Source organism: Somniosus microcephalus, chromosome 7 (assembly GCF_052327205.1).
Source record: "Somniosus microcephalus isolate GS21.2 chromosome 7, FLI_Smic_1.0, whole genome shotgun sequence".
Taxonomy (NCBI): domain Eukaryota; kingdom Metazoa; phylum Chordata; class Chondrichthyes; order Squaliformes; family Somniosidae; genus Somniosus; species Somniosus microcephalus.
Genome location: NC_140993.1, coordinates 119,884,216 through 120,028,394, shown reverse-complemented (window position 1 = coordinate 120,028,394; position 144,179 = coordinate 119,884,216).

Genomic DNA, 144,179 nt, shown 5'->3' with positions numbered 1-144,179 from the left:
GAAGATCAAAGATCACAGGGCACAGAGCAGGCATTTTTCATTGGTGAGCACATATTTTTTCTGGCCCATTACAAGGCAATTTAGGATAGGTATAGGGGTGGGAATTAAGGGGGAATTTCGTTAGAACTGTAATTTTAGTCGATTTTCCCTCGTTGTGTCCATTCTCTCCCATATTTAAGTAACAGTGTTGCACGAGCAGAGAAGTGCTGTAGTGAACACTAAGTAGCTGTATTTAAAGGTGCTGTATTTGAGTAACAGTGTTGCGCTAAGCAGAAAGGTGCTTCAGTGGACACTAAGTAGCTGTATTTAAAAGTGCTGTATTGAAATAAAGGAGTGTTGCACTGAGCAAAGAGCGCTCTAGTGGACACAAAATGTACTGCGTTAAGCAAAAGTGCTGTACCAGGCACAGGTGTGCTGTATTGATTATTTTAAGTTGTTTCTTTCTTTTTGTTTCAATAAATACTGGTATGTTTTGCACCCAAACCACGAGTCAAGTTTTTCTGCCGACATCGCTACCGAATAAGTCCGGTGGTCAGAACCAGGAATAGGGGAGCACTTTGAAACCGTGCGGGGGTCCCTGGAGCAGCTCAGAGGCTTCTGACTGGCCAGAGACAATAACCCCAACCCTGTTGTATTAATTCCTACAAAATGACAACCACGGCAGGACCGTCGGCAACGGTGTGCGATGTGGCAGACAGTGGTTTGAGTCTGGAGCGAGCAGCAGTTATTGGGTTTCTTTTTATCCCACTGGTTTGTTTGTGGTTAGATCCCCGCAGGCTTGGGGAAGTCACCCGCAGGCTTAGGGAAGCCAGGGCAGAGTTGGGATAGGGAAAGGGAGGTTGAGGAACACCAGGCCAAGGTAGAGCGCCTGCTACTTCAGTTTAGTGAGGGCAAAAGCCACACGAGGCACGAGTCAGAGTACCTGAAGTGCCTAGTTGCAGAGGCCAAGAATAATGAGATGAGGGTGCAGGAGAAGAACGCTCGCCTCATCCAAGAAATAAAAGAGCAGGAGGAAAAGGTTAGGGAGGTAAAGGCAGCATATAAGCTGGCCTGCGAGCAAGGGTTTGAGGAAGCAGATCATGGCCCCTGTAGAGCAGAGATAGAAAAACTGAGTATGGCTTTAAAAAGAGCAAAGGGGATGATATGTCTGATCAGCCCGAAGGCAGGTCAGCCAGATTTTACTGGCAACCTAAGTAAAACAGCCCCACAGGCAACACCCAGGGAAAGGTTGGTCAGGGAATCAGAGGTCCCACGATCGCCACCCACGGCTCTGAGCTTTCAGGAGCTCTGGCAGCAAAGGGGGGTGGAGGATGGGAAGGTAGAGGAAGCACAGCAGGCCCCGCTAGATAGGCCAGGACCAGGACCAGTGTACCCCCTCCGACAATGGAGGTATGGTCCGCCCGTTGATGAAGATGACCCAGGGGCTATCCAGAACCAGTTTGTGGTGCCGTATTGCATCCATCAGCTCAGGGACCTGGTTAGCCACATCCCCAAGCTCACTAAAAAGGGAGAACCCTCTCTGCACTTCAGGGAGATAGAGCAGGCAGCTTGTGTAAATGACTGCGATGAGGCAGAGCAAGCAAAAATGCTGCTGTTTTCCCTGGCAGGTGGTCTCTTCCAGTCCCTATCTGGTGAGTGCAAAAGAGGGCAGAGGGATTATAAGGGTCTCAAGAATGAGGTACTGGAGGCCATGGGACTCAATGATGGTAGCCCGTTCACTCGGGTGGAAAGAACAGTGCAGCTCCCAGGGGAGTCCCCGCAGGCATTTGCAGACAGGCTGTGGCCAGTCTACCGGAGTGCATGCCCGTGAATGCCAGGGCGGGCAGCACTGGACCCAGTCCAATTGACTCACTGGCTCCGGTGTCTCATGACAAACAGCCTACCCCAAATCCAAGCCCAGGTCATGGCTTGGTTTGACCCCCGAAACCCCCAGACCACCGAAGAAGCGGTGATCCGCCAGCTCACAGTAGCCTTCAGGAACATGAGGGGTATCAAGGTTCCCCAACCCAAGGGAAGAGTCCATGAGGTTAAACCTGGGAGCCAGAGTAAGAAAGAGTGGCACCAGGAGGGGAACCGGCCCTCTCAGGCTTGGTTAAATTGCTATGGGTGCGGGAAAGATGGTCACTGGAGAAAAGACTGTAAAAATCCTTGGAAGGACAGTGGAAAGGATCCCACAGTCCCAGCCCAAAAGGCCGGGCCAGACCTCCCTCCCGCAGCAATTGAGTCATTTTTACAGTCCCTACGGTCTCTTCTGACTGGCCAGGGGAGAGTAGCAGCCACCACCGGTGTTTTACCCCCGTCTGCCCCACCTCACTCCCAGCAATGAGTAGAGCCAGCACAGCCTGTTGACCTGTGGCGCTGTGAAAATGCTGTGGGGAGCAGACCCTATGTTGAGATGGGGTGAAGATGGTGCAGGGAAGATATTCAGTGGACACTGGAGCCTCCAGCACGGTGGTCCACTCAGAAGACCTGACCAATTCATCCCAGTCTAACAAGGTCCCATTTGGCTTAATGGGACCCACAGGGAAACAGGCAGCTGGGAGTGAACCTGAGAATAGAAATCCCCAGCCCACAGCAGGTACAAGCTCACAGGCTGCACAGGCAGGCACTGTGGCTTGTGTTAGGGGAAGAGCTATTCATGATTTTGAACAGGATTACTGGCAGGCAGCCAGTTATATCAAACAATGCAGGTTGTTTAAGCAGGGGGCAGGGGAACAGGCAGCTGGGATTGTAGAAGCTCCCCAGTACTTGGCCCGAGCGATTCCCCCTCTCTTGTGGGACTCCAGGGAGGAGCCTGAACCAGGTTTTAGACCTGAAGGGGAAGGCTCTCAGCCACCGGCAGCTGGTGGCAAGGGAGTGCCTGTCCCCAGCGCAGGTTTGGGAAGGGAGGGACCCGAAGGAGGAGGTCCCCAGCCAGCAGGGAGTCTGACCCGAGCTAAGGGTCTGCTTGCCAGGGTAGCCCCACCAGCGACACTCCCTAGGAGATCTCTTCGGGTACCCCAGCCCAAGAAAGTAAGGTCACCCACTTTTCAGTGGAGTAGGGAGGTCCCCCGAGTCAGGGAGAAGCCAAAAGGCAGAGGTCCCCAACCAGCAGCCATAAGCTGTGAGGGACTTGAAGCTGGAATCAGTCCAGCCATGCCACAGGAAGCAGCCTGTGGCAGCCCAGCCAGGGATTAAGCTGGCCGCTCGGAGACGGGCGGCGCTTGTATATAGTTTTGTGCAAGTAATGTGTGTATAAAGGATTAAGGTAGAACGTGTTAATTTTAATTTTTATATTGCAATTAATATTAGTGTATAAGTTTTAAGTGTGGTACCGTCCCAGAATTGTATTGTGGATCGAGGTCGCGGGACCTGATTACACTCCCCTCCCCGAGCCAGGGGACATGGCGAGATGTTTTTTTTGTTTTTTCAGCATTCCAGAAGGCACAGAGGACCAGCGTGTTGAGGAGTGCTCCAGGAAGGAGCACTCCCAGCCGACGAAGGAAGGATTCTGCAGGAGGCAGATGCCCACAACATTTAAACTGTTACTGAAAATTCAATTTAAGATTAAGAAATTACAAAACCTTGTTCAGATATGTCGGCTGGGTGACAATCCCATTAAAGATGTTGTATCATGTTAAAATTATGTTACAAGCGGTGCAGGGGTGTCAGACCGACTCCATGCTTGAGTTACTGTGAATATAAGCGATGCAGGGGCATTGGCCCCCTCCGTGTATTGATTATTTAATTAATTTTGGTTTTCTGTCGATAGATGCCTACCGTACTGCTATTCTCTCTGGGCAGGGGAGCTGGAGGTGTTGGGGGATCAAAGATAGACTTAGATAAGTATAAGGGAAGGTTGTTTGTGGGGGTCAGAAATTATTGCTCACTTTTGGACAGGATACCACAAGCAAGTTTTAGTATCCGATGGGGGACTGTAGGGATTTTGCAATAATTTCAAGATTTCCTACAGTTCCGAAGATTGAATTTTGATTAAAGAATACCTGGGTAATAAAACTTTAAAAATTCAGGGATCAAAATGTCTGCCAGACCGCGTGGCAGAAGACAAAAAGGACTTGAAATGGCAGCCTGCTGTGCCTGTGAATAAGGTTCAATGGAGCAGTCAAACTGCCAATCAATGCCAATCCAAAGCTGTTTACTCAAGCAATCAAGGAAAGAGACAGGCTGTTTTTTCAAACCACGGCAGCTTTATTCAAAGCCCATCACAGACAATGAGGACACATTTAAACTGCAGCTTTATTCAAAGCCCATCACTGACAATGAGGACACATTTAAACTGAAAAAAAAAAACATTTTAAACGAATGGGTAATTCATCCAAATCCATTACAGACAATGGGAACAGTTTGGATCCCTTTTGTTTAGCCCAGTTACATCCGGATTTGGGCGGGAAGGTTTCGGCCCCAAATGGGGTATAAAGGATAGCTTCTCAGAAGCCATCTCTCTCTCTGTGGCCTCGCCTCTGTGCCCTCTACAACGTGGGAGCCTGCCTAAAGGAGTGGAACACCAGCAGTTTACTTTTAAAATACTGGGGTGTTTTTATTTTGGGGCAGCGAAGATCAAAGATTGCAGGGCACGGAGCAGGCATTTTTCATTGGTGAGTACATATTTTTTCTGGCCTATTACAAGGCAATTTAGGATAGGTATAGGGGTGGGAATTAAAGGGGAATTTTGTTAGAACTCTAATTTTAGTCGATTTTCCCTCGTTGTGTCCGTTCTCTCCTCCCATATTTAAGTAATAGTGTTGCACTAGCAGAGAAGTGCTGTAGTGAACACTGAGTTCTGTATTGAAAGTGCGATTATAAGGGTGTTGCACTGAGCAGAGAAGTGCTGTAGTGAACACTAAGTAGCTGTATTTAAAGGTGCTGTATTTGAGTAACAGTGTTGCGCTAAGCAGAAAGGTGCTTCAGTGGACACTAAATAGCTGTATTTAAAAGTACTGTATTGAAATAAAGGAGTGTTGCACTGAGCAAAGAGCGCTCTAGTGGACACAAAATGTACTGCGTTAAGCAAAAGTGCTGTACCAGGCACAGGTGTGCTGTATCAATTATTTTAAGTTGTTTCTTTCTTTTTGTTTCAATAAATACTGGTCTGTTTTGAACCCAAACCACAAGTCACGTTTTTCTGTCGACATCGCTACCGAATAAGTCCGGCAGTCAGAACCAGGAACAGGGGAGTGCTTTGAAACTGCACGGGGGTCCCTGGAGCAGCTCAGAGGCTTCTGACTGGCCAGAGACAATAACCCCAACCCCGTTGTATTAATTCCTACAAGAGAAATTAAACAAATACTTTGGGCTCGATTTTAACAGCCCTGAGGAGGTGGGTTTGGAGGCATGTCAGCTGGTAAAATCAGAAAAAATGGCTTCAGACTCCCAACCCACCTCCGTCCCACCCCCATGCGATTTTCCTGAGTGTCTGTTCAGCTGCTCCCAAACTGACCTGACTCCAACCGGTGGGACAGGTAGTTAAGAGCCTGTTAACTGCCTTGATAATCATGCTTTGATAGAGGTTTCCCATTTTCGTGCCTCTGGCTCCTGTTTCCCGTCTTGTCAGAAACAGTCCTGCTGCAAGGAGACGAGTTGATGGAGGACATGATCTGTAGGCATTATTGGTGCAGAATGTTAAAAGCACTCCTGTAACATGGCTGGCATTCAAATTAATCAACTTTGTTGTTGGAGGTTAGGGATAAGATTTTGCAAATCTACTGACCTTGAGACTGGTCAAGCTGACACACATCTGCTTTTTGAACTGATTGGAATAATTTCAGGCTACTTTGAGTGTGTACTTGCAAGCTTCTTGCCTCAACTGAAATCTATAACAATGGGATGAGAACCATTTACATCCTCTCATCCTGGTCTTCAGATTCAGAGGAAGAGCAGCACGGCTTAGTGCTGCCGGATGAACAAGCAGCTCAACACACAGCCTCCTTGGAGGAAGGTGAAGAGGAAGATGAAGAGGATGATGAAGAGGATAATGAACAGGATGAGGAGGAGGACGGGGAGTGACGCCTTGCAGGGCCGGATGTGGCTAATCCAGCAGCAGGCGACCACATTGCTGGCCGTCAGGCAAAGGATGCACTTATCCATGCCAGATTCACATAAGCTTACACTTCAACCACAGGTGGTTGGCACATGGAGATGAATATAAGTCCGACATTCTCAAAACCCCAGGCATCATCTGTCCAATAAACAGGGGGTTTGCACTCAGTGTCACCACCAACATTCTACATGGAAATCACCCGGAGCCCTCACTCTTGAACTTCCATTTCCCAGAACACAGAGGCAGATCATTAAACCTTTTTTCACACTGAACCCATGTGCGTCTGCGCACAGACCTCAAGCTTACCTCCTCAGCAATTTGCAGCCAAGCTGCCTTTGTTTGGTGAGGAGGCCACCTCCTTCCGTTTCCAGGGAAGAGGAGCTCCTGACGTCCTCTAACTCCCTTCTCAAGAGCATGGAGAGAGACCTCATTGAACCTGGGTGCATCCTTAGTTATTGGGGCTGCCGTTCCTGCAGCAGCCAGCACCTTCAAGGGAAAAAAGCATTAATATTACTAAACCAATGATTGGAATAAATCTGGCATCTTTTTCATTTCATAGTAAGATAATAAATTGATATATAAAAAATCATAAATATCTTTCTGGAATAATATGACCAGCAATTTCATTCATTAAATTTTGTTCAGAACAGACGCTGTCAGCTCTCCTTTCTATACCAATCCATCCCATTGACATTTTTCCCAAAGGGAACGTGGCCCCTTTAAATTTTCATTCAAACAACGCGTCATCAGATGCAAGAAACTGACAGCCTCCAAGCCATTGCCTGGAGGGACCCGCACTTGGCCTTAACGAGGCCAATCAAGGTAAAATCATAAGTTCTGGGATGCGGCTGCCAGGAGCAGGTCGGAAAGCCTCCGAGCAGCGGAGCCGCACTCAACCCGCCTCCACTAGTAAAATTGCAGCCTTTGGGCTTGATTTTCCAAGCCCCGAGGAGGCGGGTTTGGAGGCAGGAGTGGTGAGAAAATTGCAGAATCGGGGGGGCAGGAACCCATCCCGCCCCCAACCCGACTCTGTGCCAATGTCCCAGGAGGCGGGTACCCGACCTGTGCTGGGAGCCGCCTCCTCGAGGTGGGAAGGGGATTAGTGCCAACTTACTGCCTGTGTTAACAGGTAGTAAACAGGCAGTTTTTTGCCTAATCCCTATATTTAGCCCTGAAGTGTGGGCTGTCCGACGCCTCCGAACCTCGCCAAGTTAGCGAGGTGGACCGTCGGTCTGCACAGGTTGGAGGGGTCGAGATTTCCATTGGACAGGTGAGTGATGGGTGCATGTGTGCAGTGGTAAGTGTGTGAGGTAAGTGTAAAGTGTTTTAATAAGTTTTACATACCTTTACTTTCTCCTGCAGGCTTCCTTCCTTCAGTTCTCGGGAGTCCCTCAGCTCACCGGCACAGAAAGCAGAATGGCCGCTGAACTGTCAAAAGCTGCAGCCTCTGCTTTCTGGTCTGGAGAGCTCTCTAACTGAGTCTGAGTAGAAGGACTCAAGTTAGAAGACAGATTGTCAGTGTTTGACAGCTTCACAGAGCTGTCAAACGCTGATTTTTCATCTGTCAAAAGCTCTTGACAGATGAAATGTCAATCGCTGACATCACCAGTAACCAGGTGTCCCTTAATTGGCCTGCTGAGCCCGCTGGTCAATCAAGGGAAAATAGCGTGGGTTGGTCACAAGTCAATGGAGGCGGGGCTACAACCCAAAAAGTGGGAGTCCCGCCTCCAAAAGCTCCCAATTGACAAAATCGAGCCCTTTGTGTCTGTCTTCACAGAAGAAGGCACAAAAAACCTCCCAGAAATAGTGAAGAATCAAGGGTCTAGCGAGAATGAGGAACTGAAAGAAATTAGTATTAGAAAAAATAAGTACTGGAGAAATTAATGGGACTGAAAGCCAATAAATCCCCTGGACCCAATGGCCTACAACCTAGGGTTTTGAAAGAGGTGGCTACAGAGATAGTGGATGCATTGGTTGTCATCTTCCAAAATTCCATTGATTCTGGAGCGGTTCTCGCGGATGGAAGGTAGCAAATGTAACCCCACTATTTAAGAAAGGAGGGAGAGAGAAAACAGGGAACTACAGACCAGTTAGCCTCACATCAGTAGTAGGGAAAATGCTAGAATCTATTATTAAGGATGTGATAACAGGGCACTTAGAAAATAATAATATGATTGGGCAGAGTCAACACAGATTTATGAAAGGGAAATCATGTTTGACGAAACTGTAGAGATTTTTGAGGTTGTAACTAGTAGAATAGATAAGGGGGAACCAGTGGATGTGGTGTATTTGGATTTTCAGAAGGCATTCGATAAGGTGCCACACAAGAGGTTATTAAACAAAATTAGGGCTCATGGGATTGGGGGTAATAAACTAGCATGGATTGAGGATTGGTTAATGGACAGAAAACAGAGAGTAGGAATAAACAGGTCATTTTCGGGTTGGCAGGCTGTAATTAGTGGGGTACCGCAAGGATCAGTGCTTGGGCCTCAGCTATTCACAATCTATATTAATGATTTGGATGAGGGGACCAAATGTAATATATTCAAGTTTGCTGATGATACAAAGCTGGGTGGGAATGTAAGTTGTGAGGAGTTTGCAAAGAGGCTTTAAGGGGATATAGGCAGCCTACCTGAATGGGCAAGAACATGACAAATGGAATATACAGGAAACTTTTGTTTAACCGGAGGTTAAAAGTCCGGACAGCTCTATCTACCGGCAAAATTCAGGAGCCATTTTCTATAAGTTTTTTTATTTCTCATTGCTTTTTTTTTCCCAGTCAGGCTCTGCAAGGTCTGTAGCTAAGCAACAGCTTCAGCTAGAGACGCTTGTAGCTGCAGCCGACTGTTTTGAAGCTGTTGCTAAGCAACAGCATTTGTTGATTCACACGGAGCTGAAAAGCTCTGTATGTTTTAACATTGCCGCTGGTTTATACGGCAGTTTTGATCTAACGGCACCAGCTCGGTCCCGTCAGTGCCGGATACCAGAAAGTTTCCTGTAATGTGGAGAAATGTGAAGTTATCCACTTTGGTAGGAAAAATAGAAAAGCAGAGTATTTTTTAAATGGTGAGAGATTGGGAAATGTTGGCGTGTAAAGGGACCTGGGTGTCCCTGTACACGAATAACTGAAAGTTATCATGCAGGTACAGCAAACAAATAGTAAAGCAAATGGTATGTTAGCCTTTATTATAAGAGGATTTGATTATAAGAGTAAAGATGTCTTACTGCAATTATATAAGGCACTGGTGAGACCACACCTGGAGTATAGTGCATGGTTTTGGTCTCCTTACCTAAGGAAGGATATACTTGCCATAGAGGGAGTGCAACGACTGATTCCTGGGATGGGGTGATTGTCCTATGAGGAGAGATTGAACATAAGAACATAAGAACATAAGAACATAAGAAATAGGAGCAGGAGTAGGCCAATCGGCCCCTCGAGCCTGCTCCGCCATTCAATAAGATCATGGCTGATCTGATCCTAACCGCCAATCTACTATCACAGAACCATGTCCTGAATCTAACAGAATTAGACACACGAAATAGGAGCAGGATCAGGCAACATGGCCCCTGGGCCCACTCCACTACCCACAGGGCCATGTCCGATCCGAACCTAGACTCATGTCCAAATTCCTGCCCGCTCCCCGTAACCCTTAATTCCCTTTACTTCTAGGAAACTGTCTATTTCTGTTTTAAATTTATGTAATGATGTAGCTTCTACAGCTTTTTGGGGCAGCATATTCCATGGACTTACCACCCTCTGAGTGAAGTAGTTCCTCCTCATCTCAGTTTTGAAAGAGCAGCCCCTTATTCTAAGACTATGCCCCCTAGTTCTAGTTTCACCCATCATCGGGAACATCCTCCCCGCATCCACCCGATCCAACCCCTTCACAATCTTATATGTTTCAATAAGATCGCCTCTCATTCTTCTGAACTCCAATGAGTAGAGTCCCAATCTACTCAACCTCTCCTCATATGTCCATCCCCTCATCCCCGGGATTAACCGAGTGAACCTTCTTTGTACTGACTCGAGGGCAAGTATGTCTTTTCTTAAGTATGGACACCAAAACTGTATGCAGTATTCCAGGTGCGGTCTCACCAATACCTTCTACAACTGAAGCAATACCTCCATATTTTTATATTCTATCCCCCTAGCAATGAAAGCCAACATTCCATTGGCCTTCTTAATCACTTGCTGCACCTGCATACTAACCTTTTGAGTTTCGTGCACCAGAACCCCCAGATCCCTTTGTACTTCAGTACTTTCCAGTTTCTTGCCATTAAGATAATAACTTGCTCTACGATTTTTCCTGCCAAAGTGCATAACCTCACACTTTCCAGTATTGTATTCCATCTGCCAAATCTCTGCCCACTTACTTAGCCTGTCTATGTCCCCTTGCAGGTTTTTTATGCCCTCCTCACTCACTACTTTCCCTCCCATCTTAGTATCATCTGCAAACTTTGATATGTTACACTCGGTCCCCTCCTCCAAATCGTTAATATAGATTATAAAGAGTTGGGGACCCAGCACTGACCCCTGTGGAACACCATTAGTTACTGATTGCCAGTCTGAGAATGAACCATTTATCCCAACTCTCTGCCTTCTGTTAGATAGCCAATCCTCTATCCATGCCAGAATATTACCCCCAATCCTGTGATTTTTTATCTTAAGCAATAATCTTTTGTGTGGCACCTTGTCAAATGCCTTTTGGAAGTCTAAATACACTACGTCCACTGGTTCCCCTTTATCCACCATATATGTTACTTCCTCAAAGAACTCCAGCAAATTTGTCAAACATGACTTCCCCTTCATAAAACCATGCTGACTTTGTCCTATTAAATTATGATTATCCAAATGTCCTGTTACTGTCTCCTTAATAATGGACTCCAAAATTTTACCTACCACAGATGTTAGGCTAACCGGTCTATAGTTTCCAGCCTTCTGTCTACTGCCCTTTTTAAATAAGGGTGTTATATTAGCAGTTTTCCAGTCTGCCGGGACCTTTGCTGAGTCCAGGGAGCTTTGGAAAATTATTACTAATGCATCCACAATCCCTACCGCCACTTCCCTCAAGACCCTAGGATGTAAGCCATCAGGCCCAGGTGATTTATCCGCCTTGAGTCCCATTATTTTACCAAGTACCACTTCCTTAGTGATTTTGATCATGTTTAGCTCCTCCCCCACTATAGCCCCCTGTTTGTTCAGTGTTGGGATATTCTTAGTGTCCTCTACTGTAAAGACTGATACAAAATATTCATTCAGTGTTTTTGCCATCTCCATATTTCCCACCATTAATTTCCCGGTCTCATCCTCTAAGGGACCAACATTTACTTTAGCCACCCGTTTTCTTTTTATATAACTATAAAAACTCTTACAATCTATTTTTATATTTTTTGCTAATTTAATTTCATAATCTATCTTCCCTTTCTTAATCAATCTTTTTGTTATTTTTTGCTGTCTTTTAAAGTTTTCCCAATCCTCTATCCTCCCACTAGATTTGGCTACCTTATATGCCCTTGTTTTTAGTCGAATACTATCCTTAATTTCTTTACTTAGCCACGGATGGCTGTCTTTTCTTTTACACCCTTTTCTTCTCAGTGGAATATATATTTTTTGGAAGTTGTAAAATAACTCCTGAAATGTACACCACTGATCATGTATCGTCTTACCCTTTAATCTATTTTCCCAATCCACCCTGCTCAATTCTGCTCTCATACCTTCATAGTCTCCTTTATTCAAGCTTAGCACGCTTGTTTGAGATCCAACCTTCTCACCCTCTAATTGAATATGGAATTCAACCATGTTATGGTCACTCATTCCAAGGGGATCCTTTACTAGGACATTTTTAATTAATTAAGTAGACTAGGCCAATATTCTCTAGAGTTTAGAAGAATGAGAGGTGATCTCATTGAAACATACACAATTCTTACAGGGCTTGACAGGGTAGATGAAGGGAGGATGTTTCCCCTAGCTGAGAGAGTCTAGAACCAGGGGTCACAGTCTCAGAATAAGGGGTCAAACATTTAGGACTGAGATGAGGAGAAATTTCTTCACTCAGAGGGTGGTGAATCTTTGGAATTCTCTATCCCAGAGGGCTGTGGGGGTTCAGTCGTTGAGTATATTCAAGACAGAAATTGATAGATTTTTGGATATTAGGTAATCAAAGGATATGGGGATAGTGCAGGAAAGTGGAGATGAGAAACATAGACAAATAGGAGCAAGAGTAGGCCATTCGGCCCTTCGAGCCTGCTCCGCCATTCAATATGATCATGGCTGATCCTCCATCTCAATACCATATTCCCGCTCTTTCCCCATACCCCTTGATGAGGTTGACGATCAGCCATGATCTTATTGAATGGCAAAGCAGGCTCGAGGGGCCAAATGGCCTACTCCTGCTCCTATTTCTTATGTTCTTATTTGACCTTATAGAGCTTTAAAATAGTTACTGTTAATCTGGAATGTTACTTTAAATTAAAACTAGTAAAGGCAAATCTAAACTTTTTAGCAGAAGGTTCTTCTTCACACATAGTGGGGCCGATTTTCCCGCAGGTGCGGGGAATTGTCGGGTTCCCCGAATGTTGGGTTCCGACACGAATCTAAATGGGTCTGCCAGCTGGATGCAATTTTCGCACAATTGGCCAATTAATTTCCAGCGTGTGGGCACCTTTGCTAATTGACTATTTCCAGTCAGAAAGCCCCACAGTATGATGTCATCATTGGTGGTGTTTTTAAAGTCTACAGCAAGCTGCTCAACCTCTGCAGGCTTCCCAACAAGCCGTCCAGTATGGCAGAGGAGCCTGCAGCAGCTGTTGCCAGTGGCAGAACTTGAGCTGCTGCCAAATTTGACGAAACGTCACTGCAGACATTTGTGGATGGGGTTAGGGCCCACAGGGAGGTCCTCTTCCCTAGCTCAGGGAGGAAGAGGCCTCCCAGTGAGACCAGGGCTGCTTGGATGGAGGTGGCAGCAGAGGTGAACTCTCAGGGAGTCACCAGAAGAGCATGGATGCAGTGCAGGAAGCGATTCCATGACCTTCACCGTACAGGAAAAGTATGAAGTTTCCATCACCCTCAACCTGATCCCCATATGCCTTTCCCCACCAGCACTCAGCTTCAGCACTCTCTTCCTCCACATCCCACTTCACACTCACATCCATGCACCCTTACCCATTCCCTCTCTCTCTATGCTCACATTCACATAACTATTCCACCATGCAGCCCTCACACTGCCTCTCACTTTGATGCCTGGAACACAACTGACAACACACAAGGAGGGCCCTTGGTCTTGCAGCCTCACACCATCTTTGTCTCCTTCTAAGTATCTATGCTATGCAATCTCTACACTCACACCTGCACTCTCACTCAAACTCCACTTGTTTCCCTCATTGCAGGAAAAGAGAGCTCACAACAGGAGAGAGCGAGCCAGGACTGGAAGAGGCCCACCCTCACTAGCCCACCTGACACCCTGGGAGGAAGGAGTGCTGGAGATTGTCGGGGCTGACGTGGCTGCGGAAGCTGGAGAAGGAGAGACAGGAGCAAGCCCGCAAGCTGGTGATGGAATAGTTTTCCATCTCTCTCATTGACATAGCATGAGTCGCTGTTATGATTCTGAAGCTACATCATTTGGAGTTATGAGCATCTGCAAAATCCAATGTGCATGTAGCCTTGGCATCACATCTCTAACTCTTTCCTTTACTCCCCCACAGGACCATCCAGAGCCCCCGTCCCCACTGTCGAGGAGGAAGAGGCTGTGCAGCCAGACTCCTCAGAGGAAGCTCCAACCACTGAGGGCGCAGTGTCAGCAGAAGTAAGCTCACCCAGCACCAGTGCAGACACTCACACCTCGGGGGAACCTTCAGGACATAAAGTAGTGTTGTCACCTGGTGTTTCACAGCTCACAAGTGAGCATCAGCAGATTGTGGAGACAGGGACAGCAGTGGAGAGTCCTCGTCGGAGGGCGCAGGCCTCTGCCAGCTCAGCTCAGCTGCATGTCGACCCTATGCCTCTGGGTCCATCCGCAAGAGAAGCGGCGATGGATATCCATGCACAGATGCAGGAGTATCTGGCAGGTTTTGTCTCCAGGGTCACTGTGAGTGTGGAGCAAATGGAGGAGTCCATAGCGAACATGAGCAGAGCCTTAGTGGAGTCATGGGCGCATGAACGCATCACCACGGAAAGGATGGCTACCTCCGTGGTAAGGCTGGGTACCGCCGAGGAGAGGAGGGCTGCGGCCAAGCAGAGGAGGGCTGCGGCCGAGGAGAGGAGGGCTACGGCTGAGGAGAGGAGGGCGACGGCCGAGGAGGAGCTTAGTCGCCAGGGTATGGAAAACATGGTGAGTGCTCAGAATAGAATGGCATCTCTTGAGAAGCGATGGACATCTATTGAGCACCGAAACCAGACCTTCATTGGGGTTGACTTATGAGGAAAGATTGAGTAGGTTGGGCATCTACTCATTGGAATTCAGAAGAATGAGAGGCGATCTTATCAAAACATATAAGATTGTGAGGGGGCTTGATCGGGTGAATGCGGTGAGGATGTTTCCACTGATGGGTGAGACTAGAACTAGGGGGCATAATCTTAGAATAAGGGGCTGCCCTTTCAAAACTGAGATGAGGAGAAACTTCTTCACTCAGAGGGTAGTAAATCTATGGAATTTGCTACCTCAGAGAGCTGTGGAAGCTGCGACATTAAATAAATTTAAAACAGAGATAGACAGTTTCCTAGCTGACAAGGGAATTAGGGGTTATGGGGAGTGGGCAAAGGAAGTGGACGTGAGTCTAGGTTCGGATCAGCCATGATCCTATTGAATGGCGGAGCAGGCCCGAGGGGCCGTATGGCCTACTCCTGCTCCTATTTCTTATGTTCTTATGTTCATGGAAGTCCTTCTGAGCAGGACTTCCAGTGCAGAAACGGGTCCCCATGGCCCCCCTAATGTGCAGCAAGGTGCTCTCCAGCCACTTGCAGGTGCTGAGGGGGAGCTGGCCCATGAGAGGGAGGTTGTTGGCACACCTCAAGGAAGTGGGGGCTCCTCTCCACGCGCTCACACTTCCATGACACTTCAGAGCCCTCGGTCAGAGTCCCGCCGGAGTCCACTCCCAAGTGAAATAGGCGTCTCAACCCCTGCACAGCCGCAGGAGCAGCAGACTGCTGGCGAGCCCTCACAGGCTTGCCACCCCAGAGGACGCCCGCCAAAGGTGTCGAGACAGGAGCAGCAGGAAAGTGGGCAAGGGGCCTCCACATCTGCTGAAGCCACAGGGGTATCACTACCTCGGAGCACGCGTAAGAGAAAAATAAAGCACCACTAATCACAAGGGTAGACACTTGGGTGAAAAGTTTTGTATATAGTTTTAATGCCATCAGTTTCTTGTACATAAAGAATCTGATGGCAACTGCTGCAGTTGTGGCGTCTGTCATTTGGCGAATGGAGATTTCACATTGAGGCCTTAGGATTACTTGCAGATGTCAGCAAGCTGGTCAAATAGGTAGAAATGCGCAGGGATGGGCCACTGTCCATGGTCAGGTAAGAAGCAGCGAGGCTACAGTGTTTGATGTACCAGGCTTACCAAATCTGGCCAGGATGAGTGCGTTCCTTGCATTCCGGCCAGCAATGTTCTCGCGTAATGGTGCCGCTGGTTGATGGGCCTCTGCAGGATGCTCGTTTTCGGCCTCCTCCTCCTCCTCCTCCTCAGCATCATCCTCATCTGAGGCGGCTCTGTGAGGAGCCTCTTGGTCCTGCGGAATCTGCAAGCCACGACGCTGTGCCATGTTGTGAAGCACACAGCAAACCACGACGATTTTGAAGACCCTGGCTGCTGAGTACTGTAGGGCTCCACCTGATCTATCGAGGCATCTGAAGCGCATCTTCAGCAATCCGATGGTTTGCTCAATAATGCATCTGGTCGAAATGTGGCTGGAGTTGTAGCAATCCTCAGCTTCGTTGGCTGGTCGCCTCAACGGCGTCATTAGCCAAGTCCGCAGCGGATATCCCTTGTCTCCAAGTAGCCATCCCTGAAGTTCGTCTGGTGGACTGAATAGCGGAGGCACAGTAGACTGGCACAGTACGAGGGAGTCATGGCAGTTGCCAGGGCACTTGGCACAAACATGCAAAATTTCCTTCTTGTGGTCACACACCAGCTGAATGTTAAGGGAGTGGAAGCCCTTACGGTTGACAAAAACTCCTGGATTGCGATGGGGTGCCCTAAAGGCCACATGTGTGCAGTCAATGACGCCCTGCACCCTTGGAAAGTCTGCCAGCTGAGCTAATCCATGCGCTCGCGCCCTCACACTTGCGCGATCCCGGGTGAAATGGATGTGATTGTGCGCGAGGGCAAAGAGGGCATCGGTTACCTGCTTGATGCAAGTGTGTGCGGCCGCCTGGGAGATGCCGCTGATGTCTGCTGCTGATCCCTGGAATGAGCCTGAGGCAAAAAAGTTGAGTGCGGTGGTGACTTTGATGGCCACTGGTAAGGAGTGTCAACCTGGTGATCTGGGCTCCAGGTCTTGCTGCAGCATTGCGCAGATGTCAGTCAATACCTCTCGCGAAAGTCGGAGCCGCCTTTGGCACTGCTGCTCAGTCATGTTGAGGTAGCTCACCCTGTGTCTGTAGACCCTGTTTGGGGGGTATCTCCTGAGCCGACGGCCTTCCATGCGCTGGCCCCTTCTGGCCTGTGCTGCCTCAGGTGGATGAGCCGCAGCCTGTCGCTCCTGCTGCTGCTGTTGTTGTTGGTGCTGCTGTTGTTGCTGGATCTGCTGCAGCCTCCTCTGCTGCTGGAGACCCTCTAATGCCAAGAAGGGCAGGAAAAAAAGGCCTCCCTTGCTTCTGGCAGATGCCTCCGTTGAGGAAGCGCTGAGTGAGGGTGGTGAGAGGGGCTTCCCAGGAGCTCACACTGGAGAAGTGTGTGAGGCTCCAACCTTCCACAGCTGTGCCTAAGTCTTGAACAAGTTGCCCCAAGCCTGAAACAACAAGGTCCTGCAACCTACAAATGCTGTCTGATTAAATCTCTTCTTTCCTGATTGACCTGCAGCAAGCCGACATTGTTCACGGCAGCTTTCATCAGCGGTGTTCCCACCAGGCGTGGTTTACGTGGGGAAAGGCTGAAAATTGCAAGGGCCCCTTAAAATGGCATTATAGATGCCAATTATTGCTGATTAGGCTCCCGACGACCAGTCCCGCCTACTGCAGGCGGGAATGATTCGGGTCGCATTGAAACGCTGGGGCGAAAGTCGGATGGGGCGGGGAATCAGGCGGGGGGTGTTGTGATTTCCCTCCCCCCCCCACATGCCTGAAACCCCGCCTGATGGCTCCAGGAAAATCGAGGCCAGTGTGTTCAACATTTGGAATGGACTTCCAGTTTGTAGAAGGTGAAAGTCCTGGCATCATTTAAGCAACAATTAGATACAGTAATGGGGACTGTAGAGTCCTTTTGGATGGTTTGGAGAATCAAGAGTGGGTGGAAGGCCAGACGAAACATTCTGGTATACTGGGAAGCCTGAAGATGGGAGAAAGGGTCAGATGTGTGGGGAGAAGCCTCTTAGCCAAAAGACTAGGCCTAGAGGTGAAGCAGTGGAAGAAGAGCCCAACATTATGTTGAGCTGAGAGTTCACTGAGGTGGGGGAATGAAGCTGAAATGGCTCTGAAATAAAGTGAGTTGATGCTGCTGAAAAGGAAGGTTGAGAGCATGCAAGGGAGGGCATATGTGGAGGGGCTGAATCTCATTCAGTGGTGACAGCAGTGGTTCGAAGAAGATTGAATATTACAGAGATGTGGTAAACCACTGTTTGTATTCCACTGTGTACATGTCTGTACATGCCTCGGCTGACTCCTCCCACGAGTCCAGGTATAAAGGTGACTGCTCCACAGTCCCTCTGTATTCTGGACTGGTCGACCACTCGAGGCACACCTTCATTCTCTTGTTAATAAAAGCCTGTTAGTTACTCGCTTAACCTCAGTCTTTTGAGTGATTGATAGCGCATCAAGAGATATTGGTGATCGTGGGTCGATCTGAAACAGGAAGGGTGAAAAAATTTGAAATGGAATCCTTGTGGAATGAGCTGGAAACAATTGCTGAGAAAAGAGAAATGGCTGTGATTAAAGCTAATATTGGAGTCAGGTTTTTAAAAATAGAGAGAGCTGCAAAAACTAGGGTAGCCATATAACAGAAGGCTGCAAGAAGGATAGGATAGATAGATGGATGATAAAATTAGTTTTGTCAAGTGAGATAGCCTATTGAAATGGGATAGTGCAACTTTTTCATTTGTTTTATTGTTATGCGAAGACAAGTAGTATTGATGGAATTAAATTAATTTAAATCATAACTGTTGTTCTATACGTTTACCTGATGGGAAATATTCATACCAAGTTTCATTTTACCAATTGTTTACTCCCTCTGCCTTTGGAGAAATTGAAAAAAAATAACATGCAAAAGATACTAATACCCAGTCCAGATCACACAGGAATTTTATTGTTACTTCCTTGGATTATGTTATCGCACAAATAGATATAGATCAGTGTGAATCAACTCCCAATAAAAGTAAGACACTCAGCCTGCTTAAGGGACCAATTGACACCACAATTGAAGCCAAAAAGGTATCCACAACAGACAAGATTTCATTTCAGTGAACAGATAACAGAAACCAATAGGACAGAGTTTATAAGTTAAATTTAACATCTGGAAAATCTTACGGGATCTGCTAACTTCCCTGTCCAAATTCCTGATATCCATTTCCCATGCGCAAAGCTCTCCACTGGGATTACAAATTTGTAGAATCTACCATGATACCTTTCTTCATCTGCAGCAGCCAAGCAGGACCCATGGGCTATGTTCCAAAATTTGCTCGGCCTTCTATCAGAGCACGATCAACTTGATGAGAGGGTGGGAATGGCTCATCACAAATCACTTTCACACCAATCTATTTGTTCCTTGTTGTAAGATTTGCAAAATTTCTACATCTCCCCGAAGGTTATTATTAATAAAAAGGGACCCTGCATGGACATTTTAAATTAAAAAGGGTGCCCAAGATGGCGTCCGTGCCTCGTGGCAGAAAGCCTGTGGGATTCCAAAATGGATTCTGCAGCGCAAACAGCTTGGGAGAAATCGAAACTAAGGCTGCAAGTTTTCTGTGAGGAGAAGCATTTGTGTTTTGGACCCAGACAGAACTTTGAATTATGTATCAGACCGAATTGGAGACAGATCTAAATTCAGTGAGGCCTATAGTTAAAGCCATCAAACAGTCTGCATACATAATCGGAAACAGATTAAACACAGCCATCGAGGCTGGACAAGCCCATCAAACAACTTTCAGGACAATACAAGTCAATTATCAGGCCGGTAGATGCAATTACCAGCCATCTAAAAAACAGTTAACATGGATTGCTACCATTATTGAAACTAGCCCGCCAAAATTAAAACAAAGAACTAACCTGATTTGGCGCGAAGATAAGGGTTTTTCGAAAAGGTATAACTGAAGGCCCCAGGTAGCAGTCTGGGTTGTTGGTTGGTTGCGCTTGCTCTCTTGCTCTTGCCTTTGACCCTGCTCTCGTGGTTCCGGCCTCTTGGGCTACCGCTCGTACTCATGCTCTGGCCTCGTGGTGGGTTCTCTCCCCGGAGCAGATTTTCAGCAGTCAGAGACACCATACCAACTGCTGAGAAGGGGAGCGAGGCCCAAGTCCACAGCCATCCAGGACACCCAGGCCGCAGAAAGGGGCAAGATGAAGTTGAGCAGGTAGCCCAGGACTCGTAGAGTAGTCCGACGAGATGAGATGAGACGAGACGAAGAAGACGATAATAACGCGATAAGGGCAGAGCAGGGCAACGAAAAACGTATCGATAATTTAGACCAAGCGCCAAGTTATAAGCTGGCGCTTGGGGGGAAGAAAGTCCTTGAGGACGGTGAAGACAAGCATCTTGTTGAACACTGCAATAAACGCAGGTGTCTACACCTTGATGAATAAATTGGTGTTCGAAGGATGGGTAGTAAAATCTAAGCAGTAAAAACTGCTAATCGTCTCATCGACGTAACGTTATCGCCGACGACTGCCCGAGGGAGAAGAAGAGGAGAACCCATTGGGACGAGACGACGACGATAGTGGAGGAGGAGAAGGTGTGTCACCGCAGCAAGCTCCAGCGCCGCGCTTCTGAAGACCATGTGGCGATGGGGTACCTAAGAGGACAGAGAGCAGAACCTCAAAACCCATTTCCCCTTTCAACAGTTGGCTTTGATTTTGGATTGGTGAGCATGAATTCTGGCCCCTCATAGCTTAATCTAGTTAGGTATAGGGGTGGGATAAGGATAAGGGGATTGTTAAGATATTTGTTTTCCCTCGATGTGCCGTGTGTTCCCCATTCCCTGTGTAAGTGTATTTGCCTGTAATGCTATAGTAGTAACTTCCTTTTAAGACTGTATTAATTTTCCTGTTCAATAAAATCTTGGTTTTGCTTGTATCCAAACCACCTGTCTACTCGAGTTTTCTGTATCGCTGCCTATACCTAAGTCCAGTGTCTAGAACCCAGGGGCGTGGGAGCGATTCGAACTGCTCACAAACAGTCAGGGGCATAACTGACTGGGCGCACGCGCCACACCCGCCACCCCCTACATTGTTGGGAAAGGAGATGACAACATGAAGCCCCCAGTGATTGGTGAGTGGCAAAGCACAGAGCTGTAGCTGCAGAGCCTCATGTAAACTGTTTAGGACCCTGGTTATTTAAATATTTACAGCTGCAGCACCATTTATGGGCATCACAGTTGACCTAAGCTGATTAATTTTGGCTTGCACTGCTCATTCCATATGGGAAGTTTAAAAGTGACCTAGATAACATGATCATTGCAATACCATCAACAGACAAACTGATCACAATGGGAGATTAATGTGTGGATTAATAGGGATATCATTACCTGGGGTGGTTTCATTAGTCTCAGCACTGGTCTCCCTGTATGACAAAAATGCATTCAGCATGAAGGCATGGAGTTTCTGCATGATTTCCACCCAGATAACAGTGGAATCTGGGCAGAATGAAATGAAATAATGCAAAAGTTCGCAGAATTTTAAGCATGAATTTCCGCGATCTTTTATGATGTTTTGAAAGTCCCTTGACCACAAGCAGTCCCCGCTCATGAAAGTGGCCACACCCTCAGGTTAGAATGGCAAATTTCTGAGGATGACGCCCATTCTGGGGTGGTCATCACCTTACGTTCAGATACTCGGGCATGCAGGCACTCGTGGTCACATTAATCCATCATTATTACTTTATATTCAGTTTCAATTAGTTAGTAATTCTGGCCAAATTATCTGGTCAACTGACCTGCCCTTGGCACACAAGATATTTAACCATACCAGATAGTAGTCAATTGAAGCCACACAGGTGTGTTCTGCTCTGCTGCAGTAATTAATTAATTGAAGGTAAGCAGTGACCAGCAGTCAATTGAAACCAATTTAAAAATAAGACCAAGTGCATTCAATCAGTCAGTTAAAGAGTGGCTCATTCCTTGCCAACCCCACCGCTCTTTATGATACCAGAGAATACCCTGTTCCAGTCATTAATCAATTATGCTGCTCGATAGTGTTGATTCATGGGAAATTTTACATTCAGCTAAGTTTGCACGGAAACATCAGCGTAACTTCACCTCAGGAAAACCGGCACAGTGTCCAGTGCATTCTAGGCGCATTTTCCTGATTGCGCCCCGAGTAAAAGCTCCATGCCGTACTGGTTAGTACAACAACAACAACTTGCATTTAGATACTGCCTTTAACGTAGTAAAATCTTCCGAGGTGCTTCACAGGAGCGTTATCAAACAAACTTTGACTAATTTTATTGTGCTAATTTTATTCGTACTAATATGGACCAGGAATTCCCTTGGTGCTGCTCCCGTTCTGCCACTGCAACTTTGCCGGAAGTGCTGCGTAAATCCCGTTTACCCATGTAAGCGAGGATTCCACCGCACTTCCAGTGACGTTCCAGTGAAATTCCTGGCCATAATTTTCTATCAGTTAAACAAACATAAAACATTCTAGGTGCACCCTCAATCCAAACTGCCATCTTATCGATTACTTAGTTATCTCTCAATATGATCTTTGTGATATAAGAATGACCAGAGCTGCATGTTGAGTGAAATGCTGGACTGCCCTTAATGTCACAAGACTGTCGCTTGTGCTTTTACCCCTACAATATAGATATTACTGTTACAGTCACAGAACAAAAAGGAAATTCATGAATGAACAATGGAAAAGTGTGTGTTAACAGAAGACAAATTTTAGATGAATTTATTTTTAAAAGTTGAAATTTGTTCCAGGTCAAGAGACACAAAGCAGTTCAGGAAAATTGAAATGATATCTAAAATTTATCAAGATGTAAAATATGAGAGTTTAAGTGCTTTTATAAAATCAGTGATAAATTGTTGCTTGGACTGCCAATTTCTTTTATTAAAGTAAACGGTCGATAAAGTTAAGATTTTATTCCAATTTATAACTTGCTGCCATTCTCCAGTGAAGCATGAAAATACGTGGCAGTTCAGACCAAAACAGAGCTGTGCCTCATTCGTGGCTCATCAGTTTTCTTAATATCAAACCTAAAGGACATAGCTGCCAGACTGGGTCTGCGACAGGTGGTGAGGGAACCAACAAGAGGGAAAAACCTACTTGATCTCGTCCTCACCAATCTACCTCTTGCAGATGCATCTGTTCATGACAGCATTGGTGGAAGTGACCACCGCACAGTCCTTGTGGAGACTAAGTCCCGTCTTCATGTTGAGGATACCCTCCACCGTGTTGTGTGGCACTACCACCGTGCTAAATGGGACAGATTTCGAACAGATCTGGCAACTCAAAACTGGGCATCCATGAGGCGCTGTGGGCCATCAGCAGCAGCAGAATTGTATTCAACCACAATCTGTAACCTCATGGCCCGGCATATCCCTCACTCTACCATTACCATCAAGCCGGGAGATCAACCCTGGTTTAACGAAGAGTGCAGGAGAGCATGCCGGGAACAGCACCAGGCATACCGAAAAATGAGGTGTCAACCTGGTGAGGCTACAACACAGGACTACTTGCATGCCAAACAACGGAAGCAACATGCGATAGACAGAGCGAAGCGATCTCACAACCATCGGATCAAATCAAAGCTCTGCAGTCCTGCCACACCCAGTCGTGAGTGGTGGTGGACAATTAAACAGTTAACAGGAGGAGGAGGCTCCAAAAATATCCCCATCCTCAATATTGGTGGAGCCCAGCACGTGAGTGCAAAAGACAAGGCTGAAGCATTGGCAACTATCTTCAGCCAGAAGTGCCGAGTGGATGATCCATCTCGGCCTCCTCCTGAGGTCCCCAGCATCACAGATGCCAGTCTTCAGCCCATTCAATTCACTCCACGTGATGTCAAGAAATGGCTGAAGACACTGGATACTGCAAAGGCATTGGGCCCTGACAACATTCCGGCAATAGTACTGAAGACTTGTGCTCCAGAACTAGCTGCGCCCCTAGCCAAGCTGTTCCAGTACAGCTACAACACTGGCATCTACCCGGTAATATGGAAAATTGCCCAAGTATGTCCTGTCTACAAAAAGCAGGACAAATCCGACCCGGCCAATTACCGTCCCATCAGTCTACTCTCAATCATCAGCAAAGTGATGGAAGGTGTCGTCGACAGTGCTATCAAGCAGCACTTACTCAGCAATAACCTGCTAACTGACGCCCAGTTTGGGTTCCGCCAGGGCCACTCAGCTCCTGACCTCATTACAGCCTTGGTCCAAACATGGACAAAAGAGCTGAACTCAAGAGGTGAGGTGAGAGTGACTGCCCTTGACATCAAGGCAGCATTTGATTGAGTGTGGCATCAAGGAGCCCTAGCAAAACTGAACTCAATGGGAATCAAGGGGGAAACTCTCCATTGGTTGGAATCATACCTAGCACAAAGGAAGTTGGCTGTGGTTGTTGGAGGTTGTTCATCTCAATCACATGACATCACTGCAGGAGTTCCTCAGGGCAGTGTCCTAGGCCCAACCATCTTCAGCTGTTTCATCAATGACCTTCCCTCCATCATAGGGTCAGAAGTGGGGATTGCACACTGTTCAGCACCATTCGAGACTCGTCAGATACTGACGCAGTCCGTGTTCATATGCAGCAAGACCTGGACAACATTCAGACTTGGGCTGACAAGTGGCAAGTAACATTCGCACCACACAAGTGCCAGGCAATGACCATCTCCAACAAGCGAGACTCTAACCATCTCCCCTTGATATTCAATGGCATTACCATCGCTGAATCCCCCACTATCAACATCCTGGGAGTTACCATTGATCAGAAACTCAACTGGACCAGCCATATAAATACTGTGGCTACAAGAGCAGGCCAGAGGCTGGGAATTCTGCGGCGAGTGTCTCACCTCCTGACTCCCCAAAGCCTTTCCACCATCTACAAGGCACAAGTCAGGAGTGTGATGGAATACTCTCCACTTGCCTGGATGAGTGCAGCTCCAACAACACTCAAGAAGCTCGACACCATTCAGGATAAAGCAGCCTGCTTGATTGGCACTCCATCCACCACCTTCAACATTCACTCCCTCCACCACCGGCGCACTGTAGCTGCAGTGTGTACCATCTACAAGATGCACTGCAGCAACTCGCCAAAGCTCCTTCAACAGCACCTTCCAAACCCGCGACCTCTACCACTTAGAAGGACAAGGGCAGCAGATGCTTGGGAACATCACCACCTACAAGTTCCCCTCCAAGCCACACACCATCCTGACTTGGACCTGTATCGCTGTTCCTTCACTGTCGCTGGGCCAAAATCCTGGAACTCCCTTCCTAACAGCATTGTGGGTGTACCTACACCATATGGACTGCAGCGGTTCAAGAAGGTGGCTCATCACCATCTTCTCAAGGGCAATTAGGGATGAGCACTAAATGCAGGCCTAGCCAGCGACGCCCACATCCCATCAATGAATAAAAAAAAAGCTAAAGGTTTTTAGGTTGGCGCAGTCTTCTAATGACTGACTCAGATTTAGTATTTAAAATTGATCTGTAACAGGAGCTGTAATTTCCAGGAATAAATCACCTCAGGGGGTTAAACTGACAGTGAGACCTGACATCATTTTTGACTGTGCCTTAAGCCACCTTCCTTCCTGTTCTCCCTACTCCTGCTCCCACTTTGTGAAGCTCTGTGAGACTTTAAACTACATTAAAGGCTGATGTTTAATTCCCAGTTAAACGCTGCTCTCCATTATGTATTAAATAGATGTCTGTTCCTAAAGATTGTAAAGTTTTAGTCACAGAGACCCTCTCTCAACCATCGCCACCACCACAACTGCCAACCTCCACCAATGGCCCCTATTAACCACCCGAGCAAGGAAGACGATCTGCAGCATTGTTTTTGTAACTTAAACTCTTCGGGGGTCCAGGCCACTTCCTAGCCTGGACTCCACCTGTAGACTCCACGAATGCCTCTGTAGAGGCCACTATGCATCCAGTGTCGCAGTGGCGTACTGATCGCCACTGCGACACTGGTTCTCTATCCAGCCCGAGGAGTGGCAAATCCTGGATTAGTGCAATCCCACCCCTGGATCCACTCTGGCCATCAGTTGCTTTGTAAGGAACAGACAGCATTTTTGCCCTTTATGTGGTAAAGTAGGAATGTCAGAGACCAGTGCAACTGGATCTCCGCCATCTTCCTGGGAATTCCACTGGCCTCCCACTAGAGTTATGGTGGGAAACCCCTATGGAATTTCAGCCCAGAATTACTGAGTTTCAGCCTGTATCACAGGGCAAAGTCTGGATTTAGAAACGTTTAAGCTCTGCAGTAACCATGGTTACAGGAGTTAATTAACGTAATCGATAAGATATTAAGAGTTGGCGCTGGGGAAAGGGATTGGGGGTTAATTTTAGTTATAGAAAGAAAGAAATTGCTTTTATATCATGCCCTTCATAACCTCAGAACACCCTCACAGCCAACATAGTGCATTTTGAAGTGTAGTCACTGTTCACGTGAATAAAAATGGGATTTGGCCCCTGTAAGACTGTTGACCACAAATTAGACTTGCTTACCAGTGAGGATATTAGGGATTCTTTACTTGAGATTATTATCTTTAAATATACTTTTTATTCATCCACTTTTTGCTAAAAGTAGTGGAGAAGAATTTCAGCACCTTCATAGCCCAAAAGAACAAGAGAAGACCTACAATAAATATTAGACCTTCTAGATTATGTATACTCAGTTTCTTACTTTGATTACATTAATAATTTGCTGTAAGTTTTATATTTATAATTAATTTATCATCTGACAAATTGCCAAGCAGCAAGTCACAATTTTGAAAATGAGAGGAGTGTGAACATACTCGGCCCTGTCGGGTATTTTTTTTGCACATCTTTCAAGTAAGTACATTCATTAGCAATTACTGTGTATTTATCTTTCAAAAATCATATCTGTTTCCAATTTAGGAAATCGTAGGACCAGAAAGATTCTGTGATTTTCCTGGCCAGTCCCAAACACTGATACCCTTCGATCGCCCACCTCTTCAAGTATCGATCCAATTCTCCCTCAATAATTTATAATATTTTTATCAGTTCACTTGAGTATTTTATTTCCATGAGCACAGCATTTTTATCACCCTCTCAACTATTGCAATGGGATTTCACCTATCTATGAATTCACCTGTACATACAATGACAATTACTGAAACACAAATTACAGCAGCTTCAAGTAGAATTTACTCAGCAACAGTTTCAAACCAGCATTTGGATGACCCCTGTAGCTTTTAGGGGAATTCAACTGCCACAAGATCAAATAAAGTAGCTTCTTTTGGCCCAGTTCTATGGGTGTATGCTCATTTGTACATTTTATCTCAGGTATTTTATCACAACTATCAGGCATATTACATAGAAATTACAGCACAGGAACAGGCCATTCAGCCCAACAGGTCTATGCCGGTGTTTATGCTCCACACGAGCCACCTCCCACTCTATTTCATCTTACCCTATCAGCATATCCTTCTATTCATTTCTCCCTTATGTACTTACCTAGCTTCCCCTTAAATGCATCTATGCTATTCACTTGAACCATTCCATATGGTAGTGTGTTCCACATTCTCACCACTCTGAGTAAAGATCATACGTTTCTATTTAAGGTAGTGCGTGGAATATGTTGGGCTGGATTTTGATACTGGAGGCGTGTAGGAGGCGGGACTACAACTTTTGGGGTTGTATTCCCGCCTCCATCGAGTTGTGGCCATCCCATGCGATTTTCACTTGATTGACCTTGTTGAGCCTGCCCAGCAGACTCGCAGGCCAATTAAGGGCCACCCGGCAACAGGAGACGTCACAGATTGACATTTCATCTGTCAAGAGCTTTTGACAGATGAACTATCAGCGTTTGACAGCTCTTTGAAGCTATCAAACACTGACAATCTGTACACTAAGTTAATTCCTTCCTCTCAGGCTGATTTAAAGATCTCTCCAGAACAGAAAGCTGAATGCTGCAACTTTTGACAGCTCGCGGCCATTCTGCTTTCTGTGTCGGTGAGATGAGGGACTCCCGAGACCTGAAGGAAGGAAGGCTGTAAAGGTAAGTAAAGGTAATTAAACTTCTTTAAGCACTTTACACACACCAAACACACTTACCTTTGCACTCATGCACCCATCACTCACCTGAACACTGACATCTCGAACCCTCCAAGTCCTTCAGCCTGACAGTTCGCTTCGCTAACTTGGCTGTCGGGAATTCCACACTTCTGCAATAAAAATAGTGATTAGGCTAAAAACTGCCTGTTAACAGGCAGTTATTTGGCACTAATCCCCTTCCCACCTCGCGGAGGCGGCTCCCAGCACAGGGCGGGTATCCGCCTCCTTTGAAACTGGCACGGAGGCGGGTTGGGGGCGGGATGGGTTCGTGCCCCCCGATTTCACGATTTTAACCCCCCACATGCCTCCACTCCCGCCTCCACGGCCCAATGAAAATCTTGCCCGTTGTGTCTCTTGTGTATTTTCAGCATGGAAAGGAACATTCCTTCACGATTCCAAGAACTTTTTGCAATGTTATTTCATACGCCATCTTATTCACAATATAAGAAATTAATACAATATTATTTACCATCCATTTCATGAATAATTTTGTGAGAACTATTATCATCGTTCATTTGCTGCAAAGATGGTTTGTGGTGAAATTGTGAGTCTGCAATGGCAGCATCTAAAGAAATAGAGAAGTTATCTCCTTAAAAGTCAAGAAGATCACAGAAAATGATAACATCAAAAGAAAACTTGGGATTGAAATAAAAGAAATACATTAATGTGATTAACAAGTGAGTATGAAAAGAACAATTATAATGTTTAAAATGGTTATTGCAGCAACATTTGTGAAGCAAATGATATAGTACCAGATACAGTATTCTGTACATATAGATGATAACAGTTAAATATTTAGGGAATTTATTAATCCTAACATAAAGTCAACATTAAGTTCACTAATTTGTAAAAGGTTTTATATCCAACCATTAGTTTTTTTAACCATAGAAGATCCAAATATGGAGCATCAGTGAAAATACATAATCAGCATGTAACATTACAAACATATCTTTCAGACGATGATATATTGCATGAAAGCCTATGGCTATATTTTTGGCCAGAATACTGTGATAAGCCTGTAATCCCTAAAACAGCTATTCAGTTCTGCTGCCCAGAGGTCTCATGCAAGACTGTGCAATGTGGTTAACCAAACAATTTTTAGTCAACCTTACAGAAGCCATGGAAGCTCTATCACAATAGGGAATGGTGATCGTTGTCACATATTACTGTGAAATTCAGTGGAACCCATCCAGCAGTCTAATTTGTCAGCTTCAAATAGCACTATGGGAACATAGAAATCCCTGGAGCACAAGAGCATTCACAGCAGCTTACCCGCCTGGAATAATTGGACTTCCCAACAGAATCAATGACCCATCAGTCAAACAAGAGTGCACAAATTTCTCAAAAAGCCAAGCAACTGCATCACAAGAAGTACTTGGGTCTCATTCATGTCTCTTTTTCTCCCTCCAGAAGGTTAAGGGGAGATTTAATAGAGGAGCTCAAAATGATGAGGGGTTTTGATAGGGTAGATAGGGAAAAACTGTATCCAATGGCAGGAGGGTTGATAACCAGAGGAGACAGATTTAAGATAATTGGTAAAAAATGCCAGGGGGAGATAAGGAGAATTGCTTTTACTCAGTGAGTTGTTATGATCTGAAATGCATTGCCTGAAAGGGTAGAGGAAGCAGATTCAAAAGTAACTTTCATAAGGGAATTGGATAGAGACTTGAAAAGGAAAACTTTGCAGGGCTATGGAGAGTGGGACTAACTGGTAACTCTTTCAGAGATCCGACACAGGCACGATGGCCGAATGGCCTCCTTCTGTGCTGTATGATTCTATGATTCTATATTGGCCCAGAAATTCGGGTCTCCATGGGTGAGTACGCACGGGGTACTCACCCGTAGGCCCAATGGAAGTGCCGGTTTCGTGCATGCTCTGCGCATGCATGGGAAACCGGAACTTCCGTTCCCTTAAAGGAAGGGGTTCAGAGATCGAACGCGTGCACCGGAGAGGCAGCGCGTGCGCATGGAACTTACGTTTTTTTTGCAGGTTTCTCTGGGAGGGTAAGTCTCCAGGAGTTACACATATAAAAAGCAGGCACAAGGCCTGCTTTTAACAAGGTAAGTGGTGAATTAATTAAAATTAAAACATTTTTTCCACAGGATTTATTATTTTTAAATACTTTAAAGAAAGGTAAGTTTATTTTTAGCCCTGTTAGAAACTGTGATTAATTTTTTCAAAAATTTAAATTATTGTTTAAAATAGTTATTTTATGTAATTTATAGTTATTTTAAAAATGTGATTTTTCTTTTTAAATTTATTTGAAGTTTTAGTGATGTTTTGGGGCTTATAGTATTTATAGTTTTGACAGCTCTTCCTTTCAATTTTATGAATGGACATTTCCCTGCTACCATTGGCTCTCCATGGCCCACGTGATCCCAGGGGACGCATCGAACTAACTGCGCCCCTGGGACATGCAAGCACTGCGCGCCAGCAGTTGGAAGAGGCCCAGGATCGGAATCCCATGCGGGTCCACAGCTCAACGGCCGGCGCGCTAGGTAAGTGCAGGTCGGAGGCTTGCACCCGCGGGAAGCCCCCAACCCGAATTTCTGGGCCATTGTCTCTATATATTTTATCAATATTACAATGGTCATTATCCCTCTGAACTTTTCCCTCTCATTTCTGGTATACTTCAAATATGCCATCCCACATATTCTTCCTCTTTCCAGTACTCTCAATTCATTGAAATCAAAAATTACAATTGGCCCTTCATCTAGGTGTTTCAATTTATAAATAATTATGTCAACCAATTGGCAAACATTGACAGACCAGCTTTCTAACAGGTTCCAATTCAAATCACAGTAGTTAGCACCGATACCTTTAACAAGATAGCCTCAATTACAATTAAATACAACCATACTAGTTGGTAGCCTGGACCTAAAATAAATATTTATAACAACAGTAAGAAGTATCTCTTTTTGTATTAAATTACATAAAACAGGAGACAACTGCAATACGAGCACATTTAGAATTTCACGATAGATATTGCACTGAAGATGTCGTCCCCTAGATGTTTAACAAAATTGACATAAATGGCTGCTGTGAAGAAAAAAAGGAACTGATGCTGAGATACATGGGGCAAGTAGAGAGCCTTCCGTTAGTCTAGTGTATGCTTTATTAATTGAATTTCAACAACTTCTGGTTAATTGCATTCAAACTTTTGCATATAAAAGACAGACCTCCAAGCAATTACCCATATTTCAGAGAGGGTTTCACAGGCAGAAGAAATGGTAATGTAAATTTTCAGGTTTAGTGGTAAGGCTGTTGAATAAGGATTATGGGAATATTTAAAGGGATGCAACCACTTACAGGTAATATGGAGATAAAATTGTGTTAGCCTTGAAAAAAAGCTATAAATATTTATGATGCATACCTTTCTAAAAGGCTGCTTGGGCAAAAAAAAATTTTGGCAATACAAGTGGCTGGCCCAATAAATGTGGAGGCAGGAAATGGAATCTGTAGGCAAGTGGCAAAGGGCATTTACTGCTGGGCCATGCCAAGCACTTAAAGCTCTTCTAATGCTGTCTATAAATATCCATAAGAACAGGAGTAGGCCATTCAGCCCCCTCGAAGCTATTTAGCCATTTAACTAGATTATGGCTGATCTGTATCGCAACTCCATTTACCTGCCTTGGTTCCGTAACCCTTAATAGCCTGACCTAACAAAAATATATCAATCTCAGGTTTAAAATGTTCAATTGACCTAGCTTCAACAGCTTTTTGAGGGAGAGAGTTCCAGACTTCCACCACCCTGAAAAAGTGCTTTCAGGCATCACCTCTGAACGGCCTAGCTCTAATTTTAAGGTATGCCCCCTTGTTCTGTACTCCGCCACCAGAGGAAATAGTTTCTCTCTATCTAACCTATCAACTCCTTTAATCTTCTTAAACACCTCAATTAGATCACCCCTTAATCTTCTATACTCAAGGGAAAACATCAATTTGATGGACAGGTCATACAAATAGAAACATATGACATTTAACAACTATTTCTAAAGGAGAAAAGTAAAGGCCTACAAACCAATAATAGTTCAGTAAAAATAATTTATTTAATTTTACATACGGAGGAAAATATATTCCAATTTGTTCTATTGGTTAGTAATCCAAAAACACCATCTCACAACCACCTATTCAAAACTGTTGCATTATTTATTTTGTACTATTCAGTCATGGGATGTGGGGGTCACTGGCAAGGCCAGCATTTATTGCCCAGCCCTAGTTGCCATTGAGAAGGTGATGGTGAGCCGCCTTCTTGAACCGCTGCAGTCCGTGTGGTGAAGGTACTCCAATAGTGCTATTAGGGAGGGAGTTCCAGGATTTTGACCCAGCGACAATGAAGGAACAGCGGTATACTTCCAAGTCAGGATGGGGTGTGACTTGGAGGGGAACTTGGAGGTGATGTGTTCCCATGCGTCTGCTGCCCTTGTCCTTCTAGGTGGAAGAGGTTGCAGGTTTTGGAGGTGCTGTTGAAGAAGCTTTGGCGATTTGCTGCAGTGCATCTTGTAGATGGTATACACTGCAGCTACGGTATGCCGGTGGTGGAGGGAGTGAATGTTTAAGGAGGTGAATGGGGTGCCAATCAATCGAGCTGCTTTGTCCTGGATGGTGTCGAGCTTCTTGAGTGTTGTTGGAGCTATATTCATCCAAGCAAGTGGAGAGTATTCCATCACACTCCAGACTTGTGCCTTGTAGATGGTGGAAAGGCTTTGTGGAGTCAGGAGGTGAGACACTTGCCACAGAATTCCTAGCCTCTGACCTGCTCTTGTTGCCACAGTATTTATGTGGCTGATCCAGTTAAGCTTCTGGTCAATGGTAACCCCCAGGATGTTGATGGTGGGAGATTCGAAGAAGGTAATGCCATTGAATGTCAAGGGGCAGTGGTTAGACTCTCGCTTGTTGAAGATAGTCATTGCCTGCAATTTGTGTGGCACAAATGTTTTACTATTACATTTTTAAATCACTGAGGAGGGTGATGAAGCCACAGTAGTAATTTAGAAGGTTCAGCTAAGAGCTTATCATTCATTAGCATGAGTGGCTTCCAACATTACAATCTTAAAAAATAAAATGCAATCTTATCAAGCAATATAAAACTGCACAATTGTTCACCACTTCACACAGTTCATCTGTTTCACTGTAAATGTTGTCTATTATTTATCTGCCAAGATACATGATCATAGTATCACCAATTTAAAATTAACTTGTCAAGTGAAAATGAATATAGCATTGTTGCCGTGTTCACCATGCTAATGACTCCAGTGCACTTAGTCAATGAACTAGTGTCCACAAGTGATCTCATTAAAGATCCCAATGCCAATGCAGCATAATAGCACTGTGCATCAACTTCCTCTTTCATTTATATTCTAATCACTCACTTGTACATAACCCATAAATTTGCATTAAATCCATAGTTCCAATTAACTAATGTAGTACAGCAGGCAGTAAGATTTAGGAAGCTGTATGTTGGTCAAAGTGTACTTAAGATAATCCACATGACCTCGATCTTATAACTTAGGCCAAAGTCTAACACTGGAATTCTACCATTTCCTGATTCTCCATGATATTTCTAATCAACTGAATCCTTAAAAGATAATGGGCCATATTTTGCGACCCCTATGGGTGCATACGAGGTGCGTTCGCACGCATAGGGGCCGCACAAGTGCTGGGTTTAGGCATGCGAGGTGCATGCGCTGAAACCCGGCACTTGCGATCTGTCAAGAATCTACTTGACAGGTCCTCCTCATCCCCAAGAGATGGGCCTCCGCGGGCGGAGTGTTGCGCTATTTGCCCAATTTCCGCCTGCTGAAAGGCCGTGGAATTCATATGCTAGGTCAAAGCAGGTGTAAGGCCTGCTTTTACCAGCATAAGAGTTTTAAAAAAATAGAAAAATAAAATGTTATCACTCACTTGGGCTTGATGGCCGGCGCGGACATGATGGGCCGAAGGGCCTCCATCTGTGCTGTATTACTCCATGACTCTATGACTCTATGACTTATGCATTAAAAACCCTGTCCAATAAGGTAAGTTTAATTTTAGCCCCGTTGAAACATATTAAAACAAAATTCAAAAAATAAAATGTTTGTTTAAAATATTTAATTAAATGCCATTTAAATTAATTTTATATATGTAATTTAAAAAAATTATTTTGTGTATTTTTTAAGTCATCCCCATTCATACTTATGAATGGGAGTGTAAGATTTGCAAAATTTCTACATTTCCCCAAAGGTTATTACCAATAAAAAGGGACCCAGCGTGGACATTTTAAATCAAAAAGGGTACCCAAGATGGCGTCCGTGCCTCGTGGCAGAAAGCCTGTGAGATTTTCAAACTTGGACGGAGGCAGCTTGTGGAGAAATCGAAACCAAAGCTGCAGTTTCTGTGAAGAGAAACTTTGGCCTAGAAATTCGGTGGGCTGAGCCACCAGTTAGCGCCTAAAGAGGGCACTCAGTGGCTTTAGTGCCACTGGCCACGCCTCTCGTGAAATTTAGCGGGGTGCTAATGGCGGCGTTAGCCTGTAGCGCTGCGCCGCCACCGATGACGTCATTGGTGTGCGCAGCGCCCCGCTACTGCCCCAAACACGATATTGGGTCACGCCCCCCCCCCGTAGCACCGGTCGCAATTCGCGACCGGTTCAGGGGGGCCTACCTGTGGCGGTAGTGGCGCAAATTAAAGGGGAGGTGCGGGGCGGCCATTTTTTTCACTGGCCGCCTGCCAGCGCCTCCTCACGCCACCCTCCCCGGCCTCTTGATCCCCCCCCCCCCCGGGCAGTGCCGGCTGTGTCCCAAGAGCCCGGCACTACTCCTCGGTGCCGGGCTCTTTTGCCGGCACACACGATCGGAGGTCGCGCTGGTGCAGGCCCCTCCCCTTTAAGAAGGGGAGGAAAGCCTGCAGTACCGCAGTGCACCGTGCCGCAGCGTGTAGCGCTGCGGCACATTGCGCTGCGATATTCAGTTTCAGGGCCCCAATAGGGACGCAGGGCGCCTCGAGCAGCGCCCCGCTTCCGTTTGGGGCGCTGAAACTGAATATCATGCTGGCGCAAGCAGCTCCGACAGGAGCAGAAATTCCGGCGCCCAGGTGAGCTTGGCGCCCCAAATGGGGCGCCACCAAATTTCTAGGCCTTTGTATTTTGAAAACCAGACAGGACTTTGAATTATGTATTAGATCAAATTGGAGACAAATCTAAACCCAGTTAGGCCTATAGTTAAGGCCATCAACCAGTTCGCATAAATAATCGGCAACAGATTAAGGAAGCCATCGAGGCTGGACAGGCCCATCAAGGTACATTCATAACAAAACAAGTCAATTATTGGGCTGGTAGATGCGATTACCGGCCATCTAAAAATGGTTAGTATAGATCGCTACCATTATTTAAAATAGCCCGCCAAGATTAAGACAAAGAACTAACCTGATTTGGCGCGCAGATAAGGGTTTTCGAAAGGAGTATAATTGAAGGCCCCGGGTAGCAATCGCTCTCTCTCTCTGCTCGCTCTGCTCCTCGCCCTCGTGGCTGTCGCTCTTTCCCCATCCCGCCCTTACCCCCTGGCCTTTGCCCGTGCCTTTCCCCACTCCATCTGGAAATGCCCAGGCACTGCATCGGATGGACACGGACAATTCAGGCCAGGCGAGGCGGGACGCGATGAGGCGAGGAGGCAAGACCAACTGAGGAAGATCAACTGAGGAAGACCAACTGAGGAAGACCAACTGAGGAACACCAACTGAGGAGACGAACTGAGGAGACGAACTGAGGATAGGCTTCGAATCATCGGGCCTTCAGTCTCAGCTGACCTGCAACTATCTTCATGCAAACTCAAACTGTCGGCCGAGGAAGAGGAACCATCATCCCTGCAAGGTAAAGTACCCAAACAGAGACTTTAACTTTGGGGTACTCCAACCTGGACAATGCCCTTGCAGCACCCGGAGACCACGTGACGATGGCAGGCTCCAGAGAGCACCAAGAGCGAACCCCGAACTCCACCGCTGTTTTGAGTCCAGCAGACCCTTTTGATTGGTAAGCATAAATTCTGGCCCCTCATAGCTTAATCTAGTTAGGTATAGGGGGTGGGATAAGGATAAGGGGATTGTTAAGATAGTTGTTTTCCCTCGATGTGCCGTGTGTTGCCCATTCCCTGTATATAAGTATATATAGTTATTTGTATTTGCCTGTAATTTTATAAACTGGTAACTTCTCATAAGACTGTGTTACTTTCTGTTTAATAAAATCTTGAGTTTTGCTTACATCCAAACCACCTGTCTACTCGAGTCTTTTCTGTATCACCGCCTGTACCTAAGTCCGGTGTCTAGAACCCAGGGGTGTGGGAGTGATTCGAACCGCTCATAAACAGCCAGGGGCATAACTGACTGGGCATATGCGCCAAACACCACCACACGCCACCCCCTACAGTGATTCTCTTCTTTCATTGGTTGGGCTGGCCCATGTGATCCCAGGGGTGCTTGCGAACCACATGCGTCCCTGGGGTACGTGGGCATCTACACATTTCTACCAGGAGAGGCCCAGGATCGCAAGCCTCCATATCTCCCGGACCACCAGGTAAATGAATCGAAAATTTGATGATTGGAGGCAGGCCCACTCTGGGTCTTTATCATTGTAGAAGGTAGACTAGTATTGAGGATGTTTTCAAAGAGGTGGCTACAGAGATAATGGATGCATTGGTTTTGATCTTCCAAAATGTCCTAGATTTTAAGGTCCTGCGGATTGGAAGGTAGAAAATGTAACCCCGCTATTCAAGAAAGGAGGGAGAGAGAAAACAGGGAACTATAGGCTAGTTAGCCTGACATCAGTAGTAGGGACAATGCTAGAATCTATTATTAGGGATCTGGTAATAGGGCACTTAGAAAATCATGGGCCTGTAATTTACAGTCAGTGGCGATGCAATGGTGATCACCACTGTCCTTGAGGAAAGCTGCCCACAGATATCTCTGTGGTGAAAAATGTAAGTTTCTTGGCATATAATAGATTGTGGCGCTGTGAATAGGGGATACCGAGTGTAATGCAACAGTGATGTCATCAAATTGTCTGAGCAGCCAATCACATTGAAGATTTCTCACTGACAGCAAACCAGGAAATGAAAAGCTATGATAAACTACACTGTCTCAAAATGTTACAGATAGCGAAATAAAGATTGGGACATACACATGGGGTTAAAGTAGAAGCTGAAATATCATGGACAAACTTTAAAAAATATATATTATATATATGTTTTAAAAATTGTAATTTTTATCATAATGGAGAAATTTGACACTTCACAAATATAAAAATTAGTTTTTCAGGGCCAGAACAGTTGTTAGCAGTCAATGCACGATTAAAACCCTAGTTACACCTATTCCAACAAGCCTTAACTTGTAATGGGGATTTTAACAGTGATATTAGTGTGGAAAAGCTCAAGTTTTCATCAGTTTCACTGATTTCACTGATTGCCGGCTATGGGGGTGAGGGTGGGGGGACACATCCACAGCGCAACCCATGTCGATGCAGTGAATGATTGACCACAACCTTACGATTTCTGTGTTTAGATGCGCATGCGTTACATTCTGAAGTTACTGTTAGGTTCAGAGGGGTAATGACAGCGAACGCTAACAGTTCGCCGTCATTTCCCACTGCAAAATCCAGGCCCATAATATGATCGGGCAGAGTCAACACAGACTTATGAAAGGAAATTCGTGTTTAACAAATCTGTTAGAGTTTTTTGAGGTTGTAACTAGCAGCGTAGGAAATTCTTCATGGGCGGTGGCACTAAACGGGCGGTATTGAATTTGCCACCTGTTATACGCCCTGCTTAATATTCAGTTCTATTGAAGTCAATGGAGCTGAACATCGGCCGTGGAGTTTAACAAGCTTTGACCGTTTCAAGCTACCATTCACAACGAATTTATAACCAGTGTATTTAGATTTTCATATAGCAGTCAATAAGATGCCACACAAGAGGTTATTACACAAAATTAGGACTCATGGGATTGGGAATAATGGGCCAGAAATTGCTGAACGGGGCTTGCAGCCCCGTTTTTGCACTTACCCCGCGCTCCTGCCGATCAGCTCCAGGGACGCCTGCACTTGCTGAAACAGAAAGAAGAATCCCAGGCAGCGTATGACGTCACGCCGCCCAGGAGTGCAGCCAACGCGAAGCCAGGAGCGTGCAGTGCAAGTGAGACATGCCCCTTGAGGTCTCAGTTTAACAGGACATGCCCCCAATGTTTCTGTCAAGCTGCTAAGCATTTTTACATGCAAAACAGCAGTTTAAATAGGTTTTTGGAAGTTTTTTGAAGATTTTGGTAACTTTTATAAACTTTTTTAAATGTTTACATTATTTTGAGTAATCTGAAGTAGTTTTAAAGAGAATTAAAGCAATTTAAAGACTTTTAAAAGCCCTAAAAGAATTTTTTTAATTCCATTTATTTATTTAGCAATGTCGTCGTCATACGTGTCTTCACACTGTTCCCTTTGGGGAACTGTATGAAGTGGTGGAAGGATTTATGGCCATGATTAACGCTCATTCCGTGACCGTAACCATCTTTGAACCAGCCATTAGGGCGGTTAGTCCTATGGCGGGAGGGTTTTACGGGCTCCCACAAGCTATACAAGGAGGGGGGGCCACCCACACCCACGGACGCAAATATCCCACTGGATGTCAACCCAGAATTTAGAGCCGGAGCTCCGACTCCACTTGCCGGGACTGTCTGGAGCGGGGTTCGAAACCCTACCCTGATCTGGCCCAGCGGCGGGGATCCTACCGCTATGACAAAGGCCCAATCCGATTAGCAACGTGAAATGGCAGCATAGGGCTCCAGTCACGGGGAGGGAAAAGGCGCAGGAAATGTATGGGTGTCACCTTTTGTGCGGAGTGGGCCTTTTGCGTAGCAGTAAGCGCAGTATAATTCGCCGCTTTCATTAATGCTTTCAGTGAGGTCAAGTCATTACAACTTACACATGAAAAAAGCATGGGTACAGTTGCTCCAGAGGCTGCAGAGGAAGATATTTATTATCGTGGAGCTTCTGAAAGTATGTATGTCTGTATATATTCCTTTGCGTGTTATGTATATATTCCTTTACTTATGTGTATGAATGTATTATTTAATTATGACTTTCAGAGAAAGTAACTTATTGGAAAATCATAATTAAAAACATACATTCATACACATTAGTAAAGGAATATAAAACATACATACATATACGTAAAGGAATATATGTGGACATACATACATAACTCATTCTCACATTCCATTCACACAGCCACAATTGCTCCTTCTACCTACCGTTCTGAAAACCCTTTTAAAAAAAAAAAAAAAAAAAAAAATTTTAACTTTAAAACTTACTTAAAATTTCTTAAAATAACTTCCCTCCCTTTCCCAAACAAAAGTATTGCATTTCAGAAGCTCCACGATAAAATATATCTTCCTCCGCAGCCAATGAACAACTTTACACTTGCTTTTTTCAAGTGTAACTTCTAAGGACTTACCCTCACTGAATCCATCATTGAAATCCACAAAGTTCACTGCGCAAGCGCTGCCTGTGCAGTCGCACGCGCTGTGAATAGACCTCGGGTCTGGAAATGCCGGCGTTCCCCGCATGCGCTGTTCCTGCTGAACGCTGGCATTTCCAACGGCCAGATGCGTGAGTACCCCGACCGTACTCATGCTTCTGGCCGCGAATTTCTGGCCCAATATATTAGCATGGACTGAGGATTGGTTCACGTACAGAAAACAGAGGCGGGAATTTTCTGTACCTGGGTGAGTCGTTTGAAGGCAGTGTCCGTGGTGGGTCACGATCTCATTCTTCATTCCATCCGACTCCTGAGATCGACTTTCCATTAATGGCAGCCGGGATATTTAAAGGAGCCTTGGCCACATTGCATTTGAAGGTTCATCTAGGATAGTGCAGGCACTGCACTGCACAATTGGAGTGTTGCAAAGAGTGGCAGACATGACTGCACAGAGCCAGAGGGCTGCACCCAGGTTCTCCGATGACTCCCTCCAGATGCTTGTGGAGGGAGTGAGAGCACACAGGGAGGTCCTCTTCCCTTCTGATGGGCGGAAGAGACCTCCGCAACAGACCAAAGGAGCCTGGCTCCAAATAGCAGAGCAGGTAAACAGCAGGGATGTTGTCAGGAGAACCTGGGTGCAGTGCCACAAATGTTTCAATGATCTCATTAGATCAGAAAAGGTGAGTGCAAAGCCACACTCAACTTCATCCTGCTGTGCCTCTCATCACATCCCCATCACTCTGCCTTCCCAAGCCTGCTCCTGCACATCATTACTCACACCAACATACCTTGCATGTCCACCCATCCCTCTCTCTCTATCTACATTATCACATCCCCATCTTATTAGCCACCACTCACACTCACCCTCATCCAAATGCAATCATACCAACTAACAAAATAATAGGAGGCCACCCCACTCCATCATAGTCACCCTCTAAAGATGTAACCCATCCATTCCTTACACTCATTCCATCACTCTCACTCAACCTTCTCTTCTTTCCCTCCTTGCAGGAGAAGAGAGCCCACAATAAGGGGATAAGGAGAGAACCGGAGGTGGGCCTCCATCATTGGCCACCTTAACATCTGCTGAGGAGGTCGCCCTGGAAATGTCAGGAGTCGCAGAGCAGCTGGAGGTGGGAGACAGAGAGAGGGGGACATCTCAGCAACCTGGTGACAGAATTACATCTCATACAGCCACATGGCATACAGCAGTCACTCATATAGGGACTGATGTCAGCAGCCAGTGAATGTTCATCATGTGCATAATGGTATCTGTACCCATCTTGATATGACATATTTAACTCATCTCTTTACTATCCCACAGGTCCATCAAAAGCCCCCCCACCCCCAACTGTCCAGGAGGAAGAGGAAGACAACTCCTCAGAGGAGCTCCCAGCCTCTGAGGGTGCACTGTCACCAGACATAAGTGCACCCAGCACCAGCACAGAGACTTACACCTCGGTGGGTGCCAATCGAGATAGTGTAGTGTTATCACCTGGTGTCTCACAATTCACAAGTGAGCAAGAGCAGATGGTGGAGACAGGGACAGCAGTGGAGACTCCTCGTCTGAGGGCGCAGGGCGTTCCCAGCTCTGCTCAGCTGCATGCAGTTGCTGAACCTCGGGGGCCATCCAGAAAGAGGGCATTACTGGAGGTGCAGCAAGAAGTGCAGGAGGCTTTGACAGGTTTTGTGACTGTAATGTCTGCAAATGTGCAGAGAATGGAGGAGTCCATCTCCAACATGAGCACCACCGTGCTGCAGGTGATGGGGACTGTGTGCTATTCTATGGAAAGGATGGTCACCTGCATGAAACAGCTAATGCGCCACTCACAGGAGCACATGGTCTCTATGCAGAATAGGTGGCAGATGCTCATGGACCCTCTCTAGGTGGGATCTCAATGTAGATGTGAGTCCTCATGGCCCCACTGCTGTGCAGCAGGATGCTCTCCAGCTCCTTGCTAGCAGGGAAGTGTGGGTGGATGTAAGGTTCAAAAATGTCTGCACAACCCCAGAACAGAAGGAAAGCATTATTTTTAAATGATTTTGGAACATTACAGAAGAAATCTGTAAAAAAGAATAAATGTATGGTTGGGCCTAACAGAAGATTTCAAAGAGTTAAATACCAGGTGTAAGGAAGGAAGACACTTTGGACTGTTTTAAGGAATTATTGGGCCAAAGGGATTTAAAATAAAAATCCCAGGAAGAATTGGTTGGTTTAAAAGGATATGTTCAGGCTTGCAAAGGCTGGGACACAGAGGAGGTGGGGTGGGCCCCCTAGTTTGGATATTGGACTGTCTAGGAATGTCCTGGGCCACCCCAGTTTTACATAAGGACAACGAAACCTGTTTCCCGCCAAGAATTTGCAGAGCCAGGTATCTGAATAAACAGGACATGCCCCCAGCAACACAAAGGAAGGAACATTAGCCCTACAGGATACAGCAAACAAACCACAGTCCAAAACCAATTAAAGAGATTGACAAACGTTTTGCATTTTTAAACTGGTTTCAAGGCAATCCCGAAACCAGTTAAAGGCCGATTAAGTTTAGATGGACCATCCCCGAAACTCGTTAAGTTTAGATGGGCCATCCCCGAAGCTCGTTAAAGTTTTAAAACACATTAAAAATAACGAGCCCGCCAAATTTAACAAAGAAACCCGAGATTTCGCGGTCAGATAAGCCAGGCCCCAAATTAGTATAATTGAGGCCTGCCTTTTCAGTTCAACAGTCAGTCAGCTCATCAGAAAGTCAGCTCAGAGGACAGCCAGTTCGAGTCAGTTCAAGTTCAGCCAACCAGCTCAAGAGAGAGATCATCATCGGAGACTTGAAGGAAGAAAGAAGAAACAGAGATCTCGGCAACCAAAGGCCTACAGGAACCAACAACCGCCAATATTACCACCAACCAGGTAATATTGGGCCACCGCGACCAGCAAGTAACCAACCGCTGAAATCTCAGGAACCAAAGACTTGTATCCACTCTACAGGCTAGTCTGACTTACCCCTGGGTAAGATTTGGACACAACAGACCCTAAAACTAGCCTTAACCAAAGAAAATTGGGTATTCACCTGATATATCCAACAGCGCGACTAACCGCATCAGCGGACCAACCCAAACTGAAGACCAAACGCAGGTGCAGTCTTCTACCACGTCCAAGGTACGGCAGGCCCGAACCGCCACAACTAAAGAGAACCCCGAAATCGCAAACCTCTACAACTGTCAAGAAAGTCGTTTTGGTGAGCATTTCCTGGTCCTCTGGATTCCAGCCTAGCTAGTGTAGTGGGGTTGGGAGGGTAAGGGATTTTGTTTATTGTAATACTCCCTCGCTTATTCAGAGTGTTCCCCACCCTTTTAAAGTATAAGTTTTATTGTAGTGTATATTTTCCTGTCTCAAAATAAAGATCTGAATTCTTTTGACTAACCCAGGTGTCTGTTGCAAGTTTATTACAACCCCCAAATAAGTCCAAAGTCTGGAACAAAAGGGAGTGGGAGCGATTCGAACTGCTCAAAGGAGTCAGAGGTGAAGCTGACAAACAACCCACATGACACCCCTTACAGCAATGGCGACTGCGGCAGGACTTTGGCAAAAGGGAAGTAATGCAGTAGACCCTGTGTTCGATGAAAGGACAAAGATGGAAGAGCGGATTTCCTCTTATGTTTCTGAGAAGGTGAATATCACCAAGAAGTGGGTAACCAGTCTGTTGCGTGCTGGGCGTCCCATGGACGCTGCAGCCAAATGGACTGAGAACAAGGATCATAAGAAGTCGGTAGAGAAGGCCATCTGGTTGGTCTGTGCCCTACGACAGATCCAGCTTTCAGATTAGCAGGTAAAAGCTTTGACAGCAGAGCTGCAGGAGGCAGCCAAACTGTCTCAGGCAAGAGCTTTAGCAGGTGAGGAACTATTGCACAGAATCAAGAGAAATTGCAGCTAGTAGAGAAACACAGAAACAGGCATGAGTATTTTCGGTGTCAAGTCACCGAAGCAAAAGGAAATGAGCTGGTACTGAAAGAGTAGAACACTCGCCTAACCAGACAGTTAAGGGAACAGGAGGAGCAGTACAGAAATATAAAGGCAGTTTATCAAGTAGCAAGCACTAGGGATTTTGAAGCGGGAGATCACGGCCCTTGTCAAAAGCAGATAGAGAGTTTAAAACTTGCTCTATCTGGGCAAAAGGCATGGTATGCCTAGTAAGCCCGGGTGCGGCCCGGGTGGACCTGGAAGTAGAAGTTGAAACTGTGCAGACATCACCTGTGGCGCCGGGGAGCAACTCGGTTGGGCAGCAGGAGGGACAAACAATCTGTAGAGAAGACAGGGAGGAGTGCACACCACCACCACCTGTGGCGCCGGGTTTCGACTCGGTTTGGCAGCAGGCAGATGTTGGCAAACAATTGCAGGAAAGGTCGGAAGCGGGGCCGATGTGCCCAGCTCGACAGCAAAAGTTTGGCCCACCTGGGGTAGGTGGGGGCCAGGGGCCCTTTGCAAGCCAGTTTGTGATTCCCCATGGGACCCAACAGCTTAGGGCTATGGTAAGCCACAAGGGAGATCCCTCAGTCCACTTTATGGAAGTGGAACAAGCAGCAGGCATTAATGAGTGCGACGACTCAGAAATGGCCAAGATGCTCCTGTTCACCTTAGATGGCAAGCTGTACCAGTCCCTCTCTGCTGAGTGCAAGAAGGGACAGGGAGGGTACGCTGCCCTCCGGGATCAAGTTCTGGAGGTGATGGGGATGAATGATGATAGTCCGTTCTCCCGGGTAGAGAAGACTACCCAGTTAGCAGGGGAGACCCCACAGGCTTTCGCAGACAGGCTGTGGCCTGTGTACAGGAGCGCCTGTAATGGAGATCTCGACCGGGCTAACTTGAACCAGGATGAGCTGGCTCACTGGCTTCGAAGTCTGGTGGCAAACAGCTTGCCACAGATCAGAGCCAAGGCCGAGCTGTGGTTCGACCCAAAGGGCCCCCAGGTCACCGAGGAGACAGCGGTCAGACAACTGACCCTGGCTTACCGTAACGGTAGGGGGGTAGACGAACCACAGACAAAAGGGAAAGTGCATGAGTTTAAATTCAGCCAGGGTAAGAAGGAATGGCACCAGGAAGGGGGTATCCCTTCCGATGTGAGGCGTAACTGCTTCGGGTGCGGGAAAAGTGGGCATTGGAGAAGGGACTGTAAAAATCCTTGGAAGGATAGTGCAGGAAAGAGTGCCCCAGCTCCCGCCCCAAAGGCAGAAACACCGACCTCTCCCCCCACAGTAGATTCGATAGTAGCTGCACTTCGAGTTTTGTTGGCTGGCCCAGGGCCGGTAGCCACAGCCACGGGTGCTTTAACTCCATCTGCCCCCCAGTTAACACAGACGTATGACTAGAGCCAGCACAGCCTGTCTATCTGTGTCCCCTTGAGTACGATGTATGGAAAAGACTGCTTGTTAGGATGGAGGTGGAAAAGGTAAAAGTGACCTATCTGTTGGACACGGGAGCTTCAAGCACCATAGTCTACTCAGATAACCCCGCTACCTCACCCCTGTCTAACGGGGTCCCATACAGCTTAGTGGGGTTCACAGGTAACGAGCAGGTTGGCTCGTTCTCTATCCCGCTGTCCATTCATTTGGGAGCACTCCACACCAAGTGGACTTGTGTTTTAATGAAGTGGGAGCAGGAAGGGAAAGGGATCCTGGGGGCTGCTTTTATCATAGGCCACCGGATCCTAGTGGATCTTAGGAACCACTGTCTGTGAGGAGCATGCACTGGCAAAGAGAGTGAAGTGGCAGTTATCCCAGGGAAACAGGACAAGGGGACCCTGTGTACCCTAAAACCCAAGGAGGGTTACGACCTTGAGCAAATGGTCAGTAACACTTCAGTGGAGTACCAGGCATTTGTGCGAGCACACCTCGGCACATTTGCCACCCACAAGCATGATTGTGGGAGGGTGAACGGGGTAGAAGTGAGTGTAGATGGGGACCCCATGACCCGACCACAAAAGCAGTATAATTTCCCCAAAGAGGCAGAGAAGGACATGGAAATGGCCATGACCTCTCTGGTCAAACAGGGGTTATTGAGACCAATAGCCACCCATGTAAACTCTCCGTTGTGGCCGGTTAGGAAACCGGACAACTCCTGAAGAGCCACGGTGGACTATCGGGTACTCAATAGGAACATCCCCGCCTGTGCACCCACGGTCGCCACCATCGCCGACCTCATAGGAAGTCTTCCAGCCTCTGCGACCACCTTCACAGTGCTGGATATTTCCAACGGGTTTTGGTCCATCCCTCTGAGGAGAGCGGACCAGTACAAGTTCGCCTTTATGTTCAAGGGCCAACAGTACACCTGGAACTGCCGATCACATGGGTTCCACAACAGCCCCAGCATCTTCCATCAGTGTATGGCAGATTGCTTAAAAGGCTTCAACCGACCCCGACAGTTCGTCCAGTATGTGGATGACCTGCTCCTATTCACTGATGAAGGAGAGGAACACAGTCCACTACTGGCTGAACTGCTGGAGTTGCTCAAGCAGGAAGGTTTTAAGGTAAACCCCAAGAAGGTACAGATCGGCCAAAAGGAATTAAAATTCTTAGGGCTGTCTGTAAGAGCAGAGGAAAGAGCCATCGATAAAGCCAGAAGGGAAGCAGTACAGGAGTTATCAGCCCCCAGTACAGTGACAGGAGTGAGATCCTTTCTGGGGCTAACAGGGTACTGCAGGGATTTTATTGAAGGTTACACCGCCACAGCAGCCCCTCTGCTCCGACTCCTACACAAGGGAGTGGAGTGGGTTTGGGATGAGGGTTACGAGGCAGCATTTCTAGGCCTCAAGAAAAATCTGCAGACCACACCAGCTCTAAGGGTGATAGATGGCGAGAAAGAGTTTTTCTGGGAGGTAGCAGCCAGCGGGGACAGTCTGAGTGCAGTGCTGCTCCAGGAGCAGCACAGTCAGCTGAGACCAGTGGTTTAATCCTCCAGGATACTCACAGAGGTAGAAAAGGGCTATTCTAACTGTGAGAGGCATCTCCTCGCCACTCACTGGGCTGTGAAAAGATCATTGATCTTCACAGGCACCTCGCCCATCACCCTGCTCACCCATCACACACCCACCCAGATGCTCCTAGATGGGAGAATTAAAGATGGGACAGTGAGCAGTGCCCGCATTGCTCGCTGGACCCTGCTTCTCTCCCAGGTGGACCTAAGGGTGAAAGGTCTCTGCGAGCCCAAGCTCGCAGCCAACATGATCTATCCAGGGACGGCGCACAGGTGTTCTATTGAAGGGGTATGGGAAGTCGGCATAGGTTTTCGGGCCGGGATACAACCCACAGGCCGCGAAATCTATGTGGATGTTTCCAGCACGGTATCTGCTGGGAAAAGACTCACAGGGTATGGACTTTATGACCCAGGGGCAGACATTGCCCTTGCAATGAAACTCCCCAGCACCATGAGCGCCCAGCAGGCTGAACTGTCCGCGGTAGTGTATGTGGTTACACACCCAGAGAAATTCCCTACCCCATACACGATTTGCTCAGACAGCACGTTCACGTGCAATTCGTGTACGGAATACCTGGCCATCTGGTCCCGTCGGGGATACATCTCCGCCGACGGGAGTCCTCTGGCCATCAAGCCTCTGCTGGAGAAAATCATGACAGTAGTAGGGAAAGAAGGGAAGGTCTTTATCCACAAGGTTAAGGCCCATTCGAAGACAGAGCCTTTGAGAGAGGGGAATCAAAGGGCAGATGAACTAGCCAAGCAGGGAGCTAGGGAAGGAGAGTTTTGGGACCCCTATCAGACAGGGTCGGTAGCCACAGTCCGGGACAAGGGAGGCACACAAGGGGTAGTTTTGGTCCCGGACCTAAAGCAGGCCCAGGTACGGGATCCCATCATCAGAGCCGTCCTGAACGTGCTCACAAAGGGGAAAAGTTAGAGGGGCCATACGGTACAGCAGCCATCACTGTCAAGGAGGCATTCTGTTCAGGGGGGAGCAATGGGTAGTGCCGCAGCAGCACAGAAGGGAATTCCTCCAACTGGCCCATGAGGGTCCAGGAGCGGGGCATCCCGGGCCTGAGGCCACCTGGCAGAGGGTGGAACAGGTAGGATGGTGGCCAGGACTGAGGGAACATGTCCGCGAGTTCTGTGCCGACTGTCTAGTGTATGCTGCCAATAACCCTGACCCCCAGAAAAGGAAGGTATCTTTGGGATACACCAGGAGGGTAGAGTGACCATGGCAGTCGATCCAGGTCGACTACATCGGGCCCCTACCCACCGCCCAGGGAGGCTACAAGTATTGCCTAGTCCTGGTGGATGTGTTCTCAAAATGGGTAGAAGCTTTTCCCTGCCGTACAGCTACCGCGTTGGGTACAGCCAAGATCCTGGTCAGGGAAGTGTTCTCACGATGGGGACTCCCACAGTATGTGGAGTCTGACCAAGGGAGTCACTTTACCGGACAGGTCATGCAGGAGACCCTCATGGTACTCGGCATTGAAGGGAAATGGCACGTCGCCTACAACCCACAGTCATCGGGTCCTGTAGAGCGTTTAAACTGTACCATAAAGGAAAAGCTGAGAAAGGAAACAGGAGACTCACCCAAGAAATGGGTGGAGGCCTTACCGTTGGTCTTGATGGGGATCTGAGCCAGCCAGTCAAAAAGCACGGGGTATTCCCCACACGAGCTGATGACTGGCAGGGTTATGCGGGCCCCCACCCATGTGCTAGCACTGCTGCTGACAGAAGGTCAGCTCAGAGAGGTGAACCGGGACAGGTTTGCCAGGAACCTGTTTGAACACCTCAAACAGATTCACTGGCAGGCTGCTAGCAACATGGGAAAGCAGCATCGGAGCAACCGATTGCTGCTAGAACCCAACAGGCAGCATGAGTGGGAGATAGGGGATCAGGTCATGGTAAGAAACTTCGCCCGGTTGGGGAGTTTCGAACCATTATATATGGGTCCATACAGCATTGTGGACAAGGCAAGTCCTATGGTGTATGCCATCAAGATGCCCCACTGCACAAAGTGGTTCCACATTAATCAGTGCAAGCTGTTTAAGGTGGAGCGTGGAGAACGGTCAGCAAGGGTTAACCGCACTAAGGCTAGAGAGCAGCCGCCTGCAGCTGTGGTTGATTCACAGACCGCAAAGGTGGGGGCAGTGAATTGTGTGACTGGAGAGGCCCTCCCACCAATTAAGTGGGATTCAGGTACACTCCCAGTAGTCAGAGCCTTAAGGAGGTCTCCTCGCCCACCACAGCCCAGACTACCTTGGTCACCTGAGTGTCATTTTAGAGTATGGTCCAGCCCCAGGGGAACCCTTAACAGAAAGGGAAAACCCAAGGTCAGGGACAAGTCTAGGGATACGGATCCCCAGCCTACAGCCTCCAAAGGTGAGGGACTCACAGGAGAGGTAGCATTGGGAAAAGAGAGAGAGAAGGGTCCCCAGCCTGCGGCATCAGGCTGCGGGGAACCCACAGGACAGGATAGGGACTCGGCAGCCACAAAGAAGGGGGTAGTGTGTTGCAGCACAGGAAGACACACTCCCCTGGTTAACTGGGAGTCAGGGAAACTCCCAGTTGTTTTAAGAAGGACTCTTCGGGTCCGGTGGCACAGGTCACTTTACGCCCAGGCGTACAAGCTGCCCAGATTCCATAAAAGGTAGAGGCCTAACAGGAATTAGACTGGCCGTCCGGAGATGGGCGGCGGATGTATATAGCGTTCTGAAGTATTTTAAGTGTGTTTTTACAGTTTGGAAGTTTGGGATTTTAGTGGTTTAATTTTGGTTTAGTATAAGCGTAAGTTTTGAATTTTGATAACTGTGTCAGGCCAGAGAACCTTCTCGGGACATGGCTATTTTGTTTGTGTGTTTAGAAAGTTTTATGAGTTTGACTTTGCCAATGTGGACAAAGCGAGACTGTACAGTTTCCATCCGGAGCATAATATGGGCACAGGGAGACAAAGAAGGGGGACCTGGAATTATATTTTTACAGCTTATAGTACAGGATCCTCAGTGATAAACAGCCTAGATGACATAGAGCTGCAAACCCAGATAAATGGTTTAAAGACCCAGTTAAGAAAACTCCTAACAGAGGAGAACAGGGTGGTGGGCTCAGAGCTACATGAGGACCAGGCCATGATGGTCCATTTAAAGGAGATATTAGCTGAGCTGGAGAGACACGCCAAAACAGTAAATGCACTTATACGGGAGGACAGGAATGCTTCGGATCAAGCTGCACAGAATGAGGTGTGTGTGCTATACAGGGCATGGTCGCTGGTGAGGGCCGCAGCAACCTGGAGGATTTAAAACAAGGTTTAGTCCCCTCCTGCATTAGCAACAAGCACCTCGCAGCCCTCCACCCATTTAGTAATTTGCTGAGCCCGTGTCAGCTCCGTCTAGCTTCTGAAGCCTACCCTGTCCCAGTGGATTGTGGACATTCCAATCACACTATCATGGGGATAGTAGTGAGGATGCCGGTCATGGGTGGGACAGCCCGACCCGCACCGGTATACAGGGTGGAGAACATTGGGATCATTCAAGGGGATGCACACGTTCGTTTTGCAGAGGCCCCACTGTGATGAAATATGTCATTCATCAGACTCTGTATTTAACTACATATATTGTATTGCCTGCTCCTGTGTTTGTATTGCCTGCTCCTGTGTTTTACCTTGTATTGTAATATAGTGCACCTCCCCCTTTCTCCCCATTGGGTGTGTCGGCTCCGCCCATACCTGGCCCTACTTAAGACAAGCCCAGGCTTGTCTTGCAGCAGAACAGCAGAATGCTAGGTGAAGCCACAGGCATCTTTCTTTGCTAATAAAAGCCTTATTTTATCCAGTTAACTTTGAGCCTTGAAGTTATTGAGGCGCATCAATTTTATTAGCAAACTTTCAATGATGGATCAACTTTTGAAACCGGAACGCTTGGATTTGGACCCGCATGCTTCGGATGCATCGGCACGATTTGGACACTGGTTCCAGTGCTTGGAATTTTTTATGGCCAACTCCGAAGCCGTCACAGTCTCTAAAGCCACCGGAGATGTGAAACTCGGGATCCTGCAGAATCGGGTAAGCCACCGGCTTTTTCCACTCATCCAAGACGCCGCCACCTACCTGGATGCCTGCAACATTCTAAAGGCCCACTATCAGCGGCCTAACAACGAGGTGTACGCCAGGCATCTGGTTGCTACCTGCACACAGCGACCCGGAGAGTCGCTGGAGGACTTTCTAGTCACCCTAAAAGTGCTTGGCAAAGACTGCAAATGCAAAGACGTGAAAGCCACGGTATACACAGACGAGCTTATTCGGGATGCCTTTATCGCAGGCCTTAGCTCTAATTACATCCGGCAGAGACTGCTAGAGAAAACGGGCCTAGATCTGACACAGGCTGTGGACACAGCGCGATCGCTGGATGTGGCTCAGGAGAACTCTGACTCCTACTCTTCAGGCCGCGCGGCCCACGCCGCCTCGTACGTACCAAGGGCGCCGCCATGTTGGAAGACATCTTCCCCGCCCGGTAGCCCAACACCGTCGGGGCCCTGCTCTCCCCCCAGAAGCCCTACGACCGCCGCGACGCATCGGGGCCCCAAATGCTACTTCTGCGGGCAGCCGAAGCACACCAGGAACCTGTGCCCGGCGAAAGGCACCACCTGCTACAAGTGCGGTAAGAAGGGGCACTTTGGGAAGGTGTGCAGAGCGAACCCCGCAGGCAAACCCGCCACCGCCGCGTGCGCGCCGTGGGAGCGGCCATCTGGGACGCCATCTTGTCCGACCTCGTGGGGTCCGCCATCTTGCGAGCAGACATCGTGGACGCCATCTTACCCGGCCTCGTGTGGCCCACCATCTTGTCCCGATCAGTGCCCTACAGTGGCGTCGATCACAGTGGACCAGTCCAGACCGCACCCACTATCCAAATCGATGGTGGACATCGAGGTAAACGGGTGCAAGGTTAAATGTTTAATTGACAGCAGGAGCACGGAGAGCTTCATTCACCCTGGTCTGGCACAACGACTCTCTCTAACTATAGTCCCTACTCAGGGCACGATCTCTATGGCCGACAAAACCCAGATATCGACTATTGCAGGTTACTGCGCGGTACGATTGTCCATTAAAGGCAATGTATATAATAATTTTAAACTGTTAATTATGAAGGATTTATGTGTGAGCGTGATCTTGGGCCTGGATTTTCAGTGCCACCACCAAAGCATCACGCTCAATTTCGGTGGGACCCAGCTGCCCCTCACAGTGTGCGGCCTGGCTACCCTGAAGATAAAGCCGCCTTTGCTATTCGCGAACCTTACCCCTAACTGCCGGCCAGTAGCGACCAAAAGCAGGAGGTACAGCTGGGAGGACAGGCGGTTTATCACGACCGAGGTAGACAGGCTCCTGAGGGAGCGCATTATTGAACGCAGCAACAGCCCGTGGCGCGCCCAAGTGGTGGTGGTGAGGGGTAGCGAGAAGAAGCGGATGGTGATTGACTATAGCCAAACAGTCAACATCTATACCCAACTAGACGCCTACCCGCTACCCCGCATATCCGAGATGGTGAACCAAATCGCCCAATACCGGGTGTTCTCCACTATCGACCTCAAGTCAGCGTACCACCAGCTCCCTATCAGACCAGAGGACCGTTCGTACACCGCTTTCGAGGCAAACGGACGCCTTTACCAGTTCCTCAGAGTCCCCTTTGGGGTGACGAATAGGGTCTCGGTCTTTCAGAGGGAGATGGACCGCATGGTCGATGACCACCACTTGCAGGCAACCTTCCCCTATCTCGACAACGTCACCATCTGCGGCCACAACCAACAGGACCACGACTCAAACCTCGCGAGGTTTCTGAAAACCGCACAAAAACACAACCTCACTTACAACGAGGACAAGTGCGTTTTCAACACCACGCGCCTCTGCATACTAGGCAGCGTGGTGGAGAATGGGGAAATCGGACCAGACCCCGACCGATTGCGCCCCCTACGGGAGCTGCCCCTGCCCAACACTCCCAAAGCCCTGAAAAGGTGCCTGGGGTTATTCTCATATTATGCCCAATGGGTCCCTAACTACTCCGATAAAGCCCGCCCCCTCTTGAAAGCATCCTCTTTCCCGCTCTCTGCTGAGGCCCATGCTGCCTTCAAAAGCATTAAGCAGGATATTGAGTGGGCCACGCTACAGGCAGTGGACGAGAACACTCCCTTTCAAGTGGAAAGTGATGCGTCTGACTTTGCCTTGGCGGCCACCCTCAACCAGGCGGGGCGGCCCGTAGCTTTCTTCTCGAGGACCCTCCAGGGGCCCGAGATCAGACACTCCTCCGTGGAAAAGGAGGCCCAAGCCATCGTGGAGGCAGTGCGCCACTGGCGGTACTACCTAGCCGGCAAACGCTTCACCCTACTTACCGACCAGCGGTCGGTAGCGTTTATGTTCAATAATAAACAGAGGGGGAAGATTAAAAATGATAAAATTCTTAGGTGGTGGATCGAGCTCTCCACCTTCGAGTACGACATCATATACCGGCCGGGGGCCCTTAACGAATCCCCCGACGCCCTCTCACGAGGGATGTGTGCTAACGCCACCGGGGATCGGCTACAGACCCTCCACAATGACCTCTGCCACCCAGGGGTCACACGGCTGTTCCACTTCATAAAGTCCCGCAACTTACCCTACTTGATTGAGGAAGTCTGGTCTCTGACCAGGAACTGCCGCACTTGCGCTGAGTGCAAGCCTCGGTTCTACTGCCCTGATAGAGCCCACCTAATCAAAGCTACACGGCCCTTTGAGCGGCTTAGCTTAGATTTCAAGGGCCCCCTCCCGTCCGTCGACCGCAATGTTTACTTCCTGAACATTGTGGATGAATACTCCCGTTTCCCATTCGCCTTCCCCTGCCCAGACATGACCAGCGCCACGGTCATTAAATGCCTCAACAGCCTGTTCTGCCTGTTTGGTATGCCAAGCTATATCCACACGGATAGGGGGGCATCCTTCATGAGTGAAGAGCTACGCCAGTACATGCTGTCCAAGGGGATTGCCACGAGCCGTACCACCAGCTACAACCCCCGGGGTAACGGTCAGGTGGAGCGAGAGAACGGGACAGTATGGAGGGCAGTCACTCTAACTCTAAGGACCAAGGGCCTCCCTATCTCCCGCTGGCAGGAAGTCCTCCCAGATGTGCTCCACTCAATATGGTCACTATTGTGTACCGCCACTAATGCCACGCCTCATGAGCTAATGTTTGTGTTTCCCCGGAAATCCACCTCAGGCGTATCCATACCGTCATGGCTCTTCACCCCAGGTCCGGTACTTTTGCGGAAGCATGTGAGGGGCCACAAGACGGACCCTCTCGTGGAGCCAGTGCACCTGCTCCATGCCAACCCACAATATGCGTATGTCCGGCACGCCGACGGGCGGGAGGACACTGTGTCCATAAAAGACCTCGCCCCAGCCGGTAGCAACAGCAACAACGACAACGACTACAACAACAACAGCGACAACGACTACAACAACAACAGCAACAACGACAACAACCACAACAACTATTACCCACCCACTCCACCCACTATTCTTTCATCACCCCCGGAAGAACACCAGCCAACGGTACCCCCACCACCTACTCCTTCAACAACCCCGGTGGCGCCCCCGGCAGAGACCCAGGAGGTCACCTGGGACACCCAGCCGGCACCCGCGGCACCGCAACCGTTACGTCGGTCACAGAGGACTATCACACCCCCGGACAGACTAAATCTGTAGAAGGGGTGAATGTGATGAAATATGTCATTCATCAGACTCTGTATTTAACTACATATATTGTATTGCCTGCTCCTGTGTTTGTATTGCCTGCTCCTGTGTTTTACCTTGTATTGTATATAGTGCACCGCCCCCTTTCTCCCCATTGGGTGTGTCGGCTCCGCCCATACCTGGCCCTACTTAAGACAAGCCCAGGCTTGTCTTGCAGCAGAACAGCAGAATGCTAGGTGAAGACACAGGCATCTTTCTTTGCTAATAAAAGCCTTATTTTATCCAGTTAACTTTGAGCCTTGAAGTTATTGAGGCGCATCAATCACATTATGTCATAAAGTGGGAGCACGCTATGACAGGTACAGACCTCTCCGGGTGCCGGAGCTGGGGAGCACACATAATACTGTGTCCCCAGCACTTGAATGCCTATTCGAGACCACAGTATGGGTTTAAAGCTGCTGGTGCACGACCTGTGAACTGTACCATGGAGGTAATGGCACAAGACCATGTTTCCCCTCAGGTAGCATTCATAGGGGGTGGGACATATTGTGTCACCACAAGTGCGCCCCACTACCGGCACGGACAGTACATCTGGTGTCCGGTGAGTGACAGCAGTTTTTGTTTTAAACCCGAGTCAGAAGTTCAAGTGGCCCAGGAACGGATTGTACCCATCCCTGAACCCTCGACTGTTCACCTCACTGTCAGGGAAAACATCACCAACCTGCAAAGTTACGTAACACATTTTGGCTATGAGATTCCCCCTCTACCAGAAGATCTTACCGCCCTATTAAAAGCAGTGGTCTTCTCGCAGAAACATTTCTATACATTAGAGTAGAAGACAGTAGAGATAGGGGCCAAGATATTGGTTATTGTGGTTCCACCTTGGTGGGACATTTTTGAAAATATAGAAGTCCCCTCTTGGATTAGGCTGGCTTTGCACATTTTAATGCTTTGCCAGCTGGGAATAGTTTTCTATCTGTTGTGAGCGAAGTGCAAAGGAAGGGACCAAATGCTCCACTCTCAGCATGAGGGAGCATGGGACAAAACCAAAAATAAAGTCTATGACCAGGTATAAAACCAACCTTGAACGTGATTAAAAATAAAGTTGGACAAGTGTGTGTCAATTTATTTTTCCTGTGTGTGTTTTCCAAGTGGTGTTGGACCCCCTCTGTGCTTGGTTGTGAATGTAATAAAAGTTTTTTGTACCTTGTGTATTTTAATAAACATTACACCTAAAGGGAATGGGAGAGTGTTTTGTTTTGGGTTTTTTAGATTTAGGTAATACAGGGGAAGGTTGGCTCCTGAGGATCAGAAATTTTGCTCACACCTGCATGATACTATAGTGTTATAAAGTATCACCGGGGGGTGTGTAAGGTTCAAAAATTTCTGCACAACCCCAGAACAGAAGGAAAGCATTATTTTTTAATGATTTTGGAACATTACAGAAGAAATCTGTAAAAAAGGATAAATGTATGGTTGGGCCTAACAGAAGATTTCAAAGAGTTAAATTACACATTTTTACAGGTGTAAGGAAGGAAGAAATTTTGGACTGTTTTAAGGAATTATTGGGCCAAAGGGATTTAAAACAAAAATCCCAGGAAGATTTGGCTGGTTTAAAAGGACATGTTCAGGCTTGCAAAGGCTGGGACACAGGGGAGGTGGGGTGGGCCCCCGAGTTTGGATATTGGACTGTCTAGGAATGTCCTGGGCCACCCCAGTTTTACATAAAGACAATGAAACCTGTTTCCCGCCAAGAATTCGCAGAGCCAGGTATCTGAATAAACAGGACATGCCCCCAGCAACACAAAGGAAGGAACATTAGCCCTACAGGATACAGCAAACAAACCACAGTCCAAAACCAATTAAGGAGATTGACAAACATTTTGCATTTTTAAACTGGTTTCAAGGCAATCCCGAAACCAGTTAATGGCCGATTAAGTTTAGATGGACCATCCCCGAAACTCGTTAAGTTTAGATGGGCCATCCCCGAAGCTCGTTAAAGTTTTAAAACACATTAAAATAATGAGCCCGCCAAATTTATCAAAGAAACCCGAGATTTTGAGGTCAGATAAGCCAGGCCCCAAATTAGTATCATTGAGGCCTGCCTTTTCAGTTCAACAGTCAGTCAGCTCGCCAGAAAGTCAGCTCAGAGGACAGCCAGTTCGAGTCAGTTCAAGTTCAGCCAACCAGTTCAAGAGAGCGATCATCATCGGAGAATTGAAGGAAGAAAGAAGAAACAAATATCGCGGCACCAAAGGCCTACAGAAACCAACAACCGCCAATATTACCACCAACCAGGTAATATTAGGCCACCGCGACCAACAAGAAACCAACTGCTGAAAACTCACGAACCAAAGACTTATTTCCAGTCTACAGGCTAGTCTGACTTACCCCTGGGTAAGATTTGGATACAAAAGACCCTAAAACTAGCCCTAACCAAAGAAAATCAGGTGTTCACCTGATATATCCAACAGCACGACTAACCGCATCAGCAGACCAGCCCAAACTGAAGACCCACGCAGGTGCAGTCTTCTACCACGTCTGAGGTACGGCAGGCCCCAACCGCCACAACTAAAGAGAACCCCGAAATCGCGAACCTCTACAACTGTCAAGAAAGTCGTTTTGGTGAGCATTTCCTGGTCCTCTGGATTCCAGCCTAGCTAGTGTAGTGGGGTTGGGAGGGTAAGGGATTTTGTTTATTGTAATACTCTCTCGCTTATTCCAAGTGCTCCCCACCCTTTTAAAGTATAAGTTTCATTGTATTGTATATTTTCCTGTCTCAGAATAAAGATCTGAATTCTTTTGACTAACCCAGGTGTCTGTTGCAAATTTATTACAACTCCCAAATAAGTCCAAAGTCTAGAACAAAAGGGAGTGGGAGCGATTCGAACCGCTCAAAGGAGTCAGAGGTAAAGCTGACAAACAACCCACACGCCACCCCTTACAGTGGCCCATGAGATGGATGATGGTGAAAGGTGACATGAGAGTGAGGGCTCCTCTCAAAGCATTCACACTTCTCCCCCGTTGCCCCAACTCCCTCAGTCAGAGCCTAGATGGCTCCTCGGATCATGATGCCCGAGTCTGCCCCTGCACAATCGCAGGAGGAGCAGACTTTGGCGGGGCCATCACAGGCTCCAAAACCCAGAGGACATCCTCCAAAAGTGTCTAAGCAGTCAGAGCAGGGAAGTGAGTAGCCTGTCTCTACCTCTGCTGAAGCCATAGGTGTAACACCTCGTAGAAGCATGGGTAAGAGAAAGATGAAACACAAGTAGATTCACAAGGGTAGCCACTTGGGTGGTTTAATAAATGTTTGTGTAAAGTTTCGATTACTGTGGTGTCAGAGATAAAAATATTTATTTTGACCACTTTGGACAAACTTGTGTGCAACTTTGGAAGCGCTTAGTGAGTTGGAGTGAATAGTGAGACATAGGGCAGGATTTTCATTGAGCCGTGGAGGCGGGATTGGAGGCATGTGGGGGGTATAAATCACGAAAACTGGCGGGCGGGAAAATCCCCGCCTCCATCCCGCCTCCGAGCAATTTTAATACATTCGTGTCTAATGGTCCCGCCTCCGTCCTGCCTCCAAGAGGTGGGACAGGCCGTTAAGGCCATTAACAAGCACTAAATTGCCTCCATAATGCCATTTTGAAAGGCCTTTGCGATTCTAACCCCTTTCCCATGTGAAACACGCCGGTGAAACCTGGCGGGAGCACAATTGGATTGCTGACTATCAGCTGCAGGCCAACCATTAAAGTGGAGATTTGATCAGCCATCATTTGCAAGTGGCAGGACTTTGTTGTCTCAGGTCTGGGGGAACTTTTAGAAGGCTTAACCACAGCTGTGGAAGTTTGGAGCCTGACACCCATCTCCAGTGTGACCTCCTGGGAAACTCCTCTCGCCACCTTCACTGAGCGCTTCCTCAACTGAGGCATACACCAGAAGCATGGGAGCCATTTATTTCCTTCCCTTCTGGGCATTAGATGAGCTCGAGCATCAGCCGCAGCACCAGCAGAACCAGGGACAACAGCAGCACCAGCAGCAGCAGCAACAGGAGCGTCAGGCTACCACTCACCCACCTGAAGCTGCACGAGGCCAGAAGGGGCCAGCGCAAGGAAGCCCGTCGGCGCAGGAGATACCCCCCGAACAGGGTCTACAGACACAGGGTCAGCTACCTCAACATGTGTGAGTAGCAGTGCCAAAGGCGGCTCCGACTTTCGTGAGAGGTAGTGAGTGACATCTGCGCAATGCTACAGCAAGACCTGCTGCCCAGAGGACCAGGTGGACAAGCCTTACCAGTGGCCATCAAAGTCACCACCACACTCAATATTTTTGCCTCAGACTCATTCCAGGGTTCAGCAGCAGACATCAGCAGCATCTCCCAGGCGGCCACACACACTTGCATCACGCAGGTAACCAATGCCCCCTTTGTCATCGGGCACAATCACATCCATTTCACCAAGGATCAAGCTAGTGTCATGACGCGAGCGGTTGGATTAGCTAATCTGGCAGGCTTTCCAAGGGTGCAGGGCGTCGTTGACTGCACACATGTGGCCCTTAAGGCACCCCATCGCAATCCAGGTATTTTTGTCAACTGCAAGGGCTTCCAGTCCCTTAACGTTCAGCTTGTTTGTGACCACAAGAAGGAAATTTTGCATGTTTGTGCCAAGTAGCCTGGCAGTTGCCAAGACTCCTTCATACTGCGCCAGTCTAGTGTGCCTCCGCTAATCAGTCCACCAGACCAACTTAACGGATGGCTACTTGGAGACAAGAGCTATCCCCTGAGGACGTGGCTAATGACGCCATTGAGGAGACCATCCAATGAAGCAGAGGAGAGCTACAACTCCAGCCATATGTCCACCAGAGCCATAATCGAACAAACCATCGGTTTGCTGAAGATGCGCTTCAGATGCCTGGATAGATCCACTGGAGCCCTGCAGTACTCAGCAGCCAGGGTCTCCAGAATTGTCGTGGTTTGCTGTGCACTTCACAACATGGCACAGTGTCGTGGCTTGCAGATTCCTGAGGACCCAGTGGCTCCTCACAGATCCTCCTCAGATGATGATGATGAGGAGGAGGAGGTGGAGGAGGAGTAGAAGGAAGAGGAGGAGGAGGAGGAGGAGGAGTAGGAAAGCGAAAACGAACATCCTGCAGAGGCCCATCAACCAGCGGCAGCATTACGCGAGAACATTGCTGCCCGGGATGCAAGGAACGCACTCATCCTGGCCAGATTTGCTTTGCATGGAAGTGTGAGCACTTGGAGAGGAGACCCCACTTCCTTGATGTCTGCCACCAACTTCCCTCTCATGGGTCAGGGCTCCCTCAGAGCCTGCAAGTGGCGTGAGAGCACCTTGCTGCACATCAGGGGGGCCATGGGGACTCGTATCTGCACTGGCAGTCCTACTCAGAAGAACTTCCATGAAGGTTTGGTTTCTCTGTTCAATAGATGACCATCGCTCCTCCAGAGATGTCATTCTATTCTGAACACTCACCATGTTTTCTGCACTCTGGCGATTTATCTCCTCCATGGCCGCAACCATCCTTTCGACGGAGGTTGCCATCATTTGCACGGAGGTTGCCATCCTTTCCGTGGTGATGCGTTCATGCGCCAATGACTCCACAAAGGCTCTGCTCATGTTCGCTATGGACTCATCCATTCACCCCACACTCGCAGCGGCCCTGGAGACAAAACCTGCCAGAGACTCCTGCATCTCTTCCTGGAGTTGCAGCACCGCTGATCTTATGGATGGACCCAGAGGCAGAGGGTCGACATGCAGCTGAGCCGAGCTGGCAGAGTCCTGCGCTCTCCAACTAGGACTTTCCACTGCTGTCCCTGTTTCCACAATTTGCTGATGCTCACTTGTGAGCTGTGATACACCAGGTGACAACACTACTCTATGCCCCGAAGGTGTGAGTGTCTGCGCTGGTGCTGGGTGCGCTGAATTCTGCTGACGCTGCGCCCTCAGAGGTTGCAGCTTCCTCTGAGGAGTCTGGCTGCTCAGGCTGTTCCTCCTGGCTAGTGGGGACGGCTGCTTGCGATGGTCCTGTGGGGGACTGAAGGAAATAACCAGAAATGTGATGTCAAGGTTACATGCACATTGCATATTGCAGATGCTCATAAGTCCATCTGTTAGAGCTTCAGAATCATTATCAGCGACTCATGCAATGTCAACGAGAGAGATAGTAAACTATTCTGTCACCAGCTTGCTGTGTTGCACCCGTCTATCCGTCCCCCACTTGCGCATCTTCCTCAACTCCAACGATTTCAATGACCGCCTCCTCCCAGGGGGGGAGGTTGGCTCGTGAGGGTGTCCCTCCTCCTGTCCTCGCTCTTTCTCTTTTATCGTGAGCTCTCTTTTCCTGCAATGAGGGAGACAAGTGGAGGTTGACTGAGAATGAAGGAGTGAGTGTAGAGATTCCATAGCATAGATACTTAGAAAGAGACAAAGATGGAGTGAGGTGGCAAGACCAAGGCCCCTCCCTGTGTGTTGTCAGTTGTCTGCATAGCATCACAGTGATAGGGAGTGTGAAGGCTGCATAGTCGAATAGTTAGGTGAATGTGACCATAGAGAGAAAGGGAATGGGTAAGGGTGCATGGATGTCAGTGTCAAGCGGGATGTGGAGGAAGAGATTGCTAAAGCTGAGTGCTGGTGAGGAAAGGCAATGGGGATCAGATTGAGGGTGATGGGAAAATCAGACTCACTTTTCCAGTGCGCAGAAGGTCATGAAACCTCTTCCTACACTGTATCCAGGTTCTGCAGGTCATTGCTAAGGAGTTGACCTCCTCTGCCACCTGTATCCACACGGCCTTGGTCTGCTGGGGTTGGTTTCTTCCTCCCTGTAGAAGGGAAGAGACCTCCTTATGTGCACTAGCTCCATCAACGAATGCCTGCAGGGCCACATCATCGAATCTGGGAGCAGACTTAGCTCTCCCGCTGCTCATGGTGCCTCCAGGTCCCTCCCACACCAAAGGCCAAAAGGTTGGCAGTCTGCAGAAGAAGCAAGGCTTGCTGTAGACCTTTAATGCAGCAGCAATGATGACGTCATTGGAGGCGACTTTCAGACTGGAAAAACCCATTTGCCAAGTGTTCCCACACGTTGGAACACAATTGGACAATTAAGTTAAATTCGCTTCAATCTCCCACATCGATTTACATTCGGGTGGATAACACCAAATGCGGATTACACGACCCGCACCCGCCCCTGAATTAAGATCCAGCCCATAACGTTACCTCCAGCAATGGTGGTCAGTGTGAAAGGAATGGCTTGGTCATTGTAGGGATCCTTTATGATGTTGCTTTGGGTGGTGCCAACCTGGCACAGCATATGACAGCCATATGGATGCAATGCAGGAAGGTAAGTAAATCTGGCCGTGATGAGGCCATCCCTGGCCTCCCAGGCAGCAATGTGCTCGGGTGCTGGTGGGATGTGGATTTCAGGTTCCTCCTGCTCCCCCTCCTCCTCGTCTTCCAGCTGATGCCCTTCCTGCTCCTCCTCCTCCTCTGAAGTGGCTGTGCGCTCAAAGCCTTGCTCCTCATGCAGCACTAATCCTCGCTGCTGTGCTTTGTTGTGCAGGGCGCAGCAGACCACACTGATTTTGAAGACCCTGGCTGGTGCATACTGAAGGGCTCCTCCAGATCCATAAAGGCATCTGAAATGCATTTTGAGTATACCTATTGTCTGCTCTATGACACATCTGGTGGAAATGTGGCTTTCATTATATCTCTCCTAGGCCTCAGTACTTGGCCTCCTCAAGGGTGTCATGAGCCACGTCTTCAGTGGATAGCCCTTGTCTCCAAGTAGCCAATCGGAAAGTTTGTTTGGAGGAGCAAAGAACTGAGGGAAGGTGGATTCACGAAGGACAAAAGAGTCATGGCAGCTGCCAGGGAATTTTGCATACACATGCATGATGAGCTTCCTATGGTTGCAGATGAGCTGCACATTGAGGGAGTGGAAGCCCTTGTGGTTGACAAAGACTCCTAGGTGATGATGGGGTACCCTGATGGCCACATGTGTGCAGTCGATGATGCCCTGCACCCATGGGAAGCCAGCCAGAGTGGCAAAGCTGAGCACCCGCTCAGTAACACTGGCTTCATCAGTGACAAAGTTGATATAATTGGCTGACTTGTCAAAGAGGGCATCGGTGACCTATGTGATGCATCTGTGCACGGCCGACAGTGAGCTGCCGCAAATGTCTGCTGCAGATCCCCAGATCCCTGTGGCGAAGAAGTTGAGGGCGCTGGTGACCTTGACAGTCACTGGTAAGGTGTGTCCACCCGCTCCTCTGGGCTGCAGGTCTGGTTCCAGTAAGCTACAAATGTCTGTGACAACCTGGTGCTCAGCCATGTTGAGGAAGGTCATCGTCTGCCTCTATACTCTGTGTTGGGGGTATCGTCTTCAGCACGGTGCAGCCTGCGCTGATGCCCTCTGTCCTGTGCAGCATCAGGTGGTTGAGGAGAAGGTTGGTGGTGTTGTTGTTGGTGCTGCTGGTGTTGGGTCTTATTGTAGTCCAATTCTGAGGACCAAGGTCAGTCAGTATGAACAGCACCCATGTTGATGTAATAGATGGCTGATCAAGTAGAGATGACAGAAGCAATCTGTCAATGGTGTGATCGGTGGTACGAATGATGTGACAGTGGATTTCGACTTTGCTAAAAAAACATGCAACCTCTAGAAAGCTAAATCTGTGCTGACAATGCACTCAGCAACAGCATCTGCTTTAGGAAAGTGACCAGCTGTCAGGTGGGGGGTTTTATTCTACTTTTCGTGCTGTGCACTAATGAGCTGGATCAATGGCCACTCAAATTCCAACTCAGGTTCACAGGCGTGGTTCCCGAGCTGCGTGATTCCCGTGCTCATCCAGGGAAATTTGAAAGGTAGGGTTAAAAAGAGATTTAAGGGTCTGACAAGTACCTCATAATGATCTAAATTACCTCGGCCACCTCTGCCATTTGGGTCGATGCCGCGCTGGCAAACATGCCCGAAGGAAAGGAGCGTGAAGGTGGGATGACGGCGGGTTCCCGGCCCGCTCCAAGGTTTATTAAATTTCCCTCCTGACCCGCCTCCAATTGCGCCCGCACTGATGCCAAAAAATTCCGGCGAGAGAGTAGAAATAAACGGCTCATTTTCGGGTTGGCAGGCCATATCTAGTGTGGTACCACAAAGATCAGGGCTTGGGCATCAGCTATTTATCATCTATATCAATGACTTAGATGAGGAGACTGAGTGTAATGTATCCACGTTTGCTGATGATACAAAGCTAGGTGGGAAAATAAGCTGTGAGGAGGAGGCAAAGAGGTTGCAAAAGGATATAGACAGGTTAAGTGGGTTAAGTGAGTGGACAGGAATGTGGCAGGTGGAATATAATGTGGAGAAATGTGAAGTTATCCACTTCGGTAAGAAAAATAGAAAAGCAGAATATGTTTTAAAAGGTGTGAGACTGGGAAATGCTGGTATTCAGAGGGACCAGGGTGTCCTTCTACACGGATCACAGAAAGTTAACATGTAGGTACGGCAAGCAATTAGGAAAGCAAATGGTATGCTAGCCTTTATTACAAAGTGATTGGAGTATAAGAGTAAAGGGCCGAAAAATTCGGTTCCACAGCGTCCGTTGTTTTGATGCTACAGATGCTGAATTGGGACCAAAATGGCTTCCGAGCAGCGCACACACACTTCTGGTGTGGACCGTGCCACAGGTCATCTTGGTGAGGGCGGTACAGAAGCTGTTCGGAGTATGGTCAGTAGGCAGATCATGATGTCAATCAGCGTGCAATGCTGATTTGACGCCAGCACTGCCATTTTCGTCATCATCACTGGAGCTAACGCCCTCTCTTAACCTCGCACAGCTGAACATGTGTTCAGCAGCAGGAAGGTCCCCCCACCAGCGCTATTTAAAGGGATCATCAACAACTTTCAGCTAACTTGCTTTTTGATTTCTATTGGCTCTGTGTAAGTTTGTGGAAGTGTTTGGAGCTTTGAGAGTTATTTAAAGTTGGTGAGATGACAGGGAGTGGTGCTGCAAGTGGAGAAGGCCTTGCTTCTGAATTCAAGGGTTCTGGTCAGACCACTTGGCCTGCAACAGGACAGGGAGATGCAGCAGAGGCAGCGAAGAAGAGGACAAGCTGCTCGCAGAGAGAAGAGGGGGAGAAGGGCTATCAGCAGGAAGCCTTACCCACCTAGGGTCTTCTGAGAGCAATTCTATTACCTCAACCTGAGCCAGGAACAGTGTGTGAGGCATCTGTGCTTTACATAGGATTCCATAGGATGTACAGCACAGAAGCAGGCCATTCGGCCCAACCAGTCCATGCCGGCGTTTATGCTCCACACGAGCCTCCTCCCGTCTTTCCTCATCTAAATTTATCAGCATAACCCTTTATTCCCTTTTCCCTCATATGCTTGTCTAGCCTCCCCTTAAATGCATCTATACTATTCGATTCAACCACTCCCTGTGGTAGTGAATTCCACATTCTCACCACTCTTGATAAAGAAGTTTCTTCTGAATTCCCTATTTGATTTCTTGGTGACTATCTTATATTGATGGCCTCTAGTTATGCTCTTCCCCACAAGTGGAAACATTCTCTCTGTATCAACTCTATCAAAATGTTTCATAATTTTAAAGACCTCTATTAGGTCACCCCTCAGCCTTCTTTTTTCAAGAGAAAAGAGACCCAGCCTGTTCATCCTTTCCTGATATGTATACCCTCACATTTCTGGCGTCATCCTTGTAAATCTTCTCTGCACCCTCTCCAGTGCCTCTATATCCTTTTTATAATATGGTGACCAGAACTGTACGCAGTACTCTAAGTGTGGTCTAACCAAGGTTCGATACAGGTTTAGTATAACTTCCCTACTTTTCAATTCTATCCCTCTAGAAATAAACCCTAGTGCTTGGTTTGCTTTTATATGGCCTTGCTAACCTGTGTCACAACTTTTATTGGTTTGTGTATTTCTACTCCTAGATCCCTTTGTTCCTCTACTCCACCTAAACTCTCACCCTCCAAGTGATAAGTGACCTCCCTATTCTTCCTACCAAAAATGTAATACCTCACACTTATCTGTGTTGAGCTTCATTTGCCAACTATATGCCCATTCTGCAAGTTTATTAATGTCCTCCTGTAATTTGTTGCAGTCCTCCTCAGTATTGACTATACCCCACAATTTGGTGTCATCCGCAAATTTAGAAATTGTGTTTTTGATTCCTAAGTCTAAATCGTTAATGTATTTTGTGAACAGCAGTGGACCCAGCACTGATCCTTGTGGAACATCACTACCCACCTTCTGCCACTGTGAATAGCTACCCTTTACTCCCACTCAATGCTTTCTGTCCTCAAGCCAGCCAGCAATCCATTCAACTACTTGTCCCCTGACTCTGCATTCTCTGACCTTGTTCATCAGTCTATTATGGGGTACCTTATCGAAGGCCTTTTGAAAATCCAGATAAATTACATCTACTGCATTACCATTGTCTACTCTCTCTGTTACCTCTTCAAAAAATTCTGTAAGATTGGTCAAGCAAGACTTTCCCATTTGAAATCCATGTTGAATATTCATTACTATGTTTTTGGTTTCTAGATGTTCTTCTATTTTCTCCTTTAGTAGGGATTCCATTATTTTTCCTACCACCAACGTTAAGCTGACTGGTCTATAATTCCCTGGACATGTTCTATCCCCCTTCTTAAATGTAGGTATTACGTTAGCTATCCGCCAGTCCCCTGGCACTAAACCTTTTTCTAACGAATTATTAAATATGCGTAGTAAAGCCTCTGCTATCTCTTCCCTGGATTTAAAAAAAATGCGTGGATGTAATCCATCCGGACCAGGGGTTTTATCATCTTTGAGTTTGATTAATTTATTTAATATATCCCCTTTTTTTATTTTAAATGCACTTATCTCATTACTAATCTCATCATCCAATGTCATGTACACCTGTTCTATCTCCCTGGTAAATACTGAAGCAAAATAATTATTTAATATTTCTGCCATCTCTCTATCATTACCTGTGGTACTATCCTGACTATCCCTTAATGGCCCTATTCCCATCCAACCTTACTTTTTTTATTGATGTGTCTATAAAATATTTTACTATTTTGTTTTATGTTCCTTGATAATTTAATTTCATAGTTCCTCTTTGCCTCCCTAATTGTTTTTTTGACTTCTCTCCTAATCTTTTCATATTCTCTCTTATCATGCACTCCCCTGCTGTCTGTGTACTTAATATATGCCTCTTTCCTTACCCTTAATTGTTCCCTTATCGCTTTATTCATCCATAGAGTTTCATTGTTTAGTTTGTTCTTTCCTTTTCGTGGAATATATTTTTCCTGCACTCTGTTGAACACCGTAGGAGATGCTCACAGAACTCTGCCACCTCTTGCCAGCAGACCTGCAGCATCACTCCAGGCCAAGGACAACACTGCCAGTGGCTGTGAAGGCAACTGTGGCTCTGAATTTCTTCGCGTTGGGATCCTTCCAGACTGGAGCAGGCAACATATGTAATATCTCACAGTTCGCTGTCCACTGCTGCATAAAAGAGATGAAAGACCCTCTTTATGCCAGGAGATGGGACTTCATTGTCTTCTCTCTGACCAGAAAGAAGCAGACAGAGCGTGCACAAGGTTTTGCTAGGTTAGCGGAATCCCCTATGGTGCAGTACGTAATAGATTGCATGCATGTGGCTTTGCGGGCATCGTATATAAATGCTGAATTGTACCACAACCACAAAGGGTACCACTCGCTGAATGTGCAGTTGGTGTGTGACCACCTTCATCACATGATGGTGAATGCCTGGTACCCTGGCAAAAGTCATTGTGCTTTTATTCTACGCCAGTCCGCTGTTCTCTCAGTCTTTGAACCACCAAGACAAACCATAGGGTGGCTACTGAGCGACAAAGGCTATCCCTTGACCACCTGGCTCATGTCTCCGCTCTGCAGCCCATCCACACTTGGGCAGCATGCTTGCAACGAGAGCCATAGTGCCACACGAAACATCATAGAGCAGACCATTGGCGTCCTTAAATAATGCTTCCACTGCCTGGACTGCTCTGGAGGAGCCCTACCGTAATCACCAGAGCATGTATCCTGATTCATCGTGGTCTGCTGCATCCTACACAACCTGGCCATCATGAGGGCACAGTCCTTACCACCAGGGACACGGCCACCAGCTCGGGAGCAGGAGGAAGAGGAGAAGGCAGAAGAGGCAGAGGCGGAAGGAAGGAGGCAACCAAGACAGCCTCTTTCTGGCCGGGATATCCGGGATCAAATCATCTGGCTGCAGTTTGATTGAACGCAAACCCTTTTCCTCATTCAACATTAATCCCACATCTTGGCCACAATGCTGAAATAAAAGCAACCACAAAGCAAACTTTCCAATAAAACATTATCCATATATCCATCCAATGTTACATCAAAAATTTAACTAATTACCCTTGTGCATTCCCACAGTGATTTTCTTGCGTGTGCCTTTGCCTATCCTAGTGCTCCTACACAGTGCTACCTTCGTGGCTTCAGCATGGCTGACGGAAGGCTACTGACTTTCAGTGGGGGAGACTGCAGATGGCCTTGCAGGGTGACCTCGAGGAGCTCGGCCCTAGTAGGCTCGACTTTTTTTTTATTCGTTCATGGGCTGTGGGCATCGTTGGCAAGGCCAGCATTTATTGCCCATCCCTAATTTCCCTTGAGAAGGTGGTGGTGAGCCGCCTTCTTGAACTGCTAAAGTCCATCTGGTGAAGGTTCTCCCACAGTGCTGTTTGGGAAGGAGTTCCGGGACTTTGACCTAACTACTATTAAGGAATGGCGATATATTTCCAAGTCAGGATGGAGGGGAACTTGGAGGTGGTGGTGTTCCCATGTGCCTGCTGCCCTTGTCCTTCTAGATGGTAGAGGTCGGGGTTTGGGAGCTGCTGTCGAAGAAGCCTTGGCAAGTTGCTGCAGTGCATCTTGTAGATGGTACACACTGCAACCACAATGCACCAGTAGTGGAGGGAATGAATGTTTAAGCTGGTAGATGGGATGCCAATCAAGCGGGCTGCTTTGCCTTGGATGGTTTCAAGCTTATTGAGTGTTGTCAGAGCTGCACTCATCCAGGCAAGGGGAGAGTATTCCATCACACTCCTGACTTGGCCTTGTAGATGGTGGAAAGGCTTTGGGGAGTCAGGAGGTGAGACACTCACCGCAGAATACACAACCTCTGACTTGCTCTTAGAATGGAATCATAGAATCATAGAATGGCTACAGCATGGAAGAAGGCCATTCGGCCCATCGAGCCTGCGCTGACTCTCAGCTAGTCCCACTCCCCTGCCCTTTCCCCATAGCCCTGCAAATTTTTTTCCTTCAGATACTTATCCAACTCCCTTTTGAAAGATAAGATTGAGTCTGCCTCCACCACCCTTTCAGGCAGTGCATTCCAGACCTTAACCACTCGCTGCGTAAAAAAGTTTTTTCTTACATCACTTTTGGTTCTTTATGTCTTTACTCTCCTCCTCACGGTTCACTATACTTCCAAGTTTTGTGTCATCTGCAAATTTTGAAATTGTGCCCTGTACACCCGAGTCTAAGCCATTAATATATATCAAGAAAAGCAGCGGCCCTGGGGAACACCACTGTATATGTTCTTCCAGTCCACCACTACTCTCTGTTTCCTGTCACTTAGACAATTCCATATCCATGCTGCCACTGTCCCTTTTATTCCATGGGCTTCAACTTTACTGGCGAGCCTATTATGTGGCACTTTTTCGAATGCCTTTTGGAAATCCATGTTTAACCCTCTCTGTTACCTCATCAAAAAACTCGATCAAGTTGGTTAAACATGATTTGCCTTTAACAAATCTATGCTGGCTTTCCTTAATTAATCCACACCTCTCCAAGTGACTGTTAATTTTGTCCCTGATTACTGTTTCTGAAAGCTTCCCCACTACCGAGGTTAAACTGACTGGCCTGTAGTTTGCTGGGTTTAGCTTTACACCCTTTTTTGAACAATGGTGTAACATTTACAATTCTCCAGTCCTCTGGCACCACCCCCGTATCTATGGAGGATTGGAATATTATGGCCAGTACCTCCACGATTTCTGCCCTTAATTCCCTCAGCATCCGAGGATGCACCCCATCTGCTCCTGGTGACTTATCTAATTTAAGTACAGCCAGCCTTTCTAATACCTCTTCTTTATCAATTTTTATACTATCAAGTGTCTCCACTACCTCCTCTTTCACTAAGTCTATGGCAGCATCCTCTCCCTGAGTGAAGACAGATGCAAAATACTAGTTTAGTACCTCAGCCATAAGCTCTGCCTCCATGTATAGGTCTCTTTTTTGGTCCCGAGTTGGCCTCCTTTTACTACCCTTTTACTATGTATATGCCTATAGAATGTGAAGGAATATACTATATGGCATTTTGAGAAATACTGGCCTAGAAATTCAGTTGGTAGCGGCAGCCGCTAGCGCCTTAAGAGGGCGATAAGTGGGGCGCGAAGCGGCTAGCACCCGGGTGCGGCGCGATCTGTGCCTCTCGCGAACTTGAGTGAACATTTAGCGGTGGCGCAAAACCGCAATGCCCGCTCAGTTGCGAGCGCAGATCCTGACATCATTTCATGGTGCAACGCCCTTGGTGCGCCCCAAACCGGAACTTCAGTGGCGCCCCCTTCTTTCCGCCTGGCGCTCCAAGCAACTGGTTGAGTGGAATGGTTCCCAGTCGCTGTGGGGCTGGGGGGTGCTATTTAAAGGGGCCTCTTCCTGCATTCATTGTGGTAGCCATTTTGGACCACTCCTTCTGTGTGAGAGAGAGAGAGATTTGCAGAGAGACAAAGGGAGAGAGCTTTCTGCATTGAGTCAGCGCTCGCACAGGAACTTCTGGCTTCAGCCCAGAACTTTGCAGTTGGATTGATTTTTCAGTGCCATAGCCTTGAGTGGCCACATATAATGGGGGCTGCAATGGGTGGAAACGTTGGGTTTCTCCATTGCATTGAGAGGGCTCAGAGATGCCAAGAGAGAGTTCCAATCATGGCCAGATGGAGGAGGGCCAACAGGCATTGGCACAGGAGGCCTTACCCTCCCAGGGTATACCACCAGCACTTCTCCTACCTCAACATGTCTGAGGAGCAGTGCATTCGGAGGTTTTGATTCAGAAGGGAGGTGGTAATGGAGATCTGCCACCTGCTTCAGAGAGATCTGCAGCCTCAGCTGAGGAGCAGGGCATCTCTGTCGGTGGCAGTGAAGGTGACAGTGGCTCTCAACTTCTATGCCACTGGCTCCTTCCAATCCGCTACTGGGGACATTGCCAATGTCTTCCAGTTCGCGGTGCATTGCTGCATCCGCCAGGTCACGAATGCCCTCTTCAAAAGGAGACGTCAGTACATTTCCTACCCCATGACCCTGGACAAGCAGCAGGAGCGCGCAATGGGATTTGCAAGAATAGCAGGCTTCCCCATGGTCCAGGGCGCCATTGACTGCACGCATGTGGCTTTGCGGGCGCCTCTAGCGAATGCCGAGGATTACTGCAACCGGAAGGGGTTCCATTCGTTGAACGTGCAGTTGGTGTGTGACCACAGGCAGCTGATAGTAGCTGTCAATGCCCGCTTTCCAGGCAGCAGCCACGACGCCTTTATCCTGTGCCAGACTTCTGTGGCAGACATTTTTGAAGCCCCGGCTCACCCAGGAGGCTGCCTTCTCAGGGACAAGGGCTATCCTTTGTGCACCTGGCTGATGACCCCACTCCATGCGCCCAGCACCCCTGCTGAAGAGCGATACAATGACAGCCATCAAGCAACCAGGAACATCATTGAGCACACAATCGGCGTGTTAAAGCAATGGTTCCGCTGTCTGGACCATTCCGGGGGAGCCCTTCAGTACTCGCCTGAGTGAGTCTCCCATTTCGTTGTAGTGTGCTGCATGCTGCACAACCTGGCTATCCTCAGGACTCAGCCACTGCCAGCAGACACTGGAGGACCACCAGAGGAGGAGGAGGAGGAGGAGGAGCACCAAGACGGGAGGGAGGCACAAAGTGCAAGGGCCGTCCGTCAGCGGCTTATTGCAAGTCGGTTCTAGGCCCCCTCTCAGGGAATGGCTTGTGCCATTGAAAGAACATGAATGGACCCGCTCCGCAAACCCTGAGCTGGTCAAGGCAACAAATAGTTCAAAGTGCAAACATGCACAATCTGAATAAAGACAATTATTTATTTAACAAACTCTGTGCCCTTCCCGCATGACAAACAAATACAGAGAAACCCCCAAAAAAACAGTCAGACACATAACTGGCTCTCACAACGTGGAGACAATGAACAAAAGAGTTAAACAAAAATGACCATGATCCTCAGCCTTCACAAAAAAAACAACATTTTGCGACACCTCCTACTTTTTGGCCTGCGAGGGTGATCTGCCTCGCTTCCGAGATTGGCCCCTTCCCACCCTGCAGCTCCTCTGCAATGGGACCCCAGTGGCTGCAGCAAGGCTGGGGGAAGGCTGCTGAGGGTCAGATAGTGAGTCGGCAGATGTCCTTGGGGGATGGCCTGGACCAGCACTGGGCCTGGAGGGCCCGGCTGCTGACTGCTCCAACTCTGCTTGGGCGGCAGCAGTCTGTCCTACGGGTGGTGGCAGCTTCAGTGGAGGAGTGACAGTGTTGGCTGCAGGAATGCTGCCAACCTGACAGATCACAGGCACTCCCTGGTCGGACAAGACACTGGCACTCGTATGGGGCAGCACTGAAGCATGCGCAGCAATCTGCAGAAACACAGACTGCTGGCCTGCTGCGGCGAGGCGAGGGCCCTGGTGAATCCTGGCTGATCCAGCAAGGGTGGCAGCAGTTAGTGCTCGTGTTGCCCTGATCTGTGTTTTCATCAGACCAGCCAGTGACTGCATGGCACGACTAAGCACTTGGCTGGAAGCCGCCTGTGCTGCACCGAAGTCCTGCAGACTCCTTGCCTGTGCTGCACCGACGTCCTGCTGACTCCTTGCCTGTGCTGCCCCGAAGTCCTGCAGACTCCTTGCCTGTGCTGCCCTGAATTCCTGTACACTCCTTGCCAGTAACTCTATGGAGTCAGGCATCCTTGCCACTGCAGCCATGAGCTCAGTGTGCCTGCGCTCAGCCTGGGCGCCCATTTCAGCAAGGAGCTACACCTCCTCTGCGCTCACTGTAGCAGGGCTGGAGGCCACACTCTCCCTCCAGGGAGAAGGCCGCCGAGCTTCCCTACCCCTCCTGCATTGCTGCAGCCCACTGGGCCCCGGAGCTTCACCCTCCTCAGACCTTCCCCCCTGCTCCCCTCCAGGGAAGACGTGTCCCCATCATGACCATGGGCTGCCTCGGCTGAGGGTGGCACTGATGTTTCGGCTTCCTCTTCCTCCTCCTCGCCTTCCGATTCACTCACAGTGGCAGCTTGAGGGCCCGCCTCCTCACCTGGTGAATCAGCATCTGACAGCAGGGAGGTACAAGAGTTGCTTTAGCTTGTGGACAGGGCGGCAGTGAGGGAGGCATGAGTGCTGCAATGCACTGCATTGGTTTGATAGTGGCAAAGGATGCTGGTGTGAGGCACAAGTGGAAAGAGAGAGGTCAAAAAGGTGATGACCTTACCATCGCTGTCCAGAAAGGGGTTGGCATCGCCAGTGGCGACGGGGCCAATCAGCCGGCCTGCCATTATCCGTTCCACTCGCTGCTCCAGATCGCTGAGGTCTTTAAGTTCAGGACGGCCTCCCCCGGTCCGTTGCTGCTGCCTCCTGTTATGGGCCAGCTTGCCCTGCAAGAGAAAGGATGGGCTCTGAGTGCAGTGTGAAGCCCTGATCTTGGGTGCACTGCCTCCCATGGTGGAATAGCCCTGACAGTGTGAAGCCCTGATCTTGGCTGCACTGCCTCCCATGGTGGAATAGACCTGACAGTGTCAAGCCCTGATCTTGGCTGCACTGCCTCCCATGGTGGAATAGCCCTGACAGTGTCAAGCCCTGATCTTGGCTGCACTGCCTCCCATGGTGGAATAGCCCTGACAGTGTCAAGCCCTGATCTTGGCTGCACTGCCTCCCATGGTGGAATAGCCCTGACAGTGTCAAGCCCTGATCTTGGCTGCACTGCCTCCCATGGTGGAATAGCCCTGACAGTGTCAAGCCCTGATCTTGGCTGCACTGCCTCCCATGTTGGAATAGCCCTGATAGTTTCAAGCCCTGATCTTGGCTGCACTGCCTCCCATGGTGGAATAGCCTTGACAGTGTGAAGCCCTGATCTTGGCTGCACTGCCTCCCATGGTGGAATAGACCTGACAGTGTCAAGCCCTGATCTCGGCTGCACTGCCTCCCATGGTGGAATAGCCCTGACAGTGTGTAACGTGGTGAATGTGCATGGGAGTTTCATGAGAGGCCCATAGGTGTTGGATGAGGGCTGGGCATTGGGGCTTTCAGGACCATTTGGCCATAAAGTGAGGTGCACATGCAGGGATGAAGAGGATACTGGAAAGGGTACTCACCCTGACAACCCGAGTGAGGTCGTTGAACTTCTTCCTGCATTGCGTTGGGGTCCTAGGTACCATGCTGCTGGAGGTCACTCTGTGTGCCACCTCCCTCCAAGCTTTTCTATATTCGTTGGGCAGCGGCCTCCTGCCACTATCAGGAAAGAGGATAGGTCGCCTGCGCTCCACTGCGCCAACCAGAACCTTCAGGTCCCCCTCACTAAAGCGCTGAGCTCGCTCCCTGACCCTCTCCATGGTCGTAAGCGTAACGATGTCGCAGCAGGTCTGTTCAGGCCTAGAATCAGGGCTCCAATGTGCAGGGCGTGGCTGCAAGCCAAATCGACCCTCCCCCTTTAAGAGGTGACCGACGCCAGCATGTCTGCCTGCAATTGCTAACTGGCCGCCCCTGCGCTGCGCCCGCCCTCGGTGGTAGCGCCTCGGCTCGCCGGCTTAGCGCCTCGGCTCGCCGGCTTAGCGCCTTAGGATAGTCGTGCACCGCCTGCTTTAGTGCAGCAACAACCTCTTGGGGCGATGCAACTCAATTTCGCTGAGGGTGGTGCTAAGTTCCGCCGGGCATTAAATTTAGCGCATGCTCGACTGTAGCGCCCCAAACGTGGCGATACTGAATTTCTAGGCCACACTATCTTATGAAAGAATTCTGGCCTTGTTGAGATAAGACAGTGGTTGACCCTGAAGAGTACCTTGTAAGGAACTCTACCTTATAAATTCTTTAAAACATGACAAACTGGGTTTGGAAATTTAGAAACCTCACTATGAAATAGCTATGAAAAAATTCTGGCTATTGAAACAGGACAAGTTGTTGACCCTGAATAAATAACCTTATTGAAACAGAAGAATGGGATGGCTCCGAGTAGCTGACCTTTTGGGAACAACACAATGGTCAACCCTGAATATGTAATATAAATTAAACTTCGTAAAGATGACACATAAAATAAGGGACACCTGCCTTTCACGCCTTTTATATGGTGAACCCAGAACACCTGGAGATGTGGCAGATTCTGAAATATTACAAGCTGATGTGGCAGTAAAGAATTGCAGAGGTCAGCAGAAAGATGAATAGTAATAATTAACTTGCATCAGCAGAAACCATAAAGGAAATACAACTGAAAAAGTGTATAAATATTGAAGTCTCAAATGAGATAGCAGAGTTGCTTTAATCAGGCAAGGCGATTCTCGACTACAGAGGCGGCTCTGTGGTCTTCCACTCTTTGTACCTCAGGGATCAAAGATATTTTGATATTGATAGGTATCCTGTATAGAAAATTTTAAGAACTGCAGCGAAGTTAAGATTTAAAAGTAAGATTCTCTGTTAAAAATAAGATCATATTTTTTCTCTTTTTAGAACTGTTAACATTACGATTGACTGATTCACCAACTGTAAATTGCATGTTGGTTCTTTTAATAAATCTCTGTACTGTATATTTTTAGAATTGTCTCACATAAGTCTTCTGTATCAATAACTCACAAACTCAATCTCTGTATACTCATTGGTGGAGAGTTACATTTCTGAGGGGAGACCTCCAGACCCTCATAATATCCGTGATGTTACAGTCTGGCTAAACTTATTAAAAGCGCTATCTGAAGGATGGTAACATTCTCGGGTTGTTCCTTTCCTTTAGGGCGAGATAGCCCAGACCTTTAGACCCAGTTAAGCGTCTTTAGGATTTGGCTACCTCAAACTTTAGTTGAAAGTGAACATTTGAGAAATACGTCTGATCCAGAATAGCCCCAAAGGGGCTAGGACTAGTAACTATCCTTTCAAGAAGATCTTTGGGTTACCTTTTATGTTGGCTGCCATTATATTCTCATACCCTCTCTTTATCCCTCTTATTTTCTTTTACACTTCTCCTCTGACCTTTCTGTATATAGCCTGATTCTCAGATATATTTGCAACCTGACATCTGTCATATGCGCTCTTTTTCTGCTTCATCATATTGACTATATGTTTCGTCACCCAAAGAGCTCTGACTTTAGTTGCCCTACCTTTCCCCCTAGTGGGAATGTACCTCGACTGTACCCGAACTATGTCTTCTTTAAAGGCAGCCCGGTTCCACTACAGTTTTGCCTGCTAATCTTTGATTCCAGTTTACCTGGGCCAGGTCCGTTCTCATTCCACTGAAATTGGCCTTCCCCCAGTTAAACATTCTTACTCTAGATTGCTCCCTGTCCTTTTCCATAACTAATCTAAACCTTATAATTCTATGATCACTGTTCCCTAAATGTTCACCAACTGACACTTGCTCCATTTGACCTATCTCATTCCCCAGAACCAAATCCAGCAATGCCCCCTCCCTAGTTGGGCCAGAATCATGCTGATCAAGAAAGTTCTCCTGAACACACTTCAGAAATTCTTCCCCTTCTCTGTCCTTTACACCATTACAATCCCAGTCTATATTAGGATAGTTGAAGTCCCTCATTATTACTACTCTATAGTTCTTGCACCTCTCTGTAATTTGTCTGCAAATTTGCTCCTGCATATCTTTCCCACTATTTGGTGGTCTATAGAATACACCTGTAATGGCACCTCTATTATTTCTTAACTTTAGCCAGATAGATTCTGTCCTTGACTCCTCCAGCTCAGCCATCCTCTCTAGCACTGTAACATTCTCTTGCAACCACAGTATTTATGTGGCTGGCAAAGTTAAGTTTCTAATCAAGGGGTTTGGGGAGAGAGCAAGAATATGGTATTGAGATAAAGGATCAGCCATGATCATATTGAATGGCGGAGCAGGCTCGAAGGGCTGAATGGCCTACTCCTGCTCCTATTTTTCTATGTTTCTATGTTTCTAATGGTTACGCCCAGGGTGTTGATGGTGGGGGATTTGGCAATGGTAATGCTGTTGAATGTCAAGGGGCGGTGGTTAGACTCTCTCTTATTGGAGATAGTCATTGCCTGGCAATTGTGTGGCACGAATGTTATTTACCACTTATCAGACCAAGCTTGAATGTCATCAAGTCTTACTGCATGCAGGCATGGACTGCTTCATTATCTGAGGAGTTGTGAATTAAACTGAACCCTGCAATCATCAGTGAACATCCCCACTTCTGACCTCATGATGGAGGGAAGGTCATTGATGAAGCAGCTGAAGATGGTTGGGCCTAGGACTCTGCCCTGAGGAATTCCTGCAGCAATGTCCTGAGGCAGAGATGATTGGCCTCCAACAACCACAGCCATTTTCCTTTGTTCTAGGTATGACTCAAGCCAGTGGAGAGTTTTCCCCTGATTCCCATTGACTTCAATTTTAGTGGGGCTCCTTGATGCCACACTCAGTCAAATGCTGCCTTGGTGTCAAGGGCAGTCACTCTCACCTCACCTCTGTAATTCAACTATTTTGTCCATGTTTGGACTAAGGCTGTAGTGAGGTCTGGAGCTGAGTGGTCCCGGCGGAATGCAAACTGAGCATCGGTGAGCAGGTTATTGGTGAGTAAGTGCCGCTTGATAGCACTGTCAACGGCATCTTCCAACATTTTGCTGATGATTGAGCATAGACTGATGGGGCGATAATTGGCCGGATTGGATTTGTCCTGCTTTTTGTGGACAGGACATGCCTGTGCAGTTTTCCACATTGTCGGATAGATGCCAGTGTTGTAGCTATACTGGAACATCCTCCCACTCTTTCCACATTGTGAGGATCTCTCAGGAGCAGGTATAGCATTCCTTATGGACAAACCATTGTATACCAATATCATGAAGGAGGAGGGGGAGCAGCGCAGGATGGTGGAAAGGAGAATCAGGCAGCATTTAAGGAGGATGCAACCCACCAGATATTACCCCCCTCTCCACAGAATATGTAGGCAGCACAGGTCATATGAAGTCCTTTCTGAGGAATTGTCTGTAAGAGTAGTGCACTTTACCAAAGAGGCAATAAGGCAGCTCAGCCATCTACTGCAGGAGAACCTATAACCACAATCAGCTGCCCACATGTCAGCAGATGGCTTGTGGGTGACAAAGCATATCCCCTGCTTGGATGGATAAATGAAAGAAAAAATAAATACTTGCATTTGTATAGTGCTTTTCACAACCTCAGTACATCCCAAAGTGATTTACAGCAAATAAGGTACTTTTTGAAGTGTAGTCACTGTTGTAATGTAGGAAATGCAGCAATCAATTTGTGCACAGCAAGCTCCCACAAACAGCAATGACCATATAATCTGTTTTGGTGATGTTGGTTGAGGAATGAATATTGGCCAGGACATTTGGGAGAACCCTGCTGCTCTTCTTCAAAATGGTGCTGTGGGATCATTACATCCACTTGAGGGGGCAGACGGGGCCTTGGTTTAACATTTCATCCAAAAGATGGCACCTCCAATAGTGCAGCACTCCCTCAGTACTACACTGGATTGTCAACCTAGATTTTGTGCTCTAGAGTGGGACTTGAACCCACGACCTTCTGACTCAGAAGCAGCTGACACCCAGTAATTGTGGCCACAACAGCAGCTGGGGAGTGCTATAACAAGGCACCGGCATCTACGAGGTTGTTCATCAAGAGGACCATCAGGGTCTTAAAGGCATGTTTTCACAGCCTGGACAGGGAAAGTGTGGATCTGCAGTATGCTCCAGGTCATGTGTCATAAGTAATTATAAGTTGCTGTGCCCGTCACCATTCAAGACGGGCTGGACTTTGACATTGCTGTCGAGGAGGCCCTGGCTCCTTGGGATCCACAACTACATGGCAGAGAGCATCATAATGACCAATCCTTAGAGGACTCCTCAGTGGCTGCTGCAAGGGGCACTGACTTGTCCCTGGCCACTTCTTAGCTTGGACTCTGCTACAGATTCCAATGAAGCTGCCATTCACTGCATTGGTTCTTGCTATGAAGACAGAACTTTTGCGATGCCACCTCAAATGAGAGCAGTGGACTCAAGAGGCGCATCTGTCAGTTGTCGCACATCCTCAGAGATCAACCTCAGCACCTGCACATAGGTACGATGTTCTTTCTTTTCAAGCGAGTATGCATGAGTTCTAGGTCCCATGGGTCTAAAACCATAATCAACCTTCACCACACCCCCACTGGGAAGGTGGCACATCCTTACCCAATTCCCAATCCTCATTTCAATGAAAATCAGGCAATTTCTATAACACAGCATTGCCAACTTTATGCCCAGGTAGCAAGTTTAAAATTTACTCCACACAGAATTTTTCAGTGCCTCTATACATTTGTAAACCATTCAGTTCATGCGAGACCAGTTAGTTGCAATCATAGTAGAGTGATTCAAAATCACAGATATGTAATTTTTTTTGAGCTGAAGACATGACAAAGAGCAATACTCCTTAGAGTTCCTGTTTAACACTACAGAAAAGTGGCATTAATTTTCTATATAGCATGATACAGTGTTTTGCATGTTTTCAGTAAAATGTAAACCTATTTGTAGGGAGTTCGCAATAATTTCAAAATTTCCTACAGTTCCAAAGATTAATTTTGATTAAAAAAAACCTGGGTGATATAGCTTTAAACATCCAGGGACCAAAATGGCCGTCGGACCGCATGGCAGAAGATAAAGGACTTGAAAAGGCAGCTTGGATGTGCCTGTGAAAAGGTTCAATGGAGCAGTCAATCTGCCAATCAAAGGGGAGTTCCCTCCCTGCAGCAGACAATCGATGTGTTTACAGAAAATGCTACTTTGTGTAAACAAAGGAGTAACCACTTGAGACTGCAGTTTCAGTTGACCACAGGAGACTGGTCAAGAAGGTAAGAGCCCATGGGATCCAGGGTGCCTTGGCGCGTTGGATCCTAAACTGGCTGAGTGGCAGGAGGCAGAGGGTGATGGTCGAAGGTTGCTTTTGTGACTGAAAGCCTGTGTCCAGTGGGGTACCTCAGGGATCGGTGCTGGGTCCCTTGTTGTTTGTGATCTACATAAATGATTTGGATGAGAATGTGAAAGGTATGATCAGTAAGTTCGCAGATGGCACGAAAATTGGTGGGGTGGTAAATTGCAAGGAGGAAAGCCTTAGGCTACAGGACGATATAAACGGGTTGGTCAGATGGGTGGAAAAGTGGCAAATGGAATTTAACCCTGAAAAGTGCGAGGTGATGCATTTTGGACGGACAAATAAGGCAAGGGAATACACAATGAGTGGTAGGACCCTAGGAAGTACAGAGGGTCAGAGGGACCTTGGTGTACATGTACATAGATCCCTGAAGGCAGCGGAACAGGTAGATAAGGTGGTTAAAAAGGCATATGGGATACTTGCCTTCATTAGCCGAGGCATAGAATATAAGAGCAGGGAGGTTATGACGGAGCTGTACAAAACACTGGTGAGGCCACAGCTGGAGTACTGTGTGCAGTTCTGGTCACCTCACTATAGGAAGGATGTGATTGCCTTGGAGAGGGTGCAGAGAAGATTCACCAGGATGTTACCTGGGATGGAGCGCCTCAGCTATGAAGAAAGACTAAACAGGCTGGGGTTGTTTTCCTTGGAGCAAAGAAGGCTGAGGGGGGACCTGATTGAGGTGTACAAAATGATGAGGGGCATAGATAGGGTAGACAAAGAGGAACTTTTCCCCTTAGTAGGGGGGTCAATAACAAGGGGGCATAGATTCAGGGTAAGGGGCGGGAGATTTAGAGGGGATTTGAGGAGGAACTTTTTCACCCAGAGGGTGGTTGGAATGTGGAACTCAATGCCTAAAAGGGTGGTAGAGGCAGGAACCCTCACAACATTCAAGAAGCATTTGGATGAGCACTTGAAATGCCATTGCATACAAGGCTATGGACCAAATGCTGGAAAATGGGATTAGACTGGACAGGGATGGATGGGCGGCGCAGACACGATGGGCCGAAGGGCCTCTTTCTGTGCTGTAAAACTCTATGACTCTATGAGGACAATGACTTTCTGTTTACAATACCTTCAAGGCTATTTACTCAAGCAAACAAGGAAATAACTTTATTCAATAGCTCATCACAGACAATGAGAACACATTTCAAACCACTGCAGCTTTATTCAAAGCCATCACAGACAATGAGGACACATTTAAACTGCAACTTTATTCAAAACCCATTACAGACAATGGGGTATAAAAGATAGCTTCTCAGAAGCCATCTCTCTCTCTCTCTTTCTGTGGCCTCACCTCTGTGCCTCTACAACGTGGGAGCCTGCCTAAAGGAGTGGAACACCAGCAGTTTACTTTTAAAATACTGGGGTGTTTTTACTTCGGGGCAGTCAATATCAAAGATCGCAGGGCACGGAGCAGGCATTTTCATTGGTGAGCATATATTTTTCTGGCCATTTACAAGGCAACTTAGAATAGGTATAGGGGTGGGAATTAAGTGGGAATTTTGTTAGAACTGTGATTTTAGTCGATTTTCCCTCGTTGTATCCGTTTCTCCTCCCCTATTTTAAGTAAGACAGTGTTGCACTAGCAGAGAAGTGCTATAGTGAACACTGAGTTCTGTATTGAAACTGTATTTAAAAAGGGTTTTGCACTAGCAGAGAAGTGCTATAGTGAACACTGAGTTCTATATTGAAACTGTATTTAAAAAGGGGTGTTGCACTAGCAGAGAAGTGCTATAGTGAACATTGAGTTCTACATTGAAACTGTATTAAAAGGGGTGTTGCACCAAGCAGAGAAGTGCTGTGGTGAACACTGTGTAGCTGTTTTTTTAAAGTGTACTCTATGTAAAGGAGTGTTGCACTGAGCAAGGAGCGCTCTAGTGGACACTGAGTGTGCTGTGTTAAGAAAAAGTGCTGTACCAGGCATAAGTGCTGTATCAATTACATTTTAAGTTCTTTTTTCTTTTTGTTTCAATAAATACTGGACTGTTTTGCAACCAAACCATGAGTCTCAGTGTTTTTCTGTCTACACCCCTACCGAATAAGTCCGGCGGTTAGAACCAGGAATATGGGAGCGCTTCGAGACTGCACGGGAGTCCCTGGAGCAGCTCAGAGGCTTCTGACTGGCCAGCGACAATAACCCCAACCCCGCTGTTAATTCCTACAAAATGGCAACCATGGCAGGGACATCGGCAACAGTGTGTGATGTAGCAGACAGTGGTTTGAGTCTGGAGAGAGCAGCATTTATTGGGTTTCTTTTTATCCCACTGGTTTGTTTGTGGTTAGGTTCCCGCAGGCTTGGGGAGGTTACCCGCAGGCTTAGGGAAGCCAGAGCAGAGAGTTGGGACAGGGAAAGGGAGGTTGAAGAATACCAGGCCAAGGTGGAGCACCTGATAGTTCAGTTTAGTGAGGGCAAAAGCCACACGAGGCACGAGTCAGAGTACCTGAAGTGCCTAGTTGCAGAGGCCAAGAATAATGAGATGAGGGTGCGGGAGGAGAATGCTCGCCTTATACAAGAATTAAAAGAGCAGGAGAAAAAGGTTAGGGAGGTAAAGGCAGCACATAAGCTGGCCTGTGAGCAAGGGTTTGAGGAAGCAGATCATGACCCCTGTAAAGCAGAGATAGAAAGCCTGAATATGGCTTTAAAAAGAGCAAAGGGGATGATATGTCTGATCAGCCTGAAGGCAGGTCAGTCGGATTTTACTGGCAACCCAAATAAAACCATCCCACAGGCAACACCCAGGGAAAGGTTGGTCAGGGAATCAGAGGTCCCACAACCGCCACCCACAACTCTGAGCTTTCAGGAGCTCTGGCAGCAAAGGGGGGTGGAGGATGGGAAGGTAGAGGAAGCACAGCAGGCCCCACTAGATAGGCTGGGACCAGGACCAGTGTACCCCCTCCGACAATGGAGGTACGGTCCGCCCGTTGATGAAGATGACCCAGGGGTCATCCAGAATCAGTTTGTGGTGCCGTATTGCATCCATCAGCTCAGGGACCTGGTTAGCCACATCGCCAAGCTCACTAAAAAGGGAGACCCCTCTCTGCACTTCAGGGAGATAGAGCAGGCAGCTTGTGTAAATGACTGCGATGAGGCAAAACAAGCAAAAATGCTGCTGTTTTCCCTGGCAGGCGATCTCCTCCAGTCCCTATCTGGTGAGTGCAAAAGGGGGCAGAGGGATTATAAGTTCGCCCGAGAACTCCTCGAGCACCTAAAACAAATTTATGGGGAAGCAGCATCAGAATAACTGGTTGCTGCTCGAGCCCAACAGGAGCCATCAGTGGGAGATAGGGGACCAGGTCATGGTTAGAAACTACGCCCGGGTGGGGAGTCTAGAGCCACTGTACATGGGACCCTATAGTATAGTCGATAGAGCCAGCCCCATAGTCTATGCGATAAAATTGCCCCGGCGCACATAATGTATCCATGTGAATCAGTGCAAGTTGTTTAAGCCAGAGGCAAAGAAACAGGCAGCTGGGAGTGAACCTGAGAATAGAAATCCTCAGCCCACAGCAGGTACAAACTCACAGGCTGCACAGGCAGGCGCTGTGGTTTGTGTCAGGGGAGGAGCTATTCATGATTTTGAACAGGATTACTGGCAGGCAGCCAGTTATATCAAACAATGCAGTTTGTTTAAGCAGGAGGCAGGGGAACAGGCATCTGGGTTTGTAGAAGCTCCCCAGCACTTGGCCCGAGCAATTCCCCCTCTCTTGTGGGACTCCGGGGAGGAGCCTGAACCAGGTTTTAGGCCTGAAGGGGAAGGCTCTCAGCCACCGGCAGCTGGTGGCAAGGGAGTGCCTGTCCCCAGCCCATGTTTGGGAAGGGAGGGACCCAAAGGAGGAGGTCCCCAGCCAGCAGGGTGTGTGACCCGAGCTAAGGGTCTGCTCGCCAGGGTAGCCCCACCAGCGACACTCCCTAGGAGATCTCTTCAGGTACCCCAGCCCAAGAAAGTATGGTCACCCACTTTCCAGTGGAGTAGGGCGGGCTCCCGAGTCAGGGAGAAGCCAAAAGGCAGAGGTCCCCAACCAGCAGCCATAAGCTGCGAGGGACTGGAAGCTGGAATCAGTCCAGCCACGCCGCAGGAAGCAGCCTGTGGCAGCCCAACCAGGGATTAAGCTGGCCGCTCGGAAACGGGCGGCGCTTGTATATAGTTTTGGTCAAGTAATGTGTGATTAAAGAATTAAGGTAGAACGTGTTATTAAGGTAGAACGTGTTAATTTTTATTTTTATATTGAAATTAATATTAGTGTATAAGTTTTGTGTGTGGTACCATTCCAGAATTGTATTGTGGATCAAGGTCACGGGACCTGATTACACTCCCCCGAGCCAGGGGACCTGGCGAGATGTTTTCTTTTGTTTTTTTTCAGAGTTCCGGAAAACACCGAGGACCAGCGTGTCGTGGGACCCGAGAAAGAAAGCACTCCCAGCTCGCAAAGGAAGGGGTCCGTGGGAGGCAGATGCCCACAACTTTTAAACTGTTGCTGGAAACACAATTTACAGAACTTGTTAATTATTTTTACTGCTTGTTTGGAGTTAAGGGAACAGATTGCATATGCCTAGGAATTGTTGTGCCTGCAGTTCATGAATATTTAAAATACATTTTTGGCTGAAGAACAGTGCCATTTAATAAAGTGCCAGGCAATTGCATTGTAATTTTAAAAAAGGAAGCTCGTTGTCTTCCATCTGTATTTTTTTAGCAGATATGTTGGCTGGGTGACAATCCCTTTAAAGATGTTGTATCATGTTAAAATTATGTTGCAAGCAGTGCAGGGGCATAGGACCCCCTCCATGCTTGACTTATTGTGAATATAAGTGGTGCAGGGGCATTGGACCCCTCCGTGTATTGATTAATTAATTAATTTTGGGTTTTCTGTCGATAGATGCCTGCTGTACTATGATTCTCTCTGGGCAGGGGAGATGGAGGTGTCAGGGGATCAAAGATAGATTTAGTTAAGTATAAGGGAAGGTTGTTTGTGGGGGGTCAGAAATTATTGCTCACTTTTGGCAAGGATACTACAAGCAAGTTTTAGTATCTGATGGGGGACTGTAGGGAGTTCACAATAATTTTGAAATTTCCTACAGTTCTGAAGATTAATTTTGATTAAAGAATACCTGGGTGATATACCTTTAAAAATCCAGGGACCAAAATGGCCGTCGGACCGCATGGCAGAAGATAAAGGACTTGAAAAGGCAGCTTGGATGTGTCTGTGAAAAGGTTCAATGGAGCAGTCAATCTGCCAATCAAAGGGGAGCTCCCCTCCCTGCAGCAGACAATCGATGTGTTTACAAAAACTGCTACTATGTGTACGCAAAGGAGTAATCACTTGAGACTGCAGTTTCAGTTGACCACAGGACAATGACTTTCTGTTTACAATACCTTCAAGGCTATTTACTCAAGCAAGCAAGGAAATAGTTTTCTTCAATAGCCCATCACAGACAATGAGGACACATTTCAAACCACTGCAGCTTTATTCAAAGCCATCACAGACAATGAGGACACATTTAAACTGCAACTTTATTCAAAACCCATTACAAACAATGGGGTATAAAAGATAGCTTCTCAGAAGCCATCTCTCTCTCTCTCTCTCTCTGTGGCCTTGCCTCTGTGCCTCTACAATGTGGGAGCCTGCCTAAAGGAGTGGAACACCAGCAGTATACTTTTAAAATACTGGGGTGTTTTTACTTCAGGGCAGTGAAGATCATAGATCACAGGGCACGGAGCAGGCATTTTCATTGGTGAGCATATATTTTTCTGGCCATTTACAAGGCAACTTAGAATATGTATAGGGGTGGGAATTAAGTGGGAATTTTGTTAGAACTGTGATTTTAGTCAATTTTCCCTCATTGTGTCCATTTCTCCTCCCCTATTTTAAGTAAGACAGTGTTGCACTAGCAGAGAAGTGCTATAGTGAACACTGAGTTCTGTATTGAAACTGTATTTAAAAAGGGTGTTGCACTATCAGAGAAGTGCTATAGTGAATACTGAGTTCTATATTGAAACTGTATAAAAAGGGTGTTGCACCAAGCAGAGAAGTGCTGTGGTGAACATTGTGTAGCTGTTTTTTTAAAGTGTACTGTATGTGAAGGAGTGTTGCACTGAGCAAGGAGCGCTCTAGTGGACACTGAGTGTACTGTGTTAAGCAAAAGTGCTGTACCAGGCATAAGTGCTGTATCGATTACATTTTAAGTTGTTTCTTTCTTTTTGTTTCAATAAATACTGATCTGTTTTGCACCCATACCACGAGTCTCAGTGTTTTTCTGTCTACATCGCTACCGAATAAGTCCGGTGGTCAGAACCAGGAATAGGGGAGTGCTTCAAAACCGCATGGGGGTCCCTGGAGCAGCTCAAAGGCTTCTGACTGGCCAGAGACAATAACCCCAACCCCGCTAGTGTTAATTCCTATATATTAACAGCATTCAGGAAGCAAAATTTGCATTCAGAATTGAAATTTATTGTGCTCCACTCACACTAATCTCAACAATTGATAGAAAAAAGGGTAGACTGCTCCCTGATCTGTAAACATTGACAAATGCATTAAAATCCATTTAAACCCAATTAACTATTACTTTTATAAATTAGCAGTAAACAATCAATACTGATAAATCTAATGACTATATTTTCTACCTTCTAAAGAATAAAGCGTTCATCTGTGTCCATGTACAAAAGGCGGAATAATTAGTGAGCTGAGTGCAATTTAGGTTTGTTCTTGATCTCTCTCGTACAAGAGAGGTTTATTTTTAATTGGCAGTCAGCCTTGTGTCTCATTGCCAACCAGAATTTTGCAAGGTTGGATTTTTGGAGCCATTAAGCAAATTTATTTGTCTGAATATTATGCCACATTGCATATAAAATGAAAACCACTATTTCTGTCATGTTGAATAAAAGTTATGCACTGTATTGTACTGCTGTTATGGCTCAATGCATAGTGGCCAAATTTTCGCAATCATGCCACCAAACTCCTGCCTTAAGCTTGGTGGAACGATGGGAAAAAGACTGGGATGCGGCTCCAGCAGGTCCTGACCTGATATGGGAATTCCCATTAGATATGGTTAGGGCTGGAGCCTCTGTCCACCCCTTATAAAACCAACCATGTTGGAGGGGGACTGAGGCAGGGATTATACTGGGGGTTCCCACTTCCCCAGTCCATAAGGTCATTCAAAGGTCAGCTGTGGCTCAGTGGATAGCACTCTCGCCTCTTGAATCAGAAGGTTGTGGGTTCAAGTCCCACTCCAGAGTCTTGAGCACAAAAATCCAGGCTGATACTCCAATGCAGTGCTGAGGGAGTGCTGCACTGTCAGAGGCCTTTCAGATGAGACGTTAAACTGAGGCCCTGTCTGCTATCTCAGGTGAACGTAAAAGATCTTATGGCACTATTTCAAAGAAGAGCAGGGGAGTTCTCCCTAGTGTCCTGGCCAATATGTATCCTTCAATCAACATCACTAAAAAACAGATTATCTGGTCATTATCATATTGCTGTTTGTTGGACCTTGCTGTGCACAAATTGGCTGCTGCGTTTCTTACGTTACAACAGTGAGTTCACTTCAAAAGTACTTCATTGGCTGTAAAGTGCATTGCTACGTCTTGAGGTTGTGAAAGGCGCTGTATAAATGGAAGTCTTTCTTTCTTCTTTCTATAAGGAACCTGATGTAACTCTGGTGATCTTTATGCCAACTCAGGTAAGGCACACCAACCTCTAGAAGGGCCCCACCTGCGATGGTCCAGGTCAGGGAAGCACCCTGAACCACCAGAGAGAACCAATTTTTTTCCAAGTCTTTAAGTATTGGCCCCTTAACTAGCACACCCAACGGGGCAGTAAATGTGGTCTCAGGGTGAGGGGACACAGTTAGTAGCAATTAGTAGCCCGGGTGGCCGCCTGAAGCAACGTAATTTAGGTCTTTAAATTGCGGTCCTATGACGCCAATTGGACCCCGATGCTATTTGAGGACTCAACTGTGCGTAGCTTGCGCTGTGCACGCTCCATCCATGATCAACTAACAGCCCAGCCAAAGAGAAGCATGAGGAACAAAAATAGCCTGGATCATTACCACACTAGGTTCTCCCTCCCGAGAACGGATACCCCCCAGGCTGCCTTTATCTGGGCATGGAGGCTGGCTGGGCTACCTGATATTAAGGTGGCCCAAAGTTGGCGGGCTGCCCCAGGGTGTTTGCTGGCTGCCCATAGCCTTCTGACCATAGGTTAATGAGGTCCAGCCCTCAAAATGGACCGGGCCTCCTGACCATCGGCAGTATCAGCAGTTGGTCACAACGCGCCACTGACTGGCCACCTGAAAACTGCAGAAAGAAAATCTACCCCTTAGTGTCATACTTTTATACTACTCGTACTATTACCTTGCTCTACATCATGAGATTGAAATGCTTTCCAGAAATCCACTGAGTTAATTTATAGTAAATTAGAAAAAAAAAACAGCAGAGAGGTAAATTGTTTAGCACTGATTCTCTTAACTCTAATTTAAACTTAAATTAACTTTGATTCCAACTGAGGTTTCTGAGGTAATTTGTATGATCACCTCCTGAGGCAGTTTGTTAACAATTCTATACTATCTAATTGTACCTCCTGCCAGCTGACTAAGGTATCGTAATGGCAATTTTCTTCAAAGTCTATTACCCAACCCATGCTGGCCTACCAACAGCAGAGGGGAAATGATGCAAAGTGTCTGTTAGGAGAAAAAACTCAAAAGAAAATCACAGAGAAAAATATTATTTCTAATATATATATATATTACAAGTTTAGCGTCTTGCTGCAGAAATTATTTTGGGTACGGTGGTGCTGGTCATGCCCATAATTGGCTTGACCATCTTATATTTCAGGGTGTATCCTTACTGCCCAGTATCTGACTCCATGATAGCATAACCCAGGAGTGTAATAATACTATCACCATGTGATTTAAATTGGATTTTGTGTCTTTCACATTTGTGTTTCTTCAATCTCTTTGAAAGTGGACCAAGAAAACATCTAGTAGGATGAGGCCAGATACAAATCATTGAGCTGCTTTATTTAGCAGTGAGAAAACATACAGAGCTACAATTATGGTCAGATTCACTTTGTTAAAATTGTACATTTTGTCCTCAGGTAATAATGAACATGCTATGCTTTCCCACCTCAATGGATCATCTTGCATGACTTAAATAAAATAACTGCTAGCTACCCTTCTGCATTCTCCTTCTGAACCTTGCCAAAACTTGCCCTCACACATTGCTGTTTAAAACTTGACTGACTTTGCAGCCTTTGCTGGATCTGACTGTGTGTGTCTTTGGGCAGGATTTTCATTGGGCTGCGGAGGCGGGATTGGAGGCATGTGGGGGGTTAAAATCCCGAAAACGGGGGGCACGAACCCATCCCGCCCCAACCCGCCTCCATGCCAGTTTCAAAGGAGGCGGGTACCCAACCCACACTGGGGCCCGCCTCCCCGAGGCAGGAAGGGGATTAGTGCCAATTAACTGCCTGTTTACAGGTAGTTAACAGGCAGTTTTTAGCCTAATCCTTATTTTCATTCTTGAAGGGTGGGATTCCTGACAGCTCCAAACCATGCCAAGTTAGCGAGGCAGGCCGTCGGGATGAAGGACTTGGAGGGGTCGAGATGTCCGGTGTTCAGGTGAGTGATGGGTGCATGAGTTCAGAGGTAAGTGTGTTTGGTGTGTTTAAAGTGTTTAAAGAAGTTTTACTTACATGTACTTACCTTTACAGCCTTCCTTCCTTCAAGTCTCGGGAGTCCATCATCTCACCGGCACAGAAAACAGAATGGCCGCAAGCTGTCAAAAGTTCCAGCATTCAGCTTTCTGTTCCGGGGAGATCTCTAAATCATCCTGAGAGGAAGGAATTAACCTGGAGTACAGATTGTCAGTGTTTGACAGCTTCAAACAGCTGTCAAACGCTGATATTTCATCTGTCAAAAGGTCTTGACAGATGAAATATCAATCTGTGACGTCACCTGTTGCCGGATGGCCCTTAATTAGCTTGCTGAGCCCGCTAGGTGGGCTCAACAAGGTCAATCAAGTCAATAACCCCGAAAGTTGTAGTCCCGCCTCCTACCCGTCCCCCCAATGAAAATCCAGCCCAAATTGTCTCTATTTTTATCTTCCTCTGCTCACAGGCAGAATGGAAGGCCTGTCAGACCACCTCTGCCAAGTGCCCAGAAACAGAGAATTCCCAACAAAGGGTGTGAGTTTTTTATCGATCGCCATGACAGGCTCACACATTGCTTATTATTTACAGTCTATGGGGAAACAACAACAAAGCTTAGCTCATTAGCATTTTAATCACCGATCATCTCAGTGCCTATTTTTAATTTGTATGAATGCGCTTTGGTTCAAAAACACAACATTTAAAAGTAATTTGTTTTCTAAATTCTTTCTGTGGAAGAATAGTTTTTAAAATGCCAATATGCGACAATATGTAAGGTATAACATTCCTCCCAAATCATTCAGGGAAATGTCCTACATCCGCTAATGTTAATGGGAATCTCTTTGAAAATAAAACACAATGGAGTAGCTGTTCCTCTTCACCATCTGGGCAGTAATCGGGAGCAGATTCTCCGCTCTTTGAGAAGCTGCCTGATTTTCATTTCACGCAAATCAATAGAATACAAATTGGGAAGGTTCTACAAAGGGCAGACGATCCATTCCACCAGATTACCATCCAGGTGGTGAAGATGAAAATCTACCCCAATGTCAAAAAATGTCAAAGATTCAATCCTACCTAAGAGTTTTGTTAATACTATAAACAAGATGCACTTTTATATCAAATGCTTCTATTCACTCAGAGGACTTTATAGAGCACTGACCTCAATTTTCACAGTGTTTATCACTTTTATTTACATGAGGTGGCAGTATTTACTCTCTAATGGCAGTTCCTAGTTGGTTTCCAAGGCATTAAAACTGTTTCTTTTTATTGCAGCCTGCATTTGACAAACTGTCTTTTGTGCTGTCCTGCATTTTAGATCCCAGCAACATGCCAGCATCAGTGACTGTACTCCTGAATGGTTTTGAAACAGTCTATACTACCTGCATGGCTGCGGTATCAGAAAGGATTGCAAACCAAAACCGAAACCCAATAGAGGTGGCTGAGGAGGCTGGAACTCAGCTTCCAAAAGATCAGAACTCAGAGGATTCTTCTGTTTCAGCTATCAGGCCACTTCATAGTGAGATCATTAGTAATAAATTCTCCTCAGATTAAAATGGCACCCTGAAAATTTCTGTCATGACATAACCATAACCTTCTTGCCAACTCTAATCATTCCATACCTAAACATCTGTCTATCTGCATCCACCGCCACCACCACCGACCCTCCCCCCGCCCCGCCCTAACCCCCAGAAACAAATGCATGTCAGCCTTGGCTCACTGGTAACACTCTTGCCTCTGAATTAGAAGGTTGTGGGTTCAAACCCTACTCCAGAGACTTGAGTCTATAATCGAGGTTGACACTTCAGTGCTGCACCGAGGGAGTGCGGCACTGTTGGAGGTACTGTCTTTCAGGTGAGACATTAAACTGAGGCCCTGTCTACCATTTCAGGTGGATGTATAAGATCCTATCGCACTATTTGAAGAAGGGCATTGTGTGCCAGTTTCAAGTTGGTATTCAACTGGCAAGTCACATTAACAATTGTTGACTTCCCCAGTTTCTAATGAGCAATTGAAGATCTCAGCCAAAGCATCTCTGCCTATTCCTTTAACTCGTTTTAATATTGAAGACCAAAAATGCCTTCAGCTCATCTACTTTCAGCCTGTTATTTTGAAAACAATTGCCTCATATTTTAGTACTTTAATTAGACACTCTTCTAACACCCAGAAAATAGTTCAGCAAGGTTTGAAATATTTCTATAATTTCACTGCTATTAACACTAATGAATTTAATTATTTGCATTCTCATCCACAGTCCTTTTCACATTTTAATATGTGTACTTGTTCTCCCGGAACCGACCACCCACAAGTAGAATGACAAATTATTTGAGATTGTTCATGAGACATTTTCTCTATTCAAATTTATTTTTTCTATCTTTAATTTGCTTTTTAGCATCACTTCATTTTTCTTGTGAATTTGTTCCAGTAAATCTATTCCCTCTTAGTTTATTTTTTTTAATTGCTTCTCTATATCCTAACCATTAGCTCCTTAGTTAATCTCCTTGAAGTTATACTCTTAACTCTCAATATTACACAATTAGAAAATAACCTTTCAAACTTTCCCTAAAGGCAATCTATTTTTCCACTGCCATTTTCACATATATTCAAATTCCTAATCAATCTTTCTTGTTTTTTCAAAATGCAAGTTGGATTTTTTTAAGATATCATTGATTACAAGGAATGCAATAAGTTTGAAATGATCTTAGAATTTTGTTGCGGCTTAAATAAATTTTTAATAAATTTCAGCTTGTGTGGACAGTAGTTTGTGACCTCATTTAGGAGTTTTAGGTCTCTGCTTATTGCCTGATCTTTCACATAACCTCCATGTTTCACTCAGATAATTTCATATCTGCTTAACTATTTTGTTTTTCTATTGAAGTTAGCAATAACAATTTTTTTTTATTCGTTCATGCGATGTGGGCATCGCTGGCAAGTTAGCATTTATTGCTTATCCCTAATTGCCTTTGAGAAGGTGGTGGTGGGCCGCCTTCTTGAACCGATGCAGTCCGTGTGGTGAAGGTACTCCCACAGTGCTGTTAGGGAGGGAGTTCCAAGATTTTGACCCAATGATGATGAAGGAACATCGATATACTTCCAAGTCAGAATGATGTGTGACTTGGAGGGGATCTTGGCAGTGATGGTGTTCTCATGTGCCTGCTGCCTTTGTCCTTTTAGGTGGTAGAGGTCGCGGGTTTATTTAGGAGGTGCTGTCGAAGAACCCTTGGCGAGTTGCTGCAGTGCATCTTGTAGATGGTACACACTACAGCCATGGTGCGCCGGCGATGGAGGGAGTGAATTTTTATGGTGGTGGATGGGGTGCCAATCAAGTGGGCTGCTTTGTCCTGGATGATGTCGAGCTTCTTGAGTGTTGTTGCAGCTGCACTCAACAGGCAAGTGTAGAGTATTCGATCACACTCCTTACTTGTGCCTTGTAGACGGTGGAAAGGCTTTGGGGAGTCAGGAGGTGAGACACTTGCCGCAGAATACCCAGCCTCTGACCTGCTCTTGTTACCACAGTATTTATGTGGCTGGTCCTGTTAAGTTTCTGGTCAATGGTGACCCGAAGGATGTTGATAGGGGTGGGGGATTTGGCGATGGTAATACCATTGAATGTCCAGGGGCAGTGGTTGGACTCTCTCTTGTTGCAGATAGTCATTGCCTGGTACGCAAATGTTACTTGCCACTTATCAGCCCAAGCTTGAATGTCGTCCAGGTCTGGCTGCATGCGGTCACAGAATGCTTCATTATCTGAGGAGTTGCGAAAGGAACTGAACATTGTGCAATCATCAGCGAACATCCCCACTACTGACCCTATGATGGGAGGGAAGGTCATTGATGAAGCAGCTGAAGATGGTTGGGACTGGGACACTGCCCTGAGGAACTCCTGCAGCGATGTCCTGGGGCTGAGATGATTGGCCTCCAACAACCACAGCCATCTTCCTTTTTGCTAGGTATGACTCCAGCCAATGGTGGGTTTTCCCCCTGATTCCCATTGACTTCAATTTTACTAGGGTTCCTTGATGCCACACTTGGTCAAATGCTCCCTTGATGCCAAGGGCAGTCACTCTCACCTCACCTCTGGAATTCAGCTCCTTTGTCCATGTTTGGACCAAGGCTATAATGAGGTCTAGAGCCGAGTGCTCCAGGCAGAACCCAAGCTGACAACTGAAGAGCAAATTATTGGTGAGTAATGCTGCTTGATAGCACTGTCAACAACACCTTCCATCACTTTGCTGATGATTGAGAGTAGACTGATGAGGCAGTACTTGGTCTGATTGGATTTGTCCTGCTTTTTGTGGACAGGATATACCTGGGCAATTTTCCACATTGTCCGGCAGATGTCAGTGTTGTAGCTGTACTAGAACAGTTTAGCTAGAGGCGCGGTTAGTCCTGGAGCACAAGTCTTATTATCCTTGTTGTTACGAATTTCAAATTAATTCATTTTAGCCAAAATGCCTTGACTGGTATCTCTTCTTCCAGTGTCTCCCAAGTTCTCCCTGAGAAGTAAAAATCTACACATATCATGGAATTAGCCTGATCATTTCATAATATATTGTACTTTTCAGTTTTACCTGAACTTTGATAATATTCAGCTTTCATTATGTCCTCATTTGCCCACAAGATGAGTTTTTTAGTTAAATAATTTATTCAGTTCTCTACCCACTATTCTAATGGAGGCAATTTAAAATAAATGCATGAATGTTTCCATTAACATTAGCAAACAACTCTCTCGAGAATATGAAATTCCTCAGCCTGGCGTTCTGTGTCTGTCTGTTTCCAGGACACTAGGCAGAATAAAAAAGGGTGGAGGCACATTATGCCAGGTCTCTGGCTCCTTTAATGTACATTTCCAGGGAAGCCTGTAGCTGAAGCAGGCGGGGCCACATAAATTTATGTGACTCGCACAAGAGTGATATTATAATGCTGCCCATGGCATTTTCCCGGGGTTTTGCCCGGCACCTGCCAACAGAGAAAACCAGCTAAAGAAAGTGGGCATTACAGATGAAGGGCCTGCCAGCAAGCTACTGGAACCTGATGTAAGTTTAATACCCTCTTTCCAAGGTGCAGCAGGGCTCCTCTGCGAAGCTGGGGGCTATCTGACAGCTATTTTTCATAACAGTCAACAGGTCCATTAAGTTGGGAGCTTCTAATCCACTTGAGTGGAGCACATCTGCTTTTCCTTCCTTTGGAAAGATTCAAATCTTACAATGGCAACCCATACCATTTCCGACGTGTACCTCATCAGTAAAAAGGTTAATTGTTCACCCTGCGGTCCACTGTCCCAGATTATTTTGCACATATTGGGCAAATTTATGCCTTCAACACATGGGCAGTAATCTGGTGGAGTGCATTCACCACCCTTTGTAGAACCCACCTGATTCTCATTTCAATAGGACAAAAATTGGTCAGTTTCTACAATGGGTGGGTGATTTGCTCAGCCAGATTACCACCCAGGAAGTGAAGATGAAAATTTACCCCAATGTAATGGTTTGGTTCACAGGAGGTGTGGAGCTGTATGTGGAAGCATTCTATTGCACTTGGCCTGAGAAAAAGTTACTGGATTTCACTCAAACTGTAACAACGCTCGATATTTTAAAGCATAAGGAAATAATTTTTGCTTTCTAATGATGGTGAGAATTTACTAACTTTTGTAATCACTATTTTGGACAGCCATCCTTGACATTGGTTGACCTCTCGGAACTAACTGTGCAGTTTGCAACAAATAAATCTTGTCCGATATAAGGTCAATATGTAACTGCATCCAGCATCTCACACCACCAGGTATTTAACAGAAATGTAATTCTGGTTCCTCAGTCAATCATGGAGGGAGTAAGAATTCATCTGATCATTGTGTGTAGCAATGTCATAAATGTGTTCATGAATACTTCCTTGGGTAATTCTAACAAAATCAGAAACACATTCTTTTAAACCAAAGGAGTTCTTACCCTCCCCCACCCAAGGTGTTCAAATGTAGCATCGCAGGCAGCAAAGCAAGCAAAGGTTAATGTAATAACAACAGAAAATGCTGGAAAAACTCAGCAGGTCAGGCAACATCCGTGGAGAGAAATTTGAGTTGACGTTTCGGGTCAAACCCTTCTTCAAAACTGGAAAGAAAAGAAACTAGATCGAAGGCAGGGCTGCGATCGGACAAAAGAATAAAAGAAACAAAAGAAATAAAGGAGATTAGAAGCTAGACGAGATGGTAATAGGCTGAGATTAGGTGTAAAGTGTACTGGCAGGGCAAAAGATAGCTGCCAGGTGTGAGAGAGAAACAAAAGGAAGGGGGGGGGGAAAGGGGTGGAACAATTACAAGAGAAAATGAAATGGGGGCCGAGCTTATGATCTGAAATTGTTGAACTCGATATTGAGTCCGGAAGGCTGCAGAGTGCCTAATCGGAAGATGAGGTGCTGTTCCTCGAGTTTACGTTGAGCTTCTGTGGAACAATACAAGAGGGCAAGGTTGAGGAACAGCACCTCATCTTCCGATTAGGCACTCTGCAGCCTTCCGGACTCAATATCGAGTTCAACAATTTCAGATCATAAGCTCGGCCCCCATTTCATTTTCTCTTGTAATTGTTCCACCCCTTTCCCCCCCCCCTTTCCTTTTGTTTCTCTCTCACACCTGGCAGCTATCTTTTGCCCTGCCAGTACACTTTACATCTAATCTCAGCCTATTACCATCTCGTCTAGCTTCTAATCTCCTTTACTTCTTTTGTTTCTTTTATTCTTTTGTCCGATCACAGCACTGCCTTCGATCTAGTTTCTTTTCTTTCCAGTTTTGAAGAAGGGTTCGACCCGAAACGTCAACTCAAATTTCTCTCCACGGATGTTGCCTGACCTGCTGAGTTTTTCCAGCATTTTCTGTTGTTATTTCGGATTTCCAACATCTGCAGTATTTTGCTATCGTACTAAGGTTAATGTAATTATGTGCATGTGAGATTTTAGCCAATACACAGTGAATATTCAACAATGAATACTTTGGATAGATTTTACAGCCTTAGTAACCAAGATAACTGTGACATAGTAACTCACAGATTTATAGTTTATATTATCTGTGAAGAGATTAAGTGACATAGAACCTAAGGGTTGCCATAGTATTTCATTTTAGGAAAAGTACTCTGACTATCATTGTTAAAATGATAAGGTATCCTACAGGTCAGCTGGCAGTTGATTGCATTCTCAGAAAGATTTCCTTCCTGAGAAAATAATCTACACAGAGATGATATGAAATCAGTTCAAATACTTCTTGGGAAGTTTTTAAGTGTGGCACAGTTCATAAGTATATAAGTGAAGTTTAGAAAGAAGGAAGGGTTAGTTATTCAGATTAGCTCATTCTATTGTAGAAATGTCATGATCTATTCCATAGACAATCACCACAATCTTATTCTTCATGAATAATTTCAACAATTTCCAGTGAGCGTCAAACCTTTTATTATCTATGTTGGAATTTTTAGCTGGAAACCATTAGATGATTAAGTTAAGTGATTCTATGATATACAATAATATCAGCTGTGACATGGCTGAAAAAATAACGGGATTAATATTAACTGTTCCCACCAGGTGGGAAATGGGTGGCAGTGGGTCAGCTACCTTTTATACACCCCTCCCAATTTTCCTTTCCATTGAAGTCATCGGCCAATTTTCATCCCCCCACCCCAGGCGGTAGAATGATGAAAATATCAACGCACCACTTACTGCACCATTCCTGCCAACGTTGCATCACTGCCGTTTTGGTGAGGGCTTTGAAACGGGCAGGCCAGGCGCCTGCCGGAAACAGACAGCAGCCTCATTAGCCTATGCAAATCGGGATCCTATGATGTCAATAGGGTCCCGATGTGATTTTGAAGGACTAATGAGCTGACTATTGGTACTTGACATACAAGTACTTAAAGGGACCTTGCAGGCCACTCCAAAAAAGTCAAAAAGAAAAGCTTTTTAAATGATTATTGTGGGACATTTTTCCACCACAAAACCCATACCCTCCACTCATTCTATTGTAGAAATGTCATGATCTATTCCATAGACAATCACCACAATCTTATTCTTCATGAATAATTTCAACAATTCCCAGTGAGTGTCAAGCCTTTTATTATCTATGTTGGGATTTTTAGCCAGAAACCATTAGATGATTAAGTTGAGTGATTCTATGATATACAATAATATCAGCTGTGACATGGCCTCAATGACCTACCCTCCATGCCCCCAATGCCCTACCCTGTGTGCCCCCAATGCCCTATCCTCCGCACCCCCAATGCCTGTCACTCCATGCCCCCATGCCTTTTCGTCCACTCCCCCAATGTCCTACCCTCCACAGCCTCAATGCCCTACCCTACGTGCCCCCAATGCCCTATCCTCCATGCCCCCCATGCCCTATCCTCCATGCCCCACCACTTTTATTTACCTGGACCAGCTGAATTCCAGTAGAAACGCCAGGAAGGTTGACTCCAGATCCGGGCCTTTCACCTCCACCACAATCTTGCCTGATTTGGGGTACGATCACAGAGGAGATCAAGCCCTTAATCTCTCTCTGTTAATGTCCTGTTTACAGAATTCATATTTATCCACTCAGTAGTAATATTGACTTTAGACATGAGAAGTTACATTGAGGTGAGATAATGCAAAGATAGTCCAATTTTCATCCTGTGCTGATATGAGAATTGCATATATATATTTAGATAGAAGGTGGTTTTATTTCTCATTGAATACTGCCTAAACAAATAAGTGCAGCTCCAACAACACTCGAGAAGCTCAACACCATCCAGGACAAAGCAGCCCGCTTGATTGGCACTCCATCCACCACCTTAAATATTCACTCCCTCCAGCACTGGCGCACCATGACTGCAGTGTGTACCATCTACAAGATGCACTGCAGCAACTCGCCAAGGCTTCAACAGCACCTCCCAAACCGCGACCTCTACCACCTAGAAGGACAAGGGCAGCAGGCGCATGGGAACACCATCACCTCCAAGTTCCCCTCAAAGTCGCATACCATCCTGACTTGGAAATATATCGCGCTGGGTCAAAATCCTGGAACTCCCTACCTAACAGCACTGTAGGAGTATCTTCACCATACGGACTGCAGCGGTTCAAAAAGGCAGCTCACCATCACCTTCTCAAGGGCAACTAGGGATGGGCAATAAATGCTGGCCTTGCCAGTGATGCCCACATCCCATGAATTAATAAAATAAAAAATTGACTCCACAATAAAAGGCAGGCCAGTAATGGACTTCAGTCCATAATGTGACAGAATTCCAGTATCAAAGTTATTTATTTTTAATAGAATCATAAGTTTTATCTGTTAATAACTAGTTTTGTATCTGTCATTGAATAATATTAAGGACTTGTATAGTAATGAAGCACTGGATGTGCCTTGACATTATTATAACCTACTTACTGTGTTATATATGTAGTGGTCCAATCTTGAATTCTTAAGTATGATGTGATTGAGCGTCCCCATGTAATCGTTATGTCCATGTCTTGAAACTTCACAACTGATTCAGCAGCAATAGGTCTTGGTCCATCAGGCATTACATAATAAGTAGCATAATGACCTCTTTAACTCCATCCCTCCCACACCAAAACACATTTTATATAGACTTACCACTTTAGGTCCTAACGTAAATGACTGCCAGGACAAGGAAACCCACTGAGCAGTCATTAATGTATTTACTTAAGATTAATTTCATGTTAGCTTATTATACTCTCAAAAGGAACTAGATTGTAAACGTCGACCTGTGAAAAAGGCACTTACTTAATATGTGTTTTTTTTAATATTCTGTTGCTTTACATAGCTTACCAAGCTAGATTTAACACAAAATGAACATTACTGACAGCAAAGAGGGAAAAAGAGTGACTGTCATGTACCAACCATTAAGTGTCAAACTAGAAATTATTTAATTCAAGTGAAACCCAATAGGAGGTTTTACTTCAGCCCTGGCTATGGTTCTGTAATAGAGAATCATTCTTTCCCATTCTTGTTCAACAAATGATGAAATCTTCACTGTAGGTTTCCTGGGGTTTATATAGTAACACTGCCTCTGTTGGCATGGCAAATGAGCCAGCTAAAGACACAGAATAGAGAGTATTTATCATTCCTATATCAATACATAATGTGTGCTTGTCATTGCTTCAGTTTTACTAATAAGCATTTTCAGTGTTGGCGCATGATGATCAGTACAGTTATCGCAAAAGTCTTCTAACCAAACAAAGCCAATTAGAAACAAAATGACTGTAAAAGCTTCTATAGATATGTGAAGAGAAAAAAATTGGTGAAGACAAGCGTAGGTCCCTTGCAGTCAGAATCAGGGGAATTTATAATGGGAACAAAGAAATGGCAGATCAATTAAATACATACTTTGGTTCTGTCTTCACAAAGGAGGGCACAAATAACCTCCCAGAGATGTCGGGGAACATAGGGCCTAATGAGAGGGAGGAACTGAAAGAAATCAGTATTTGTAGGGAAATGGTGATAGGGAAATTGACAGGATTGAAGGCCGATAAATCCCCAGGGTCTGATAATCTACATCCTAGGGTACTTAAGGAAGTGGCCCTAGAAATAGTAGATACATTGCTGGTCATCTTCCAAAATTCTATAGACTCTGGAACAGTTCCCATGGATTGGAGGGTAGCTAATGTTACCCCACTATTCAAAAAAGGTGGCAGAGAGAAAATGGGGAATTATAGACTGGTAAGCCTGACATTGGTAGTGGGGAAAATGCTAGAGTCCATTATAAAAGATGGAATAGCAGAGCACTTGGAAAACAGTGACAGGATCGGACAAAGTCAACATGGATTTACAAAAGGTAAATCGTGCTTGACTAATCTACTGGAATTTTTTGAGGATGTAACTGGTAAAATAGATAAGGGAGAACCAGAGGATGTGGTGTATTTGGACTTTCAGAAGGCTTTCAATAAAGTCCTGCATAAGAGGTTAGCGTGTAAAGTTAAGGCACATGGGATTTGGGGCAAGGTACTGACTTGGATAGAGAACTGGTTGGCAGACAGGAAGCAAAGTGTTGGAATAAACGGGTCTTTTTCCGAGTGGCAGGTAGTGACTAGTGGAGTACCGCAGGGATCGGTGCTAGGATCCCAGTTATTCACAATATACATTAATGATCTAGCCGAGGGAACTAGATGTAATATCTCCAAGTTTGCAGATGACACAAAGCAGGGTGGGCATGTGTGCTATGAGGAGGATGCCGAGAAACTCCAGTATGATTTGGACAGGTTGGGTGATTGGGCAGAAGCATGGCAGATGCAGTATAATGTGGATAAATACGAGGTTATCCGCTTTGGTGACAAAAACAGGAAGGCAGATTATTATCTGAACTGCAATAGATTGGGAGAAGGGGAAGTGCAATGAGACCTGGGTGTCCTTGTGCACCAATCGCTGAAGGTAAGCATGCAAGTGCAGCAGGCGTTTAAGAAGGCAAATGGCATGTTGGCCTGCGTAGCGAGAGGGTTCGAGTACAGGAACAAGGATGTCTTGCTGCAGTTGTACAGGGCCTTGGTGAGACCACACCTTGAGTATTGTGTGCAGTTTTGGTCGCCTTATCTGAGGAAGGATTTTATTGCCATGGAGGGAGTGCAGCGAAGATTCACCAGACTGATACCTGGGATGGCAGGAATGACGTATGAGGAGAGATTGGGTCGATTGGGCTTATACTCGCTGGAGTTTAGAAGAATGAGAGGGGATCTCATTGAAACTTATAAAATTCTAACAGGACTAGACAGACTAAATGCAGGAAGGATGTTCCCGATGGCTGGGGAGTCCAGAACCAGAGGTCACAGTCTAAAGATAAGGGGTAGGCCATTTAGGACAGAGATGAGGAGGAATTTCTTCACCCAGAGAGTGGTGAACCTGTGGAATTCTCTACCACAGAAGGCAGTTGAGGCCAATTCATTAAATATATTCAAGAAGGAGTTAGGTATATTTCTTAAGGCTAAAGGGATCAAGGGATATGGGGAGAAGGCAGGGACAGGGTACTGAATTTGGATGGTCAGCCATGATCGCATTGAATGGTGGAGCAGGCTCGAGGGGCCGAATGGCCTACTCCTGCTCCTATCTTCTATGTTTCTAGGTTTCTAGTACAATTTACTTATGATATAACTTAATAGAAATCAATTAGCAGGTATTGGCTGTAGAAAGTATTTGCCAGTGAAAATCAAAGTAAATGCAATCTATTAGAATCCCCATAGACTCTGAATCAAATACTATTTTGGACATCCAGGTATGATATACCCTTCTAGAGCTAATGGAAATTAACATTAAATGAGACACGAGAACTGTTAAAAAAAAAATCAGCAGCATCAGCTAGCACGTTTAGCGATGTTTCACATTTTTATTCTGAGAAAAAATTCCTCTTTATGATAAGTGGTGTGAAATCTTAACTTTATAAATGGTTTTACAATTTTACAGCAGCTAGCACATGGAGAAAATTCCCTCCCCCTGGTGTGTAACAATACCACCTAAGATGTCAGCCTTGGTTTAGTGGTAGCATTCTTGCCTCTTACTCAGAAGGTTGTGAGGCTCAAGCCTTACTTGAGGTGCTTGAATCCAGGCTGACACTTCAGTGCAGCAGTGAGGGAAAGCTGCATTGGTGGAGGTCCCGTCTTTTGGATGAGATGTTAAACCCAGTTTGCCTTCTCAAGTGGATGTAAAAGATCCAATGGTATTACTTGAAGAAGAGTAGGGTTTCCGGGCCAATATTTATCCCTCAACCAACATCACTAAAACAGATTAGCTGGTCATTTATCTCATTGCTGTTTGTGGCACCTTGCTGTGCATATATTTGCTGCTACATTTTCCTGCAGTGGATACACTTTACAAAGTACGTCATTGGCTGTGAAGTGCTTTGGGAAGTCCAGTGCTAATGAAAGACACTACATAGATGCAAGTTCTTTCTTCCTTTAATAATACCAATTAAGGATTATTAAGGACTTTATACACTGATTGCTGTGTGTTCTCGTGGATGGAACAAATTCTTCATTACAGAATTATGCACCTGTGTCAGCTTTTGCAATCTCTCCTCCAGAATGCTCTGCAGTCGCACCTTCTGAATTAAAGTTGTTCTGCACAACTTGCTGCATTTTTCATTCAAGCCTCTTATAGCTGCAGTGTGAACACCTAGGCTATGCTATGGTTTCACTTGTTGAGGCTGCGACAGTGTATGCCAAAATGGCTAGCACTTGCTACACTTGGGACGTCAGGTTGGAGAAGACTTTCTTGATTTCTTTATCCATTTTGTTCAACCTACTCTAGTGCTGGGACACAGAGGTCAGGGTGCATCTTCAGTCTAACTACCAGAAGGATCTTGCTAGGTTCAACCAGGAATCCGCCCCATGAAGAAGAGGCCAAGGGATTTTGGTGGGGAGGAGAGGGTGGATCTTCACATGTCATTAACCTCCCCCCCCACCGCCACATACACACACACTCTCACATCAAGGGAGCTTGTCCTGGGAAATTATGCCCTGTTCTCCACCAATGGAGCCTGTGCCTGCTGAGAGCAAGGAACATTGCAATCGGTAGATGAAAGAAGACCCCGGTCCATCTAGTTCACCTTCTCTCATCCTGGTATTCGCATGATATACTGATAATGGAGTTGTTGACTTATCATAGCAATCAATCTCTATCAATTAGCCTACAGATCCAGACAGGAGGTGAGGACACCTTTGGGAATGGTAGCAAGGTTGTAATGTTTCTGGACTAGTAATCCAGAGGCCTGGAGGCCATGTGTTCAAATCCCACCACGGCAGTTGTGGAATTTGAATGTGGTTAATTAAATACATCTGGAATAAAAAGCTAGTATCAGTAATGGTGACTGTGAAACTACTAGATTGCTGTAAAAACCCATCTGGTTCACTAATGTCCTTTAGGGAAGGGAATCTGCTGCTCTTACCCAATCTGGCCTGAATGTGACTCCAGACCCACAGCACTGTGGTTGATTCTTAACTGCCTTCTGAAATGGCCAAACAAGCCACTTAGTATCAAACCGCTATGAAACCACCTTACGGACTGCAGCGGTTCGCCGCATTAGAATGGGCAATAAATGCTGCCTTTGCTAGCGACGTCCGCACCCGAGGAATGAATGGAGAAGGTCCAAAGTAACCAGTTCCTTCTGTGCTACACTTACTCATATACTGCATCCCAAAATGTTATAGCAAGCACAGGTTTCATTCTGGGTCTGTTACATGCCACAAAATGGGAAACAATTACCTCGCAGGGATAGCCCAACAGTTTTTGGGAGCTGAAAAGTTCTGCTGCACCATTTCTGTGAGGCCTTTTCTGAGCACTGTGGCCTGTCCCTGGACCTCCACTGAGGGGATCCTGCAGGCCGACCAAACACTGAAATGTATTCAAAGTTTTGTAATTTTTTCTAAGCTGAACACCTTCACACAGCATGCTTAGGCAGCTCTTTTTGGTGGAAAACAATAAACAAATAGACTGTAACTTAAAAAAAAATGAAAGAAAACTTAACAATTAAATTAAAATTTTGTTGCCGGGGGTGATGATGCACTCCAGTCCCTGTGGTGCCCACCGCTCGTGGACGGCCTCAAGCATGCCGGCGGACACCGCGTGCTCCATCTCCAGGGCCACCCGGGCGCTAACCTGGCCGTGGAAGAGAGGCAAGCATGATGGAATCTTTTAGCTGCTAATCTCCATCAGCTGATGGATGGCTCCGATCTCAGAAGTCCGGCACATAGCTGCAGACACTTAAATGTCTTGTCCCTACTGACAGTGTTAGGACCTGCCCGGGGCATGTTAAAACCCCAGGTCAGGAAATGTCACAGCTTTTGAGTGTGGGCAGGAGCAGTGAATTTTGGGTGCACAGTAGGTGGGTGGGCAGGAAAATCCACCTTTACATGTTCTGCAATATGCTCATTATTTTTTCTACATTTTATTGTCAATGATGGAAATCTAGCCTTTCCTGACTTATCTCTGATAATGATAGTTTTGCACTTCTGAAGTGTTTTAATGGCTCTTAATTGTTAATGTAACACCCAGAAGCATCAAACCATCTGCAGAAAGAAGAGTTCGAGAGCTACCATATCCATGTTGTGCAGAAGTAAAGTTTGCTTTGCATAACAATCGCTGTCTGATCTTGTTGGTGCAGTCCTGAGAAGGACAGAGGCTTCTTTTGGCTTTGCAGGAATTAACATCTCTGAACCAAAGCAATAGCACACCTAACATGTAGTTGTTAACAGGGTGAATGCTGTGTCCCTGACCCACTGAACTGTGATTGCCTTGGCCCTGCTCCTTCAGTATAAACGTAGCGCAGCGAAGCAGAGGCTAAGGGCTCAATTTTCATTGAGCTGTGGAGTCAGGCTTGGAGGCAGCAGGGGGTTAAAACCACGTCCAACAGGCGGGACTGGTCTTTAAGGCCCTTAATTACCACTAAATAGCCTCTATAAACCTATTTTAACAGGCCCTTGCAAATTTAACCCTTTTCCCACGTAAAACACACTTGGTGGGAATCATGAATGTGAAACCTGGCAGGAGCACTATTAGATTGCTGACTATCAACTGCAGGTCAACCATTAAAGAGGAGATTTGATCAGCCATCATTTGCAGTTGGCAGGACTTAGTGGCCTCAAGTCTGGGGCAACTTTTACAAGGCTTAACCACACCTGTGGAAGGTTGGAGCCTCACACCCATCTCCAGTGTGCCCTGCTGGGAAACCCCTCTCGCCACCTTCACTCAGCGCTTCCTCAATGGAGGCATATACCAGAAGCAAGGGAGCCATTTATTTCCTTCCCATCTGGGCATTAGAGGAGCTCGAGCACCAGCCGCTGCAGCAGCAGAACCAGGAACAACAGCAGCACCAGCAACAGCAGCAGCAGCAGGAGCGCCATGCTGCTGCTCACCCACCTGAGGCTGTACAGGCCAGAAGGGGCTAGTGCCTGGAAGACCGTCGGCGCAGGAGATACCCCCCAAACAGGGTCTACAGGCGCAGGGTCACCTATCTCAACATGTCTGAGCAGCAGTGCCAAAGGCGGCTCCGACTTTCGCGAGAGGTAGTGACTGACATCTGCGCAATGCTACAGCAAGACCTGCTGCCCAGAGGACCAGGTGGACAAGCAATGCCAGTGGCTGTCAAAGTCACTACCACACTCAACTTTTTTGCCTCAGGCTCATTCCAGGGATCAGCAGCAGACATCAGCGGCATCTCCCAGGCGGCCGCACACATTTGCATCACGCATGGTAACCGATGCCCTTTTTGCCCTCGCGCACAATCACATCCATTTCACCAAGGATCGAGCAAGTGTCACGGCGCGAGCGGTTGGATCAGCTAATCTGGCAGGCATTCCAAGGGTGCAGGGCATCGTTGACTGCACACATGTGGCCTTTAGGACACCCCATCGCAATACAGGTATTTTTGTCAACCGCAAGGGCTTCCACTTCCTCAAAGTTCAGCTGGCGTTTGACCACAAGAAGGAAATTTTGCATGTTTGTGCCATGTACCCTAGCAGTTGCCATGACTCCTTCATACTGTGCCAGTCTAGTGTGCCTCCGCTATTCAGTCCACCAGACCAACTTAACGGATGGCTACTTGGAGACAAGGGCTATCCCCTGAGGACGTGGCTAATGACAACGTTGAGGAGGCCAGCCAACGAAGCTGAGGAGCGCTACAACTCCAGCCACATTTCCACCAGATCCATTATCGAACAAACCATCGGTTTGCTGAAGATGCGCTTCAGATGCCTGGATAGATCAGGTGGAGCCCTGCAGTACTCAGCAGCCAGGGTCTCCAGAATCGTCGTGGTTTGCTGTGCACTTCACAACATGGCACAGTGTCGTGGCTTGCAGATTCCTGAGGACCAAGTGGCTCATCACATATCCTCCTCAGATGAGGAGGAGGAGGAGGAGCAGGAGGAGGGCAAAAATGAACATCCTGCAGAGGCCCATCAACCAGCGGCAGCATTATGCGAGAACATTGCTGCCCGGGATGCAAGGAACGCACTCATCCTGGCCAGATTTGCTTAGCCTAGTCAATCAAACACATTTGCCTCACAGATTCTTACCAGAGCATTGACAATGTCCAAGAACCACAGGATTCCTAGCGCTCTGACCACCATACTGACAGTTGCAAGTATTCCTAAGGCCTCAATGTGGAAGTCCCAAAAGCGAAATGACAGATGCCACAACTGCAATATTTGTCATCAGAATTTTTATGCACAATTACAACGTGATGGCATTTTTACACTAAACACAAAATTCCACCCAAGTGACTACCCTTGTGACTACTTGTGTTTTATCTTCCTCTTACGCGTGCTCCTACGTAGTGCTTCCACTGTGGCTTCAGCAGATGTGGAGGCCCCTTGCTCACTTTCCTGCTGCTCCTGTCTCGACACCTTTGGCGGGCATCCTCTGGGGTTGCGAGCCTGTGAGGGCTCGTCAACAGTCTGCTGCTCCTGCGGCTGTGCAGGGGTTGAGACGTCTATCTCACTTGGGTGTGGACTCCGATGGGGCTCTGACCGAGGGCTCTGCAGTGGCATGGAAGCGTGAGCGCTTGGAGAGGAACCCCCACTTCCTTGAGATCTGCTACCAACGTCCCTCTCATGGGTCAGGTCAACCTCAGTGCCTGCAAGTGGCTTGAGAGCACCTTGCTGCACATCAGGGGGGCCATGGGGACCTGTATCTGCAATGGCAGTCCTATTCAGAAGGACTTCCATGAAGGTCTGGTTTCTCTGTTCAATAGATGCCCATCACTCCTCAAGAGATGTCATTCTATTCTGAACAATGAACATGGTTTCCATACCCTGGCGACTAAGCTCCTCCATGGCCGTAGCCCTTCTCTCCTCTACCGTAGCCACCCTCTCCTGTACGGTAGCCAGCCTTACCACAGAGGTAGCAAGCATTTCCACGGAGGTAGCCATCCTTTCCGTGGTGATGCGTTCATGCGCCAATGACTCCACAAAGGCTGTGCTCATGCTTGCTATAGACTCCTCCATTCGCTCCACACTCGCAATGGCCCCAGAGACAAAACCTACCAGAGACTCCTGCATCTGTGCCTGGAGTTCCATCACCTCTGATCTTATGGATGGACCCAGAGGCAGAGGGTCGACATGCTGCTGAGCTGAGCTGGCAGAGTCCTGTGCCCTCTGACTAGGACTCTCCACTACTGTCCCTGTCTCCACAATCTGCTGATGCTCACTTGTGAGCTGTGATACACCAGGTGACAACACTACTCCAAGGTGTGAGTGTCTGCACTGCTTCTGGGTGCGCTGAATTCTGCTGACGCTGCGCCCTCAGAGGTTGCAGCTTCCTCTGAGGAATCTGGCTGCTCAACCTCTTCTTCCTGGCAAGGGGGGATGGATGCTTGTGATGGTCCTGTGGGGGAGTAAAGGAAAGAGTCGGAGATGTGATGCAAAGGCTACATGCACATAGCTTTTTGCAGATGTTCATAAGTGCATCTGTTACATCGTCTCAATCATTATCAGCGACTCATGCAATGTCAAAGAGAGAGATGGGAAACTTTTCTGACACCAGCTTGCTGTGTTGCACCCGTCTGTCTGTCCCCCATGCGCGAATCATCCTTAATGCCCATAATTTCAAGGACAGCCTCCTCCCAGGGGGTCAGGTGGGCTATTGAGGGTGGCCCTCCTCCTGTCCTGGCTCACTCTCTTTTGTTGTGAGCTCTCTTTTCCTGCAATGGGGGAGACAAGTGGAGGTTGAGTGAGAATGAAGGAGTGAGTGTAGAGATTGCATAGCATAGATACTTAGAAGGAGACAAAGATCGAGTGAGGTTGCAAGACAAAGGGCCCTCCCACATGTGTGTTGTCAGTTGTGTTCAAAGCATCAGAGTGATAGGGAGTGTGAGGGCTGCATGGTGGAATAGTTATGTGAATGTGAGCATAGAGAGAGAGGGAATGGGTAAGGGTGCATGGATGTCAGTTTCAAGTGGGATGTGGAGGACGAGATTGCTAAAGCTGAGTGCTGGTAAGGAAAGGCAATGGGGATCAGATTGAGGGTGATGGGAAATTCATACTCACTTTTCCAGTGCGCTGAAGGTCATGAAATCTTTTCCTGCACTGTATCCAGGTTCTATGGGTGACTCCCAAGGAGTTGACCTCCTCAGCCACCTGCATCCACCATGCCTTGGTCTGAGTGGGAGGCCTCTTCCTCCCTGATGAAGGAAACAGGACCTCCCTGTGGGCCCTAGCCCCATCGACTAATGCCTGCAGTGCCGCCTCATCAAAGCGAGGAGTTGCTCTTGCCATCCTGCTTGTCATCTTTCCTGCAGGTCCCTCTGACACCAAATGGAGAAAGCTTGGAAGCCTGCAGATGAAGCAAGGCTTGCTGTGGACCTTAAATGCAGCAGCAATGATGACATCATCGGAGGGGACTTTCAGTCATGAAAAACCCCTTTGCAAAGGCTTCCCACACGTTGGAAATTAATTGGCCAATTGAGTTAAAATTGCATCAATCTCCCACATCCATTTAGATTCGTGTGGGAAACACGAAATTCGAATAACACGACAACAGCCCGTGCCTGAGTTAAAATCCAGCCCTAAGTCTACCAATCACCAATGAGGGGGATGAGGCCATTATCATAGTCGGACTGGATGACCAATGCCTGTGAGGATGTATCAGTGATGCGTGTCTTGAAAAGCTGAGGCGGCAGGCTGTGAACACTCTCTCTGCCTCGTTAGTATGGCTACAATGGGTTTTCCCCTACTGCAACAAAAGCAAAATATGGCAGATGCTGGAAATCTTAAATAAAAATATAAAATGCTGGAAATACTCAGCAGGTCAGGCAGCATCTGTGGAGAAACGTTGTTAACCCTACTGCAGATGCTGACCCAGCTCCATGCCCACAGGAAATCCCAGAGCAACAGAAAAGGGTTAGGAAAGTCTACCCTATATCTGCAGGAATATGATCATATTATTGTGTTAAAGCAATGAAAACCATGAGATCAAGTAGGCAAATAGCAAATGTTAGTAAATTTCCATCCAGTCTGACATAGAATGGATGGTATGCACAGCAGTGCTATAGTCACCAAAGATAACACTATCAACCCCATGGTCATATTTAGTCATATTTAGCTGTCTTTGCATATTTAATACTGCTGGGCGGCAGTAATGCACATTGCTGCATATTAAGGTGCATTGCCTCATGTCTGCATAGGGAATGTAACAATGGAGTTAGCAAGTGCTTCTCATGTTGAGAACCTACACACCTATCATAGATTAGACTCATTATGGGACAAAATTTTATTCAAATTAGGTGATTGCCCATAGTGCACTTAAACAGCACTTCAAGTATTCAGTGCCTGTATGAAACAGGCACCGACTGAGAAGCCCTTCCCATATGTTGGGCCCTTTAGCTTTAACACGAGTAAAATGCTGCCAGTAGCTGCTGTGGTTATTTGCACCTATTTCTGTGCTTCATTGGTGTTCTTCTGTTTGCCTGTTAATGGGCCAGAACTTCGGGTCCCCACGGGTGAGTACGCGCTGGGTACTCATGCGTAGGCCCAACGAAAGTGCCGGTTTCGTGCATGCACTGCGCATGCGCGGGAAACCGGAACTTCCGTTCCCTTAAAAGAAGGGGTTCACAGGTCAAACGCGTGTGCCGGAGAGGCAGCGCGTACGCCTGGAACTTCCAATTTTTTTGCAGGTTTCTCCGGGAGGGTAAATCTCCAGGAACTCCGCTTGTAAAAAGCAGTCACAAGGCCTGCTTTTAATAAGGTAAGTGGTGAATTAAGTGAAATTAAAATATTTTTTCCACAGGTTTTTATTTTTAAATACTTTAAAGAAAGGTAAGTTTATTTTTAGCCCCATTAGAAACTGTAATTCATTTTATCAATAATTTAAATTATTGTTTAAAATGCTGTAGCTTTTTTAAAAAGTGATTTAAAAAAAAAAATTATTTGAAGTTTTAGTGATGTTTTGGGGCTGAATTGTATTCATAGATTTGACAGGTCTTCCTGTCAAATCTATGAATACAGATTCCCTGCTACCATTGGCTCTCCATGGCCCACGTGATCCCAGGGGACGCTTCAAACTAACTGCGCCCCTGGGATATGCAAGCACTGCCCGCCAGCAGCTGGAGCAGGCCCAGGATCGGAATCCTACGCGGGCCCACAGCACAACGGCCGGCGCGCTAGGTAAGTGCAGGTCAGAGGCTTGCACCCGCGGGAAGCCTCCGACCCGAATTTCTGGGCCAATATGTCAATCTGCTCATCTGCTTTGCAAGATATTAAATTAACTTCTTAAAGGTGGACTCCATCTCCCTCTGAGTTTTGCTTCTAACATTTTTGGAATTTTGAGCTAGTTCCTCTTTAAGGGCAATATGCAGGCCTTTGAAAGCTGCTGGAAGTGGTATGGTAGTGTAGTGGTTATGTTACTGAATTAGTAATCCAGAGCAAGCAGGTTTCCGCCCCGGCAAATCAACAACAAGCCAACTGCTCAACCTCACACAACACATCGAAGATGGTTTTGAGCAAGGGATGGTAACAGATGCTGTTTTTGTAGACCTGTCAGCAGCATACGATACAGTGAACCATAGACGTCTCCTCTGCAAGATTCTAGAGATGACAAAAGAGATTCACTTAACAGAGCTGTTAGAAAGCATGCTTCAGAATCGCCGGTTCTATGTTGAACTAGGTGGGAAGCGCAGCAGGTGGCGTATTCAGAAGAATGGTCTTCCTCAGGGAAGCGTGCTTGCACCGCTGCTGTACAACATCTACACGAATGACCAACCTATAGACGGTGTTACACACCGTTTTATATATGCTGATGACTTATGTGTCACTGCCCAAAGCACTGATTTTAACACCGTGGAGAAAACGCTTTCTGAGGCCTTGGAGGTACTAAAATCCTACTATGAAGAAAACCACCTTCACGCAAACCCATCAAAGACGCAAGTTTGTGCATTCCACCTCAGAAACCGTGAAGCCAAACGCCAGCTGAAAGTAACCTGGTGTGGAGCAACACTGACGCATTGCGAGTCCCCTATCTACTTAGGAGTCACCCTTGACTGATGCCTCACCTTCAAGAAACACATCGAGAAGACAAAGGCAAAAGTGAGCGTACGAAACAACATCCTGAATAAGCTCACTAACACAAGATGGGGAACAAGCCCGAAAACATTGTGAGCCAGTGCACTTGCTCGTTGCTATTCCACTGCCGAATACGCCTGCCCTGCATGGGAAAGATCTACTCATGCCAAGAAGATGGATGCCGTTCTGAATGCAAGCTGCCGATTTATCACAGGTTGCTTAAAACCAACAAACACCAACAGCCTATATATCTTGGCAGGTATCGCTCCCCCTGATATAAGAAGAACGATAGCCAGCAAGAAAGAGCGACTCCGTCAAACATCAGATGAGAGACACCCTCTGCATTGTCATACACCTACACCCAGCCGCCTAAACTCAAGAAAGAGCTTCATGAACAGTGTTGTTCCATTACAATCAACCTCATCTGAAGCCTGCATCGCCTTGTGGAAAAACTGGCTCGCCAGTCTTGAACAACCCCCAGCGATGGAAATTTTACTTGATGAAAGCCTTCCCCCAGGAGCTAATTGCAACTGGGCAACCTGGAAGTGCCTTAACAGACTTAGGACCGGTGTAGGTTGCTCAAAGGTGTCACTAAGCAGATGGGGATATTCAACCAGCCCGACAACTTGTGAGTGTGGAACTGAGGCACAGACTATGCAACATCTCCTGCAATGCCCATCGTTAGAGGAACCCTGCACTGTTGCAGATCTTGCCGAATTCAACAACAAGGCACAAAAATGTGTCCAGTTCTGGCTGGGCTATGTATAGACTGCCCGTGGACACGATAATAATAAGAAGTAATCCAGATAATATGAGTTAAAATCCCACCATGGCAGTTTGACAATTTGAGTTGAAATTTTAAAAATATGGAAATAAACAACTGGTATCAGTAAATGTGACCATGAAGCTATCCGATTGTTATAAAAACTTATCCAGTTCACTAATGTCTTTTAGGGAAGGAAACCTGCTGTCCTTATCAAATCTGGCCTGTATGTGACTCCAGTCCCACACCAACGTGGCTGACTCTTAACTGCCCTTTGTTAATCCACTCAGTTGTATCAAACTGCTATCAAGAATTGACTGAAGCAGTTCAAGAAGAAGGCCCACCACCACTTTGGGGTTCTAGGGATGGGCAATAAATTCTGGCCTTGACAGCGAGGCTCACATCTTGAGAATGAAAAAATAATTCCCACGCCTTTGATTTTGTGCACGACCTGTACATTACGTGCTGTACACTGGGAGCGCTGGGCTAATGTTTAAATGAGCTAACCTTGCATTACAGTGCAAGATCATCAGTCTAGTGCAGGCAGGTGCAGTGCCCGAAGATTTCCAGATATTTAAAAGCTGATAATGCAGCCCCAGTGCAGTGGCTGTCGGATTACTACTCTTTTTTAAAAATTCATTCATGGGATGTGGGTGTCACTGGTAAGGCAAGCATTTATTGCCCATCCCTAGTTGCCCTTGAGAAGATGGTGGTGAGCCGCCTTCTTGAACCGCTGCAGTCCGTGTGGTGAAGGGACGCCCACAGTGCTGTTAGGGAGGGAGTTCCAGGATTTTGACCCAGCAACGATGAAGGATCGGTGATGTACTTCCAAGTCAGGATGGTGTGTGACTTAGAGGGGAACTTGGAGGTGGTGGTGTTCCAATGCGCCTGCATTCAAGAGCCAAAAAAATAAAAATTATCTGGCAAAGATTCTACAGTGTTTAGGCCTTTCATTTTACACTCAAGCTTGGTTCCACCAGATTATTGCCAAAAGTAGATTTGAGCTACTATTGGCTCTACAAAGGTCATGACATTTATGTTTAGGAGTACCACCAAAATAATGAGATCCAAGAAAATGTACTTCACGACACCTATTAACATTAAAAGTATCTTAATGTAAAATAATACTAGGTATATACTAGCATGGGTATTTTCAGTGGAATCCCCCATGGCATGTTTTATTTATTGAGTAGAGTCGTTGCAACAAAATTCCAATTGTAATTTTTTTAACTGATGCTTATTTGATCTCAAAAAGTTGCCATATTCTTAGCATTTAACCACAAGAATCAAAATTCAATCATTTCTGAATATAAATAATGACATCCCACTAATACTAGTAACTCAAAGTTAGTCTCAGTGTAACTACAATTAAAATTGCACAAGGTACATACTGGCCCATGAGTCAACGTGACTTTTGACAGGTTTTATTATTCATTATTTTATTGAAATCTGGAGGTTGATTTTCCATGGGGGTTCTCCCAGTTGACCACTGTAACTTTTGTGGATCCGTGGAAATCCCAGAGAAACAGCGTATAGTGTACAGTGCAGTGACCATGATTGCTCCAAATGTCTAACCAGGAAACCTTATTATTATCAATTGTTTAAAGGTCAAAGAACAACAGAAGAGTCTCATGCGGCTTGTGAGTCACATGGCCGCAGTTGACATAGTGCCTAACTGTCGAAGTATCTCAAAGTGCTTCATACATTGAATTACCTTAAACATGGAAGAAACTGTAGCAGTCACTCAGCCCAAGCAACATCCCATTGAAATGGTGATGTTGGTTGATGGAGGCGATGACACTGAGAGAACTCTGTGTTCTTCTTCAAATACGGTTCTGCACTCTTTAACATCCATCTGAATCACTGGAACAGGTGATGAGAAGCATGTAGGACATTTAATTTGAAGGATAGGAAACTGCTGTTATGGAAGAAGTTATTGGCCCAGAAATTCGGGTCCCAACGCGTGAGTACGGACGGAGTAATCACGCGTGGACCCGATGGAAGTGCCGGTTTCTTGCATGCACTACGCATGTGCGGGAAACCGGCATTTCCGATCCTCTGAACCAAGGGGTTCAGAGGTCGAATGCGTGCGTGCAGGAGTCTGCACGTGCGCGTTGAACTTCCTTTTTTTTTACAGGTTTGCCCGTGCGTGAAGGCCTCTACTTTTTGCACATCTAAAAACCAGGCGTAAGGACTTCATTTTAAAAGGTAAGTGGTCAATTAATTAAAATTAGAACATTTTTCCCACAGGTTTATTATTTTTAAATACTTTACAGTATTTTTAGCCCCGATTTTTTATAAAATTATTTTTTCAAAAATTTAAATTATTGTTTAAAATAGTTATTTAATGTTATTTATAGTTGATTTAAATAGTGTGATGTTTTTTTCAAATTTATTTTAAGGTTAAGTACTGTTTTGGGTGCCCGGAGTTTTCGTGAGTTTGACAGTTCTTTCTGTCAAACTCATGAATGGACTTTTCCCTCCTCCGATTGGTTGCCCAGTGCTCACGTGATCCCAGCCGACGCATCGCACTAAGTGCGCCGCTGGATCACGCAAGCACAGCGCGCCGGGAGCTGGACCGGGCCACAGACAGGAAATCCACGCAGGCCCAGGCCTCAACTGCTAGGTAAGTGTAGGTCGGGGGCTTGCACCCGCGGGAAGCCCCCGACATGAATTTCTGGGCCATTGAAGCTGGTGTTAACTCTTAAATTAGCCAGTACCATGAAAGTTTATGGAATGACTCTTGCACTGATGATCTTTCTGCCTACATTACCACCTCTGGAACTCTGCTCTTGACATCTGAAAGCGGTTCACATGGTCGGACACCGTGCGTTCTGACAAGTTACATTATATTACCTCCCGCCAAAGTTATGTTTGTGGTTAGATAGTTTTTTCTCAAATTGCTCTATCTGTGCTGTAGTTGATAGCTCATCTGCTGATTCTTTTTCCATTAACTGAGCAGCTCCCAGAGCTATGCTCTCTTTACAACTCTGTTCTTTCTCCATATATTTGACCTCCTCAACTTATCATCCAACTACCCATTCTTTTTTTAGTGGTTCCACTCCACATTCATCAAGTTTCATAGAAACATAGAAACATAGAAGATAGGAGCAGGAGCAGGCCATTCGGCCCCTCGAGCCTGCTCCGCCATTTAATGAGATCGTGGCTGATCATCCAAATTCAGTACCCTGTCCCTGCTTTCTCCCCATATCCCTTGATCCCTTTAGCCTTAAGAAATATATCTAACTACTTCTTGAATATATTTAATGAATTGGCCTCAACTGCCTTTTGTGGTAGAGAATTCCACATGTTCACCACTCTCTGGGTGAAGAAATTCCTCCTCATCTCTGTCCTAAATGGCTTCCTCTTATCTCTGGAATTCTGTGACCCCTGGTTCTGGACTCCCCCGCCATCGGGAAAATCCTTCCTGCATCTAATCTGTCTAGTGTAGGAATTGACGAATTCCTATAAATAACTGAGATCGACATCAGGGAACAAGTAAACAGGTCGTTACTGATCAGAGACTCCACAAGGACTGCCTGGGCAGCCCCGTGGCTTGTGACGTGATGTCATCACGTTTCTCTGCATTTTCCAGCGCTCTTAAAGGGGCCATGCCCCGTACATGCAAACTCTATATACAAAACACAGTAATGCCAAACACAATGGTACAGGTTTAGGCTGGTGTTAGAACATCGTTAAAGGGAATTATATACAGTCAGCCAGAGTCATTCAGTGGTTCTGCTACATGCGCCCCCCCAGAATTCACTTTAACGGACAAAGTCAAACGGTGAGGGGGTCTGACGAGCCTGTCAGAATGACTCCTGTACTCTCAAGGCGGAGGTTGCTGGGCGGCTGGCGGGTGCACTTGGTCTGTGGTGACGACGATGGGTGGCCGACCCCGTCTTGGCGGCTGTGCGGTCTCGACGGGGCGGTCGAGGTCCAAATCTGCTGGCTTTAATTGGTCGACCGAAATGTGGTCCGGTTTACCGCCGACATCTACCGTGAAGGATTTGTCCCCTGCCTCCAACACGCGGAAGGGACCAGTATATGGGGTCTTGAGCGGATCCCTATGTGCGTCATGGCGAATAAAAACATATTCAGCCTTGTGAAGCCCCGTGGGAACGTGTGACCTATGCAGCCTGTGGTGCGAAGTGGGTACCGGTGCAAAACATCTGGCCACTTCTTGGTGACTAGCAAGTTGAGCAGACGCGGACCATGGCTCTGTCGATGTTGATAGGAAGTCCCCTGGGACTCACAGCGGTTTGACCATACACCAGCTCTGCTGATGAAGAGTGAAGGTCTTCTTTGGGGGCCATGCGAAGGCCCAACAGGACCCATGGTAGCTTGTCTGCCCATCCAGCATCCCGGAGACAGGCCCTCAGGGCGGCTTTCATTGACCGGTGGAAGCGTTCACAGAGGTCATTCGCCTGTGGGTGGTAGGCTGTAGCGCGGTGTAATTTGACATCGAGTCCTTGGGCCACTGCATTCCAGAGTTCAGAGGAAAACTGCGGTCCCCTGTCTGATGAAATATCTGCAGGTACTCCGAAACGGGCGATCCAGGAGGAAATGAACGCCCTGGCCACGTCCACCAAAGTAGTGGATGACAGGGGGACCGCCTCCGGCCATCTGGTGGTGCGGTCCACCATGGTCAGGATGTGTGAAAAACCATGGGAGGGTGGGAGTGGTCCTACCAGGTCCACATTGACATGGTCAAAACATCGCTCCGGAACTGTGAAGGTGGCCAACGGAGCTTTGATGTGGCACTGTACCATGGCCCTTTGGCAGACCACGCAGGTGTTGGCCCAGTCGCAGACATCCTTATGCATGCCGTGCCATACAAACTTCGCTGACATCAGTTTCTGAGAGGCCCTCATTCCTGGGTGTGGCAACCCATGTATGGCGCCGAACACTTTGCGGCGCCAGACGACCGGCACGACAGGGCGAGGATCCTGTACGGAGACGTCACACAACAGCGTGGTGCCTGCCACATGGAACATGACGTCGGCCAATTGGAGGCTAGTGATGGCCGTTCTGTAAGCTTGGACTTCCGGGTCTGAGGCTTGGTCCGCTGCCATGAGGATGTAGTCGATGCCCAAATGAACCGTATTGACGATCGCGCAGGAGAGGCAGTCTGCCACCAGGTTGTCCTTACCGGACACATGCTGTATATCCGTGGTGAATTCAGATATGTAGGTCAGTTGACGCTGCTGTCGGGCTGACCACGGTTCGGCGGCCTTGGCCATTGCAAAGGTTAATGGCTTATGGTCCACAAAGGCGGTGAAAGGACATCCTTCTAGCAGGAACCGAAAATGGCGGATGGCCAGAAAAAGGGCGAGCAACTCCCGGTCGAACGTGCTGTATGCTCTCTCGTTCTGCCGTAGTTGACGGCTGAAGAATGCCAACGGCTGCCACGTCCCGTTCACCCACTGCTGTTGCACGGCACTGACTGCATAGTCTGACGCGTCGGTGGTGAGGACGATGGTGGCTCCTGGCAGCGGGTGCGCCAGCATAGCCACGTTGGCTAAGGCGCGTTTGGTGTCAGTGAACGCTCGGGTCATGTCATCCGTCCAGCCTACCGGGTTCTTGCCAGTCTTGCCCTTGAGGGCCTCGTACAGGGGCTGCATGAGCAGTGCCGCCTTAGGCACGAAGCGGTGGTAAAAGTTTACCATGCCTAGGAATTCTTGCAGGGCCTTTATGTTCTGCGGGCATGGAAAAGATGTCACCGCCTCCACTTTTGAAGGTAAAGGAACCGTTCCCTCTGAGGTGATGCGATGCCCCAGGAAATCGACTTGTTGCAGGCCAAACTGACACTTGGCTGGGATGATAATCAGGCCGTGTTGGCTGAGGCGTCGAAAAAGGGTGCGTAGGTGACAGGTATGTTCTTCTTGAGTAGGACTGGCAATTAGAATATTGTCCAGGTAGACGAAGAGGAATTTGAGGTCCCGCAGCACGGAGTCCATCAGGCATTGGAAAGCCTGGGCGGCGTTCTTTAACCCAAACGGCATTCGTAGAAACTCGAAGAGGCCAAATGGGGTGATGACTGCGGTCTTCTGGACGTCTTGTGGATGCACAGGGACCTGGTGGTAGCCCCGGACGAGGTCGACTTTTGAAAACACGGTGTTCCCTGCCAAATGGGCAGAGAAATCCTGAATGTGGGGGATCAGGTACCGATCAGGAGTGGTGGCGTCGTTAAGGCGTCGATAGTCGCCGCATGGCCGCCATCCGCCGCCAGTTTTCGGGACGATATGGAGGGGTGAAGACCAGGGACTATTCGACTGGTGAATAATCCCTAACCGTTCCATGGTTGCGAACTCCGCCTTTGTGACCGCAAGCTTGCCAGGTTCCAGACGTCGGGCCCACGCGTAGACCGGGGGGCCGTTGGTGGTGGTGTGGTGTTCCACACCATGTTTCGTGGCTGAGGAGGAGAACGTGGGTTTTGTCAGGTCGGGGAATTCGCCGAGCAGGCGGGCGAACTCATCAGGAGTCGGGAACGCACAGGAGACGGTGCGTGACGTAGTGTTACTGCGGTAACACGGGAGAGAATTAAAAGTTGCTGCGTTGATCAGCCGTCGCTTCCTGACGTCGGCCAGGAGGCTGTTGGCGCACAGGAAATCCACGCCGAGGAGGGACTGGGAAACTTTGGCCGTAACAAACTCCCAGTGAAAGCGTTGCCCGCCGAAGCACACCTCAACTCGCCGTCTGCCAAAGGTCCGAATTGCTCCGCCATTGGCCGCTTCAAGGGTGGGGCCGTGATTCCCCGTCTGCACATCGAGGGCGGACGCGGGTAAAATGCTGCACTGTGCACCGGTGTCGCACAGAAAACAGCGACCGGAGAGAGTGTCGGTGATGAAGAGCAACTTTCCCACGTTGCCGATCGTCATCGCAGCCGCCGGGTGCCCGTTAGACCCGTTCCTCGGTGGTTGCGGTTGTTGGTAGTTTTTTTGGGGGGAAAACTGCAGGGAGGGTGGCAACGCTTCGCCTTCGCGCCGAACTGCGCGTGGTAGAAACACAGCCCAGCAGGCTGACGAGCTGGGGCGGCGTCTGCGGGGGATGGGTGCCTCGTGGCAGCGCAGTGCTGCCGAGTTACAGCGAAAATTTTGTCAGCTTCCGCAGCGAGTGTTGCACAGTCCACGATTTCAGATCTGGCCAGGGCAGCTTGCACCTGTTCAGGCAGTTGGCTGAGGAAAATTTCTCAGAACAGGAAGCATTCTGGTTCTGAGCCCAGGAGTGTGAGCATTTGCCTCATCAACTCTGAAGGCTTGGAGTCCCCGAGGCCGTGCATCGCGAGCAATCGACGGGCGCGCTCTGATTTTGTAAGCCCGAAAACCTGCAGTAACCGCGCCGTGTGGGTTTCATACTTCCGCTCCGTTGGGGGGTTTTCGAGGAAGCTGATGATCCGAGAGGCGGTAAAGCTGTTGAATGCGGAGACCACATACAGGTATTTGGTCTGATCCGCATCGATGTTCCGCAGGGCGAACTGGGCCTCGACTTGAATAAATCACGAAGTTGCTTGCTGCTCCCAGAACTGTGGCAGCTTTAGTGAAACAGCGTTTGTTTCCATGCTGTGCTCTTCTTTTGTGAAAATGTTCACAAAAAACGGGGTCACCAATGTAGGAATTGACGAATTCCTATAAATAACTGAGATCGACACCAGGGAACAAGTAAACAGGTCTTTACTGATCAGAGACTCCATGAGGACTGCCTGGGCAGCCCCATGGCTTGCGATGTGACATCATCATGTTTGCCCGCGTTTTCCCGTGCTCTTAAAGGGGCCACGCCCCGTATATGCAAACTCTATATACCAAACAGAGTAATGCCTAACACAATGGTACAGGTTTAGGCTGGTGTTAGAACATCATTAAAGGGAATTATATATGGTCAGCCAGAGTCATTCAGTGGTTCTGCCACACTAGTCCTGTTAGAATTTTATAAGTTTCAATGAGATCCCCTCTCATTCTTCTAAACTCCAGCGAATATAAGCCCAATCGACCCAATCTCTCCTCATACGTCATTCCTGCCATCCCAGGTATCAGTCTGGCGAATCATCGCTGCACTCCCTCCATGGCAAGAACATCCTTCCTCAGATAAGGCGACCAAAGCTGCACACAATACTCAAGGTGTGGTCTCACCAAGGCCCTACACAACTGCAGCAAGACATCCTTGCTCCTGTACTCAAATCCTCTCGCTATGAAGGCCAACATACCATTTGCCTTTTTAACCACCTGCTGCACCTGCATGCTTACATTCAGCGACTGGTGCACAAGGACACCCAAGTCTTGTTGCACTTCCCCTTCTCCCAATCTATTGCCATTCAGATAATAATCTGCCTTCCTGTTTTTGCCACCAAAGTGGATAACCTCACATTTATCCACATTATACTGCATCTACCATGCATCTGCCCAATCACCCAACCTGTCCAACTCACACTGGAGTTTCTCGGCATCCTCCTCACAGCACACACGCCCACCTAGCTTTGTGTCGTCTGCAAACTTGGAGATATTACATCTAGTTCCCTCGTCTAGATCATTAATATATATTGTGAATAGCTGGGGTCCTAGGACCAATCCCTGCGGTACCCCACTAGTCACTGCCTGCCACTCGGAAAAAGATCCATTTATTCCAACTCTTTGCTTTCTGTCTGCCAACCAGTGTAGGGGTCACAAAATCCCCTCGGCCCCCGAAGATCGGTAAATATTAATCCACATCGTGGACAAAGACTTGTGGGATTTAAATTGTCTCTGGGTTGGACAATGTTTTAAAACATACCCAAAACCACAGAAAAAGGCTGCATTAAAAGCTCATGGGCTGGGCAACGCTTGGACACTGGAATCAAAGAACTTTGTGAAAATCGCACACTTTAAGATTGTACATTTTATTAAAGGATGTACTCCTGAGTTTTGAACGGTTTAAATTGCCCAGGGATAAAAATGGCCATCAGAAAGCATGGCCAAGGACAAAGTACTTGGAAGCAGCTCGTGTATGTCTGTGAAAAGGGGAGGATCAAAGATGGCAGTCAAATCTGTCAATCATAGGAAGTTCCCTCCCTGCAGAGACAATCGATTTGTTTACAGAAACTGCTGCAAGGATGTTTGCACAAGGGATTAAACCACTTGACTGCGGTTTCAGTGACCACAAGATAATGGGTTTCTGTTTACATAGTAATACAACGCCATTCAAAACCCATCAGGATGAATGGAGATGGTTCGATGGCCCATCACAGACAATCAAGAACACATTCAAATCACTGCAGCTTTATTGGAAAGCCCATTCACATTTAAGTAAGACACTTAAACTGAGAAAAGGAACAATTTAAAATTGAATGGGTTTGAATCACCCATTACTGGACAATGGGGGCAGTTGGATCCCTTTTGTTTTAGCCCAGAAACTTCCGGATCTGGACAGGAACATTTCGGCCCCAAAATTGGGGTTTAAGAGATAGCTTCTCAGAGGCATCTCTCTCTCTCTGGCTTGCCTCCGTGTGCCCTCTACAGCGTGGAGTCTGTCTGAAGAAGTAAAACACCAGCAGTTTACTTTTAAAACACTGGGGTGTTTCTTTACTTCAGGGCAGTGAAGATCTCGTGGGGTACGGAGCTGGCATTGCAGTGGTGAGCATATATTTTTCTGGCCTTCCACAAGGCAACTTAGGATAGGCTTAGGGGTGGGAGTAAAGTGGGGATTTCATTGGAATTGTATTTTAGTCGTTTTCCCTCGTTGTGTCCATTTTTCCTCCCCTATTTAAGCAATTTTACCGTGATTACTTTGATCGTGTGGTGTAGTTTCTTAGTTTTAATAAAATTTGACTTTCTTGCATCCAGACCATTTGTCCGTTTTAATATATCATTAATTATAAGTTCCTCCAGTCAGAACTGGAAGGTGTGGTTTAGCAATTCGAAACCGCTCATTGGAATTGGTCACAGTGCAATGGCAAAAAGGCTGCCTGACCAGGTAAATTACCGTAAACCAGGCAAAGGAAGGTAAATTACCGTAAACCAGGTAAAGGATGCCCCCCTACACCAGTTCTCTATCCAAGTCAATACCTTGCCCCCAATCCCATGTGCCTTAACTTTACATGCTAATCTCTTATGCGGGACCTTATCGAAAGCCTTCTGAAATTCCAAATACACCACATCCACTGATTCTCCCTTATCAATTTTACTAGTTACATCCTCAAAAAATTCCAACAGATTAGTCAAGCACAATTTACCTTTTGTAAATCCATGTTGACTTTCTCCGATCCTGCAGCACACACGCCCACCCAGCTTTGTGTCATCTGCAAACTTGGAGATATTACATCTAGTTCCCTCATCTAGATCATTAATATATATTGTGAATAGCTGGGGTCCTAGCACCGATCCCTGCGGTACCCCACTAGTCACTGCCTGCCACTCGGAAAAAGACCCGTTTATTCCAACTCTTTGCTTTCTGTCTGCCAACCAGCTCTCTATCCAAGTCAGTACCTTACCCCAATCCCATGTGCTTTAACATTGCATGCTAATCTCTTATCAAAAGCCTTCTGAAAGTCCAAATACACCACATCCACTGGTTCTTCAGATATAATGCCAAGTTGCCAAGTACTTACAACCTCTTGCCCTCCTGCATCACTATATTGTAACCTCCTTGACAATCTTCAATGGGGAAATGCCAACTTGTTTCTTTAAATTCTTCAAAGACGGGGGGTAAATTGGTCTACACAAGTAGCACAAAATGGGTTCATAGCAAATAGACAGCTTGTTTCTACTTCGCGCCCAATTTTCCTTTCCTCAAGAGAATAGCATATTGAATAGAAAAGGCCTACTGGATCAGAATATCATGCCAAGCACCAATAGAGGAGCAGTGCCAAATGAGCCTGAGGCCATACTAAATACTGAGCAGTGTCAAATGGTAGAAGATGACTTGATGATCTTCCCATAAACTAGAATTTGTCTGGCTGTGAAAGGCCACAACTGCATTCATTCTGGTCACCTGGTGCAAGTATAGCTGATATTATCAGATATTAACATAGAATCCTCGAGTTACATGTAACAGAAAGAGACCACTCCATTCATTACCCCTGCATGGACATTCTGAAAGAACTAATCGCTTAGTCCCATCCCCCTGTAAGGGGTTTTCCTTCCTCGAGAGGTTTCCCAGAGGTTTCTCTCTCTAGAGGCCTCTCTCTCTTGCACAGTAAAACTTTGAGTGGTTCGACCCACTCACCCCTTAGGTTCTATACTTTGGTCTTAGGCACAGGAACTACAATGTAGAGAAAACTCGTGTAGACCAAGCTTGATGAATCAAAATGAAACTTTATTGCAAATGGGAAGAAATATATCAAATCAAATGCAACGCAGATAAGAGTATGGTACATGGGAGGGAAAAAACAAACACAAACAAATCATAACGACACAGTGCTAACTAAGGCAACTACAGGCATCTTATACTCTACAAAGATCATTATGAAATAAGGAAACACACGGAACATCGAGGGACAACAACTCATGTTAATTGTACCCTTAAATCCAGCCCCTTATTAAACCTATCTAGATCTGATTGTGAAAGGCCAGAAACATGCTCACCAATCCCACTAGGAAGTGCAAGGTTTTGAAAACGAGTCTGTGTTTGGTCCTTTCAGGCGTCTCATCTCCACGTGGATCGTGGAGCCCCTGCGAACTGCGCCACACCTCTCTCCTGAGGTGGGGGTCGGGGGCGGCTAGACACCGGCGGGCCTGGATGTCGGCGGGGTCGAGGATCGTTGGCTCAACCCTGGTCAGAGGAGCTTTGGGCTGGTGTGGCCCCTTCTACCTTCAGCTACGGCCTGGGGATGGTCGATGATCTCCCGATGGTTTTCCCCGGGGCGGGACGCTGGTTTCGAGCGACTTTCTTTATACAGTCATAATTATCATGCTCCTCTGACGGTGGAGAGGAGTCCGCTGATCTTTCCCCAAGCCAGCTCTTCTTCGCCCAGCTCAAAAGCTGGACCGGCTGCTGGGGCTGCAATGACTGTCCGACTGTAAACTGTCTTTTAGCTCGACTCTCCTTGTGACTGTTCAAGCTTGTTGATTCAAGCTTCCTCCAGCATCTTCTTCCAAGCTGTTTCTTATGCTGTGTTGTCCTGTCTCTTCCACTGCCGTGTCGAGTCGTGTCCCACTGCCGTATCGAGTCGTGTCCCACTGCCGTGTCGAGTCATGTCCCACTGCCGTATCAACTGCCGAAAAGTCTCTCCAGATATACCTTTCTTCCAGAGGCTTCACTTCCCGCCCAAAATCAGGTTAGTCTTTGTTTTAACTTTGGCGGGCTTTGAGCACAGCGGGGCAGTTATTATATTTAAAATCATTTTAAGCGGCTGGTAATAGGCCCATCTCTGGTTGGAAATGGCTTTCATTGTTTTTAATGTCCTGCTGATCACGTTACCGAGCCCTTGGTGTTGTCCTCATGAATATATATTGTCCTCTTTCGTCTGGGTCAACATTTAGATGGCCCCTGTCTCCAAGCCGATCTTGAGTGGATCTGCATCTAATCCATATGCATGCCTGTGGGTCTGGTTTCGTTCTCTCCGAAACGGCTTCCAGAACTTACTAAGGGTTCAATCCACATAGCTGTCTGAGGTTGCACAGGAACCATTTTAAAGTGTCCCAATAAGCTGATCACATGGTATGATGGCCATTTTGTATGACCCTTTTTCTGGGCTTCTTTTAAAACAGTCTTTAAAATCACGGCCTCTTCTGCCATTTAACCCTTATTAATATGAAATCCAATTTTGCGAATCCTACACTCCTCCCTGATGATACTGTAACTTGCTTGGAGCATCATAATTCTGGGTGAGCAAAATTTTCCGTCCTTCCACAATCTAACCACCCCCAGTATTTACCTATCTATGACCCCACGGCACATGCATTTCCCATTTCAGAAAAATCTAGTGTACATTAAGCATCTATAGATGGCAATACCTTGGAGCTAGAAACCTGATAACTTACTTCCAAGTGTGGAGGGGGTCCTTATACCCCTACATCACCTAGTATATACACATTATCAAATAATAATCACATATAATAAACTTCAATAATAAAATAAAATACATACGAAAATCCAAAAACACATGAATACACATGAAAAATAATACAGAGGAGGGAGGGAACACTTTAACTTTATACAAAGCATCATCAATCTAAACGGGTGTCTCTTCTTCTACCCGCACATAATGCTCCCTCCATTCCCCTCTATTCTTGTACTTTTGCGAATGTTTGACCCTTTTATAGTGTACAAACAACAAATACACTGCAATGACAACCTGGCACACTACAAGAATGTGGGAGGCTATCCTAATCCAGGAAGGGACTTCTATATTCGTGAACAGGTCCCACCACGGTGGGGTCACTATGTCCAATATGCCTGCCCCTATCTCTAAAGTCTTCTGCTCCAGTGTGTAGAAGTGTTTCTGTGAAACAACAACGGCTTTTAATATCTTGGTGAGGTGTTCAGGGAGAGGGGGAATGATATATCAAAAATGTGCAACGAATCGCTATAATCAGTGAAATTCTCGTTCACAGTGAGGTGAACAGTGGAAGGTTCAGGGGTGGGGACAATTCGCTCTTGGGCCACTTGAACTTCTGCCCTGGGCTTGAAACAGAAGCTGCTGTCACTCACCGGACACCAACCATGCTGTCCATGCTGGTATTGGGCGCTGCAGTGGTGACACAGTATGTCCCACCTCCTATATATGCCACTTGCGGGGGCACATGGCCTTGTGCCATTGCCTCCATGGTGCAATTTATAGGCTTCGCGCCAGCAGTTCTGAATCCGCACTGTGGTTTTAAATGGGCATTCAAGTGCTGGGGACACAGGGTGATGTGTGCTCCCCGGCTCCGTCACCCCGAGAGTTGGTACCCGTCATTGCATGCTCCCATCGAATGACGTAGGGTGGGACCCCCGTGTAGCAAATGTGCGCACCCCCCTGAATGACTCCAATGTTCTCCACCCTGTATACCGGGGCGGGTTTGGCTGTCTTTCCCATCACCGGCATTCTTACCACTCTACCCATAATGGTGTGATTAGACCGTCCACAGTCCACTGGGACTGGGTAGGCCTCTGAAGCTAGTCTGAGCTGGCATGGACTCAATGGATTCTCAAAAGGGTGGAGGGCTGCGAGGTGCTTGTTGCTAATCCAGGAGGGGACTAAGCCTTGCTTTAAATCCTCCAGATTACTGCGGCCCTCGCCCAGTAACCACGCCCCGTATAGCACACAAGCTTCGTTCTGCGCAGCCTCATCGGACGCATTCCGATCCTCCCTAATGAGAGCATTTACCATTCTGGCATGTTTCTCCAGCTCCGCTATTATCTTTTTTAAGTGTAGTGTCATGGCCTGGTCCTCATGTAACTCAGAACCCACTACCTTATTCTCATCAGTCAGTATCTTTCTTAGCTGTGTTTTCAAACCATTAATCTGGGTTTGCAGCTTCACGTCATCCAGTGTGTTGATGACGGAAGTTCCTGTATTAAAAGCTGTGAAAATATCATTTACTGCACCCCTTCTTTGTCTCCCTATTCTGTCCAAGACCTCATGTGGTGTGGTGTACAATTCGGCTCTGTCGACATCGGCAAAGTCGAATTCGTAAAATTATTTAAACCTGTTTGTTAACAGGACCTGGTATAATTGCTCCATTTCCTTGGGGCACCACGCTGGCAATCTTACCTCGGTGAGATTTAAAATCACCGAAGCCACCACGTAGTGGACTCCTTGGTACAGTACCTGACCTGTGGGTACCAATACCAATCCGTTCCCGGGTCCCTTTGTCGTGGTGGGGCACCCTTCCTTGAGGGCTTTTGCTACCGGAACTGTGGGCAGGGGCTTGCGGGGTCAGGTGATGAGCTCAGTGGCGTTTACTGGGATCTGTGAGTATGGGACTCCGCACGCCCGTGAGCTGACATCCCACCTCATTCCTTGTCCAGCATCCTGCCACTGTCTTTGGAAAAAGATAGAGACGCCTGTGGGGCAAACGCTTTCTGAACCCCACTTACAGATGTAGATCCCCTCATCTGGCTCCCACCATTTGTTCCAACAGACACTCAACCCCCCGTGAGTTCCCGTTATTGTCCAATGGGTGTTATTACCCAATCTCTCCAACTCCACAGTTGAGTTCTTCATGGTGCTGCTCAACTTGCGCAGCCTCCACCAGCGGTCCAAAGGTACATTTCCGTTGCAAACAAGGCAAATTTTCTTGCCCACGGTGACGCTGATCCTGGGTGCAATGATCCGCACCCTGGGGCACATCAGAGACGTTTCTCTGTATGCAAACCCCGTCTGGCTGGAGTATTCAGAAGAGTTCAACCCCAGCCAGCCTGGCCATCTCCATTCATGGAAGTAGGTGGCAGTCTCTTCAGCGTCCCGTGAGCCGGTTCCGTCAGTCGCGATGGGGCCTCTATTTCCAGAGCACCCGTAGACGGTGGAGCCCTTGGTGCGGCCCCGATAGGCCCAGCTCCATCCAGCCATCGCGCTCGCGACAAGGATCCCTCTCATCTTTACCGGCTTCTGCAACAAACCAAACAAATATAGCCAGGCTCCCGAGAGATTCTGACTTAAGTGATGGCATGATCGGGTCTTTCGGCCTCGATCCAAAACAACACACATACTGGGCAGACTTAAAACTACTTAAAACTCTAATCATCTTTAATATATACACACCCTAAACTTAAACTTAAACTAAACTTATGTACAGCGCCGCCCGTCCCCGGGCGGCTTGCCTAATCCCTGATCGGACTGCAGCTCGCCGCTCCCTGTGGCGGGGCTGCAGTGACCTGTGTCTCTGGTTCCCCGCAGCCTTTTGCTGTTAATCGGGGACTGTGGCCCAGTAATTCCGTTCCAAACGCGTGAGTACGGTCGGGGTACTCACGCGTCTGGCCGGAGGAAATGCCGGTTTTCAGCATGCACAGCGCATGCGGAGAAAACCGGCATTTCCTGTCCTCTGAACGAAGGGGTTCAGAGGCACAGCGCGTGCGACTGCACAGGCAGCGCTTGCGCAGTGAACTTCGTCGATTTCATTCATGGACTCATTGAGGTTAAGTCCTTACAAGTTACACTTGAAAAAAGCATGTGTAAAGTTGCTCCAGGGGCTGCGGAGGAAGATATATTTTATCGTGGAGCTTCTGAAAGGCAATATTTTTGTTTGGGAAAGGGAGGAAAGTTATTTTAAGAAATGCTGAGGTAAGTTTTAACGTTTAAATTTTTTTTTTTGAACGGGTTTTCAGTACTGTAGGTAAAAGGAGCAATTGTGGCTGTGTGAATTGAATGTGAAAATGAGTGTTCCAAAATGAGTAATGTAACATTTCCAACACTTTTAAGAAAGAAACTTTTCATCAGTAATAAGTAATTATGTATGTATGTCCGCACATATTCCTTTACGTATATGTATGTATGTTTTATATTCCTTTACTTATGTGTATGAATGTATGTTTTTAATTATGATTTTCCAATAAGTTACTTTCTCTGAAAGTCATAATTAAATACATACATTCATACACATAAGTAAAGGAATATATACATACACGCAAAGGAATATATACAGACGTACATACATAATTACTTAAAAGAATATATTACTGATGAAAAGTTTCTTTCTTAAAAATGTTGGAGTCATTTTTACATTTAATAAACACAGCAAATTCAATTCACATAGCCACAATTGATCCTTCTACCTACAGTACTGAAAACCCGTTTTAAAAAACAAAAATAAACTTTAAAACTTACCTCAGCATTTCTTAAAATAACTTTCCTCCCTTTCCCAAACAAAAATATTGCCTTTCAGAAGCTCCACGATAAAAAATATCTTCCTCCGCAGCCTCTGGAGCAACTGTACTCATGCTTTTTTCATGTGTAAGTTGTAAGGACTTAACCTCACTGAAAGCATGAAAGAAACCGGCGAATTTTACTGCGCACGTGCTGCCTGTACAGTCGCACGCGTTCTGCCTCTGAACCCCTTCGTTCAGAGGACAGGAAATGCCGGTTTTCCCCGCATGCGCTGTGCATGCTGAAAACCGGCATTTCCTCCGGCCAGACGCGTGAGTACCCCGACCGTACTTGCGCATTTGGAAGGGAATTACTGGGCCAACATTTTACATGTCAATAAAATGAAAAATTTAACAATTGCACGATTTGCCCCCTCGCATCTGCGACTGAGGGTCCAAGGAGGTGCATTGCACAAGAGGTCATCGTCGTACGTATCCTCACACTGTTCCCTTTCGGGAACTGTATGAAGTGGTGGAAGGATTTCTGGCCACGTTAACACTCCTTCCGTGACCATAACCATCTTCATACCAGCCATTAGGGTGGTTAGTCCTATGGCGCGAGGGTTTTACGGGCTCCCACAACCCATCCAAGGGGGGGGGCCACCCACACCCGCGGACGCAAGTATCCCGCTGGATGTCCACCCATAATTTATAGTTGGAGCTCCGACTCCACTTGCCGGGATTGGCTGGAGCGGGGTTCAAAACCCGACTCGTTCTGGCCCAGCAGCGGGGATGCTTACCGCTACGCAAAAGGCCCACTCCGCGCAAAAGATGACACCCTTACGTTTCCTGCACCTTTTCCCTCCCCGTGACTGGAGCCCTATGCTGCCACTTGAAAGACCAAGCTATCATCTGTCCTTTTTGCGGCGCCTTGGACTTCTCATTGCCAATGATGAGCAGGCGCTGCACCTCCACCTCATTGAGGAGATTGCTGAGGTCATCATCAGTTCAATTGTGAGTTCTTTTAATGCCGTGAATTGTGCTCATTCCAGCCATTTCACGTTGCTAATCTGAGTGGGCCTTTGACGTAGCGGTAGCATCCCCGCCGCTGGGCCACACCAGGTAGGGTTTCGAACCCCGCTCCAGACAGTCCCGGCAAGTGGAGTCGGAGCTCCGGCTCTAAATTCTGGGTAGACATCCAGTGGGATATTTGGGTCCGTGGGTGTGGGTGGCCCCCCCCCATCGTATAGGTTGTGGGAGCCCGTAAAACCCTCCCGCCATAGGACTAACCACCCTAATGGCTGGTACAAAGATGGTTACGGTCACGGAAGGAGCGTTAATCACGGCCAGAAATCCTTCCACCACTTCATACCATTCCCCAAAGGGAACAGTGTGAAGACACGTATGACGACGACGTTGCTAATTAAATAAATGGAATGAAAAAAATGCTTTCAGGGCTTTTAAACATCCTGAAATCGCTTTAATTCTGTTTAAAACTACTTCAGATTCTTCAAAATAATTTAAACGTTTTTAAAAGTTTATAAAAGTTACCAAAAGCTTCTTAAAAATACAAAAAACCTATTGAAAATGCTGCTCTACATGTAAAAATGCTTTGCAGCTTGTGAGAAGCATTGGGGGCGTGTCCTTTTAAAATGAGACCTCAAGGGGCGTGTCTCAGTTGCACAGCGCACTCCAGGCTTCGCGTTGGCTGCACTCCTGGGCGGCGTGACGTCAGACGCTGCCCGGGAGTCAACATTTTAAAACAGCAATTCCAGGCGTCCCTGAAGCTCAACGGCCGGCGCGTCGGGTAAGTGCATATCGGGGGCTTGCACGCGCGGCAAGCCCCCGACTCGAATTACTGGCCCAATGTATTCTCAATGATTTCTGAAGTCGGCGTTTGCTGGGAGTGGGTGACTCGGGCCAAGACTTTACAGGCTGAGGCGTTCGGGTCGACCTGCGAGAAGGTACTTTGGGCGTGGCTCTCTTAGCGAGTGGACCTTTGGGTGGGACCTCAGCTCTCACAGCCCGTGGCTCTCCCACGACTGTAGGCTTCGGCTCCCTTCCCTCAGGCTCCGCCCCTTTGGGATTTGGGCAGGCTCCCTTGGCGAGTGGACCTTCGGGTGGGACTTCAGCTCTCACAGCCTGTGGCTCTTCCACGACTGTGGGCTTCGGCTCCCTCCCCTCAGGCTCTGCCCCTTCGGGAATTGGGTCTGTGGCAGACGGCTCCTCCCCACCTGTCCCTACAGGTGGAGGATCTCTGCCCCCAACTTCTACCTCCCCCACGCTCGAGTCGAGGGCGGGATCTCCGTCCTCCTCCTCCTCCTCCAGAATCGTGTCGAGGGCGGGACCTTGCTGTTCGGGTCCCTCCTCGCCCGTGTCCCAGGCCATCGGAGAAAGCTCCTCCCAGGTGGGTGGGACCTCTTCTCCTTCCAAGCAGGCTACAACGCCAGCTTGTGTGGTCTGTGACTCATCGCGCGCCTCAGGCTGAGGATCTTTACCCTCAGACCCGGCTTCGGTTGCTGGTACTCTTGCACCCGGCTTAAACAGTTTGCACTGATTGATGTGAAACCATTTACAAGCCTTTAGCTGACCCTCTAAACTGCCAGCCCTCGCTGTTAACCTAGCGTTCTCCTCCCTTAAAGCCTGCTCAACTAACTTAGCCTCCGCAACCTGACACCGCAGGTATTCCTCCATTTTACAGGAGGTCTCTTCCTGTGCATGTCTTTCTAGGGGACACTGGTCGACAGGCTGCGCTGGCTCTAGTCAATTGGGCACAGCGGCCGGGGTTTTGGGAGCGACAAGGCTGGTGGTGACAGCTATTTTCCCCTGCAAGGTCATCAGAGACCGCATTGTCTCTATGATCGACTCAATCGCAGCGGGATTCATAACCGCGCCAGCTCCTTGTGCTGGGGCTGGAGCTACGGCTTGGGTTTGGGCTGGTGCTGGGGCGGCGGTCTGGGCTTGGGCTTGGGCTGTGGGAAATCTCCCTTTATTATCCTTCCACGGATTTCTACAGTCCTTGCGCCAATGTCCATCCTTCCCACACCTGTAGCAATTGAGCTTGGCTTGGACAGGGCGATTCCCCTCCTGACGCCACTCCTGCTTGCTTGGGGCTGCGTGTTTCGCCTCATGCACCTTTCCCTTCTGGGGTGGTGTTTCCTGACCTCTGCAATTCTTATATGTTACATTAAGTGACGGAGTACCGTCTCTTCCATGACACCGGGACCTTGGGGATCAAACCATGATCTGGCTAGGGCCCGTATCTCTGGCAAGCTGTTGGTAACCAAGCAACGGAGCCAATGAACCCACTGTTCGTCGCTCATTTGAGCCCGTTCAGTCATACCCGGACAGCTGCGTCGATATACTGGCCACAGCCTTTCTGCAAAAATCCGTGGGGGTTCTCCAGATAGCTGCACGGTCCCTTCTACGCGGTCGAACGGACTACCGTCGTCCACTCCCATTACCTCTAAAACTTCCTCCCTGAGATCCGTATACCCTTTCCGTCCCCTCTTACCATCCTCTGAGAGGCACTGAAGGATCGTGGGATCCAGGGAGAAAAGCAACAGTTTGACCTGTTCCTGTTCATCGCAGTCGTTAATGGCTGCTGTTTCCTCTATCGCTCTGAAATGAATCGAGGGATCTCCCTTTACTGTGAATCGTGTGTGGTGGCTCACCATGGACCTTAATTGCAGGCCAGCGTAGGGCACCATGTGCTGGTTCTGGTGGGGTCCGACACTGCCATCGGCAGCGTTGGGACCGAACCTCTGGTGCCGAGCGGGACACATCAGTGCCGGTCCCGTCTTTGCTACCAGTGGTTCTTCCACACACTCCACCTCGGCTACCTCCTCTTTCGCTACCCCCTCCTTTTCTGACCAAGTCTCACTATAGCTCGGCGGTGCTGAGGGCTCGGTGGCTGGTATCACAATTACCTCAGCTGGAATCGGCTGTTTTGATTCCTTCAAAAAGTCCATGTGACTGGCTTTCGGGCTGACGAGACACACCATGCATCTTGCCTTAACCAGGGCCGTTCTTAGGTCCTCTATGGTCTTTTGGCAGGGGCCGTGGTCTGTGCTCTCAAACCCGTGCTCGAGGGCCAGCTTGTAAGCTGCCTTAACCTCCACTACTCTCTCCTCCTGTGCTCTTAGCTGCTGTGCGAGGCGGGCGTTTTTCTCCCGTATCCTCGTTTCATTGATCTTTGCCTCAGTAACCTGGCACTCCAGGTACTCTATCCTAGCCTGATGTTGACTAGCTACCACTTGGCGTTCCTGATTCAGTGCGTGAAGCGCTGTGATGAGTTTTTCCCCACCCATGGCCTTTTCCTCTATCTCTGCTGCCTGGGCTGTGATTTGGGCTGCCTGTGCTGCAACGACTCGGTCCAAGATCTGGACCTGCTTCTTGTAACACATCAGCCACACTGCCTTTTCCACTGACTTCTTATGCTCTTTGCTCTCTGTCCACCTGATGGCTGCGTCCACTGGACGCCCATCCAGCAAGAGATCCGAAATCCACTGTTTAGTGAGATTTACCTTGCCAAAGACATAATCGGCTATCCTCTCATCCATTGCATTTTGACCATTCAAACTTGGATCTACTACATTGCAATCCTGCCGCCAGAGTCCTGCCGCGGTCGCCATTTTCTGTAAGGGGTTTTCCTTCCTCGAGAGGTTTCCCAGAGGTTTCTCTCTCTAGAGGCCTCTCTCTTTTGCACAGTAAAACTTTGAGTGGTTCGACCCACTCACCCCTTAGGTTCTATGCCCTGGACTTAGGCGCAGGAACTACAATGTAGAGAAAACTCGTGTAGACCAAGTTTGATGAATCAAAATGAAACTTTATTGCAAATGGGAAAAAATATATCAAATCAAATGCAACGCAGATAAGAGTACGGTACATGCGAGGAAAAAAACAAACACAAACAAATCATAATGACACAGTGCTAACTAAGGCAACTACAGGCATCTTATACTCTACAAAGATCATTATGAAATAAGGAAACACACGGAACATCGAGGGACAACAACTCATGTTAATTGTACCCTTAAATCCACCCCCTTATTAAACCTATCTAGATCTGATTGTGAAAGGCCAGAAACATGCTCACCAATCCCACTAGGAAGTGCAAGGTTTTGTAAACGAGTCTGTGTTTGGTCCTTTCAGGCGTCTTGTCTCCACGTGGATCATGGAGCCCCTGCGAACTGCGCCACACCTCTCTCCTGAGGCGGGGGTCGGGGGCGGCTAGACACCGGCGGGCCTGGATGTCGGCGGGGTCGAGGATCGTCGGCTCGACCCTGGTCAGAGGAGCTTTGGGCTGGTGTGGCCCCTTCTACCTTCAGCTACGGCCCGGGGATGGTCGATGATCTCCCAATGGTTTTCCCCGGGGCGGGACGCTGGTTTCGAGCGACTTTCTTTATACAGTCATAATTATCTTTCTCCTCCGATGGTGGAGAGGAGTCCGCTGATCTTTCCCCAAGCCAGCTCCTCTTCGCCCAGCTCAAAAGCTGGACCGGCTGCTGGGGCTGCAACGACTGTCCGACTGTAAACTGTCTTTTAGCTCGACTCTCCTTGTGACTGTTCAAGCTTGTTGATTCCAGCTTCCTCCAGCGTCTTCTTCCAAGCTGTTTCTTGTGCTGTGTTGTCCTGTCTCTTCCACTGCCGTGTCGAGTCGTGTCCCACTGCTGTATCGAGTCGTATCGAGTCGTGTCCCACTGTCGTGTCGAGTCGTGTCCCACTGCTGTATCAACTGCCGAAAAGTCTCTCCAGATATACCTTTCTTCCAGAGGCTTCACTTCCCGCCCAAAATCAGGTTAGTCTTTGTTTTAACTTTGGCAGGCTTTGAGCACAGCGGGGCAGTTATTATATTTAAAATCATTTTAAGCGGCTGGTAATAGGCCCATCTCTGGTTGGAAATGGCTTTCATTGTTTTTAATGTCCTGCTGCTCTCATTACCGAGCCCTTGGTGTTGTCCTCATGAATATATATTGTCCTCTTTCGTCTGGGTCAACATTTAGATGGCCCCTGTCTCCAAGCCGATCTTGAGTGGATCTGCATCTAATCCATATGCATGCCTGTGGGTCTGGTTTCGTTCTCTCCGAAACGGCTTCCAGAACTTACTAAGGGTTCAATCCACATAGCTGTCTGAGGTTGCGCAGGAACCATTTTAAAGTGTCCCAATAAGCTGATCACATGGTATGGCAGCCATTTTGTATGCCCCTTTTTCTGGATTTCTTTTAAAACAGTCTTTAAAATCACGGCCTCTTCTGCCATTTAACCCTTATTAATATGAAATCCAATTTTGCGAATCCTACACCCCTGCCTTTTTCCCATACTCCCATATTCCCATATATTTTGTAGAATTTTAAAGAACAACGTCCTACTGCATTTAAAACATGACTGATGAATTGCTGAAACAGCAGCAATTTCAAACCATTGGTGCCTTTCCCGAAACCCTGGGGTGTCATTAGCTTCATGCATGTGGAAACGAGCCCACAGTCAATCCATTGCTCTCCATCGACCGAAAACCTCTATTTATTCAGCAGGCAGGTTTTCTACGTTGTACAATGATGGATTCTGCATCCGAATGCATGGCAAGATAACATTGTATTAAATAAAACCTATTTTAACAAAATCTGTGCATTTGAGAACTTTGAATTGTTCCATCAGTTCTTTTTTCAAAGGCAGTGAGAGGAAGAAATGCCGGTGCTGCAAATAGCCCAGTATTTAGAATTGATGACTTTCTTTCTAATTGAGAGAAATTGATATGTCAAAAGTTGGTGACTTACTGTATTTAAGCAGTCAGCAATTAGTATGAATATCTCAGCATAAGTACAAATCACACTGCAATAGGACTCAGTAATCAATGAAAATGCTCAATGTGCAGTTTAGCAGAAGAAGATCTCCACTTCAAAACCTTTTATTCATTACATGTTCCTGCATTCATCAGTGATAATGACCTGAAGTGTTTCTACAATATGACACCCTCAATAACAACAATTGATTTTAGTGATGAGAACATAGTAGGATATCATTCTTCCCTGATTATTCAGCTCAACAGAAGGAAATCAAATGGTGAAAATTAATTTTCTTTCTGTTTAACTGTTATTAGTGGGTATTATCACATATTAAAGGTGTACATTGATTAATTGAAATATGAAAAAATGCACGTGGTTTTTCTAAGCTAATAACATCTTCCATAACAACAGTTTCCTATCCTTCAAATTAAATGTCAAACTTGCTTCTCATCTATGTGTTCCAATGGTTCAGATGGACGTTAAAGATTGCATAACTGTACAATGCACAAACAAAATGTCATGATGACTGGAACTTTGTGTAATTTCACTAAAATAATATGACCACTCATACAATTCCTTCCCTCATTCATTATCTATGCATGAAAAAGAATATTGAGCATGCTTCGTATATTTGTTTTGTGTTTTATTGTCAGCATTATATTCCCATTCCCACCCATACAGATGTAATTGTCCATTTGTAGAATGACTCAGAGTTAGACATATACCCAGAAGGAGTAACTTCAGCCATTTTTTCATCTTTAATTTTATTTGTACTTTATTCTCTTACCATTTTCTTCTGTTTTACCAGTAAGTGGCTTTAGTCACAATCCAAGAGATTTTATGTATCAGATGAGTCTGGAAGTTAAAATTCCTACCTTTACATTGTTAATCAAGCACCCTTTCAATTATTCACGCAGTCATTGTATTTTTTTTAATATGTTGTTACAGTAGCATATTTTCATTGCAGAATTGTCTAGTAGTGTAGAGTTTGACTTCCACCAATAATATCAGGTTTCAGGTCCAAGACTCCATGTCACACGTCCATCTACCAGACCTAAGCCCATTTTTGTGTTTCTTGGCTTTTACTGGAGTAAGTATGCTAGTGAAGTGAATTATCTACCTCAACAAAAGAAAACTAATACAGTTCCACCACAATCAGCTCCCAGTTCAGCCAATTAAACTGCAGCAGTGGTGGTGGTCATGAAGAATCCTATGGTGTAAATTGCCGGGGATTGAAGAACTCGCCACGAAGGTGACTGGCCTCTAAGGGAGGCAGTTACAAATTTGGGATCTGCACTAGATATTTTCTTGGGTCTCTCCCATGAAATGGATATTTTCTTGGGTCTCTCCCATGAAATGGATGCTGCGTCCATTACAGACTGGACTTTATCTTTTACTACACAATATCAAGTCATAGCATATCGCAGGGGCTGCAACAATGATGCCCCTTGTTATGTGAACTGAATAATATTCTTCCACATGTGTCATCGTGTGCACTTTGCCAATCTTCAGAAAGGTCTTCGAATAAACACTTTAGTGAAACAAGGCTGATTATAAACCAACAGACTGATTTAAGTTGCAAACAATGTATGAACAAATAGAGTAACATTCTATTGTAAATCTTCAACATATTTTTGCAACCTTCCTCCTAACATAAAAAATAACAAAGTGTGCCATGTTGTCCAATTGGTGGGCTAAATCCACTTTCCTGACTAGAAATTTCCTTGAAACTAGTTGGCCTTGAACTTAAAGAGAGAGCTTTCTCAATCTCAAGTCCTGGCTTCCCTGCCAACTCAAACTAGACTGTCCACGTGTTTCTTTCCCTTCTTCCTAGCTGGACAGGAAACACATTCTTGACCATTGACCCTCTCTGAGTTCTGTGAGTCCAAGGATTGGCCAGCTAAGCCAGCTACCACTTTCCAAAGTCAAGTCTCCTAATGTTACTGGGAATCATATAACAAACTGCTACTGTCTCAAACAATCAGGACAGACACTTCATCTGAATCTAATCTGCATTTCCCTGTAGCTCTGTGTTGTGGATTGAACCTCTTGTACGTCAAATTTAATTTAATATTATTATTTTTCCACAAATAATGGTAAAATCATGGAAAGATAGTAAAAAATTCTGAATCATGGCAGTTTCCATTTAAATAAAACTGAACAAATATTCACATGTTAATGCATTCTTATTTCCAAGAGGTTCTGATTGTATCAGTGCCAACTTGAAAAACTACCGAGAAAATCTTTTTATAATAAATAGGCACAGTTGCAATTCAGTCTGATGTAATATTCATGGAGGTGAAGGCTGCTCCTGAAAGTGGATTTGAATCCAAATCAGACTGATGTTATGAAAGCCTGCTCTTAATGTTGGGTGTGAAATTAATTTGGGAAGCCTTATCCTACTGGGCACAAGTTTACAGCACAAACTGCTCATAATCCAACACAACTTTCAAGTTCAATAAGATTATAAAGATCGATGATGTGAGAAATAGAAAAGGTTCACACATGTGAGGCTGTGAATCATAGAATGATACAGCACAGAAGGTGGCCATTCAACCCATCGTGCCTATGAAAGCTCTTTGAAAGAGCTATCCAATTAATCTCACACCCCTGCCCTATCCCCATAGCCCTGCAAATTTCTCCTTTTCAAGCAGATATCCAACTCCCTTTTGAAAGTTATTATTGAATCTGCTTCCACCACCCGTTCAAGCAGTGCATTCCAGATCATAACTACTCGCTATGTAAAAAATGTTTTCCTCATGTTGCCCTTGGTTCTTTTGTCAATTACTTTAAATCTGTGTCCTCTGGTTACTGACCCTTCTGGGACCTGGGACTTTCCTGGAATGTATGGTTCAATCATTGGGGAGAGAATTTACCACATTTATGGATTTTAAAAGCAACTTTTCTGAAGTTACGGTTAGATCTAACCTGCATCATGCCTGGCATAGAATGCTGACAGTGGGAAATGGAAATGTAAAAAAATCTTGCATTCCCAACACTGAAATTAATTCACCTTGAAGAATATCTCATAAATTCCATTTTTATTATATATTAAAAAAATCATGTGAATAAATCTCTGTTATATCTACTTCTATTATATAACTGTAGGATACAATTATGGGGAACAGTGGGATATGATGTAAGTGACTGTCATGATAACTTATTCAGCAATAAGGTTGATAGCAAATTATACTCAGTGCCGTGAGTGGAATACAGACACTATCCGATCGCTCATCATTTTGTATTCTCTTTATATCACAAACTATGCTAGTAATCAAAATTAAAATGATAAAAGTTGGCTATAAATGTTAGTTTTAAATGGGAACAATATGGATGCATTGGGGAGTGGTTGGAAGGCATCTCTGTGAATAATGTTTTTTCACAGTGCCTTCAGTCCTCAACTGTGACATCGGCCGGGATTTTCGTTACCTCAGGTCCGGGGCGGGCGATGCTGGTGGTGGGTCGTGACCCCGCTGCTGGCTCCATCCAACTCTGGAAAATTAATTTATGTTGATAGGGCTTGTTAAGCCCGCCCAGCGTGTTTCCCGATCCAATTAGAGAAAGCGGGTCTGGTGACGTCATTCATGATGTGTCATCAGCCGGTTTCCTTAAAGGGACCATGGCCAACTTTCTTTTGACATTTGTGCTGTCAGTGTTCTACAGCATTGAAGTGATGCAAACACTGACAATCACTGCACAGAGGTGCAGGGCTGCACCCAGCTTTTCCCATGATGTGGTCAGGAGGACCTTGCAAACCTTTCAATTATCTCATCAGATCACAAAACATTAGAACAAAGCCACACTCAACCTTACCCTGCTGTGCCTCTCATCACATCCCCATCACTCTGCCTTCCCTACCGTACTCCTGCACATCCTTACTCACATCAACTTTCCTTGCACTTCCACCCATCTACATTATCACATATCCATCTCACTAGCCATCCCTCACACTCACCCTCATCCTAGTGCAAACATACCAACTAACAACACACAAGGGTAGGCACTTGGGTGTTTTATCAAATGTTCATGTTAAGTTTCTGTTAATGTGGTGTCAAACATTGAAACCTTTATTTTCAACATTTTGCATTCTTGGACAGATTTGTGTGCACCTTTGGAAGTGGCTTAGTGAATTGCATTGAATGATGGGCCATAACAGTACCCCCCGCAATGGTGGTGATTGTGAAAGGAATGGCTTGGGCATTGTAGGGATGCTTTATGGTGTTGGTGTAGGGTGGTGCCAACCTAGCACATCATGTGGCAACAAAGGTGTACATCATCAAGTGAAGTAAATCTGGCCATGGTGAGGCTATTCCTGGCCTCCCGGGCAGCAATGTGCTCGGGTGCTGATGACCTCTGTCCTGTGCAGCATCAGGTGATTGCGGAGAAGGTTGTTGTTGTTGTTGTTGGTGCTGCTGGTGTGCCTGGTGGTGCTGGTGTTGGGGCTGATCGTGGTCCGATTTTGAGGACCAAGGTGAGACAGTATAAACGGCACCCATGTTGATGGAATAGATCACAAGTGAAGTAGAGAAGACAGAAGCATTCTGTCAATGGTGGGAGAGTTCTTCCAATGAGGTAAGAGTGGATGGAGAGTGGAAAGTGGGAAGCCTGCTGAATCTTTCCTGGAAATGGACTGAGAAACAGCTTGTGGCTGAGGAAAGTGATGATATGTCAGATGGGAGCTTTTACTATACATTTGAAGCTGTCAAATAATCAACTGGAGCAATGGCCATTCAACTCCCATCTCAGGTTCACAGGCGTGGTTCCCGAGCAGCTTGGACCCTGTGGGCGAGCAGTTAAAGTTAAAAGGTAAGGTTAAAAGCATCATTAAGGGTCTGTCAACAACCCAATAATTTGTTTAATTGGGTCGCCCGCCTCTGTGGGTCGGATCGGAGATCACACACGTGCCATTGGGAAAGGCGCATTGTGGCGTGTTGACAGTGGAAACCTGACTCACTGTAAAAAAAATCTAAATCCCCACCCGACCCGCCACCGAACCCGCCCGCTGACCCCCAGAAAAATTCTGGCCATCATCTCTGTGAATTAAGAAAATATTTTATTAAGCTGGCATCATTCTGCATGGGATAACATATACTTTTGTTTGATTTATAATCTTAAAATTTTACAATCTCGTAAACCTATAAAATCGAAGACATTTACAGAACTGCGCATTGCTTCTTAAACTATCTGAAGCAATTGTACTAAGCGGGGTTGTTTAGTAATATCATAGCCTTGTAAAGAAGAGTTTCATATGATGATAAAAAAGACTTGCATTTATATAATGCCTTTCACGATCTCAGGACATCCCAAAATGCTTTACAGTCAATGAAGTATTTTTGAAGTGTAGTCACTGCTGTAATATAGGAAACGCAGCAGCTTATTTGCACACAGTAAGCTCCCACAAACAACAATGTGCTAATGACCAGATAATCAATTTTAGTGATGCTGGTTGAGGGAGAAATATTGGCCAGGACACCGGGGATAACTCCCCTGCTCTTCTTTGAAATAGTGCGATTGGATCTTATACGTCCACCTGAGAGAGCAGACGGGGCCTTGGTTTAAAGTCTGATCCAGTGCTGCACTGGAGTGTCAGCCTTAATTTTTGTGCTCAAGCATAACCACTCCAAATAAACCATGAAAAATTCAAATGGAAATAGGTCATTAAACTAGACACAAAGTTTTGTACATTTACAAAGAAATAAATTAGCAACTCGGAAAACATCCTATTATATTGTAAGAGTTTTTGTAAATAAGTACCTTAAGCCAAACTATGACAGCAAAATATTTACATATGATTACATGGGCATTATAAAATCTATAGATGTTATTGAATGGCATGCATTTCCTATACACAAACCTTAGTTACTGTAATAATTTTAATATTTATAATGGAAAAAATACATAGGAACATGTCAAAATTTCACAGTCATGGACGAGCTAAGTGAATCTCTCAAAATGCTTTTTGAAAATACCTTCCTTTGCATTTTTTCCTCAGTAATTGAAATTTCTAATGTCCCAAATGTAATTTATACAAAATTAAAAATTTGAAATAATTTCACAATAGCATGATTACATTTATCCAATGAATTGCTTTGTGTCTTTTAACATATTCACTAAAGTTTTACTTAAAAGCTTCAGCTTCTCCCAAAAGCTTGGGGTTGGATCTGATATTTTTGCGTAGAGCAGTAACTCTTGTTAGTTGAGAATAACACACAGCTTTTCTGTTTAAAAAACACTCAAATAAACTTCACTGGAATAAAGTTTTTGAAATTTGTCCCCTAATGTTGTTTCAACTAATTTTGAAAAGTAAATGAGCAGAAGCTACTAGAAATTAAAAAAAATATATTAAATGTTCAGGCACTGATGCAACTGGGAAATTGGATATACTGCACATATTGTGGCATGCATATATATATATTTTTAATTCCAGCCCTTAGTATAGGCGCTAATTTTAGTTACTGTGAGGGAGGGGAGGATTGGGGGACGCGGAGGATGACAACGAAAAGTGTAAAGTAATTTGAATTGCCATCTCTCGTGGCCTTGCTACTCCCATCGTGTCAATCACAGATAAGGCCATCTCTGACCACTTCCTTGTATCGCTCTCCACCCACATCCCCCTTCCCTGCCTCAGCCCTACTTCCTTCTGTGGCTGCCCATGGAAAAACTCTCTCCCAACTCTCTTACAATTGTACTTATGAAATCTCAACAGCCTTTGGCCCTATATTCACCATGACATTTGAACAACGATCTGCGCAGCCAACACCCTCACCACCACCTTCGAAGCCCTAGTCCCTATTAAAACAATTACTCTCTCTCACCCTGGCCGTTCCCCCGGTGTGGCCCTCATCTTCGCTCCCTTAAGTCCAAGGGACACAGACTTGAACGTATGTGGCAGACAACTGGCTTAGCCATTCACCGCCAGGTCTGGCTGGACCACATAAAGCATTATCGGGTCCTGCTCTCGTCTGCCAAAACTGCTCACTATTCCAGAATCATTCTGGAATGCAAAGATAAACCCCGGCTCCTATTCTCTACTGCAAACTGTCTTCTTAAAACCCTCTCCCCTGACTCCTCCACCCTCACCTCCAACAACAAGTGCGAGGAGCTCATGGACCTCATTGTCTCTAAGATTGAGATCATCCAATCAGCTGCCACTTCCCTTCCTTCCCCTAGCCTACCAGGCCAAACTTCCTCTAACCTTCCCCACTGCCCTAGCCCTGAACTCGCATTTTCCTCCAGTTTCTCGCCGATCTCCCCTCATGATCTCTCTGCGCTCACCTTGTCCATGAGACACACTTCCTGCTCCCTCAACCCTATTCCCACTAAACTGCTGAACACCCAACTTCCTTTCTGGCTCCCATGTTAGCTGACATTGTCAGCGGTTCTCTTTCCTCAGCTATTGTCCCCTTTGTAAGATTTGCAAAATTTCCACATTTCCCCAAAGGTTATCTATATATATAAACAGATACTTCTTTCTGTCTGTCCTTCTGTCTGTCTGTGCTTCTGTCTGTCTGTCCTTCTGTCTGTCTGTCCTCATGTGTGCGTCTGTCCGGCTATGCGCTCGAAAGTTATAGAGCGTACCTACGCGTGCGTTACGTCGAAAGAAAGCTTACCTTTCCGAAACGCTGGTAAGCGTATTTATGTTTCGGCCGGACAAAAATTGCGCCCGCGGTATCCAAAAAACCTTCAACATTCCGCTCATTGTCCACACATTACCATAGAGTGACATTGAGGTCGACCAATCATACGGTCAAGCAACCCAATGATCGACCAATCAATGCGTGGCGGGGGCGGGTTCGTCGCATGTGCAGCCGGGCCCTCCTAGAGTCGAGTGACAGGACGATTGACCAATCCTACGCTTCGGTGACATGACGATCGACCAATCAGTGCGTGTGTGGGCGGGCCTTATCGTTCTGAACTGAGGTGAGTCGCCGCCATCTTTATTCTCACCTTCTGTGTGTTTATTGTCTGGGTGGGGCCTAATCCTTCAGAGACTATAAATACATTAGCTTAGCTTTCTTTCATCAACAAAGAGACGGACACTGGCTTGAGTACACGTGAGTCACTTGCAGGATTGAGAAGTGAGCTAAATTTCTGTTGTTTTGTTAGGAGCAATTCTTTTTTTTTAATGTGTAAAACATTAAAACACAATGAAGATGGTGTCCCACCCACTTAACAGCCGTTTAAAAAAAAAAACTTTTGGTCTTTTCAGCAAGAATGCACGTTCTCTCTCCGTGGCAGCTTTTTAAAAACTTAAAAAAACATTCAAAATAGCCTCCCATCTTCTTAACACCCGTTTTAAAAAACATTAAAATTAATTTTTTTTGCTTTTTTTCACAAACACTGCATGCGTGTTCATTCTCCGTGGCAGCTTTCTAAAAACTTTAAAAAACTTTCAAGATGGCCTCCCATCTTCTTAACACCCGTTTTTAAATATAAAAAAAAAATTGGTGTTTTCATTCTCCGTGTTTTCGTTCTCTGTGGCAGCTTCTTAAAAACTTTCAAGATGGCCTCCCATCTTCTTAACACCCGTTTAAAAAAATTTTTTTTAATTTTTCTCCTTTTTTTCACAAACACTGCGCGTTCCTTCTCCGTGGCAGGTTTTTAAAAACTTTAAAAATCTTTCAAAATAGCCTCCCATCTTCTTAACACCCGTTTTTAAATATTAAAAAAATTTGGTGTTTTCATTCTCCGTGTTTTCGTTCTCCGTGGCAGCTTTTTAAAAACTTTCAAGATGGCCTCCCATCTTCTTAACACCCGTTTAAAAAAAATGTTTAAATTTTTTTTCCTTTTTTTCACAAACACTGCGCGTTCCTTCTCCATGGCAGGTTTCATTCCAGATCGCCTCCCATCTTCTTAACACTCGTTTTAAAAAAAAAAAAAAAATTTTTTTGTCTTTTCACAAAGTTCTCCGTGGCACCTTTTTAAAAACTTAAAAAAGCATTAAATATAGCCTCCCATCTTCTTAACACCCATTTAAAAAAAAAATTTTTTTTGGGTGTTTCCCTGACCCCCTCAAAACACTCCTCCCCTCCTCCCTCTCCCTTACCCCCCTCCCCGATCCTCCTCTCCCTGACTCCCACTCCCCTCTCCCTCTCCCCTCCCCGCTCTCTCTCCCTGCCTCCCTCCCCCCTCTCTCTCCCTCCCCCTCTCTCTCCCACCCCTGCTCTCTCCCACCCCCCCTCTCTCCCAACCCCCTCTCTCTCCCTGCCCCCCCTCTCCCCCCCTCCTCTCTCCCCCTCCTCTCTCCCCCCCTCCTCTCTCACCCCTCTCTCACCCCCTCCTCTCCCC